Here is a 135167-nt window from a genome sequence, read left to right as displayed (position 1 = left end):
GGCCCAGCACTACCACCAAACAACAACGTCATCATGAAATACAGGCCAATCTCGCCAATGAACATAGGTTCAATTTTTTTCTTTAAAATTGGAACGGAGTGGGTTTTTTTCTCCATACAGTATATTCTATTCACGGTTTTCTCCATCCCCTCTCTCTCCCCAGACCTGAAGTGGAAATTTCTGGTTTCCTAATAACTCAGTTGTGTCACATGGTGTTTTTCTGGAAGCTGTCTTGTGAGCGGGCATGTGATGTTTTGCTGAAAACAGACACTTGAGAGGGTTCATAATGTTTAGAAAGAATATAAATGGAACCCCACCAACAGTGAGAGGAGGCTCTTGAATTGCTACACCTTACAGTGCTTCGCTGGTCTTCACTTTGGAGAAACACACCAAAGAGCTTCCGGGTAGCCTGGCTGCTTCCGCTGACTCATGCTGACTTGGAGCAGCCTGATCTTTCTGTCAGATCAAGCCACTGCTATGGATTCCTGTTGGGTGTTTGCTACTGAACGGGGCTGCTAGAATCTTAGCAACGAAGAGTGGAATCTCCCCCAAGGAACTACTTCTAAACAAATCCACAGCCCCGCTTTCCTACTAACCTTCCTTTCCCCCTACTTCTGGTTTGTGGGTTAGAAGGGAGGTTGAAGCATTTAGGAATCATAAATTAGATTTTGCAAAAAACCTAAGCCTTCACAGACCCTCCTCTCCCACCCAACTTCATGACTTCTTTTTCTTTTCCTGTTAGAAAACAAACAGCCAATATAAACACAAACCAAAATAAAATAAAGCGAACCAAACAGGAAAAAGAAAAAAAACATAAGAAACACACACACACACACACACACACACACTCACACTCACTCACACACTCACACACACTCACTCACACACACACACTCACACACATACACACACACACACACACACACACACACACACACACACACCACAAAAGCAGAAATCACAATAGATAAGCAAGACAGAAAAAGCCCAGCAAAGTCTCACAAAACATTGTGAGACCATCTTGAAGAATACTAGACTTGCATTGTATTGGCCACTTACTGCTTGCTGGGCATGGGGCCTGTTTTGTATACTTAGTAACACTACACCAGAGAAAACTAACTTTTCCTTTTTGAATAGTTGTCAGTCGGAGCTTCTGAGTTAAGTCTGGAACCCCATCTGGCTTGGACCTGTACAGGCCTGTATGCTTGTCTCTGCGCATGTGTACTGCCTCAGTCTCTGTGTGTCCACCTGTAAGTATATTGTCTCTCTTGTGTCTAGAAGGCTGTTTTCCTTAGCATTTTTCATTCCCACCGGCTTTTACAATCTTTCTACCTACTCTTTCACCCAGATCCTAGAGCCCTGAGGGGAGAGTTTCGATGAAGACAAAATGTTCCACGGTTTCTCATTCGCTGTACATTGTCCAGTTGTGAGCCTCTGCATCTGATCCCATCTTCTGCATGAGGGAAGCTTCTCTGAGGCTGGCTGGGTGAGACACTGACATATGGAGTATACAGTAGTATTGTTAGTAGTCATCTTATTGCTACATTCCTTCAGCAGAACGATAGCATTTGGTTTTCTCCTAGGTCCATGAGCATCTAGTCTCAGATTCTTGGCTACCCAAGCCATGTCAGAAATGGGTCCCATCTCGTAGAGTGGTTGGTTACTCCTATAACGTTTGTACCGCTCTTGCCCCAGTGTACCTTGAAGGCAGGTCACCATTATGGATCAAGCATTTACAGCTTTGTTGGGTTTACCTTCCTCCTCTGGTAGCGGGCAGTACCATGTTTTAGTACCACCAGTGCCATGAACGCTGGTCAGGAGGGGTGATGACTCAAGTTAGGCACCAGCTCAACTTGTGTTCAGTGAGCTGTGTAGATGTCATCTTCAGAAATTGGGCCTTATCATTGGTTTGTCTTGACAATATCCTGAGTTGGTTGGGATTTTCATGGGGCCCCTTTGGCCAACAACTCAATTAGATGTAACCCATTCCAGGCACTGGAGTTTTCGTGAGTAGCAAGACACTAGTTGGGGCTTTGTCTCCCTCATTATTGGTTGATTCACTTTAGAGTTCTTTCACATATTTATACATTTTAGGAAGCTTCTACTATAGTATGTGTCTTAGTTAGGGTTTTACCACTGTGAACAGACACCATGACCAAGGCAATTCTTATAAAGGACAACATTTAATTGGGGCTGGCTTACAGATTCAGAGGTTCAGTCCATTATCAACAAGGTGGGAACATGACAGCATCCAGGCAGACATGGGGCTGGAGGAGTTGAGAGTTCTACATCTTGTTCAGAAGGCAGGTTGCCACTCCCTGGGCCAAGCATATTCAAATCCACCATAGTGTATTACCATATGACCCCTAATGTCCCTAATGTTATTGTCCCTCCCTGTATTCCCTTCCTCCTCTCTTGCCTCCTCCTCTTTGTTTAATCCTCTCTAGTCCCTGCTCCATCTCTCCATAACTATATATTCTGTCTCCAGATCTTTAGAGTTCCTTTCCCAGTCCCTGCTTCTATACCCAACTTCTGTGATAATACTGATAGCAGCATGTTTATTGAAGGTTTAAAAGCTAGCATCCACATATAAGAGAATGCATACCACATTTGTCTTCTGGGGCAGGGTTACTTCACCCAGGATGTTTTTTTCCCTAGTTCCCCCCCATTTAAACCGCAAATTTCATGATTTCGTCTTTTTTTAAACAGCTGAGCGATAGTCCACCATTATCTATTTTCATCCATCTGCTCGTGGCCATCTAATTACAAATAGAGCGGCAATAAAAATGAACCAGCAAAGGTCTCTACAGTAGGGTAGAGAGTCTTTTGGGCACATGCACAAGAGCGGTGTGTAGGTTGATGTCAAGGTGATACTCAATTAGACAATAGAGAGTGGGGTGGGGACAAAGGAGAAAGGAGGAAGGGGGGAAGATGAGTGTACGGAGGAGGATGGTTCAGAGTAGGGGAGCTAGATCAACTTTATCTCATCTAGGGTTAGGGTTTATATCTTTATCAATTGGCAGTGATTTTTATTGTGTGGATGAATTGTGGATTGAGGATTTAACACGTAAATCTAATAGCTAGATTACAGGTTTCTGGAACTTTGATTTACCAGGCTAAAGAGGACAGTGTGTGAAAGAAATGGATGAGAGGCAGTTGGAGTGTGCGGACCTTGTTCTGTTGCCTGTGGAGAGTGAGAACTTGCAAGGGCCTGCAGAAGGAGATGCGTGCGTGCGTGCGTGCGTGTGCGTGTGCGTGTGCGTGTGTGTGCGTGTGTGTGTGTGCGTGTATGTGCATGTGCGTGCGTGCGACAAGCGGGATAACTACCGCCTAGGGGACGCCGCAGAAAGGGCAGCTAAAAGGGAGACAGCAGGGAGTGGGTGGCTTGCAGACCACATGGCAGAGTAGGAGCCGGAGTAAATGGATCCAGCTCTCGGGAACAGATAGCAAACGATCCATATTAACTTTTACCGCAACAGTGGTACGGCTGGATTTCGAGGTAGATCTATTCCACGGTTGCTGAGGAACCACCACACTGATTTCCATCATGGCTGTAAAAGTTCGCTTTCCTACCGGCAAAGCGCGAGTGTCCCCTCACTCTGCGACCTCATCAGCACGAGCTGTCATTTGTTTTATTGATCTCCGTCATTCTTTCTGGCTTAAGATGAAATCTCAAAGTAGTTTTGAGTTTTCACTTCTCTGAGGACTAGATGTTGGCAGTCAAGTGCTTCTCGGCCATTTGAATTTCATCTTTTTGAGAACTTGCTATTTAGTTCCGTACCCCGTGTTTTAACCAAGTTGTTTTCTTAATGTCTGGTTTTATCTTCTTTTAGCTCCTTATATGGTTTAGATCTTAGCCTTCTATCAGATGTGTAATTGGTGAAGATCTTTCCCCATACTGCCGATTTGCCCAAATAATGGTGTCCTTGGCCATTTAGAAGCTTTTCAGTTTCATGAGGTCCCAGTAATAGTTTTCCTCATGTCTGTGCCATTGGTGTCCTGTTCAGAAAGTCATCTCCTGAGCCAACGAGTTCAAGACTATTTCTTACTTTCACTACTGTCAGATTCAGGGTACCGGGCCTGAGGTTGTGGGCCTTGATTCATCTGAGGTAGAATGTTGTGCAAGGTGACAAACACAGATCTGCTTGCACTTATCTTTGTGTGGTTTGACCAACACCATTATTTGAAGATGCATTCTTTCTCCACTTACTCATCTCTGGCTTGTCAAAGACCGGGTGTCCACAGACATACCAACTCACGTCTGGGTCTCCCGTCTTACCCCATTGATCAAGGTGCCTGCTTTTATGCCAGTACTGTGCTGTTCTTATTACTAAAGCTCTGTGGTGCTGCCTGAAGGGGAGGATGACATCCCCAGCAGCTCTTTAATCATCATTCAGAAATGTTTGAGCTCTCCTTGTGTGTGTGTGTGTGTGTGTGTGTGTGTGTGTGTGTGTGTGTGTGTTCTCATCTGAAGCTGAAAACTATTCTTTCAATTTTAGTGAAGAACTGTGTTGAAATCTTGATGGGGATTGCATTGAATCCATAGTTGCTCTTGGTAGAATGTTCATTTTCACCTTATTAGTCCCCCTGATCCATGAACATGGGAGGTTTTTCTGTCTTCTTTTTAAATTTCTTTCTTCAATATCTTAGAATTAGCCTGAGTTGTGTCTTGGGGGAGGGGTGTTATTGCAAAAGATACTGTTCTCCTGATTTCTCTCTCAATCTGTTTGTCGTTTGTATATAAGAAGACTACTGATTTTTGTGTGTTAATGTTATATCCAGCTACTTTGTTGAAAGTGTTTATCAGTTGTAGAATTTTCCTGGTGGATTATTTTAGGATGAAATACGTAGAAAACCATATAATCTGCAAATGAAGATATATTTTACCTTTTCTGTGTGTAGTCCTTGATTTCCTTCAGTTATTAGATGCAAAAATTCTTAATACCTGCAAATGAAACTCAAGATCAGAACAAAATCATTTGCCATGATCAAACTGGCTTCACTTGGAGATGCAGGCGTGGTTCAACATATGTAAGTGAGTAAATGTAATCTACCATATACATAGGTTCAGAGACAAAAAAAAAAAGACCCAAAAAACAGAAAACACATGATCACCTCATTAGATGCAGAAAGAGCCTCTAACATCCACTCAAAACATAAGTCTTGGAGAATCTAGGCACACAGGGGACACTTCTCAACAAAATAAAGGCAGCATATTGAAAGTCCATAGCCAATGTCATGAGACATGAAGAAAACCTCAAAGCAACTTCACTGAAAGTAGAAGTAAGACAAGGATGTCCTCTCTCTCCACTCCTGTTCAGCTTCGTGCGCAAATCTTAGCAAGGGGTCGTAAGTCAAGAGGAGATACAAATAGAAACGAAGAAATCAAAGTATTCTTATCTCAGATAATATGATTTACACATACATGTCTAATGACTTCACTAGAAATCTCCTACAGTTAATAAACACATTTAACAAAGAACCAGGAAATAAAATTACACACAAAAATTGGTAGTCTCTTATTATAGTGTATTTTGAAGACACCAAGGAAAGAATCAGAGAAACATTGCCATTCACAAAAGCCTTAATTTTGAATAAATCTAGCCAAGGAAGTAAAAGTCTTGTACACTGAAGAAAACAAAAAACAAAAACAAGGAACCAAAGAGGATAACAGAAGCTGGAAAGACTGGTAGGATAAATATCATGAAAATGCCCATCTGATCAAAAGCAACCTACAGTCTTAACACAATTCCTGTCAAAATTCCAACAAGACTCTTCCTGAAAATTGAAAAAAAAAACTTAAATTTTATATGGAAATATAAAAGATCCAGGAAGGAAAAACCTCCTAAACAACTGGACAAAGAGGAAGGAGGGAGAGAGGAGGGGAGGAAGAAAAGGAAACTCTCTGGAGGAACCATCCAAGATTTTAAGCTGTACTACAAAGCTATAGAAATAAAAGGGCAGAAAAACAGACACATTGATCAACAGATAGGACTGAAGACCTGTGTATTAGCCCATACTCTTGCAGGCACCTGACTTTCCACAAAAAGTCTAGCAGTGCACATTGGAGAAAAGATAGCATCTTCTACAAGTGGTGCTGGCCAAACTGGATGGCTACATGCAGAAGGAGGAGACTGGATCCTTTTCTCTCACCCTGCACAAAACTCGATTCCAAATGGATCACCTTAACCTAAGACCTGATTACCCAAATCTGATAGAGGAGAACGTGGGAGAGTTAACATATAAGCACAGAAAAGGACTTTCTGAACAGGATCCCAATAAGTAAGAAAGACCAACAGTTGACAAATGGCACCTCGTGAAACTGCAACGCTTTTGTACAGCAAAGGACACTGTCTTAGCTAGGGCTTCACTGCTGTGAGCAGACACCATGACCAAGGCAACTCTTACAGAGGACAACATTTAATTGGGGTCTGGCTTAAAGGCTCAGAGGTTCAGTCCATTATCATCAAGGTGGGAACATGGCAGCATCCAGGCAGCATGGTGCAGGCAGAGCTGAGGGTTCTACATCTTCATCTGAAGGGTGCTAGCAGAATACTGACTTCCAGGCAGCTAGGATGAGGGTTTTATAGCCCACACCCATAGTGACACACCTACTCCAACAAGGCCACACCCACTCCAACAAGGCCACACCCACATTGACAGGCCACACCTACTCCAATGGGGCTACACCTTCTAATAGTGCCACTCCCTGGGCCAAGCATAAGCCAGCCATCACAGATACCATTGTCTGAATGAAGAATCAGCTCACAGAATGGGAAAAATATCTTTACCTGCTACACGTTGTAGGAAGCAGCCAATCTTGGTGACTCAGACTCAGAATGACAGACTTGGCAAATCCTCCCTCGTGTGGGTGCCAACATTGACTGTCTCAGTGTGTGACTAAATTGGAGTATCCATAAGGGCCAGGGAGTAGCACAGAGATGGAGGGGATAGAAGGCAGGCAGTTGAGAGCGTGGGTCGGGTCTGCACCAGGTCCTCTGCATCCTTATTATGGCTTCCAGTTGGTATGGGATTCCTGAGCACAAGAAGGAGTGGGTCTCTAACTCTCATGCCTTCTCTTGGGCTCTTCTTCTGTTGGCTTGTCTTGCCCTCGTTCTATCTTATATTTTGTTATTTTTTTAAATGTATGAATGAATGCTTGAATGAGTGACTGAATGAATGACTACCTAGCCTGGAGGGTAAATGTTAACAACTGAACTGTCACTTATAGCTGCTGTGAGAGGAAAAAACTCGGTTTTCTCCAATAGTGACCTCAGGTACATCAAGCACTTCGGGGCAGGTCTCATGTTCAGGAGTAGCTGACCAACATAACATATAATGGCTTCCACAGGTTTTGTGTGCTTTAATTTGGCTACAGTTTGGTGTTTTTGTTGTTGTTTCCTTTTCCTTTTTTGGTCTTATATTTTATTTTCTTAGGTGAGGGGCATTTTGTTGTTCTTTGAGCTTTTGGTTTGTTTGGTTTTGAGAAAGAACTTAAAGTTGGATGGGTAGGAAGGAGAAAAGAATTTGGAAGTACTGAGGGGATATAAAAAATACGTAAATTTAACAATTTTTAAAACAAGATATATAACAATAATTAATAAGTATAAACAAAAGAAGAAAGAAAAAAGGAAGGAAGGAAGGAAGGAAAGAAGGAAGGAAGGAAGGAAAGAAGGAAGGAAGGAAGGAAGGAAGGAAGGAAGGAAAGAAGGAAGGAAGGGAGGGAGGAAGGAAGGAAGGAAGGAAGGAAGGAAGGAAGGAAGGAAGGAAGGAAGAAGCCAAAAAAGAGGGCTGGAGGGAGGGCTCAGAGAGAGAGCACCGGCTACTCATCTAAATGACCCAGGTTCGGGTCCCACCACCCACACTGCAGCCTACCACCATTGGTAACTCCAGTTCTAGAGATCCTACGCCCTCTGCTGGCCTCCATTAGGCACTGAATGCATGTGGTGCACAGACACATGCAGGCAAAATGCTCCTACACATAAAATAAAAATAAACAAGTCCTTCAAATTATTGAGTCTGTACTCAAATTTATCTTCGCATAATAAACTTGCCCAGCTGCTATCTCCTGTCAGTTCCCACAAACTGTCAGAATCATTAATTCTACTGTTGTATCTTCGCCTCAGAATAAAAAGAAAAAGGACATTTTTCTTTGCCTATTAATGCTGAAACATTTGCTTGATTCCAAAGTGTACCATGGTTAGTATGAGAAAAAAAAAACAAAGCTTTGCTTTGATACCAAATAGATACATGAATTCAATTCAATGAATTCAATCAAGGTTATGCAAACAAAAAGGAGAAAAAAGTTTAGTTGGTAGTTCTCTCAGGCTGATACTCATTTTATATTTTCCAGAGTAAAATTTTAAAATTAATTTCATGATGTTACTGATTCAGCCCTGGATTGTTGGTGCTGTACCATCAAGTCAGAGGAAGCAGGGAGGGGCCTGGGTGCACGGCCCTGGGGTAACATAGATCACAAGTGGAAAGAGTCTTTGTGTGAGGCCCCTGGGAAGCAAGCTCTGGAGCACGTGCATGGCGCAGTCAACAGAGCCATGGAAAACAAGAAAGCCCTCTGTCCTCAAAGACAGACTAAGGCACCCGGCATCCAGGAGCACCAGAAGACTTTGTGTGCTGATATTTACCATGAAATAACAGCCGGTGGTGAGGACACCTCATTGTTTGCATAGAGGGATAGAGATAACTATCAAGCACTCTGTTCCTACAGCCTAGCCTCTACCTGGGTTGAGGGTAATGTTTTTCCTGAAGGGAAACTGGTTTAGATGGTTCCAGTTTTGAAGCACACCTTGATATAAGCTACCATAAAACAAAAAAAAATTAATTAAGAAAAGTCAGAGATAGCACAAAGCCCTCTCTACTCTCTGTATGAAGGCTCTGGTTTTCTCCTGTGTCTGAAGTCAAGTCTCCATCAGTGTTTATCATCTTCCTCACTTCGGACTGCATTTCCTGCCTAGAAACAGTGTGTCAGGAGTTACTATTAAAACTGCACACAGAACTCTCAAAGCTACATGCAGGAAATAAAGCCCGGTGGGAGTGGGATGGGAGCCCGTGATGGGAGCCCGTGATGGGAGCCCAGGACCGGAACTCAAGTCTGGAGCCCAGAGGATAGGAGCCCAGGTCCAGAGCCCAGGTCCGGAGTCCAGGACTGGAGTCTGGGACCGCAGCCCAGGTCCGGAGTCCAGGACGGAAATGCCCCTTGGATCTTAGCTTCATCACTGCTTTGTCCAAGTTTCCTCTCCCCTGCTGTCCATGTCCATGCTTCCGGTCACAGCGTGTGTGACGGTGAGTAGCATCCAGAAAATGAGCCAATTCTGAGAGCTCCCATATGCTTCTTAGAGGCAGGGGATTCCTAACTTACTAAGCTCCATACGCAGCCACACATTCACGCAGACGCACATGATCACGCAATGTCCGTAGCATAGTGTTTCGGCTATGGTGGTGGTGTTGCTCATTGTTCCCGCCCAGATCTGCACTGAGACCAAAGGGGCATTAAAAAAAAAAAAAGCTTTAGCAAGGAAATATGCGAATGGGTTGAAAATTGTGGACAGGGGAAGTTCAGATGACCACACACCTGTAACTATTGAAAAGAAAGCCCACTCCCTTCGCTGACCAATAGGAACAGTGTCCTGAAGGCAAGACCTGTCCTGTCGAAAGGACTCCAATGTGTGAAAATGCAAATTCATTTGAAAGAAGAGGGCCTGAACTAAAATTGTCAGAGTGAGCTCCCTGCTCTAAAACAACAACCAAAAAACAAAACAAAACAAAAAACAAACAAACAAAAAGACCAGTTGCTCCTGATTTAGCCACAGAGGCACACATTAGTGTTACAGCCCTGGTCTGAGGGTGCTAGGATCCGTCTGGAGCTGGCAGTGGAACTAGGCCTTCCATTCATGTGGTACTGGGTTGGTAGCTATGAAAGAGGCAACACTGAGGTCATGAAACGGTGTGTCACAGTTCCAAAACATTGCTAGGTGTGGAAAAGTCAAAATGTCTAGAAGGAGGCCATGAGAGGCCAGCATCCAAAACTGTGAAGGCGAAGCTTGTATCCCAGTGGAGACCCCAGCAGGTTGGAGATGATAGAACTACAGGACATCCAACAAGAAAAGCTACATGCATGGAGTAGACCTGGCTCAAGAGAGAGGTTGTATATTGAAAAGGAGGCAGCAGAGCCCTTTGGAGCCCAGCTAATCCATCATGAGCCCCAGGTGCCTAGCATGGAGCCGCAGGATTTGGTGTTGGCCCTACTAGGGTTTGATCTTTATTTAACTGGATCAATCCTTGGGTATGTAACCATTCTGCCCTTTTGGAATGGAAATGCATGACTGGCTATTGCATGTTAGAAGCATGTGATTTAGTTTTAGGTGACAGGAGATCGCAGTTAACATGAGATCAGGATCCTGACCTTTTAAATAGTTTTGGAACTGTTGAAGACTACAGGGCTAACTGGTTTTGAAGGTTAACTGGGCTGTCATTTTGCATTATGAGCGGGCCATGAGCCTTTGGGGTCATAAAAGTGATGTGCTTGGGGGTCACATTGGGAAGGAATGGGGATGTGATAATGAATATTGATTGTCAGTTTGTCCAGATGTAGGATCACCTTGGAGGAGGTTCTGGGAATATTTCTGACGATTGGTTATCTAGATTCCATTAGCCTTGACACATCCCTGGGGGAATTATCTACTTTAAGTTAACTGAAGTGGGTGGACACACCTTGACTGGAGACAGCACTATCCTATGGGCTGGGATTGTAAGCTGGGTATAAGGAGGAAACTGATCCAAGCCCCTGAATTCACCAGTGCTTGCTGACTGAGGACACCACGGGATCAGCTACCATAAACCAGTGGTTGCCACACTGGCTACCTTGAACTGTGAGCAAAACCCAAACCGTCCTTCCTTCAGCTGCTTTCATGTTTTATCACAACAGGACAAGTAACTGATGCATTGGGTGGGCAGAGAGCAAGAAAATATGCCCACAAAGAACAGTGGGTAAGTAAACGGAGACCTACGTAGAAGTGGCGAGTATGGCAGAATTACTACACAAACACATCAAAGCACGTATAGTTGTGTTCTGTACGCTTTATACCTAGAGGAATGACTGCACGCAGTAAATGTAGACAGAAAGGAAACCTCTAGGAACAGAGATTCCAGTATCTGAGATGAAAGCCACACAGGATCAGGCTAACCAGGGTTAGACTCTGAAAGCCATCAGTGGACTGTTGACACAGCACTGGAAATCATCCAACCAGAAAGAAGGTGACTCAAGACTGGAGAAGATTATGAATCCTGGGAAAATGTGAAACAACCTAACACACATGTGACTGCTCTAAGTGTGATCCAGAGACAGCAAGATTGTCTGAAAGGGGGCTGGAGAGGCCACCTAGTGGGCTAGGAGCACTGGCTGCCCTTAAAGGGGACTCAGATTTGGATCTTAGCACCTACTTGTTGGCTTAGGGCTAGCTGTAAGCTCTAAGCTATCTATTTCTCTCTCTCTCTCTCTCTCTCTCTCTCTCTCTCTCTCTCTCTCTCTGTGTGTGTGTGTGTGTGTGTGTGTGTGTGTGTGTGTACAGACAGAGCACACAAAAATAAAAAAGGAATATTTAAAAAAATAATGAGAGGGGTTGGGGATTTAGCTCAGTGGTAGAGCGCTTGCCTAGCAAGGCCCTGGGTTCGGTCCCCAGCTCCAAAAAAAAGAACCAAAAAAAAAAAAAAAAAGAGAGAGCAAATATTTTGCATATGACACAGACTAAGTCACATGTGAACCCCAAGCACAAGAAACAACGATTAAGTTACACCAGTTCTTACAGCAATCAGACTGCTGTCAGCCGTGGGTAAAGGTATAATATTTAATTACATGGCAGAGAACGTACAATACAAAGAAATCAAGACAGGCCTCGAATGTTCTGTCGGAAATGAGGAAGCTGGAAAACAACAGAGAAATCATGAGAAGAGAAAAAGCCGATATCTTAAAGCTGTAACTCCATCGAGTATCTTACTAAGCAAAGCTGAAATGAAATAGTTTGCAGACAAAGAAGCTGGAAAAAATGGTCACCAGCAAGCCCGCACTGTAAGCAACAGTAAAATATATTCTTTTTTTTCTTTTCTTTTTTTTTTTTTCCAGAGCTGGGGACCGAACTCAGGGCCTTGTGCTTGCTAGGCAAGTGCTCTACCACTGAGCTAAATCCCCAACCCCAAAATATATTCTTTATGTAGAAGAGAAAGAATATAGGCTGGCATGATGGTTTGTTTATGCTCAGCCCATGAAGTGGCCCTATTGTAGTAGGTGTGTCACTGTGGGTGTGGCCTTAAGACCCTCATCCTAGCTGCCTAGAAGTCAGTATTCTGCTAGCAGCCTTCAGATGAAGATGTAGAACTCTCAGCTCCTCCTGCACCATGCCTGCCTGGACACTGCCATGTTCCCACCTTGGTGATGATGGACTGAACCTCTCTGAACCTATAAGCCAGCCCCAATTAAATGTTGTCCCTATAAGAGTTGCCTTGGTCATGGTATCTGTTCACAGCAGTAAAACCCTAAGACAGCTGGAGACCTAGAAATGTTAACTAAGTGGCTGAATAGGAGGGGTTTGTTGCCACTTTAATCTCCTCAGGAAATGATTGACCATCTAGAGACCAAGTAGCATGCTACAGAGTCAATTTTGTAGGTAAAAAAATGTTTGACGGCAGAAGCCTGAGAACTGAGGAACAGAAGCACACTATAGTTCTCACACTATACATTAAATATTACATCGTCCCTTGAAGTTAGAGCGAATCGTCAAGAATTGCCATAAAACAAGCCACAGCTAGTTAGCCAATGATGGGATTTTAATTCTTTTAATTAAAAATAATCAGTTGTTGTTATTGCACGTGTGTGCTTGTACGTGTGTGTTGGAGAGGGGTGTGTGCTACGGTGTTTGTGTGGTCAGGGGGCAATTGTGTGAAGTCGGTTCTTTTTCCATGTGGGCTCCGGGGAATAGACTCAAAACTCCAGGCTTGTACAGGAAGTGCCTTGAGCCATCTTCTGTGGCCTTGTGATGGGATTACTGTGAAGTGTTCAACTGACCCAAAGGGACGCAGAAACAGGAACACAAAGAACAGGTGTTGTGAATACAAGCAGGTAGCCAGACACATGCATGACAGGAGACTGACTTACACACATGCATGAGGTCAGGCAGCCAGACAGTACACTTACACACATGCATGTCACTAACCCCACCACACATGCATGGAGCAAACAGTCCACTTAAAAGACAAAGATTTTTCAGACTGTACATTTAAAAACCAACGCTATCGTATCTCAAAACATGCTCTGAAATCTTTTAACCCTCAAAATCCTGATGGCGTCTTAGTAAGGTACCCTCTTCTTACTTCCTCCCCGTCTGAAACAGTTCCTTCTCCATCCAATAAGCTTATGTTGCCCGAAGCTGTTGTGGTGATAGTTTTAAAGACTCTCTGTGCTGGTGACTCGGAAACGGCTTGCCCAACTGAGTGTTAGGATGACATATTTTGTCTCGTTTGTTTCCTTCTTTTGACCTCTGACCTCTGACCTCTCCCCCACTCCAGCTGGCTGGCTCTTGTCCAGTACACCATGAGAGTTGGGAGCACTGCCCACTCTCAGCTGCCTGTATTCCCAAGCTAAGGTTATTCTGGATGGACTCTGCCCTTGCCTAGAGCTAAGGAAACTCACTCAGCGTTAAGGATGCCTTATCTGTGCTCATGGACCCCTCCTTCTAACAACTTCTTAAAATTCATTTACAGCTGGTACCCAGCTTTAAATAACCTTGAGCAGCAGTAGCACCATTGGCTTTCTTGTACTCATATAAATAAAAAAAAGAAAGAGTTCTGGGTTCGGTCCCCAGCTCTGAAAAGAAGGAGAAGAAAGAAGAAGAAGAAGAAGAAGAAGAAGAAGAAGAAGAAGAAGAAGAAGAAGAAGAAGAAGAAGAAGAAGAAGAAGAAGAAGAAGAAGAAGAAGAAGAAGAAGCAGAGGGAGAGGGAGAGGGAGAGGGAGAGGGAGAGGGAGAGGGAGAGGGAGAGGGAGAGGGAGAAGGAGAAGAAAGGAAGGAAGGAAAGAAGGAAGGAAGGAAGGAAGAAAGGAAGGAAGGAAGGAAGGAAGGAAGGAAGGAAGGAAGAAAGAAAGAAAGAAAGAAAGAAAGAAAGAAAGAAAGAAAGAAAGAAAGAGTTCCAATCTTCAAATCATAGCTGAGACCATCTGGGGACCAGTCCCTCTATATGAGACCCACGAAGAGTCACCTTATAAAAACATATTCCTCTCACTCAGGAATTCCCAAGGGCTCTAGAGTCAGAAATACAAATCCAAAACACCTTTGACACCTCTCATTCCTACCTTGGAAAACAGTTGTTTAGTTGGTCCAAACCCAAAGAGTAATGCCAGGACAGAAGCCACTCACTCCCGTAGATGAGAAGAGCCACTTGCTAGCTTTGTCAGTGATCAAATACTAGAACAAAAGATGCTTTATGGGGTTGGGGATTTAGCTCAGTGGTAGAGAGCTTGCCTAGGAAGCGCAAGGCCCTGGGTTCGGTCCCCAGCTCCGAAAAAAAGAACCAAAAAAAAAAAAAAAAGATGCTTTATTGTGTAGGGGAGCAGATACGCTATGTTGACCTCTGGCTTCCACACAGACACATATGTGTACTCAGACACAGACCAACACAGAGAGAGTGAGAGACTTAGGAAATTACAGCAGTTTTCAAAGCTATGTGCTAGGAAGCAAATAATAGAGACTGGATCTTATGCACACATGCATATGCACATACACACATGCGTGTTATCAGGCCACAGATTTTTATGTTAGGCAAACCCTGGACTAAACCTAACTCCCTATACTCACCAGTACGGCCAGGAGGTGAAAGGGCACAGTGTCAGGATAAGCCTGCCTAGGCTACCTCAGCATCTTTCAAGTGTTGCCTGAATGTTGTATTCTGCCTACCTGCTGGCCAGGTCCCTGTCGCTAGAATGGGCCTACTATAACCCTAGGAGTCTTAGCCCAACCAGCCTTTCTCAGACTGTTGCCCAGAGCCTTCTCAAGGACACAGGACTCACTATTCCTGGTATGTCACAGCAGCCTGTAGGCTTGGCGTGCTGGATACTGATGGGCATTCGCTACAGCATTGAGTGCCTCTGTTCTTCAGTGCTTACACCTAGGACAAAGCACATACTTTCCAAGACCGACGAAATAAGAAAGGTCAAAAGCAGAGCATGGGCAGGAATTGTGTCACCTGTGGCCTTTTGATGTCTTTCTAAGTTGCATGCAATCAGTGTCAAACAGGCACCCATGCTCTGTCCGTTTGTGCCACGAGATTCGAAGGTCGCCAGGGTGCTTCTCACTTATGAGAGATGGGGCAAAGCAGCCTGTGACAATGTAAAAAGCCAGCTTTGGAAAGCGATGGCAGGTTAGAATTGTAGCTCTCATTTCACTGTGACCCTGGCACAGAAAATAGCAGAGAATTAAGAGTCCCGTCCAGGGGTTGGGGATTTAGCTCAGTGGTAGAGCGCTTGCCTAGTAAGCGCAAGGCCCTGGGTTCGGTCCCCAGCTCCGGAAAAAAAAAAAAAAAGAAAAAAAAAATAAACCAATTTTAAGAGTCCCGTCCAGCCATTGCTTAGTGCGCACGTGTCTACCTGGCACCCAGGCAGCTTTGTCTACTCCGACACAGGGAGTAGTGTGTATAAAGTGAAATTCCCCTATCTTCACCTCTATCTGTCCTCACTGTAAATTGAGAAATAAGTGAGGAAACAGAAAGAAATTAATTGGAGTCAAAATGCTAGTGAGCTCAGCAACTTCAAATTCACAAATACCTAAAGCTGGTTTCAAGTGAGTGAAGCAGAAACTGACTGAAGCTGAAACAGACATTGATATAGTTCATTAGCTCTCCTCACCACACATTCAGCAAGAACCCAGGGGAGCTGGACAGGCCTAACTGACAAGTAGGTTACTCCTCGGAATGTACATTCTCTCGCAAAGCATATGGAATATTCCCTAATTAGATGGGTTGGGAGGCTGTGAAACAAGATCCAAATATCAAAACAGAGAAATTGAATAAAGGGCTAGTTCTGACTGCATCAGAACTATCAACCAACGAGAAGAAAGGAATCTGGGAAACCCCGTTATATTTGAAAAATGTTAAATGCTTTCATCTAACCTATAGGTCAATGAAGAAACCGAAGGGGGAGTTAGAGAACATGCCTCGAGCAGCCCACGTAAGTCTATGGAATTCGGTCAAACAGTGTTTACATGGACCTTTAGACCACTACATAACAACGTCAAGAAAAACAAAAACTCTCAAACAAAATATCCACATTAGAAGAATATAAGGCAGTTAATACAAACTAAAAGAAAGAAAATCGAGGGACAGAAGCTAGAAAAGGTATCAGGAAACAGAAGAACTACAGAGAAACTTCAAGGAAACTGCAAGTGGTTTATTGGTGTTTTGAGGGAAAAACAACAAAACAAAACAAAACTATGTTCAGAAACCAAGACTGATGGATAAAGAAAGAACAAGTTTCCAAAATTGTGATTCAAAAGGGAATGTCACCACTATTATTACAGAAATTAGAAGGGCAGAGGGGGCTATGAATGATTTTATATAAATAAATGGACAGATTCTCATAAAGACAGGAGTAAAATTTAATTCAGACATAGGGCTGCAGACAGAGCAAAGGATTTATGTGTTCAATCTATGGCCAAGGGGGCTTGGAGAGTAGGGAAACTGATAAAGTTTATAACTTTCCATAAAGAAGTCTCATTATCTAATGGTCTTGCTGTTGGGTTATACGGATTAGAGATGTATATATGTTTCACAAACTTCAGAAAATATGAGGGAGATACCTCCCAATTCATTCTATGAGGTCAATATTACGCCAACAAAGATGTTTCAAGAAAATGTCTAACACCCTAAAATACACAGACGACAGATCTTTAACATTGACAAACTGAATCCAGAAACTCATAAAAGAGTTGAAACACTGTGCCAAAATGGGATTTATTTTGGGGTGAAGGTTTAATATCTGAAAATCACGATATACTCTAGTGTGATACAAAATAAAGGACAAGGTGAAAACGATTACCTCAAAAGTTGTTGGGAAAAAAATAACAAAATCTCTCATTTGACCAAAATAATCCTCTCTTGATAAATTAAAAAATTTGTTGCAGATCCTCAATAATTACATAGAGATCACCCGTGACAAGTCCAAAGCTGACAAACCTATGAAAAAATGAGTAACTACCACCTAAAATCAAGAGCAGGGCAAAACAGTCCAACTTGCTACTCACTCAGGAGGCAGAGATGAGCAGATTTCTGAGTTCGAGGCCAGCCTGGTCTACAGAGAGTGAGTTCCAGGACATCCAGGGCTACACAGGGAAACCATGTCTCAAATAGCTAATAATAAACAAACAAACAAACAAACAACACAGTCATGTTTTAGGCTGTTTGGTAGTTAGGAGTGTTTACTCTGCAAGCATGAGGATTTAGGTTCGAATCTCCAGCGGCCATCTATGAAGCTGATCACGGCTGCACATGTCTGCATGCCCAGCATTTGGGGGCATGGAGATGAAATAGCAATCTCTCAGTGGGTGAGAGACCCAGACTTAGCCCAATAAGGAGAAAGACAGAGGAAGACAACTGTCCTCTCCCTCCAGCCTCCATATGCACATGATGTGTTGCACACTCCTGTGCATGCACACACATACGTGCAGGCACATACAGGCGCGTGATCAAGTTTTAGTCACTAGAATGTGAAAAACCCAATCAATTTCAACAAAAAGCTACATTCCTCTAGACTCTTGTATGCAGAGGATGCAACACAAACCAAAGGAAAACACCGGATACAATCCATGCTGTTGGTGTACCTCAGCAACTGTGTGCTAGAAAACAGATACAAATGGCCACATTTTAAACAATTTAAACATTTGTATCAGGTTTCCAGAATGGGCGAGGGCATAAGGGAAAGCTAGCCGCCTGGGGGTTGGGGAACATTAGTTACAGTAGGAGGGATTCTCAGGTTAGTGGGCATATTCTCAAACAGCCAGGTTGGCAGCCACACGACCCCATGTATTTGTTTTTTTAAAAAAAAAAAAAAAACAAAAAATTATTGAACAAAAACCCTTGCAAGTGAGTCCATTTAAGGCTCCAGAACTGTTTCACAACAGGAATAGAGAAACCTAAAATGTAATTAAAACTCACTTGGCCCTACATTGCTGTTGCCAGAGGTAGTTGGGTCGGAAAGATCACGTGATCTTGGCAGGCAGCTGGCCTTGAAGGGTGGTCTTCTGTACTTAACGATATTTAAAGAAATGAATACACAGGAAACGCTGTTTACACAAGTCACTTCTTGCTATGTGTTCTCCAGCATACGCCACTTCTTTCAGAGAGTCTCTTGTCTCTGGAGAGCGGTCATTAATCGGCCCAGCCCCTGCATGGGCAGAAGGAACAGTAGACAGGTGCCCTCAGAATAAATCTGGCTTTGTTTGTCAGCAATTAAAACATTAATACCAGGGTTGGGGATTTAGCTCAGTGGTAGAGCGCTTGCCTAGAGAGCGCAAGGCCCTGGGTTCGGTCCCCAGCTCCGAAAAAAGAAAAAAGAAAAAAAAACATTAATACCTTTTGAATCTTACACACTGGCTACTGAAATGTGTAGGTAAAAAGTCATGCATGAATGAGGGCGGTTCTGGTGTCTACAGGAGAAGATTCTGGCTTTGAAAGAGGGCAGCTTTCCTTTCCTTCCCCACCCCCAACCCCCCCCCCCCCATCAACTCTCTCTGCTTATTTTGGAGTCTCAGTGAATTTAAAGTCTGCATTAGTGTTGAGAGACTGGACTAGGCCAATGTAAGCAGAGTCATAACATTCTACAGTAGTAAGATGAGAACACGCACCGTGTTATGCTCAGAATAATGGCTTCTACTCAACAACAAAGATGTAAGGGAGAGTAAGGGAGAAGACAGTTGATAGCAATGTCAGCAAATGTTTCTGTGTGAATAGGCAGACTGCCAATGGCTTAGGTCCTACAGGCCAAGTACATCCCTGTGCCTGAGACAGCTATGAACTACTAAACTATTGAAACAGTCAACTGCAGTAGAACGCGTTCAGGCTGAACAAAAATGGTCCAAGGACCAGGGCCAGGGTTTACAAGCCCTGAAAGATAGTACTGGAGGAAAAGTTTAAAGCAGTGCCAATAGTAGAGGGTTGGAAATTAAAGACACTGAAACAACTAAAAACAACCAGCAAATTAGCATGAACACAGGCAACAGAACAGGGCAGGGATTGTGTGACATGAATAGAAAGTGAGCTCAGTGTAAACAAGTTCTTACAGAGGAGGAAAATACAAGTGAAACATGAACAATAGAACACTGCAAATCTTCAGCTTGCAAAAATCAAAATAAAGGAAAAGCAGCCAAAACAAAACAAAACAAAACAAAAACAAAGATAGAGGTTTGAAAAAAGTCTCAGTGGTGATGGATCCAGTTCAACTCCTCTGCCACACCTATATTAAGTTCTTAAGTACCAGAGGCCAAACTTTGCATCCGTAAGAAGAAACCGTAAGAGAATGATCATGTCAGCATACAAATCATTTGCTTATATTAAGGCACAGCATGAACCATAAAGGAAAATGACTAATTAGACTTGATTGATGTGGAAATATTTCTTCATTAAAACATGCCATAGAAATGAAGGAACCCGTCACAAGTCAAAAGCAAACGAGTGCAGATAGATACATGGTCATCAAGGACTTATAACCAGGGACCAGAGTGTAAAGAGTTCACATAACAGGAAAGATAAGTCTAATGGAGAAGAGGATGAGGCAGCTGCTCACAGAAAAGGAGATGAAGTAACCAATAATATAATTATAATAGGAGGAGGAAGGAGGAGGAAGGAAGGAGGAAGAAGGAAGGAGGAAGAAGGAAGAAAAGGAGAAGGAAGGAGGAGGAAGAAAAAAGGAAGAAGGAAGAAGGAAGGAGGAAGAAGGAAAAAGGAAGAAGGAAGGAGGAAGAAGAAGGAAAAAGGAGGAAGGAGGAGAAAGGAGGAAGGAGGAAAAGGGAGATGGAGGGAGGAGAAGGGAGGAGAAGAAAGGAGGAAGGAGGAAGAAAGTGGAGCAGGAAGGAGAAGGAAGGAGGAGGAAGGAGGAGCAGGAAGAAGCAGGAAGAAGCAGGAAGAAGCAGGAAGAAGCAGAAGAAGGAGGAGAAGGAGGAAGGAGAAGAAGGAAGAAAGAGAAGGAGAAGAAAGATGAAGGAAGAGAAAGGAGGAGGAGAAGAAATAATAATGATGATGATGACCACCTTCATTATTAATCCCAGAAATAGTAGAAATTTGGGCCATACCAAGATAACAATTTGTTTCCGGTCATCTGGTATATTAGTTTGGTTTCTCTTGCTATGATAAACATAAAACCAAAACCAACTTGGGGATGAAAGGGTTAATTACAATCTTACACTTCTGGGTAAGGAACAAGAGTCAGGAGCGTGAAGAAACCATGAGGCGAAGGGGCTAACTGGTTTTCTCATTGGTTTGCTTCTTTTCTTATACAACCCAGACCCACCTGCCTAGGCATAGTGCATGGCGCTGCCCACAGTGGGCCGGGCCCTCCTGTACCAATTAGCGATCAAGACAATGCCCCACAGACAACAAAGGGGCTGAGCTAATTGAAGCAGTTTCTCAGCTCAGGTTCCATCTGCCTCGGTGACTCTAAGTTGTGTCAAGTTGACAAGAACTGAGTAGCATAACTGTGGGAAGAGCATGGAGCGCTCAGAACTCATGCAGGCTGCTCCGAGCTCTGGTGAGGAGATAAACCGGTTGGGTTCTTGAAAAAAACCCAACTATGACGAAGACCCTCAAATCCCACGCTTTGGTATTGGCTACAAAAACATTTGGAAGTATCACATTGGTTAGTTTCCCTGTCAATCTGCAAAACGCCTGATGCAGGGACTCAAAAGGAGACCAGGTCTCTGTGGTTCACAGTTTCGCGGGGTGGTTTACCTGTCGATCTCTTGGTCCCACGTGCTCGATGCGTCATGGAGGTTGGAGCTGCTGAGAACATGGCTGACCGTGAAGCAAAGAACAAGGCAGTGGCTAGGAACCCCACGATCTCCTTCCTTCAGTTAGGACCCATCTCCTTAAGTTTCCACAAATTGCGCCGCCATCTGGGGAACTACTTGTTTAAAACCTGAGCCTCTGTTGGGCATTTAATATCTACCCCACTGCACACTTGCAAACATCTCAGTGAAAAAAAAATACAGTAAAGATGTTAACAGCAATGACTACAGCAGCAAACACTTAGAACCACCAAAATACCCCCTTGTCCATATAAGACATGGTGTGCTACCCCAATGGTACACCATGCAGCAGTAAAAGCAACTTATTGAACCAGCGACAATCCTTATCAGGGACGGATCTCGCTGTGTTGAGGGTAGAACAGGATCAACAGGATCTATCATTATAAGACAGGTCTGTCTTAGTTAGGGTTTCTATTGCCGCGATGAAACACCATGACCTTAAGAGCAAGTCAGGGAGAAAAGGGTTCATTTGGTTTACACTTCGAAGGAAGTCAAGACAGGAACTCAAACAGAGCAGGATCCTGCAGGCAGGACATGATGCAGAGGCCATGGAGGGGTGCTGCTTACTAGCTTGCTCCGCCTGCTTTCTCATAGAACCCATGACCACCAGCAATGGGTTGGGCTTTCCCCCATCAATCATTGATTAAGAAAATGCCCTACAGCTGGATCTTATCAAGACGTGTTTTCAATTAAGGTTCCCTCCTTTCAGATAACTCTAGCTTGTGGGTCAAGTTGACACAAACTAGCCAGCACACAGGACAAATATGATATGTTTACACAACAAGGGTGGTGCACGACTGCCTTCAGGCTCGGTGGCCCAGAAACTAGTCTTAGTCCAAGAGACTGGAACCCTCAAAACCTAAGGGATTAATGTTAGAGGACTTGGAATCTACTTGTGCATGCTCAGAAAGGAAAACTGCAAGGGAGTGGATGCTGCTAGTGGGGCTCAGGAGGCCACAGGGAAAGGAGCAGATGAACAGTTTGAAAGCGGCCTGCTGGGTGCTGGGCACATGAGTATGCGCTTTCTCATTGAGGTCTTGCTGAGGTGTGCATGGCAATAGCATCTGTGTCCACTCATCCAACTGGGAGTAAATAATATTTGGGGGGGGGTGGGGGGGATGTGTTCATGTTGAACATGCCCATGCCTGTTCTTACTGTTAGTCTTTAAATAATCCAGTTCAACAATAATGTGGGGCTTGTGCTGTATTTGTTCACATGTCATCCAAAGATGACTTACAGTAGGATGGTGAACCCAGGCTATACATCACGTGATGTAAAGCACTTCAGCATTTGTGGATTTCAATATTTGCAGGAGACCTAAAAGCGACTCTTTATGGGACTTTGGGAAGGTTATATATTATGTATAAAATATATAGTATTTACATCAATGACATTTTATGTTTTAAATCGAAGTATTGAGCAGAAAGAAAAATGCAGTAAGATATTTAAACAAATCTCCAAAGTGCATGCACATGCACACACACTATACATGCCCAATACACACATACACACAGCACATATACACACAGCACACAAGCATACATGCACAACACAAACATCCATACAACATACAACACACATGCCATGCATGCATACACCCTAGGATATCTTGGTTAAGTGAATTTCAGACAAAGAACATATAATTTAGATATGGGCCCATCCTCTGCAACATATAGGCTATGCTCTATTTTTCGACTGTTAGTTATATGAATCTCTATATGGAAATAGTCTAAGATAACAATGTCTTGGCTGGGAGATTGCATGGGGTTAGGGAGACTGTCATGCAAGATCGAGAACTAGAGTTTAGATCCCTAGAAACTCTCGGGAATGCTGGTTGCAGTGTGGCAGCTGCCTCCAATCCCAGCCTCAGAAAGCAAGCTGGCCAGCAAGAGAAGCCATATGAGCAACTTCCAGGTATGACTGAGAGATCCTGCCTCAGTAAATGAGGTAGAAGAATGGTCATCCACGCCATATGTGTATACAACCATGCAAATAAAAAAATGTGCACACAGATACATACATACCACATAGAAACTGTTTTTTTTTTTCATTTTCCTATGGAAAAGCTCAGCAGCAATGACCAGTATAGCTTACATTAACTGTGGGAGCTCATTATACATTCTATAGCATAGAGGACCCTGCCATTCTTGACTACTGAGTTGCAGTGCCGGTGTCTTACCCCCCCACCCCCATTGCCCATACCATCAAGGCTTTCTAACTCTTTCATGTGCCTGTTGTGTCAAAGTGATGATCACCACATGCCATACATTATATCTCCTTTAATCCCTACAGTTCTGTAGTCTTGGGGCATCTCTTCAGTCTTGTAAATCTGACATTTCCCCCCAAACCAGACATCTGCCAGGATCACACACTAGTGAGTACTTTCAAAGCCGTGTTCCTCCCCGGTCATTGCCCCACCCCCAGTCTCCGCCCAGCCCTTCCAGGTGCCCCCATATTGCTACAGCCATTCAGTATGCTTTCTGAGTGTATACTAACCTTGTGCTTGCTGTGCTCCTAGACACAGACGATGATACACAGCTGGTACGCTTCTTCCTAGCCCTTCCCAGCTCCAGCCTCAAATCTCTGCTTCTGAGTCCTTGGTAAGACACTTAAGAAACGCCTGTGACAGCGCAGTGGTCAGCGTTTTCCCAAGGGTGCTGTAGAAGGCAGTGATGAAAGGCTTCTTGTACATGATATACTTCAAATACAAGGCCCCTTGACCTCCAATGTTCAAATGTTCCAGTTCCTTCTGGGGAAGAGAGAGAGAGAGAGAGAGAGAGAGAGAGAGAGAGAGAGAGAGAGAGAGAGAGAGAGAGGCAGAGACAGAGACAGAGACAGAGACAGAGACAGAATAAGAATAGATATAAATCTCTCAGCATGGATACCATCTTGGCAGCCAGAGACACTTTTCTCTGGAGCTTCTGCACATAAACAGCCCAAGCCCATGCAACAGTGCATCTTTACGTGTTCTACACACAGACCCCCTTTGTCGCTTAGAAGAGCAGCAAAAGTCCTTTCTGTCCTACAGAATGACAAAAAACCCACTGGCTTCCTTTCAAATATGCTAACTGCCCAGCTTCCAAGTTTCAGTTCAAGGCCCATTTTTGTGCCTGTAAGAATAAAGTCTCACTGCTAAAGTCTCATACTGTGTGTGAATGAGTGGCAATCCCAGGAAAGAAGGGATGGAGGTAGCCTCCCATGCCGTGCAGTTACCCCTCTCCCCTCCCTGTCCCCCATCGTGGAGCCATCTGTTCACAGGTGGCAGCCTCAGCTGGGACCACACTTGAGATTCCAGGGCCAGGGACCCAAGCCTAATTTCTTCCTTGACTCTGAGGAAATGTGACCCCTTTCCTTCTCTCGATATGAAAGTGAAATGGACAGATGGCCATCATGTTTCCAGACAGGTGCCCTGAGAATACAACTCCTTCTGAAATTCCAGGTAATGGAGATGGTGGTATATTTGGATTTGAGGACCAGCCAGGTGCCCCAGGGTGCAGTTCCCGTGTCTTTAGCTGCTCCCTCTTCGAAGGGCACTTATGAAGCATTTAAGGTGACACACACTGGTGGGCAGCCTTTCTGGCCACCTGAGATGACCAGCTGGGACTCGGGAAGCCTACCTTCCCTAGGGGACACACCTAGGTGACAGTTTGAACGGAATGATTTAGATGATATATTAGCCATAAAACTATGGGTCAGTTGTAACTCTAAGAGGCTCAGTTTATCTCCCAAACATGGTGAAAGCTGCACCTTGCTAAAGGAGACTCTGTATATGCGGGTACATGCATGTGCACACATCCCTGTATGCACATATCTCCATACAGATGTCCCTTGCTGTCCGTGGTGATTGGTATCAGAGAACACACAATACCAGAATCCCCGGATGACTGGGTCCTCTCTACGGAACAGAGCAGTGTTTGTACAGAGCCCTTCCTTGCACATCTACCGGGGTAATTATGTCCCCATGATGCGCAATACCTGATGTGACATAAATGCTATGGAATCACTGTCACGCTGCATTGTTTAGGGGCAGTAATGACAAGGATGTGTATGTTCAATACAGACAAAATGTTCTTCCTCGGTTCGTTTGCAGGGGCTGATCCAAACATATGTCGGTCTCTAAGGTTAAAGATGGGGTTTCTTGGAATCAACAGAGAGTACTCTGGCCAGCTCACCGTCCCCATGACAGAGTGGGGTTTTTTTTAACTTCACAAAGTCACAGTAGGAGCTGGAGAGTCCACTCCAGGGTAGGGTTCCAGGGACAATTCCCAGCAGAAAGCCATCTGTCAGCAGTAACCGAAGAGCTCCTCTTCCTAGGAGCTCCCAGCTGGCAAAGTCACTGCCTGGCCCAGGGCTACCGCTTCTGTGTTGTTGCTCCTTGGTGGAGCCTGACCAGGACACCAGAGAGCCCTGCAAGAAGGGCTGGAAAATGGAGTTTGGGGTAGGTGACAGAGACGGTGGATACACCATCCTCCCCAGCAAGCTACAGGCTCTAGGTTGGATAATCCAGCAGTCAGGGCCTCAGCCAGGGGTAAGGAGGGGCAAGTACTGGCTGTGGATGAGGCCAGAGCAGCAGGAGGTGCATATGGAAAGCAGGCAGTCCCAGGACAGCTGTAGACAGGGCCTGGCACACGGAGCTGGCGCACTGCTCTCTGGCCTCCCGGGGCCCTAAACAGATAGGCTTTTTCTCCTTGCCAGTCTGTGCATTCATGCCCAGCCAGGCTCTCAGTCTGGACCCCAAGCTACGACTGGGTCCCCCAAACTCTAGCACAGTGGAAAACCTGGTCCAGCCTTTTAGGCCAGACTCCTGGATCAGATCACAATTCATTCATATTAAAATGTACAGAAAGAATCAAAGGCTTCGTTAGTCTCTCCTCGGCTCCTTGGGAACTTTTTGGTAGGGAGTTTTTTCCAAGGATGCCAGTGAGGTGGCCTCTAAGACCCTTCCTGGCACAGCAAATCCAGGCACTGCTATGAGATTCCAAGTCTTAGGCTCTCAGAAAGACTCTCAAAGGGAGAGTGGGAGGCACTGGCAGATAAGAAAATGGAAGCAAGGGCTGCCTGGATTCAGGGTTCTGTGGATGAGGCTTGGACACTGAGACAAGGGACCTTCATGGCAGGGGAGACAATGTTCCCGTCCCTCTTAGATGACTGGAACACCATTGCAAATGCGGTTACTGTTCTGAAGCAGCTAACATTTTTCCCAGAGTCAGGTGACTTAGGCACAGGTGGGAGTTGGAGAAATAAATGTCCACTTTCATATAAGGATTGACTTGGGGCTAGATACTTTGAGAATTATGAATCAGGCTTTAGAGACCAAAACTGGTTTAGACCTTGAAAACAAACAACAAACTGTCATGGTTTGTATATGGTTGGCCCAGATAGTCACTGTTAGAAGGTGTGGCCTTGCTGGAGTAGGTGTGTCACTATGGGTGTGGGCTTTAAGATCCTCATCCTAGCTGCCTGGAAGTCAGTATTCTGCTAGCAGCCTTCAGATGAAGATGTAGAACTCTCAACTCCTCTTGCACCATGCCTGCCTGGATGCTGCCATGTTCCCACCTTGATGATAATGGACTGAACTTCTGAACCTGTAAGCCAGTCCCAACTAAATGTTGTCCTTGTAAGACTTGCCTTGGTCATGGTGTCTTTTCAGAGCAGTAAAACCCTAACTAAGACCCAAACCTTCTGGAAGAACAGATAGGATCACAGTAAGGTTGTTTTGGGTTTTGGACTTCTGCTAATATATTTTTTATAAAGTTTTTTTTTTTTTTTGTAGATTTCAGGGGTGGAGGAAATCCAGTCATTTTCTTGAGCTTAAAGAGCATGTTGGTATTCACCATGCTAAACATGACATCACATTCCTAAACTTTTCTCTGGTGATATCACCACAGGCCTAAAGGCTTTGGGGCAATATGTCACGGGCCTGTCATTCCCTTGTTTACACATTCAACCAACTTTGGCTAGGGAGGAAAAAAAATCTAAAAAAGGATGTCTATACTAACCATGGGTCGAGATCCCAGCACCTCTGCTTGGCCTGTGTCCATTGTTCTTTCAATGCCAAAGAAGAAAGTCAAAAATGGATCAACATTGGTTCTGGGTACTTAAAATGGAGTTGGGAGACCATTGTTAAATCAGGTCTGGGACACCAGGACTACAGGGGAAGGCTGAACCACAGGTACATCCCCTCAGGCCCACAGGGATAAACCAGTTTCCTGAATCCTGTTGGTTCAGCTACACTACCCTTCCATGCAAGGGACCCTTTCCCAAGCTACACAGAGAGAGCTTGAGACTCAATTTTAACTCTTCCAGTGCCGATCATGACTTCTGGCCTACAAAACTGTAAACTCCACAGCCGTCTCGCTAAACCTCCCTGGTGCTCGCATCCGAGTTTTTCCAAGTTTTCAGTTCCAACTGGGCCTCAGCTGAATCTAAATTTCTTTGTCCTCAACGAAGTTGAGTTCATCCTCCATGCACAAGCATTTTGTGTGGTGTTAGGGTTGTCTGGGAGTTGTGAGTCATCTACGAATAATCTCAAGCGGACAGCCAGCGTGCCGATGAAAACATGCTTGACTTACTCTCTAAGATAGAGCCAAGAGGAGGTCAGGACTTCAGTCCAAAGATCGTCAGAGAAAATGCCCTGCTGGCCCAATCCAGCCAAGCAGTCAGTCTCTAAGAGGCTTTTCTTTTTTTTCAGAGCTGCCGAGTTAGACCGGAAGGCCGGCTTCCTATAATAACTCCATGCTCACAAGTCAAACCTTGGAGGACATCTCTTGAAGTCACCTCAGCCTCTTCTCTCCTAGTTCACCCTAATTGCTTCTTCGTTTTCCAGACACACCAGAGCTCACTCTAGCTTGAACACTCATCCAGGTCTTATTCCTTTAAATAATGTGCATTTGGTTTCTTATTTACCGTGTGCGCGCGCGCGTGTCTTGCTGTGCGTGGGAAGGTCAGAGGACAACTTTGTCTTTGCACCAGGTAGGTTCTCCAGCTTAAACCCCGGTCTCGTCAGGCTTGCTGGACGCTGTCTTTACACCTCTGAACCCTCTGCAGGCCCTTAGTTTCATTCATCTGAGAATGAGGGCTAAGAGCCGTGAATCCCTTCTCTGTGTACAGTCACTTGCCAGGCATTGATGTACTGTAGGCATTAGCTAGAGATCGGTCTTGACCTTTGTTCTCAAATTAAGGTTCCATTATTAAAGTTCTTTTTTGGGGACTGGAGAGATTGCTCGGTGGTCAAAAGGGCTGGCGGCTCTTCCCGAGAACCAAGGTTCAGTTCAGTTCCCATCACCCCGTGTATTCACTTTCTGTAACTCCAGTTCTAGAAGACTTGAGAATGACTCCTCTGGAGTCCACAGACGTCAGGCATATATACACATGCAGAAAAGCATCCATACGCACCAGGCATTGTGGCGCATATCATTATCCCAGCACTTGGGAGGCACAGCCAGTCAGATGGCTGTGAGTTTGAGGCCAGTCTGGTCTACATAGTTCCAGGACTGCCAGAGCTACAGAGTGAGACCACGTCTCAAAAGAAAAAAAAACCCACAAAAGCAAAGCAACCAAACAACAAACAAAATACACCCCACACACACACAAAAGTAAAATATTCTTTTAAGAAAAAGATTCCGTGTTTTCCTTTGACAAAGTATGGGGTGGGGGGTTATGTTTGTGGGTTATATGTGAAGACTTCAGCATTTTATACAAGGAACGTCAGTACCCTCCAAATTCAGGCCCTGGCGCCACATCCCAGTGGATAGCAAGGGGTGAGAGGACAGATCCAAGTATGTGGTCCAAAGCCGGAGACTCTGTAGTTGACCACCCGTGTGGCTTGCTTTGGTTGCTTTGGGCTCCACACAGATAGATGGAGCACCTTGTTGATACATTGTAGCCTAGGGAACAAGATTCCCTAGGGCTTTCCCTCTTCCACAAAAGCAGATGTGCTTTCGGACTGGACAAGCTTCCCTGTGGATTTCTGAATACAGATGGTGGATTGAATGGCAGAATCTTACTATATAGCTTCTCTGGAAACCCTGTCATGCTATGGCAAACAGATGGTGTGAGGGGACAAGAGACAATAGCAAGGCTTTAGAATCTGGGCATCGAGTGCGAGTCCAGCCTGGTAGTGCAGGACACCTGGCTTCTGTGGCTTTCAAATGCAGTGTCCTTAAACAGAAAATGGCTGCCCTGGACACCACTGGAAGAGAGGCTTATGGGACCTGAAACCTGCTGGAGTGCAGTTGATTCTGCCTCCCCCAACTCTGCCAGGAAGCTGGAGGTTCAGCCTCTGGAGAAGTCAGAGGGCCAAGGCTTCAATACCAGGCACAGCAAGGGGCCAGGGCTCTAAAGGCATAGGAGTAGGGATAGGGTACCTCCTCTCAGCTTGTACATCAGGCAGTCTTCACCTGCTTGGTGGGATGCTAGAAGTTTCTCACATGGCCTAAAAAGAAAGATCTGAAGGTGTTGATGTCAGGTTCTACAGCTGGCTTTTACTACTTTGTGGGTTCTTTTTCCCACCCTTTATCCCCCCTCCCAGTTTTGCCCCTATCACTAGATAGGAGAGAACAAAGGATAGAAGGGAGAGTGAGATCCCTGAATCTAACTTGTTTCCACTCCTAACAAACCACAACCAACACCCCTACAGTACAACCAATAACTGCCCACCCTTCCTCTTGCGGCCCTAGCATTTATATACCCTCTGAAAAGTTCCCAGAATTCCAAATGTCACACAATCACAGAAACTATCTGCAGTTGGCAAAACCACACCTCTGCTAGAGCTCGAGGCAAATCATTGACAGCTTCTGAGGTCAGCCTGAAGCAGGCCCATATCCCACACCTAGGATTAAAATGAAAACACTTTCTTATATTTCTGTGGTTTTCAAAGAAACCAAAACTCCACAATTGTCACTTAATTTCCCCTTTTCTGTTTTAGGTCGTTGATTGTGCTGTGTGCAGCAGGAAATTAGAAACAGAGACATTTTCAATTAACTGAGTGCTTTTTGGGTCAGTGGCCAAGGTTTTCAGGAGACTCCCTCCTGGTCTCTCTACTGGAGCAGCCTGTGGTGTAGGGAAACAGTATCAGTCGAGCAATCCTGTCACCTGTGTTAAAGGCGGCTCTCTTTTTACATAAGCCATAATTTTATTTTCTGCCTTGAAATCTTCATTTATAATTCACAGATGCACAATAAATCCTTGGGAAATCAATCCACTCCTTCCCAAGACCATCCCTACTGTCCCTTAGGGCAAAAGGACCACGAACTCTGGTAGCTGTTTTACAGCATTAAGTTTTGGGGGACTAGAGTAAGATGTTTACCCATGGCCAATGGCTCGTAATTTTTGCTATGGGGCCTTGAGCCAGGCCCCCCAAAGCCAATTCCTATGGTAAGAAATTACCTTGATTATCTCTCTTGGATCTGCACTCCTGAACCCAACAGTGGCCTCTGCAGAATCCTGTACACACCCCAGGAAGCCTGGGCATTCTCTCTGTTTGAGATTTAGGAAAACCATAGCCCTTAGAAATGGCTTGTTTACTTTTCTGGCACTAAGTACTGTATTTCTCAAAGTTAACACCGGACATTTTGAGATCTGAGGCTTTTGGTTTGGCCACAGTCTCTTTGCAAATGACTGTGTTTCCCACAATTGAGGCACCAGGCACTTTGGTATTAGAAGTCTCCAGCTATAGACTGACCTATTATATTAGCACGGTGCACGTTAGAACCGATACTGGCCATATCCTTTATCCACTTGTCCATGGTGTTGCCCTGCTCCAATGACATTTTATACTCAATATTTGCCTATTCAGAGGCCAAGGTGTCTATCAGCAGCTGCCTTGTGTCAGGGTCTGATGCGGCTTTGTTCTCAACAGAGACAAACCTTGTTGCCATCCTCTGTGTCACTTTGCCAAAGGCCTGGATTCGAGGGCTTGCTCAACTGGGAGGTAAACGGCTACAACCTACTGGAAGACATTGAATCACAGGAAGTGTGTCCTTGGAGGGGATGTTGGGACCTTGCTCATTCACTTAGCCTAGCCACCATGAAGCAGGTAGCTCCCCCTGCCATGCCTAGGATCCAAACAGAACCAGGGAACGATCAATGAATGTCCCTAAAACCCAAGTTAAAACATGGCTTTCCACCTGGTAAGTGGTTTGTGGGTGGTTTTGTTGGTTCGAGTATTGAACTTAAGGCTTAAGCCTTACACATGCTCAGAAAATGCCCAACCATGAAGCTGAAAACTGTGGCCTCATTTTTTTTTCTTGTAAGAAAGGGCATCTAGCTGTGTGTGTGTGTGTGTGTGTGTGTGTGTGTGTGTGTGTGTGTGTGTGTGTGTGTTATACATGTGAATGATGGGAGGGGTGCATCTATGTGCTCAGAGGCCAGATGACAATACTGGACACCCTGCTTTATCATTCTCCATCTTTATCCCTTGAGTTACAGTTTCTCTCTGAACCCAGAGCTAGGCTGATGGCCACCTCGCCCAACTCAGTTCTGAGACTACAGGCAACCTCGCCCAGTGTTTTATGTGGGTTCTGGCATTTAAACTGGTTCTTGAGCAGCAGGCGCTTTTGCTCACTGAGCCATCTTTCCAGTCCCAACTCGGCCGGTCTTGCATCTCTCTGCAGCCCAGGCAGGCCTCGAATTCTCCTGTAATTCTCCTGTCAGAGACTCTGGAATAACCACGATCTAATGCCATGTGTGCCTTTAGAAGCTATCATGGCATTTTGTCACAGCTCAGAGGCTACCTCAGCCTTTTACACAGGCTCGAAACACTGCAATGTCAGGCTTTCTCGAATTTCTTAGAGCTGTTCCTGGCTCCCTCTGCTGTGCCAGCCTCCCCCTACTCAACGACTCCATGCTCGGGCCAAGGCGTCTGGTTTTACCACTGTGCCTACTCTTCCCGGTGGCTCGGGCTCTTAGACATGGTCTCTAATTCACCTCTCTCTCTCTCTCTCTCTCTCTCTCTCTCTCTCTCTCTCTCTCTCTCTCTCTCTCCCTCCTTTTAGGAGGTCATGGAGATACTAGTTCAACCGAGTGTATCCAAGTCCAAACTCCCCATTTCCTCTCCAAGATGTCCTTCCAAAGCCTCCTTGGTCAACTGCCAACATCTGTAATCCTCAAATTAAACCATTTCCCCCGGTTCCCATGGCTGAACCTTTGCTAAGTCTTGCTGCGTGTCATCTTAAAACGGCTCAGGAGTTCATCTCCTGCTGTCTCCCCACCCACTCACGGCCACGCCCACCCCTGCCTTCTGCCCCTTGCTTCCCACCCATGGGACCACAGCTTTAGACCCTCCTGTGATTTATTTTTTTCATTTTCTAAGGTAGAATAAAATTCTTATGTTGACCTAGAAAGTGAGAGCGACCCAGTCTCTCCAGTTTGCACACTTACCATCCCAGCACTTGTTGATCCTTTATTCCCTGCCCCTGGGCCTTCGCATCCACCCCACCCCTGCTGCCCCTTCCTCTTCTCCCCTGTACTCAGGTGACCTCTCTTTATCCTTCAGACCTCCCTGTGGAACACAGCTCACTCCGATCCCTCGCTCACACATGGCATTCCTAATGGCCAGGCACCACTGATGTTAAGTTTGTAATCCTCTTCGTAACTCCTATAGCAGTCACTGGGTCAATGTCAATGGACACCTGTCCCATGTAGTGATGAGTCTTCAATACCTGCCTGCTGTCACTTAGACACGTCACCAGAAGCTTTACATGCTGGGAACTTTGTTCCCCAGTATAGAGATAATAACAGGTAAGCAGTGGCGCCTAGAGAGACAGTGTCAGATCACACAGCTGCTGTCTGAAGGGATACATGTGTTTTTCCAAAGGACTCCTATTAGTTCCTGTGAGAGCCAGTTCACACAAAGCTTCACACCCTCGAGTCTCTCTGGTTTTGTCTTTGCTCACAACTCTTTCTTTAGTTCTTTCCCCATTACATCGCTATCCCTCGTGATGCAGCCAGAAGGCCCTCACCAGAGGCCACCTGATGGGACCACATGATATTGGACAGAAGTGAGCTGAATAAACCTTGTGTTCTTTAAGCAGCCTCAGTCATTTTTATAGCAATAGTAAATGGCTTAATGCACTACCACAGGGTACAGAATGTAATATGTTGTTGGTAAATGTTTCTGGTGTATATCTGTGCATATGTATGTGTGTGCTTTCCTTTGTGTGTGTGTCTTCAAGAGGTCAACCACAGGTACTGTCCCTCAGTGCTGACTTGTTTGTGATACAGTCTCACACTGGGTCTGGTACTCATCCACTAGCTTCAGCTAGCTGACCAGCACACCCTAGACATCTCCTGACCTTGCCTGGTGCTGAAATGACAGGTGTACAATATCATACCTGTCTGTCTGTCTTTGTGGGTTCTGGGGGTTGAAGTCTTGCTTGCCAGGCAAACATCAACAACTGAGCTATCTTCTCAGCCCTCATAAATGTGCATAAGTTTTCTATGTTGCTTTTTTTTTCTTTTTTCGGAGCTGGGGACCAAACCCAGGGCCTTGCGCTTGCTAGGCAAGCGCTCTACCACTGAGCTAAATCCCCAACCCTTCTATGTTGCTTTTTATGTTTTGACTTTCATTCCCATCTTAGAGGAGAAAGAGAAGCAGTCTATACTGTGTCACCCTTAAGTGCAATACTTGGGAGTCCTCAAAAAGTCATAGTAACCAGGTCTCTGCTGTCTTCTACTATTTAGTGCACAGTGGAGATGCTAAGAAAGTCTCCTTAATAAGAACCAGCTGCGCTGGAGAGACGGCTCAGTGGTTAAGAGCACTGACTGCTCTTCCAGAGGTCTTGAATTCAATTCCCAGCAACCACATGGTGGCTCACAACTATCTGTAATGGAATCTGATGCCCTCTTCTGGTGTGTCTGAAGACAGCTACAGTGTGCTTATATATAATAAATCAATAAATAAATCTTAAAAAAAAAAAAGAACCAGCCATCTAATCAGATGGTGCCTTGCCACATGACTTTATCTGTTTGGTTAAACTGTCCCTTAAATGAGTTCAAATTAGGGGTGTCCAGAACACTCCCCAAGACAGCACACACTATTGCTATCGCTCTTGGTTGCCCATCAGAGCTCGATGGTACAAGTGAGATGCTGAAGACACCATATACTTTCATAAGCAGACATGACGAAACCAGGATGGTACTAACCAGCAGGTCGCCACTCCTCACTGGCTTCAGAATATAGGAAAGTGCTTTGGAGGATGCAGGAGGTTGAGGGGTGGTTATCAAACTCTTCACCCACGAGAAAACTGTAAACCACGGTAGTGAGTGTGACAGTGGTGAAAACATTTTCACCAGACACCAACCACTTTCTGGGTGTATTTAAGGCCTGCTCCACAGGAAGAAACACGTTTAGCACTTTAAATATACCAAGAACCCAGGTTGGGGAGCTCATAGGCTCTAGGGGTGAGTCTGCCATTCTGCTAAGTGACATGGAATCAAACAGCCGTCTAAATCTATGTCTCTGTACTCACAGTAATGCAGCTCTCCGACTTGAGGTTAACACAGAAACTCACAACTGGTCAAAGTGCAGAGAAACGTGTCAGTGGGATGCTCAGCCACAGATGGGACATATATGCATCACAGCCCCTCCCCCACCAAAAGAGACCTGGTAGCAAGGTTGTCAGAGACAGGGGTCAGGGAGCCCAACTGGCTTCTCCGGGCGTGATGGGACCACTGTGTTCATGAACATAGGACATCTATGGCTGCCTAAGATTCTGTCTTGCCTAAGAATGCATGACATCAAGCTAGTTGACAATCCATCACGGACATGTGGGGGTGGTGGGGATAAGTCCCCTAACTGAGGCAGTTGATGGCTTCTGGAGATTTTTCTTTAAGGCTGTGGCCCCTAGTAGGTCAACCATGCTGCAGTATATGGCCCCATGCCCACAAGTAGATAGGCAGCAGGAACTGGGTTTGATGGGTTACTAAATGGGCTGGGTGACTCTTTGAGTTGGAGGCCAGCCTGGTCTACAGAGTTAGTCCAGGACTGCCAGGCCTACACAGAGGGACCCTGTCTTGGAAAACAAATGTGCAGGGACATGAAATTGGGTGGGGTGGAGGGTCTGGGAAGAGTTATAAGGAAAGGAAGGTGAATATGATCAATTTCACTGATGAAATTCTCAAAGAAATAGTCACATATATTTACAAAACAAGAACAACAACAACCTCAAAGCAAAACAGCAACGAGTTCAAATTAATGCTAGGCTGTGAGACAAGACGGGACATTGTAGAATCTTGTAACAGCCTGATCTTAGGTTCACGTGCTATGTCTAAAGCACACGATTGACAGTGCTAGAATGAACAGATAGTAATTTACCTTAGCATGTGTGGGCTAGCCTATGAGAGACCAGCCTTCCCCACTGAGCCTTAACCACTCCTGATGAGGTCCACAAGGAAAGCCAGTTCGGGCTTCTCTCTGACTGGGGTATTAATGGATCTGGTCCCTGAAATGGATTAAGTATTTGCATCTCTCTCTCCATAACTGTAGGTCAAACCATCATCTCTCGTGGCATAGAGTCTTCATCTGTCTTGTGAGGCCGTAGCGGAGTACATGAGGCTGGAGTATTTATGAATTTCGGGGATGCCCTTCTCAACCATTCAGGAGGCCAGGAGGCCAAGATCAAGAGGTTTCTCTCTGACAGGATCTTTTCTCTACATCTTTGCACAGCAGAGGCGATCGCACAGAGGAGACAGGAAGAGAAGAAGAGAGGGTTCCGACCTATCCTCTTTTCAGAACGACTCCTACGAGACTTGTTGACCTCTGGAATGCCAAGCTCTGGTGAACTCTACCTGTTGGCAGCATTTTGTCACAGGAGGCCAGACTGACTAAAATACGCTGCTCCCACAGCAGTGTATCTAGATCTACTCTAGAATTGGCTCACGTCCTCCAACAGAAGGTGGCTGTTGAGTTTGCTTTGTTGTTTGTGAGTGAGTCCACTACGTACCCCAGGTTGGCCTAGAACTCACGATCCTTCGCCTTGGCCTCACGAGCTGGGCTTGGGGATCCAACAGAGTTTCGGGTTTTGTTCATGTGTGGTAACAGTCATTGTGTGTGTAAGTTTACACAGACAAAAGCACTCTGCTCCTAACCCTCATCCCCAAAGTCACAAATCTACACTTAACCAGAGAAAATAGCCCCTCAGCACGACTTCCTGTATCCAGGGGCGGGACTGTTTTGTGCTTTCCTTCTTCTCTGCTGCTCATTGGCTGAGTCAGCCCTACCAGCCGCCCCTGGGCTTCTTTCCAAGTTTTCTTTACTACAAGTAGCAGGGACAAACTTTTTTTAAATACTGATTGCTTTTTCCTAGCTTTTAGAATCTTCGAAGTCAAAGAGTTCAAACCATCTTTAGCTTTTCTAACTAAGGGCATATCTACAAAAACCCACCATGTGCCTGCCCCTAAAGTGCCATGGAGCTGGAGTTACCCCAGCCCCACCAGTACAAGGTCTAGTCATTTCTCTTTATTCAATCTAGTTTGTGTAGTAAGCCTTGGGCTTGTTTCACTATTCATTTTTTTCTCTGTCCATGGTGTGACTCAGAAATCACTCTCTGTGTGTGCTTCCAGTCAGAGCTCTGACTAAAGACAAGTCTCGACATTCACTCCCCAGCCCTTTGCCTATGGTTTAATGTGGAGTTCGTTGCATGGTTAGTATGGCTACACTGCAGGAGATTTACCTGAATGAACTGTGAAGGAGAAGCAGAGAGCTAAACAGGAAGGCTAGGAAGCCGTCCTTCCCTCCTTCCCTCAGCAGGCATGCTCCTGAAAGGCGGCGTTCAGTGCAGGCCATCTAGTGGATCCTCCTGGGAAAAGTGCCCAGGGGGAGACAAGAAAACCGTTTGCCAGTGCAGGAAGATGGAGCCCAGCTCAGAGACTGGTGTTCTCACAGGAGGAAGACTACAGATCCTCCAACTGTTGGGGGCATGCTGTCCCTTCCCTCTTCCTGGCGTGGGTGTGTGGGAACCAGCAAGAATGAAGGCAGTCGTGCTGTCTGCTGGGAGTTGGGGCCTTAACTTTGACTTAGCATAAATTCTGACCAAGAACATCGCCCTGCCCCCCACCTCTCCTCAGCCCAGGGCCCCACTATACAGGATGTAATTCATCAACTGTTAGCTGAGGCCCCAGTGTGCCAAACAGACTGCTGGGACTGAGTCAGAAGGAGGGAAGAGACTGGCGTGAGACTGCTGTGACGACCTGGGTGTGGTCAGGTAGGTGGGACGTGAGGTCGCAAGGTCACGAGAAATACAGAGTCAGGGATGTTTTTACAAGATCAGTAGAATTGATTTTTAACCACACACTGTTCCTTATATTTAAACAAAACAAAACACACCTAGGTAATTAAAAAAATGACAAGAAACATACACACTGGTATGAAACTCCCCTTACATAATATGTATGTAACATGTAATACATAATATTCAATCTATATAGTATAGTGCCATGTATAGCATATGTATATATAAAAACTAACAATGAAATACAAAAAATATGGAATAAACAAAACTTGCATGTTTTCTGTACACATGCATGACCATTCCTGAGCAACCACCAATGTGTGATTCAGTTCCTGGAGGTGGAATCTGAGGCAGACTCAGGTGAGAGCATTTCGTCAGCGGGACCTTTTAGGAAGGAGCAGCACGAGCTCCATCACCGTTACCACTGCGAGCTGCCTCCATCATGACAGTCTCCTCTCTGAGTCTGCTGGGGAGGTGGTCACAGCCAGAACCCATGCTACCTTACAGGGTCCCTTACAGGGAGAGCATAGCGTCATGTTTGCATAGAACTAGCCTGCATCCTCCTGAGGCTTCGTGTGTCCCTAGCTGCCTTAGACTCCAGAGCAGCATGCTCTGGAGAAGCAGGACAAGACTCCCTACGTCTTCAATCCTGAAGTCCCTTCCAGAGATTTTTTTTGTTCCTTACTTGTCAAAACTGTCTATGTGCGGAGGCTTGGTTGTTAAGATCAGTTCTAGTTTCTAGAACTCCTCACAATTAGAGAGAGAGAGAGAGAGGAGAGAGGGGGGGGTAAGAAGGGGGAGAGGAAGGGAGAGTTAATTCACTCCAGATACCTGGCTCCCTCCTAGTTTTTCTCTGGCTTGACCACAGGGTGAACTCAGGACTGTGAATCATAAGACTAGCTCCATGAACACTCTGTTCCAAGACCCCAAACACGGAGAACTTTCCATGTTGCGTCCAGGTCTTCAGGAAGCTCGGTATTTCTCTGCACCCGCCAGCCTTGAAAGGAAGGCTTGTGTTCTGTAACTGTGTGTGTGTGTGTGTGTGTGTGTGGTGGAAGGGTGTTTAAATGCAGAAGCAGGCCCTTAAGTCCTGGTTTAGTGACTGGCAGCTTCAATCCATTTGGAGTTCCTGGGCCAGTTATGTGCCCTTCTTCCTGACAGCGTGCACTTAACAATCCTCATTGTACACGGTTGCCAGCTACCTGGCCCTGGGCCATTCCCACTGCCCAGGGAATACGGTTGCCCCTGTTGGCAGGCTCAGCACCCAGGAATGCAGATAGTTGTAGGAAGAAGGTACAGATGCCACCACCCCAAAAGAAACTCAGTCCTGTGTGAGTGGCTTCACCTTAGCCTTATCCTTTGGCCATGTGTGCTCAGAGGATAACTCACCCACAGCTGAACTCCACTCCCAACGTGGGAAGTTTGGGTTATACCTACTTTGCCGGGAGCCAGCCATCTCTGAGGTCAAGCTACTCAGGCAGGACAAACACTCTTTCTTGCGACTTCTGTTGTCCCCTTCCCTGCCACTTGTGACCAACAGTCAGCGTACGCCACAAAACCGTCTTAAGTGGGAGTCACTCTCTGGCCTCGGTGACCCACTCCATCAAAAACAGTATCAACTCAGCTGTTGGCCCTGGGCTCCCTCCCATCTGGCCTCTCACCTGCCTCGGGTCCTCTGTGTCCTTCAGGGAAGGAAAGGCTGTGTCAGGAAAGCACCCCACCCCCACCCCCAGGCCTTGGTGACCTGACACAGGAAGGGTTTCTGTCTTCCTGGTGTTATGTGTTCAGTACATGTGAGGGGGGATTTTCTACAATGAGGTAGGAGCCTAAGTAGAGGGGCCTCCTTTGCCCACAACACGGGGAGGAAGCAACGTGGAGAGTCACCCAGACTCCCACAACTTCTGCTCACATTTCAGCGGCCCCAGTGAACTACAGTGGGCACAGAAAAAGTACATTCCCACCATCCACCAGAGGGACAGAGAGTAAAATACTCGAGAACGGTCTTTAAAACTGCCAGACTACCCTTTAAATCAATAATGCATTTGAGCCTGGCCTCGTGTGTCAGCCTCGTTGACCTTAACAGACCTTCCTGACTCTCAGCCTTGCTTGCCCCTTCTATGACAACACACTCACAGTCACAAGGGGAAGAATTTCTGACTGCGGGAGCCAACCGGCGCTTCCCGCCAGCGGAAGGAACTGCTCATCAACCTGGGAGACCAGAGTCACACTGTTAAACAAGACTTCCAGAGAATTCCCAAACACCCTCTTAATCCGGTAAGTCTCATTTGGCCAGACAGGTAAGCATGTCTTAGACCCAGATCATGGGCCCAGGACCCTGAGAGGTACTGAGGTCACCGATAACCACACACTGTTTCTGAGTGAAGGAACTCCGGCGGGGACATGCAGGCAGACATATTTAAAGCATCCATCCAAAGAAAGCCCTGCTTGCTGTACGATCTCAATACCCCTGGAATACTGACGACACCGCTGGGAGACGTTGACTGTCTCAGTGGGAATGTATTGATCTGAAGCCCAGGATCGAGGCTGCCAATGAGGGAAAGGTATCAGCAGGCTACGCTGCTCTCACAACCTCCCAGCAGCCACAGCTGCCCTTATGAGACCTGCCCACCATCAAGCCAGCCAATGTTTTAGCATGGATGGGAATGGAGGGAGCCCCCCCAGCCCAGTCGAAGAGCTTTTGTCAGTTTAGGCTGCTAGAGGAAGGAGATTATTCTCAGGATGTGAACCCCTGAAAGGCCAAGCATGCTCCAATGCGTAGCCCCTCACCCATGCATATATGTGTAGCAAAAACTGGACTCAGTGGGCTACTTAAAAAGACATGGAGTTGGGAGGGAGTGCAGGGGTTCAGTGTGGAAATGAGAGACGGAAGGCTTCAGAAGAATGAAACACGCACGGCCACTTAGAAGATGAAGGAGCCATTGTGGTTGGGAATCTGGATGTTGGAAGCGCTGGGGAAAGGCCCTGGCTGACAGTCATTGAGGGAGTGAGACCCCAGTCCTGTGACAAGAACAGAAATGAGTTAGAAAATGGAACTTGGCAGAGCCTCTAGACGAGGGCCCTGTGTTCCAGTGTGGGGACTTGCAGAGCCACACTGTGCTGGGCCTCTGACCTACAGGCCTCTGGTCTGGGTTTGGAACAACTTACTCTGGTGCCACGAACCACAATGGAGTGGATATGCAGCATAGGGTGCTAAGGTAAAGACATCCTGCAACGGCCGCAGCCACCGCTTAGAACTTAAACAAAACAGGCATCGGGTACGAGGGCAGGAGGATTTCATCACTGACTGGTTCTGACCTGCCAGAGCACCCAGATAATAAGTGGATAGAGACTTCGCTTGACTGTTAACTGCCTTGTGTTTTTACATTTTCACGTACACGCATGAGCACACACTTGTCCTTGGGTATGTGCATGCCATGGTGCATGTATGGAAGTCAGAGGACAGTATGGGCTGTCAGTACAGACAGTATTTCTCTTGCTCAACACTGCAAATGCTGGGCTAGCTGGCTCACGGGCTTCTAAAGGCTGTCCTGTGTCTGCTTCCCCACGTCACTGTAGAATTGTGGAGTTACAGACGCACGCTATTACAGCCGGCTTTACGTGGTTCAGGGGGAGGGAACCCAAGCCATCATGCTCACACAGCAAGTTCCTCGACCCCTGAGACATCTCCCTGGCTTCTGCTTTTAGGGTCTTTACCAATGTCTCTTAACCCTCCTAATGCTGAGACCCTTTAATACAGTCCCTCATGCTGTGGTGACCCCACCACCACCATAAACGTATTTTGTTGCCACTTCATAACAGTAATTTTGCTACTGTTCCGAGTCTTCGTGTAAGTATCTGATATTCAGGCTATCTGATGTAAGTATCTGATATGTGGGATATCTGATATGTGATCCCCAAAGGGAAGGGGTCACGACCCCAGCGGTGGAGAACCACCGCCTGCAGCTGTGCCTTGCTCCTGGTGAGCGGCTAGTACTGAGTGCACGCCGGAGAACTTTCCTAATCAGGCAGCTACAGAGCAACAGAGTGGAGACCTGACCCCCAGGCCTTCAACCCCAGTCTTCCTCCTTGTTGGGTGGCCTCTCATTGGGTTAAGGCTGCACATGGGCTGAGACAGGTTGGTTGGCTCAAGCCTTCTAAAAGCTTGCTGGCAAAACTTGGGAAGCTGGCTATAATCAACCACCAACAAAAGGCTGCCAAGTCTTGTCCAAAGCTGATCTGATATCACACCTACCAGAGGAGGCTGCTTAAGTTACTTCTGCCTCGGTCTGAGCAGGCTGCTGGAACAGCACAGCACAGCACAGCACAGCACAGCACAGCACAGCACAGCACAGCACAGTGTGGCTTGAGCGAGATGTTTGGTTTTTACTGTTGTAGAGTCTGGAAGCCCAGGGTTGAGCTGCCGGGGTTGCTGCTGCTTTGGTTTTCCTCCCCGGCTTATAGGCAGACACCTCAGTGTGCCCTCTGTAAAGGAGGGATGGCAAGCGATGTTCTTTCATCCTTTTAATAAGGACATTAAATGGATCACATACTCCTCCTCACTCTCCAGGACCTACTACTACCGCCCAGGCAGGGATTAAGTCCTCTCCGTGTGAATTGGGTGTGAACATCTGTCCTAGTTAGGGCTTTACTGCTGTGAACAGACACCACGACCAAGGCAACTCCTATAAGGACAACATTTAATTGGGGCTGGCTTACAGGTTCAGAGGTTCAGTCCATTATCATCAAGGGGGGAACATGGCAGCATCCAGGCAGGCATGGTGCAGGAGGAGCTGGGAGTTCTACATCATCTGAAAGCTGCTAGTGGAAGACTGACTTCCAGGCAGCTAGGATGAGAGTCTTAAAGCCCACACTCAGAGTGACACACCCACTCCAACAAGGACACACCCACACTCCAACAAGGCCACACCTTCTAATAGTGCCATTCCCTGGGTCAAGCATATACAAACCATTACAACCCACATACCATCACATATGTGCTTCTGTGCCGTGGTCAGACTTCAGGTCTGCTGGAACCTAGACTGAGTCAAAACTGCGTAGTTGGAAAGGACCTCAGAGATCTAACACTAACAGAGATAGAACTCAGTGCTAGCGCATTTGCCTAGCAAGCATGGGGGGCTTTGAGTTTAGTCTCCAGTGAACAAACATGCACATATACATGCACACACACATACACAAACATACACACACACATACACGCATGAAACACACAGAGAGATTGCATTCTAGGTGTGTGTTTAGTATGTGTGTGCGCACCCACACACACATGTACACCATGGTACACATGATTTCAGAGGACAACCTTCAGGACTTGGTTCTCTCCTTCCACTGTGTGGGTCTCAGGGATCAAACTCAGGTCATTTATCAGGCTTGGTGGCCAACCCCTTCTCTGCCGAGCCATCTCGAGGTCCCACACTGTTTCTCTTTCTTCCTCCCCCTGTTTCTGTTTAACAAAATGAGAACTCATACTGGTCGTGTGATGGTCACTCCCCTCCACCTCACTCTTGCTTCAGGGGCCATAGAGTGGCAGGGAAGCTGGACAGGCTGGCTGCCACGCACGTTGCACAAGGCCTCATTAGCAGTCAGAGATATAGCAGCGGCAACAGCACTTACTGGCTTGTAAGTCACAGCTTAGCTTCACGGGCTGCTGCGGCTTGTTAACCTTATGCAAGCGAACACATCGCTCATTGTAGATAGCTGCGTTTCTCAACCCTGGAGCCAGGTGAGGCATGGAACAGGACTGTGGACTGTCGCTTTAAGGGCCTGTTTGCTGAAGTAGAGCCATCGGCCAGCGACAACTGTATCGACCCTGGGACAAATTCTTCACAAGCAGCCACTTGAGGAGCTCCTTGGATTTGGGTTTGTGAGAGAACAGTGCTTTGTGGAAGGGAAGCCATATTGGCCGAAGCCAGCTGGGTCATGTTGACAGGCGTGTTTCCCATCTCTGCTTTTGGGAACACAAGACAGCTCTCCCACATCCAAGTGGCAGGGCAGGAGGCAGAGACCTCAGGCGAACCCGTAGCTCTAACCCAGAAGCTCCACCCCTGACTCGGCCTCTGGGTCTGTAGTGTCTGTGTGTCTGTCCCAACGTCACAAAACAATGCCACCAGTGAGGAACCAAGTACTTATGCCTGGGGACTTGTGAGGAATTTTCCACATTCAAACCATAATGTCCAGTAACAGAAAAACAGGCACAGCACCAGAAACCTTTATTTTTCCAGATACCAGATATGCATTAACAATACTAACAATACAGTCGCCCCGTGGTGCTCACCGTGTCCACGTACCCACAATGCAGCCAAGCAGATTTTGAAAGTATTTTGTGGGGCTTGAGAGATGGCTCAGTGGTTAAGAGCACTGACTGCTCTTCCAGAGGTCCTGAGTTCAATTCCCAGCAACAACATGTTGGCTCACAAACATCTGTAATGGAATCCAATGTCCTCTTCTGGTGTCTGAAGACAGCTACAGTGTACTTATATATAATAAATAAATTTTTTTAAGTATTTTGCATAGTACTGAATACAAACAGATCGTTTTCTCCTCCTTACTCTGTAAAGAACTAAAGGGGACAGTTCCGTCCCTGGGGTGAACAGTACACTATATCAAGGCATTTGATAAAATGGTGTCGGGTCTATAGGGGGTTATGCACAGGTTGCAGGTCCTGCACTATTTTATATGGAGATTCAAACATCCTGGTAGGCCTAGGAGTCCTTGAACCAGAACACTGTGGGCACGCAGGTACTGTAGTTTGGTTCTAGAGTGTCCCCCAAAGGTCTATGCATTAAAGACTTGTTCTCTTGGCCCTATGGGGAGGTAGTAGACACATCAGGAGGTGGACCTAGTGGGCAGTCTTCTGTCATTTCGGAAATCCCCTGAAGGGGATGGTGGGAGATTTAAAACTGTGAGCCAAGCTAAACTTCTTGTCTCTCCAACTTGACGATCTCAGAGGTTGTTATGGTAACAGATGGTTGACCAGTGCTCCATCAACCAGTGAAAGTGTTGTGAGTAGATGATGTGTGCCTTTTGCTCCTCCCTGAATTTCTATGGCTGATGAAGAACAGCTCACCGTGACCTTGCTTACGCAGATCCCTCAAAAATGAGGAAAAGGATGTTTACGACCTGTACCAGTTATCAAGTAGCACGGGGCTCAGAAGCTTAAGTGTGTACAAAGGTTACTTTCCTGTTGCCGTAATAGGGCACCAGCGCTGAGGTAAAAAATAAAAAAGGGCAGAATGGTTCCCACACGTACTGACCGTTCCACTCTTTCTCTCCCAGCTCCCTCTGATCTGGGTGGTCCACGAGTCGTGGCACGCTGCCCTCAGTCACAGCTCCATCCCATCCCACACTGCTGACCGCTACTCTCTGAGCCCGTGGCAATCTCTCTACCTACCCATCCAGTTCCCAGGGAGGGTTGTTGCCACGCCAGACATACACATCCCAGTTCCATGGCAGCCTGGTGTGTCCCGCCAACATGTACTCTCTTCAACTCAGTAAAGTCGCCACATGAAAGAACACACCACACAGTAACCTCTGATCCAATCAATATGATATAATTTGCCCATCTAGACAATACAACATCCTGTACACACCCGTCCCTTAAAAATAGTCATAAAACCAGTACCTATGCGCAGAGAAGCATCTTAACATCTGCTGCCATGTTCTCTCAGCTCCTTCCTCCTCACTCCCCTCTCTCTGCCTCTCGCTCCCTTCCAAAACCTCTGTTCCCACCTCCTTTCCTTCTTGTCCAATGACAGACCCCATTTTATCTTATCTGCCTTCACATGCATAATGACATCAACCCACACACCACAACTGAGGCAACTTATAGAAGAAAGTTTGTTTGAACTTACGATTCCAGTGGGGTAAGTTCACCATGGCAAGGAATCCTGGTGGCAGGTAAAAGCTCAAAGCAGGGAGAGGGGGAGAGAAGGAGAGAACAAAAGTAGCAAGAGTTCAGGGCTGGAGAGATAGCTCAGTGTTTAAGAGCCCTCACTGCTCTTCTGAAGATCCTGAGTTCAATTCCCAGGACCCACATGTCAGCTCACAGCCGATGCCACCTTCTGGTATGCAGATGTACATGCAGACTCATATATGTAAAATACACAGATAAAAAATCTTTTTTTAAAAAAGCAAGACGTTTTACAGTGACACTCTTACTCCAACAAGGCCACATCTAAACCTTGCCAAACAGTACAATTCACTGAGAACCAAATGTTCGACTATTGCTGGGGGCAGTGTCAGTACTTGGTATCAAGTATTCGTCAGTACTCTCATATCAGAACTTGGGAGACAGAAGCAGGAGGATCTCTATGAGTTCACTACCGGCCTGGTCTACATAATGAGTTCTAAGCCAATCAGGGTAACATTATAGTCTGCCTCAAAAGACAAAAGCAACCAATACACATGTGTACTTGTACATGTACATACACACACACACATACACACATGAGCACATCCATGTACACATACACACACATATACGTGAGCCTATTCAAGGCATTTCTTATTCAAACTGTGTGTGTGTGTGTGTGTGTGTGTGTGTGTGTGTGTGTGTGTAGTGTGTGTGTAGTGTGTGTGTGTTCTGTCGTTAACTTTTTAGAACTGGGATTTTTTGAAAAATAGCTTTATTAATTTACTCCTTTTTGTTTATTTGGTTTGTTTTTTTTTTTTTTTTTTTGAGATAGGTGTCTTTGTGTATTTCTGGATGTTCTGGAACTTGCTCTGTAGACCAGGCTGGCCTCACACTCAGAGATCTGCTTGCCTCTGCATCCCGAGGCCTGGGAGTAAAGGCGTACACCCACCACACCCGGCATCCATTTTCTCTTAAAAAAAAAAAATCGAAGGCCAGAGAGATGGAGCAGCTCCTCTATAGAGGTCCACAGTTGGGCTCCCAGCCCCTACACTGTGGAACTCACAACTGTAACTCCAGCTCCAGGGGACTAGATCATCCCTTTCTAGACTCGGAGCACCTTCGCACACATTTTCGTGTATTTCCTGACACATATGCACACAATTTAAAAATTAACCTTTAAAACAACAAATCCATGACTTAAGTAAAAACCAAGGCAAGTCAGGAAAATGTTAACAGGGGCTGAGGTTTTAGCACACAAGGCTCTGTCTTAGAGCCCCATTCCTGCAAAACAGCCAGGATGGCACACTCTTGTAATCCAAGCACTCAGAGGAAGATTTGAAGTCCGAGGACGTTCTGCATAGCTGGTTCACGGATATCTTGGGACACGTGACTTTATCTGAAAAGGAAAAGGAAAACACAGTAGAGTTGTTTTACACTTTCTGCACATCTGTTAGTGTCCGTCTTACCAGAAGGCAGCTGTGCCCTCATATCTGGTTTTGTACTGAGCCTGGCGTATGGGGCATCAAGCTTCAAATGGCTCCTAGCGTTTGCCTCAGGAAGGAGAGATGAGGCGAAAGGCACTCAGTGCTCCGTGATCCTATGAAAACACCTTGGCTGCATGTCGTGGATGGCCGCGCGCTCTGGTGGGTTTCAGAGAGAGTACCCCAGCACCCTTCTTGAAATCCACAGGCTGGCACACTGTCACTCAGAGGGTTTCGATTCTCAATTCCCTCACAAGCATCCGGAGACTCTCCTGGGAGTCTCATTAAGACCAAACTTCTGCTAGAATCAGTAGCAGCCAATGTGCTGATGTTCCGGGTCTTCAATTCCTCCATGTGGGGGTGGGATGGGGGTGCGGGCGGGGGATAAGGGGTGGGGGAGGTGCGAGGTGGGGGTTGGAGAGGCGGGGCGGGGGGCGGGGTCTGCATGCAGATCTCCTGCGCTTTCATCTGGGGACGGTCTAGAGCCAGCCCCAGAATTCCCCATTCCCATTGGTTTTCATAACCCCCTCATTCCCACGGGGTCTTCAGCACTATGCTACAATCCAGGCACTGGACAGAAAAGGTGTTCTGACTTCACAGGAGGACGGAGCACGCACTCAGTAGAAAAGGGGGAAAAAATGCCAAATTCTCTTTCGGGAGAAAAAGCTGAAAAGCGGTGGGATCTATTTGCTTGCTGTCACAAGGCTAAGCCCTAAGCAGGTTAATCCTAGCAAAACACTGGTTTCTCTAAACCTTCCTCCTGGGGGCCTGCATGGCATCCCGTGGGCTTTCATCACATCCTATGCATAGAAGCCTTATTGTGCTTACCTGGTAGCTCCAGAGAGCCCGGTAGGCTGTCTATCATATGGTACCTGGAGTCTCTTGTAGAGATTGCATCAAAACTGGGAAAAGAAAAAAGAAAAAAAGGAAAAGAAAGAGTAAATAATTAAATGTGAAAGTCTAATACGGTTTCTCTACTGTTCTTATGACACTGATTTTCACCCCCTTATCAGGGTCCCATTTTCAGCTCACTGAACTGAAGACCCAGGTCTTACCGCTGTCCCACACAGAGCCCAGTGGCTCATAGGTAATTAACACGTATGTCTTGCACGATGATGAACAAGTGTAAGGTCTTAGCCTCTGCATCAACACAGCCGGATCAGTGGCAGCTTCATGTTTCCCTTGGCTGTTATTATCAATTAAATGTCACCCACAAAAGTTCCTGTAGTGGAAAATGTAAACCCCACAGTCATGTTTCTGTTACTTGAGGTGGGTTGGGGGCGGAGTTAAGAAGTAGATATGATACCCCATGATGACACTGATGTCAATGACAGACTTTAGCTGATTCTGTCACCACCTGGTGCCCCTGCTATCATTCAGCAGAGTCCCTCTGCTGGCCCATGCTCTTAGACCTCCCTGTCTCCAGAACTACAAGTCAAACAAACTTCTCCTCGGTATTAATTACCTATCCCCACCATTTTGTTATAGCAGCAGGGAGTAGACTAAGACAGATGCCCTCTAAGACCTTAAAATGATTTCTTAACCTCTGTGCTCAACAATGGGCTGCTGGTTTAGTAATCGAAGATGAATTCTTTGCAGCCTGGTGCCATCCCTTCGATCTCTGAGGCTGATTGTCTTACAGACACCCATTCCTACAAGTGGGTTCCAGTCAGTGCTTTAAGGGAAAATAATGCAGAAAGATCCTGCACTGTAATACAAACATTGGAAAGAGACCAAGGACTGGCTTAGGAAACATCGGCAGCCGTAAGCAAGAGGACAATCCAGCTCCCTTCTGTTTTCCCCGATCTTCCCCCTTCCTGCAAATGTCAGAAACCCAAGGCTGAATCAAGCAGTATTCGGGGCCCAGCCATGAGAGACAGGAAATGGTGTCTCTCAGTCTGCATTGGGGACACTGCAGCTAAGACAGTCTGATTGCTTTTCTGCAGCTGTCCCTCTAGGGAGAGCCAGCAGAGCCTGGCTCTAAGCTGTGTGTAATCTCCCTCTCAGTAGGCCAAGCAGAGGAGGCTCCTTGAAGGAGGATTCCTGAGCCTTTCCTCTTCCCTTCACAACTGCCATTCACTCTCCCAATGAAACAAAGGCCTCAAAATCAAAAGCCATTTTTGGGGTCCTGATACGTTGAAGGATGTTAGTTTTGACTCCCGTCTGCAAAGCTGTCACCTCTGCAGAACCTGAGTTAACCAATGTCAGTGAGGTAGCAAACACCGTGATTCTGAGGTGAGCTCTGCTCTCCCCAGCTTCCCACAGCAAGAAGGCAGATAGCATCTAACTAATGGATGGAGGCTGCTGGCATTAAATAGCCAGCTGTCAGTCCCCTTCTCTACGGGTCTAAATGGGCAAGAACAACCTTGGTCTTTATCTTATTTTATTGACTTTAAGAGAGCTATTAAGAGCTATAAATAACAATGGAGCTCAGGGCTACATTTATGTTTACCTCTCTAGTTGGCAGTGTGACCGTGAGAGAGCAGACTGAAGTCTCCTGCAATAGCACCCTTTTCAGAGAGGCGGTCAATTTATACTCTGAGGGTTAAAGCGGCGTGACCTGAGTGAAGCATCCAATCACAAGGACAAATTGCACATGGCAAGACCATGTTTTCCCACAGGGGCATGTAAACAAATAACACTCATCAGCTGTAATAAAGTAAATCACTTCTCTCTGTCACACCTGAGAGGAGCATGGAACACATTTCAGGAAAAAGTCTGTGTTTTGAAGAAAAATGAGGTCACAAGACTCTTGTTTTCTTGGAGTTTTTTCACAAGCATTTAGAAGTCCCCTCAGGCGACTCCATTCCGGACCTTGTTCCAGCACACTTAATTACAAATGTAATTACCTGTACCTATTCTTAGTTTACCACACCAGATCATTCTTCTTCCAGCAGCTGGACACAAAGCCAAGTTTAGGGTTATTCTAGCTGTTGTCGAGGGATGAATGGATGAAGGAAAGGACAGTCACATACATGCAACAGTGTTTTATTCGGCCACGAAGAATGCAACAATGTTATTGTCAGGAAAGCAGGCACAACAGGAGGTCATTATCGGTGAGCTCAGTGCTCAGCCATCCTCAGAGAAGCTCCTGCAGCGTATGGTAATTAACGGACCCACAACTGGACAGTGTGCAGAGACTGAGAGAAGTGGAGCACACAGTCCTAAAAGGAATGTCTCCATCAGACCCTCCCTTCAGGGCTCAAGGATCTCTGTGGAAGAGGAAGTAGAGAGATTGCAAGAAGTAGAGGAGATGGAGAACTCCAAGGAACCAGTGTCCTTCAGACACAACGGGACCATTGCATCTGAACTCACAGAGGCTGCAGCAGCACGCACAGGCTTTGCACAGGTTCTATTCAGACAGGGTCCCAGAGCTGAGAGGGGAAAAGGACACTGGCCCCCACCCCTAACCAAGAAGCGATCTACAATACGAGCCCTGGTAAAGCGAACGTTTTCACAACGGAGCCTCACTGGGTATATATATCAAACACACTCCAGGGACATCCCATGCCCAGGAGTAGTTGGCCAACAAAAAACAAACTCAATGGTCTTTTTGTCTCATACTGAGTTGTTTGTGCTTTCTTTGTCTTGTTGGTCTCTTGCTTAAACATTTTAGTTTCTGATTTTGATGTGCTGTGTGTATGTGTTTCTTGGTTTTTTGCTTTTGTTTGGCTGGTTTGAGTTTTGTTTGTGTGTGTGTTCTTTTGAAAAGAGAAGAGAAAGAGCCTGTTGTTGGGGGAGGGGAAAGGTAGAGAGGACCTGGAGGAGTTGGGGGAGGGGAAAGCATGATCAAAATATGTTGAATAAAAACATTTATATTAAAAATAAACAAATAGGGGTTGGGGATTTGGCTCAGTGGTAGAGCGCTTGCCTAGGAAGCGCAAGGCCCTGGGTTCGGTCCCCAGCCCCGAAAAAAAGAACCAAAATAAATAAATAAATAAATAAGTCTGGGCAGCGGTGATTTTGATCCCAGAACTCAAGAGACAGAGGTAGGCAGATCTCTATGAGTTCAGGGCCAGCCTGGTCTAACAGAGTGACAGGACAGCCTGAGCTACACAGAGAAACCTTGTCTCAAAAAAAAAAATAAACAAACAATAATTGTAAAAAAAATTTTTTTAAAAAGAAAGTACCCAGATCAACAAATGCAAGCAGCCATCATAAAGCCAATGACAGAAAAACATTCCTTTGAAAATTGTTGTCAGGGTCAAAGAAATGGTTCGTTCTGTGAGAGTACTTACTGCCAAACCTGATGAACTGAGTTCGATCCTCAGAACCTACATGGTAGAAGAGAACTAACTCCCTCACGTTGCCCTCCAACCTTCATGTGTGGCATTGTATGTGCCTATGGGAACACACATATACACACTAAATGAAGAAAAATGTACTAAAAAGAAAGTGTGTTTGTTTTTAGAAGAAAGAACAGAGGGGCTGGAGAGGCAGCTCTGATGTTTTCACAGACGACCCGTGTGCGGTACCCAACATTCATGTCAGGTGACCCCCAACCACCTGTAATTTCAGCTCCTGCTGTCTGCTGACCCTTGAGAGAATCAGCACTTATGTGCACTCAGACAATTAAAAATAAGATAACATCTCTTTTTTTTCAAAGGAAGGGAGGGAGAAAGGGCATCACAGTCAAAGGACCAACTGGCTTTCAGACACACCAGAAGAGGGCATTGGATCCCATTACAGATGGTTGTGGGCCACCATGTGGTTGCTGGGAATTGAACTCAGGACCTCTAGAGGAGCAGTCAGTGCTCTTAACCACTGAGTCATCAAACTGGCTTTCACCTGAAATGGAGAAAGCTTGGAAGAGAAAATGGCATGTCTGTTATTTAGATAAAACACAGGAAACAAGGCAGTACTGGTGTCCAGGCTAACTCCAGCTTTTCTGTCCTGACATCAGGGTGAATGAAACTGCAATCAGCCCGGATTCCAGGCTGGAGGCTGCCTCTGAGCCCCTGCTGTTTGAGGAGCCTGCAGAATTTTCCAGTGGAGCTTGGGAAATGCAGAGGCAATAGCGACAAGATAGGTTTACCTCTTTGGTCCTGAACTTCAGGACCTCAGACCCACACTCCACACATTTAAAAGCTAGCTTGACATTTTGTCTTATGGTCAGTGTTTGTCCCTTGAGTTTTTCTTGGCTGTGAGTTCAGACTTGTTCTCTCCCCATGCTGAGGGAACCCAGATAACTCCTGGTCACAGCTGCCACTGTGGTTGGAAAGGGGCTCTTGGAAAATAGCTGGGCAGCTGATGGCCTTCTCCTTTGAACATGTTTACTTTGTTTCATGACATAAGACACTTTAGTTTTGTTCTTGTGGCTAAATCTCAATTCCTGGCGTCTCCCCAAACAAGCCGTTATTATCAAAGGGCTTCATGCATTTTTTTAAAACAAAATCAGCCCACTTTCCCAAGCCCTTCTTTTTTCCAGAGACTTCAGCTTTTCAAGATCAATTACACTGGTGGGAAGGCTCGGAAGGAACTAATTGCTGCTCTCATCATCTCCCGTTTCTTTACGTATATCCTCGGAAATTTTTCAGTCTTCCATTTTGTTTTGTTTTGTTTTGTTTTTTCCGTCAGACATCTTTTTTTCTTGGCTTGACACCACAGATGGCTATGTAATTGACTTTTGGTTTTGTACTTAAATTTGTTATTTTATCATTACCCAACTTCCAAAGTATTGTGCAGGTGATACCTACATCCCTGTAAAAATTACTTTAAAATATATAATTATTTTAGTATGATGCCAAGTGATACACATATATATACCTATAAGTATATGTATACATATACATATACACACATATATACATATGCAACATACATATACATATATACATGTGTGCAACAGCATTTTATTACATATGTTATATTATATACATATACATATATATATATGCATGACTTACACATGGCAAGAACTCACCAAAACCAAATTAACCAACCCATCAATCAAAAGAAAAACTAAGGGGAAATAGTTTCTTTTTTTTTTTCTTTTTTCTTTTTTTTTGGAGCTGGGGACCGAACCCAGGGCCTTGCGCTTGCTAGGCAAGCGCTCTACCACTGAGCTAAATCCCCAACCCTGGGGAAATAGTTTCTAACTGAAACAGTTACTACACAAATTACAGTCCTTCCTATAGGAAGGTCTGTTTTGAATCACTACAAGATCAATCATTGTGATAGAAAAAGAGTTAAGAAATGTAATCAATTCACAAAAGAGCATGCAAACACCAAGCAACAGAACCATTGGGGAACAGTGCACACCTATCATCCTGCACTGGAGAGGACCCCAGCTTGAAGGCAGGGTGGGGCTACAAAGCCAGAGGCTATCGGAGAAGAAGAGGGCACGTGTGAGAAGGTACCAGGGAGTGGCTCACTGATCACTAACATGTAATGTGTTAAGTACAAACATGAACTGTCTGCTGTCCAGTAGAATGGGGCTGGGTAGGGTATTCAGAAGTGGGCAAGCATCTGTATGGTGCATGGCAAGAAAAGCTATGATAATCTTTGATTAGAGTAACCTGACATATTAAATTTTAAACATAGGGCTGGAGAGATGTCCCGTCAGTTAGGAGCACCTGCTGATCTTACAGAATCCTGAGTTCTGTTCCCAGGGCCCATGGTTAAAATGGCTCACAATCTCCAGGGGATCTGACCCCGTCATCTCACTTCGAGGGACTCCTGCACACTCCCAACCAAGCACACTCACACAGACACCTGTACATAAAGAAAATTAAAACAAAAATAAAAAAAATCAAGCACACATGGTCTTTAACCTGGCAATTCCACTTCCAGGAAAATACACTGGTAACCCATGCAGTGTGAGGCAGGCCATAGACTTTTACCCATTGCTTACTGTTTCCAGCTGGAGTGGGGTAATGCAACCCCTGCTGCTTATTGAACAGGCAGTGAATGTTGTCTTTAGAGAGCATCAGGAAGTCCAAGTCTGTGGAAGGCAAAACTAAAGTGTGCGACCGAAGTGTTCCAAAACGGATGGTAAAATATTTCCACTTTATAAACCACGGAGAAGGACAACGGTGCTTCATTCACTTGGCCTTACTTGGGGAATGTGGAGGTGACTGAACGCTGAAGGTCTCACCAAAGCCAGTCTCAGACAGTGTAGCATTAGCCGGGAAGGTTCAGAGAACCTACTATCCCAAGAGCTAGAACGAAGATTAGGTCTTAACGGACACCTGTGTGTGAAAAGAACTCTTGTGGAAGTAAACAAGTATTTAGGGGGAAATTGAGTTCATTTCTTAAGTTTATCTTTACACAGAGCAGTGCTCAGTTTGAACCTGGGACTAAGTAAATAAGTGAATACCTGGAGTTTTATAGTGATTTTTAAAGATTTAATTCATTTATTAATGTTCTCTCTCTCTCTCTCTCTCTCTCTCTCTCTCTCTCTCTCTCTCCCCCCCCCCCCCCAAAGATGGCACCAATCCCCTGAAGCTGAGGCTGGAGTTATGTGTGGCCATGAGCTGCCAAGTGTGCGTTGACTGTGAGCTCTCTCTCAGCCCATGACTTTTAAATTTCCAAGTAAGTTGAAGCTACCAACAAAACAGTTCAGTGTTAGTAAGTGGATTTTGCAGATCCACTGGAAGGTTGCACTGAGGGGCGTCAAGGCTAGCAACCATGTGGTACACATGTGAATCGTGTGTTCCCCCACACTGAGGGAGGTCAAGGACCATGAGGTGTACATGTGAATCACATGTTCCCACACACTAAGGGAGTCAAAGCTGGCAACCGTGCAGTATACATATGAACCATGTGGTTTTTTTCCACACTGAGGAGGGTCAAGGCTGTTGACATGCAGTCGGTGTACACATGTGTCACATGTTCCCACAAAATGAAGGAGGTCAAGGCTAGTGACCATGCAGTGTACATGTGAAATAGGATCAAAGAGTGACTGCATTTGGGGACATTGTTGAACTGGCTCTGACTGGTTCCAGGATTGCACCTTTCCTGGAGTTACTGATGACAGTTGGTGATGGTCCAGGGCTTCTTTTGATCTTCGTCCAATAGATTTGCAAATGGTTCCGTCCACTTTAAGACATGTTATGCCAGGAGGAGAGAAATGGCCCAGTGGTTAAGAGTTCTTGGGGCTGGGGATTTAGCTCAGTGGTAGAGCACTTACCTAGGAAGCGCAAGGCCCTGGGTTCGGTCCCCAGCTCCGAAAAAAAAAACCAAAAAAAAAAAAAAAAAAAAAGAGTTCTTGCTGCTTTTCCAGAGGACTGGAATTTTGCTCCTAGTACCCAAGGTGGCTCACAACTACCTGTTAACTCTAGCGCTAGGGTGTCTAGCGCCCTCTTCTGGCCTCCATTGGTACTACATCCATCTGCACATAACCACACACAGAGGCAGATGAAGAATTAAAACAAAAGTATTTCTTAAATATCAGAGATAGTGTTCTCCTTTCCACCCTAGGACATTGGACAGTTTTGTTCACTACTTATTGTTAGAGGGTAAACTGTGGGTTGCGTCCCAGAATTTGTAAGTGAAAGCCTTGATCCCCCGTTCCTCGGAATGCATTTGGACCTGAGGCCTTTCAGAGCTGATCAAGTTAAAATAAAGTCACTGGGGTGAGCGCTAACCCAATATGACCTATGTCCTCATTAAAAAGGTGAACACAGACACAGAGGGAGAAGCGCGTGCACAGGAGCAGGGGAGAGGAAACTACGATAGATAAACCAAGAAGAAGGCCTGAGGAGGCGCCAGCGTTGCCAACACCCAAATCTTAGACTGTGAAAATACATGTCTGGTGTTTAAGCCATCCTGCATGTGGCATTTTGTTATGGTTTCCCAGGACAACTAATACTCTGAGCAAAGTCATCTCAGCAGGCCTTTCCTGGCTAATAAAAGTTTTTGTTTTTGCAGTACTGAAATGGAAGCATGCTTGCAAATTCTCTGCACTGAAGTATTAATGTATCGCTAGCCCTTGAATAAAGAATTGGCTTCTGTGATGGTTTTGTTTGTTTGTTTGTTTGTTTGTTTGTTTGTTTTCGGGGCTGGGGACCGAACCCAGGGCCTTGCTCTTGCTAGGCAAGCGCTCTACCACTGAGCTAAATCCACAACCCCTCTGTGATGGTTTTAATGTGCTTGTCCCACAGGGAATAGCACTCTTAGAAGGTGTGGCCTTGTTGGAGTGGGTGTGGCCCTGTTAGAGTAGGTGTGGTCTTGCTGGAGTGGGTGTGGCCTTGTTGGAGGAAGTGTGTCACTGTGGGAGTGGGCTTTGAGGTGTTCTATGCTGAAGCTCCACCCAGTCCAAAAGAACCTCCTCCTGGCTGCCTGAGGAAGATTATCGATTCCTGACTGCCTTCGAATAAAGATGTAGAGCTCTCAGCTCCTCCTCCAGCACCAAGTCTGCCTGCATGCTGCCATGCTCCCCACCATGATGACAATGGACTAAACCTCTGAAACTCTAAGCCATCCCTGATTAAATGTTTTGCCTTTATCAGAGCTGCCTTGGTCATGGTATCTCTTCACAGAAATAAAACCCTAACTAAGATGGCTTCTTTTTTGAAGATAAGCTTTAATGGCGTGTTAAATAAATCTGTGTTCTTACCCTCTGAACGATGTAATTTGACATGGTTTAAACTCACAATTATACGTATGTTTTCAGTGTGGACCATTTGGTACTTTGTCTGTGTTCTCTTCCCTGGGGAAGACTGTTTCTCCTGCTCTTGGCATGCTTTAGTTCCCGGTAGTTCTTTGTGTAGGGCTGAGGCCTTGTGTTTTTCTCCATCCTCTTTGGAATGATGGATGTCTCTTTAGGAGTGTTTAGGAGGTCATGCTGATGAGACCTCATAGGTGTAGCGTCGTGGGAGTCACATTCACACAGCAAACTCTTTTGGTGTTCGATCTTTTGGTTCTGAGAATCTTTCTGGCCCTTCTTCCACCATGTTCCAGAGCCTTAGGTGCAGGGTGGTTTTGTGAGTGTATCAGAGCTTCCACAGCTCTGCATTTTGATGGATTGTGGGTTTCTGCAGAAGTCTCGTCTGTTGCAAAGAGACATTTCTTTGGTGAGGGGTGAGGCCTACGCTTCTCTGTAGGCCTAAGGACAGATGTATAGAATATAGTTAAGGATTCTGTTGCTTCAGTAAAGTGGAGGTTACAGGTTCTCCTCCAAGATCCAAGACTTTACTAGCCCTGGGTTATTGGTTAATTTTCCAGTTATGGTTTCCTGAATAGTTAGCCCTAAAGCATACATACGAGTAACATTATTGAGACTAAACAGATTGTATGTATGTGTTAAGGCATACATATGTACACACACACACACACACACACACACACACACACACACACACACACGAAAGCACATGCACAGACACATTGTGGTAAATTATCAGGACAAAACTGCTTGTGCCTGTATTCCTACTACTTTGGAGGCTGAGGCAGAAGAATCAAGAGTTCAAGGCCTGGCTAGGCTACCAAGTGGGTCCCTAGTTTCTCCCCACAAAAAAAGACCCCAAACAACAACAACAACAACAACAACAACAACAAACAAAGCAAATGGGGGAAAAAGAAAAACAAGACGAAGTAACAATACTGCCCAGTAAAATACTCCCCCAGCTGCCTCCTGCTTGGCACTGTGCCTTCAGTACTAATTTCTGAATGTTCTATGTTGACACCCCAGTTGTCTGGAGTAGCAATCAGTGTTCTCAGCAGTTTTTCCCTTGGCTTGAGCCTCCCAGTGGGACCTGAGCTAGCCTGCTGCCCCCACACTCCTGATTCATGCAGGAGTTCTTGGTGTTATCCTAGGTCAAGCAGGCCTGAGAGGTTTTCAGTATCCAAAGGGCCAGCCAAAGGGGACTTTCAGATCAAAGGAAGCCAGGCCCGGGGAGGACCAGGGGAAGTGGAGGTGTGTCCAGGATGGAGAAACTGTGTGTGATGTCACTCGGGCTCCGAAGGAGGGTGACATTGCGTGTTCTGTGATGTTAGGAGACATAAAATTTGACACGAGCCCTTTGCAGTTCACCTGGGACAAATGGTCTCCCAACCGGATTCTGATGCTCTACTCACAGCAGGGCCTCCCTTATTTGTGCCTCAAAACAGTTGCTCGCCGAGGCCGATTACTTCTCCCACATTACCCAAGTAGAGAGAAGAGGCCTTGTCTCCACAGTGAAAAGGAGGCAGTCCCCTTTGTTTAGAAATGCACCAGATAACTTGTTAGAAAATCATGGGTTTGTCTGTGACCACACCACCCTGACCGTACCCGATCTTGTCTGAAGCTAAGTAGTGTCAGGCCAGCTAGCACTTGGCTGGGAGAAAAGTAGGATTCATCCCTTCACGTCAGCAGGAACCAATACAGGAAGCCCTTAGCCCAATGCAGAAAATTAGTGGTATAAGGGCATTTGCAATCAGAATGTAATAATTCAATAATTTTAAATGAAGCCATTAATTAAGATAATTAATTAATAACCGGCAGACACTGACTCAGAGGCCAAGTTCAAGCTGCACTAGAAAGAGAGGCAGGAGAGAGGACTGGGTAGGACAGCAGAAACCCCGTTGGGAGAGACTTGGCGCAGAGACAGAAATATGACCACATTTCCTCAGTTCCCAAGAAGCAATACATGTCTTTAAATGTTGTGTTTGGAAGGTGTCAGCTGTGTGTTCTCTGGGCAGGAGTAACATGCAGCAGGGTGAAGAATTCCATTCACAGCCCCCCAGTGCCTACCCTGGACACCGAAGGTCACAGCGGCATCCAGCATCTAACGAGAGTCGCTAGGGAAAGAACACTGTGTAGCCCGGAATCAAGGATTTTCCTTAGCTGCTCTATTTATCACATAAGTAATATAATGATAACAGTCACAGAGCATTTTTAGAGATATATTTCAGTTTTAAATTATGTGCTTATGGAGGTTGGCATGAGCACGTAAGAGCGTAGGAGGGCCCAAGGCTAAAGGCGACCCCGGACCTGGAGTGTCGGGCAGTTGTGCCCCTCGGTGTGGATACTGGAGAATGAACTTGGATCCTTGGCAAGAACAGCAAGCGCTCCTAACCACTGAGCCGCCTCTGCAGCCCCCTAGTTGTGGCCAGCAAGGTAGCTCATGGGTGAAGAACTTTGCAATATAAGCCTCGAGACCTGAGTTCAACTCCCGGAATCCACATGAACGTGGAAGGAGAGGGTTGACTCAACTAAGTTTTACAACTCTGACCTTCATTTGAGTGCCACGGCACACGCACCACCAAACGCACAAAATGCACATATGTGCACACATACACACACACACACACACACACATCCCACACCACACCATGCATGCACATACATACACACAAATGCACTTTCGCACACAGCATGAATACACAGATACACACATACCCATCGTGCATGCACACACACACACACACACACATACCAACACCACACCATGAATGCATACACACACACACACACACACACACACACACACACACACACCCTGCATGCACATGCAATGATAATTTTCCAAATAGTTCAAAATAGTAAGATTTGAAAAATTTTAAAAAAGAAGAGAAAAAAGTCTGGAAAAGATAAAGATTAGTCCCTCTAAATATTTTTTTAAAAACAGAAAAGATTAAGAAAACCAAATAATCAGTAAGATAAACAGATTATCCACTGAGAAATTAATGGGTCTAACATCACGTGGCAAGAACTCTTGAGAAAGAAGAAAAAAAACGGCCTGATAATATAAGGAGGATAAAAGATATCATCCCAGATCACCAAAACCTCCCAGGGAAGTTCAGCTCCCCAAGTTGGTGCCGAGGCGGGGGATGGGAGGGTATGAAGACATCTCCACAGACCTTGTAGGTGTTTTAATGTTGGAACCCCGATTGCCATCTTCGGAAGCATCCCAGACCCATACGGTACAACGGTCTCAGAGGAGACAGAAGGATGCGTCCTAACTCACAGGTGGGTGGAGGCGTTCTCTTCACATTCATGACTGATCTCCGCTCCTATTGCTATTCTTCCTGTTGCTCTGACAAAACACCCCAGCAAAGGTGAAGTTAAAGGAAGACTTGTTTGTTTCGTCTCACAGTTTGAGGGCTCTGTCTATCGCGCTCAGAAAGCCAAGATGGTGGCCAAAGTGTCAAGTAGCCACAGTCAGAAAGCAGAGAGTGATGCCGCGCTGGCTCTGCTGGCTTTCTCTGTGGGATGAGGTCTATGTGCAGCGGAGGGCAGGCACAAGGTAAGGCAAGGCCTATGCCCGAGCAGTGAAAGAAGAAAGACAGGCTGAGAACTTTAGAGATGGGACCGAGAGTATGGAGAGGGGAGAAGGAAGATGGAGGAGGACAGCACAGATCCGTGTGGCTTTAAATGGCCACACGTAGCTATGGATGTCTTACAAGAGATGGATAATTACAGGACAATTGTCTTATCTAGGTGGGCAGTTCATGTCAATATCAACTGGCTCTGAGTTTACTGTGCGGATGTTTTGTGGGGTGAGAATTTACTGACATAAATCTGACTGAGAAATTACAAGCCTCTAGAGTTTTGATTTTGTCTGGTTACAGGGATTTGTGACAGCTAACTGCAAAATGGGTGGTCATTTGCATGGGACTGGGAACTTAAGGAGATGGGCTGTCCCTGCTGGGGACAGCCATGGAGGTGGTAAGACCCCTGGGGCCAGAAATTAGCCAGCTCTAGCTGGGATGGTACATCCTTTTTTTAAAAATATTTCCTGCTACACTTGTCTTTTTTATTCAGTCCAGGACTCCAAGCCATGGACTGGTTCACCCAAATTTAGCATGTGTCTTCCAGCCCCACTTAGCCTAGTCTAGAAAATCCCCCACAGACACGGTCCCAGGTGTCTGAGGCAATTCTAAATTCTGCCAAGCTCACAGCCTCGGCTATCCATTAGATCCCACCTTCAAAATCTTGTCCCACTGAGGAGTAATTTCAGCATTCAAGTCTGGGTGGGAGACGAACACAGTCGATGGTATGAACCGTATTGATAGACAAATGTATTAACGGCGTGATTCATCTGATCAAATTGGGTTTAATCCAAAAATGACAGCTAGAATAATTTGCTCTGCCTTAGTTACTTTCCCATTGCTGTGATAAGACACCATAACCACGGCATCAGGAAAAGGGTTTATTTGGCCTTACAGGCACAGAGAGGCGGAAAGCACACCACCGATGGTGGAGCAGCATGGAGTCAGGCAAGCAGAGCAGCTGGAACAGCAGCTGAGCGCTCACATCTCCTACCCCATGCCTGAAGCCGAGAGCTGGGAATGGTGCCAGTCTTTTGTTGGATAATTTTTTATTTACATTTCAAATGTTATCTGCTTTCCTGATTTCCCGTCCATAAACCTCCTATCCCTTCCCCCCTCCCCCTTCTTCAATGAGGGTTCTCCCCCACCCATCCACCCACCCCTTCCCACCTCCCTGCCCTGACATTCCCCTACACTGGGGGGGGGGGGGACGGAGTCCAGCCTTGGCAGAACCAAGGGCCTCCCCTCCCATTGGTGCCCAACAAGGCCATCCTCTGCTACATATGCAGCTGGAGCCATGGGTCTGTCCATGTGTATTCTTTGGATGGTGGTTTAGTCCCTGGGAGCTCTGTTTGGTTGGTATTGTTGTTCCTATGGGGTTGCAAATCCCTTCAGCTCCTTCAATCCTCTCTCTAACTCCTCCCATGGGGACCCTGTTCTCAGTTCAATGGTTGGCTGGGAGCATCCGCCTCTGTATTTGTCAGGCTCTGGCAGGGCCTCTCAGGAGACAGCTATATCAGGTTCCTGTCACCGGTGCCAGTCTTTTGAAACTCCAAGGCTCAACCACACCGGGCACACTTCCTCCAGTAAGGCCACACATCTTAAGTCCCCCAAACAGTGCCAAGGTCAGCTAAGGACCAAGTATTCAAATGCCAGGGACTTATGGGGGACACCTCCTCCTACCACCACACAATGCTGTCCAATATAAAGGTGAGTCATCATATGGTTTTTCTCAATAAACACAGAAAAATAGTACTCTTACAGAAAGCCAATAAAAACTAACATATGAGATTTTTTAATTTATTAAAAATTATATTAAAATCATACTACCGCAGAACCAATAAGATTCTATGTGGGCAAGGGGAATTCTAGCACCTGTATTTTGAAGGTATTGAACATCTGGCCTCACAGGACAGTAGATAAAAATATCAACACTGGACATGATCCTGGTCTCCGGGAGACCCTCCCTCCATAAAGCTAAAATAAACAAATTTTAAGTTGACCCTTAAGCTAACTTCCATCAAAAAGACTTTAAATATCATTCCATCAAGGTGGAGCAAGGCAGACAGTCCGGCTTTCACAGAATCATGACCAGGAGCACATTTTCTGGGCAGTCCAAAGTAAAAGCTCGTATTTTCATGAAATAAGGAACACATTTGCTATGTAGCCCAGGCTACCCTCTAACTCAAAATCGACTCATCTCAGATTCCTGAGTGCCAAAATTATAGGTGAGACTGCTACTGGTTTGTGATACAACAGACTTGAACAATGACCAAACAGTACTCCTACTCTCGAAAAAAAAATTACAAAGTTAAAATTCATATGTTAAACAAAATGAGAGAAAATATATAAAGAGAGATTTAAAGGGTGACAATCTATTGTCGCTTGGTAACAGCCCCCAAAGGACAGGAGAGACGTTTGGAGACAGCGAGTTTCTCACAACCAAAGGGCGACTCTAAACTTCAAGACTGAAGAGACCTAACCATTCCCAAACTAGTTTAGGGAATGCTCCCCAAATCCCATTATTGTGAGACTGGAGAGCAGTGCACACAGACCGCACTAGTGTAGAAAGGCAGGTGGAGCGTTTGTGTGCTTCCCTCGTCAGGGCGAGGCTGCTGAACCGAGTTAGACTTCGAGGGGGTAATTGTTTATGCCGTGATTTGTGTAATTATTATTAACAGCAGAGAAACAGTCCATGCTGCCATTCAACCCAAGGACCTTTTTCAAAATGAAGTGATAAAAATATTAAATTAATCCAAAAGGAGGTAAGAGAGGGGAGGAAGGTTCTTTTTGTTGTGAGATCTGGATGGTTAACAATTGCACTAGACAGCCGTCAGAAGGACCAATGGGTGGGATTGTGGGAGGGGTGGCCATGGGCACTCATTACTGACTATAGGAGAGGGAGGGGTGAGGCAAGATAGGGCAGATGTTTATCTCCCTGACTCTGATCCCCCTGGGGGGGGGTGCGTGAGGGGACTTCTGGCTTCTTCCTAAACACTTGATGGCCTCACTGTTTTCAAACGTGTGGATTAGTCAGAGAAGTCGTAATTCATAGCTGCTGTCCTCCAGTGGCCCCAGTAACATGGCTCTGTTCCCCAGGGGACCCTAACAGCCTTCGTTCCTTGACTGGCTTGTGGGTTCACGAAGCCACTGAACCATCTGCCTCCACATGAATGTCTCCCAGCTACTGGTAGAGCCGCTTTCTCCAGGAAGAAAAGTGGCCTTTGTTGGATTTGAGGAACTCTCCTCCCTGGCTGAGACAGCTTTAGACAGCTTTCCTAAGTGAGGGAGTTTGGGGTCCATTGTACAAGTTTTCCTGTGCTGAGTCCAGTGATAAACTGAGACTTTTGTTTTGTTTTGTTTTTCTTCCTTACAGAGGAAATCAAACGCAAAGGTCCCTGCGTGCCTGGCAGAGCCAACAAAGTCAGGAAGTTCAAGTGACAAGTGTCAGCTCCTGGTGGGCTCCAAACAAAAGCACCACCCCCTCCCTGAGAAACAGAAGCCTAGGAGTTGATATAGCAAAGGACACAAAGAAACAAACCCGCAAACAACACACAGTACCTTAAACACACACACACACACACACACACACACACACACACACACACACACACACACACACACACACACACAGCTTAGCTTCCGGCTCTGCCACCTCCGTGTTGAAGACTTTCCCTCAGCCATGCTAAGGACCCTTACTTGGCCCACACAGACGTCTGCTGGATATCAGTATAGATCGGGACTGCCACCAGACTAGTCTTTGTCACTGGCAAAGACAGTGAAGCAGAGGACGTGTATTAGAGTCTTGTCTGTGCAATGCTGTGATACACATGAGCCACAGGCAGGGCAAAGGGAAGACTGGGAGCCCCTGGGAAGACCTTCAGCACAAAGGGAGATTACAGTGGGCACCAGTAAACCAGGAGAAAGAGCAGCCCAGCTAGCCACAAAAGGCGGTTTTCCTAAAGGCCAGATGCAGCAAATGTGAAGGCAGATTGTTACAATTGAAAAGATGAAAATGATACATTGTGAGCAAACTGCTTACTCTCAAGGATCACATTTTTAAAACAATAGATACATCCAAGCCAGGCATGGGTGTGAATTATGTTAGGACCTGTCCAAAAATAAAATAAACAAAATTCCTATTCTGTAAGTTCGTTTCCGTCTGCCTTGGCACTAAGGATAGGACCAGGTCACCAGGTACGCACTCTGCAGTGGAGGGAGGGGGACGGGCATCCCCAGGCTTAGTGCTAGATGGGTGCTTTGAGCCCCTGTGACAGGTAGACATCATCGAGAGCTTGAGTCAGGATTCACGTTAATTTCGTTCTGATCCTCATCACTCCAAGCCTAGGAATAATGAGAGATGGAAAGGGTGGGACAGAGAAGAGTGGAGAAGAACTCCAGCCCCGGAGGGACCCCGAGAAAAGCCTGCCTAGAGAGTGGGGAGGGCTAAGGCCCTAGGTGAGGCTGCAGGAGGGTGATGAGGCAGAGGTTGTGTGCAGGGTGGAGAAGTAAAAACGTCTTTAAATGCATACTCAGTGATCCAGCCTGAGCAGATTGTACTCACTGCCAAGTTATCTCACTCTTGATTAAAAGGCACAATAAAAGTCCAGGAGCAGGGAAATCCTCGGTGCTAAGAGTGTTGGAGCTTCTGGGCATGTTTCAGTCCACTGAATCACAGGTTCCTGTGTGAGCTGAGCGGAAAACCAGAGGATGTGTATTTGTATGATTGTGACTCAGGATGCGAGGCAGGAAGCAAGGCCCAAGAGAAACCGCTGTAGCCATCTGTTTCCTAGCCCACTGGGGACAAATGAGTACCTGTGTGTGGGCACCTTCTGCTACAAGCCAGAGGGCAAATGTCACTAACACTTCTCAGACATTGATGGCTAAAGGCCCTTGAAGGAAGGTGTTATCTATTTCTGACTCCAGCCCAAGAATTCTGCGTCCTATCTACTAACGCTTGAGGAGTAAGTATCCTTGAGAATGTTGGCTAGATCCGCATGTGTGGAGGGCAACTATCTGAGTGGGTAAGAGACACACGGTAAGAGTTGTAGAGAGGTGATAGGCGTACGCAGACGCCGTCCCAGGCAGTTACCATCTATAAGAATCCCTTCCAAGTCTTTGCCATCTTCATTAAGCCCTTGAGCTTTGGGGTGATGACTGCTCCAGTGACGTCCATGGCCACACGTGACTGGGCATGATTGGACCTCAGCCCCCACCATCCTCTCATCTCAAATTCATTCCTGCTTTTTCTGTGGTATTATGGCTCCCATGATCCAGATGTTCCCTGTAGGATCCCTGTGGTTCTGGGCACATGACCTCTCGGGCCTCTAGCTATTACCCAATATATTCTATTTTGGAGGCATGTTGTGGGGTAGCCATATTTTATTTTTGCGTCTCTATGAAACATGGCAGTTACCAGATACCACAGACAGACACTGCAACATACTTTTACTATGGTCTCCCAGCCCCAGCACATAAGGTGTGCACAGGGTTTTCCTGGATGTTTGGTATGTGAACTAATGACTGAATGCTGCCCTCGCTCTGGTTGGTTTTGTGGGTCGACTTGACACAAGCTAGAGACATCACAGAGGAAGGAGCCTCAGTTGAAGAAATGGCTCTATGAGATCCAACTGTAAGGCTTTTTCTTAATTAGTGATCAATGGGGGGGGCAGCCCATTGTGGGTGATGCTACCCCTGGGCAGAGTTGTCCTGAGTTCTATAAGAAAGTAGGGAGAGCAAGTCTTGTGCAGCAAAGCCAGTAAGCAGCATCCCTCCACGGCTTCTGCATCATGAAGCTCCTGCCTTCATATTCCAGCCTGACTTGAGTTCCTGTTCTGACTTCCTCCAGTGATGGGCTATGATCAGGACATGTGTGAACCGAATTAACCCTTTTCTCTCCAACTTGTCTTTTGGTCATGGTCATTCATTGCAGCACCCTAAGACAGCACCTCGTGGCTGGTATAAGAGCATCTCAGAGTTTTCCCTGTAGAGGAGAAACAACAGAATATCAAAAGTTCATACATTCAAAAAGGAGAGTGAGCTTGCTCAAGGGGAATGCCAGTCTGCCAGTGGGCACAGAGACCCCACGCAGTCCTTCACTTCAGGAGAGGCAGTTGGGTTTTGTGGGGCCAGAGACCTCTCAGGCATCTGTCTCTCCTGGTCTCCCAACTGGGTTCCAGTGGCCCCTTCCCCAGCTTCCCTGAGCACTGTTTTGAGAACCGTGACCACGCTGGGTGGGCAGGCAGTGTCAGGAGTCTGGCACAGCTATGTTGGGTGAAAACTTTAAAGAGTTGGACCTTGACAATGAAAGCCAAGCACACCTAATCCAGACGCCACACATGTGAAAGGGGTCACAGGCCAAACCTCTCTGATCGCTGACATTGAGCTGCTAGGAGAGGAGATCTTTCACACACCAGGGTGTAACCACTTACAATCCACCCAGTCTCTGTGTATACGGTGTAGGCAGAACATAAATGAATGTTGTGAATGGACTCGACTCCTGTCTCTAAGATATTTAATTATGTCTATGCAAATGTTCCAAATCTGATACATAAATCTGAGGTCAGAAGCTCTTCTGGTCCCACAGTTCAGAGACTCAGCCTCTATTTACACCGTGGGCTGGCTTTGTGGGGGTCTTAGCGTTGGCAGCATTTATGAAGGCCAGGCTCTTTATGAAAGTGGGGCTTGTAAAGCCCACTCTACTGTAACCATCTGCAGACATCCACTGGGCTGTGTTTACCTCTGTTCTCCAGCAGAGTTCAGGCAGATGTCCTTGTAAATGATGCTTCCTTCCGGCTTCCTTCTGCAGGGGAATCCCAGTGGGTAATTAGTGGGAGCATCCTATGACCAACAGGAAGCTATCTCAAATACATGTGTGTGGCGTGGAGAGGCTTTGGTAAAACTCATTTCATGGTGGGGTCCGTATGAGGACATGATCCCTTGCAAAATGATGGGATCGAGCGGTAGTTTTCTGGGGTTCTTACCAAAGAGTGACCCACAGTATAAGGCAGGAGGAAGACCAAGAATCTTGCCTCAGGGCTGCCGTTCAAGAGTCGCTTTTACAAAATAACCCCTTTGCCCTTAAAACGCTTTAAAATATTTCCACGCATCTAAAGTAACGGTTTAGTGTGGTTTTCACCCATTCTTTTAAAAGTTGCTCAACAAGGCAGACAATGATGTCTGCTTTTGTGAGCAGTTACAGTTGGAGGTGGTGCCTTGCTGCCTCCCCTTGTTTGATGGCTCCCATGCAACCACAGATCAAGCCGCTGCCAGTCCTGTGAAGAGGAGGAAGCTGCTTCCCATTTTCTTTTGCTTCATTTTTCTGTCAGGCTTCTGGAGAGGTCTGCTCTGAGTCCTAATGTGCGCCGCCTTCTGTGACAAATGAGGGCTTTCTCTTCTCATTCCTCGAATTCTCAGAGTTCCTCTGAAGATAATGTTGTTTGTTACGCCACATAGCCAGCTTTCTGTATGGCCTCCGGGAATGGGAGAAAGGACAGAGACCTCTATGACAAGTGGGTGTCTCTGTGGCACCCTAGATTACTACCTAGTAGTCCTAATTACTTAGGAGACTGAGGCAAAGAGGTCACTTGAGCCCAGAGGTCCCAGGATAGCTTAGGCAACACAGTGAGACCCAGTGGGGAGGAGGGAATGTTGTTAGATTTTCAATGTTCCTATTGATTTCAACTGGGGCAACACCCAGCTATTAAACGGCTAAGTGCAGACCATGAAAATGGTAATATGTAGGAATGCTTTTGACTCTCCAATGAGAGTTTTAACACATATAACTTGAAAGTCTGTAGCCTACTGGTTTAAATAGTGTCCTGCAGGCCCAGATGGACAGTCCGAGCTGGCTGATCTCTGCAATGGCCCCTTTGCTCAACTGCCTGCTACATGGTGAGTCTCTGGCCCAGTGCTTTCCGTGTGCTCATTAGCTTTACTTAAAAACCTATCAGTGCCTGGAGGCACCTGGGTCCATCCCCAGAACGTGAATAATTGCAAGAATTGAACAATTAAGCACCCAGGATCATCAGAGGTGGCTTTGTGCACATAGAAAGCCCAGCTGCTGCCCTCTCAGAAGGTGAATCCAGACTAATTGGATAATCTAGAGACCAATTAGCCTGAAGGAGGAAAAAGAAGTCAATGTAGCTGTAAGAGATACATTCTCAGTCCCAGGAGCATTGTGTGCATAAGATGCAGCTTAAAGAACTGAGATTCTATATAATAGAAACATTCAAACCTATTTCCTTTCCCTTTGTGTAGGAAAGTGGAGATGTTGAGTCAGAATCAGACAGAAAAGGGCTTTTCTAGTATGGGAGTATTAGAAGCATGGGCCAGGCTGTCCCTTCAGCTACAAAGTTTCCGTTATGTCAGTTGCTGTGAATCATCCTTTGAAACGAAAATGGTGTCTAGACTTTTTACTTAGCACTTAGGTAGTTTTATGTTCGACTCTAATAAAAGCCATAAATATTCTGCGGGTAAGAAGTCATGCACCCTTTGCACACTTAGCCCATTAAGAAGGCAAAGGCCAAGGGTAAACCTTCTAAGAATGTCACAGCATTGGCATGTAACTAATCAAAGTCTGAATCTGTCACACGCTTGATCACATGACTCGGGTGGCCCTTGGGGTGTGAAATCGACCCCATGGCCTCATTTCCTGAGTCCTTTAATCAACAGGCCTCAATAGCTTTGGGCTAAAATGAGGTAATGTTTGCATTTTGTAACATCACACATTGGAAGTAACAACTAGCAGAAACCAGTAGTCAACCCAAGAGTCACAGTGTCACATGTACTGCCGATGTCCAACCACAAGCCAGAAACTCGTTGGTGCTTGTTGGGCACACAAACATTACACAATCCAAGTGGGGTAACAAGGCCTGGAATGACAGACAGGCACTTGGCCTTGGTTATGTCTGGTCTCTGTGGACAGGAGTTAGTGTCTTGCGCGCTTACCTGAGTGGCAGGGGGTTGAGCTGATGATGAAGCAGCCTCTGGGATGGGAGGAGCCATGGCCTCTGTTGCCCTGAACCTGTGAGCAGGAGCCACAGGCTCACTGAGGGAAGCCCAGGGATAAACGACAAGGGGAATCTCCATGCTCTTCTTGGAGCAGCAAAGGACCTAGCTGCACTTGGAGACACAACTAGAGAAAGAGGGCTGGCTGGGAGACAGCTGCCGTGGGGGTGGGGGTGTCTTTCCCAGCCGTTCTCTCCTTATTTTTTCTCTTGTTGCTATTTCTTCAATGAAGTTGCCATCTTACTCCCCTCTCTCCTGGCAGCTGTTTCTCCTGGATGAGCCTGAGACCAGCGTCTCACCTACATCTACACCTGGCCTTCCCTGCCCTGAGGGATGCTCTCCAGAATCCCTCTCAGCCTCCAGCTCTGAGAGCATGATGCAACATCGTTTGTCCCTACCAGGTGGTTTTTAAATCAGCTTTTCAAGAACAAAGAAACTGAGCTGAGAAAAGTACATTAGCAATGGTACCACTTGTTGACTGAATCAGCTCACGGACCCTCCACTCAATCCAGCCCTGAACATTCTGCCTGAGGACAAGGCTGAATTCACCCAGTGTAGTGCAGTGTCCCCAAGAAGGCCCAGACACCATCCTGTATCAGCTCCAGTGACTTAGTCACACCTCAGGGTAAGGTTCTTCCTTGAATGTCCTGTAATTGCTCCTTTGGAACCACCTTGGAAGCTTACCCAATGATGCTGTTCCCAAGGAAGGGAGGCTGCCACAAACGGATGTACCCAAATGTGGGAGGCAGTTGGCCCTTTCATGGTCTTTTTTTTTTTTTTAAAGATTTATTTTATTTATTTATTATATATAAGTACACTGTAGCTGTCTTCAGATACACCAGAAGAGGGCATCGGATCTCTTTACAGATGGTTGTGAGCCACCATGTGGTTGCTGGGAATTGAACTCATGACAAAGAGCAGTCGGGTGCTCTTAACCGCTGAGCCATCTCTCCAGCCCCCCTTTCATGGTCTTAATGAATCTCTGCCCTGCTGTTGTAAGTCGCTTTTAAATAGGTGTGTTTGTTTCAAAAGGTGGTCAGTGTGTATCACATAAAACATTTTCCCATTTACTCAACAACATTGAGTATATACACACTGTCCAACAGAGACAATCTATCTCCAGAGGTTTTCATTGTGCAAGACCAGGGGTCTTCAATCCTGATGCTTCACCCTTTTAAGTAGAAAAAATTATTTTTGCCACTACTTCATAATTTTGTTACCATCGTGAGTCATAATGTAAATATCTGTGTTTTCTGGTGGTCTTCGGCAACCCCCATGGAGGGGTTCACAACCCACAAAGTGAGAACCACTGTGCTAGACTGAAACTCCACCGTGATAGATACAAATTCCCTAATTAATAAATGCCCTTCCCAAATACAGCTAGACAACTACCATTTATTTTCTCTGAGTTTGATGACCAGATGTGTAAGGAGGAGCACCCTTTGGGGCATCCCTGGATTAGTGTAAGAGTTTTAAAATCCTACCAGATTGTAGCACGTGTCTGAGTCTCATTACTTTTTCAGAAGGAATACTGGATTATGGTTGGGATATGCCACATCTTCTTTGCCCATCTGTCTGTCCGTGACACTTGGATGGCGTCCCCATGGATGGTGTTGCTATGAACTCGGGGCTGCACACACTTCAGTGCTTGCTCTCAGTTTGAGTGCATCTAGAAGTGGGCACCACCTGGTCCCTTGCTAACCCCGGTTAGCAGAGCAGTCAGTGTTTCCCATAGCAATGGCTCCACTTTAAACTGCCAGCATCAGGAAGCAAGGGTCCCAGTCTTCTCTCCCTGTTCATCAACATTTGCTTTCTATTTTTAAAAGTCATTCCAAGGCTGGAGAGATGGCTCAGCAGTTAAGAGCACTGACTGCTCTTCCAGAGGTCATGAGTTCAAATCCCAGCAACCATATGGTGGCTCACAGCCATCTGTAGTAGGATCCAATGCCCTCTTCTGGTGCGTCTGAAGACAGAGACAGCGTACTCACATAAAATAAAATAAGTCTTAAAAAAAAAAAGTCATTCCATTACAGCCTGGGCTTGCATCTCCTTGTCATCTTGAGTCTATCATCTCTTCAGATGCTTGGTGGACAGCTGTTCATTCATTCATAAGTAAGCCTTCACTCATTCGTAAGTTGAGGGTTGACGTTAGCAAGTATGTTTTTCATCTGGATTAAGACGTCCTTGTAACCAGTGAGCAGCCAATGTCATGTCCCCACGGTTGGACTCTTGACGTGTTTGGTCAGTACCTGTCCAGTAGCACTGGATACAATTGACTATTTCCCCAAGAAAGATGTGAGCTTCTGAGACAGCTGGCCCCTCAGTCACAAAACAGTCATGTTAACACACACTTGGGTCCACAGGGCAAGAAAGGCCTTGTCCTGACTGCAGGCTTGGAGGAATCAGTCTGCAGCAGCGGCCACCGGCCACCACCTTGACTTCAAGCTTCACCTGGGGTCCCTCTTCCTGGGATTCTGTTTTCAGCTTCTAGGCCACCTGGGACACAGCCTCTGGTCCAGAGGAGAACTTTTCCCAGGCCAACTTCCCTCCCCCGTCGCACCCCCATCCAGGCCCCATTATATTGAACCTCGTGAGGAAGGAGGTGTTGGCTAGAAGTCAATATTTTTCAAAGTGCCAAAATAATCAAGTAATTCCCAAGTGCTGACCAGTTACAGACCCTTGATGATCAAACACTGCCAGTGAACTGGCCGGAAGCATATACTTGGGTATTTCTCTGCTGTTTCTTAGCTTGATCCGTTAGTCCAACCAAAGTTGGCCAGGGCGGGGAAGGGCGGCGGCATGTGGGGTGCCTCTCTGGCCTTTGGTGGGGGTGGGCGTGGAGGCGACCCCAACCCGCACCTCTGAGTGCAGGGCGTGTGCCCAGCATCCTCCCCCCTGGCTGCGCGCGCCCCCCGCGCGCCTCCGCTCTAAAGTAAACACGGCGGAGAGGACCGGTGCCCCGCTCGCTGCCCGCCGGGCGAGCCATGGCGGAGGCGGTGCCGGCCTCCCCTGCGGGCGGCCGCGGCCTGCACCGGGGTATCATCCAGTGGTGAGCGTCGGGACGCCGCGGGGCGGGCGCTGCCAGCGGGCGGGGAGCCCCGGAGGACGGGAGAGGAGCACCCCTGGTTCAGGAGACACCCGCGGAGGACACGGGCTCACACACATACAGTCCCGGATCCGCATCCGGCGCGGGTTTTCCACCTAGCTGTCCCGGAGGGTCACACTTCCCGTGGGGAGCAATCCAGCCTGTTCGGACCGGAGAGGAGCTGAGTCTGTTCTGAGACCTGGAACGCAGGCAGGCGTTGGTCAGGGAGGAAGCGGTTTTTGTTGTTGTTGTTGTTGTTATTTTTCCCTCCTGGCATGAGCTCTAGAATGGAAGTGTCTTAAAACAACTTTTAGCTTCAACAGTGCATTCCGTATTATTTGTGAAATTCATTTCTTGGCTATTTAAATGGGGGAGGGGAACTAGAAAGAAAAATAACTTTAGCCCGTGGGACTGAACTCAGAGTTTGCAGCTCTTTATAAATAGGAAAATAATTAAAGCCAGTTCTTAGACTGCAGCTTTATAAGGTGACCATTTTATATCAGCATACAGTTTTCTTCTTGTAAGCTTTAAGAAATATTTCTCAGAGAGAACTTTTAAAGAGTCATCTGAGTAAGAAGTGTGGGGGATGGGGGAGAAAAATATGTTTATGATTATAAATGTTACTACTTTCTTCCAAAAGAGAATATATTGCCCTTCTCATCTTGAGTGAGGGGGGAAAATGTAATCAGACCCCCTTGTCTGCCTTCTTAGCAGAAAAAGTCAGTTCCATGCCTTAATTAACTACTTCAGCTCACCACTGCTTGCTTCTGGGTGTTGAACTTTGCTACAGAGATTTGAAAGAATAACTACAAAGTTTAAAATACTTGGGAATCCTCTTAGGTAGCTTGTGGAGAGGCAAGGCAAGTGGCCCATGTCCCTTTTGGTGATAACCGAGGGTGCATTTGAGCAACAAGTCTGATTGACATACTTGGCCACAAGTTCTGCAGGGTTGAGAGAGCCAAAAGACTTCAATTCTCTTAACGTTGGCATTCAACCACTGTTCCAGTGTCTAATGTAGAACCTTGGAACAAAGAGACCAGGCTATCCAGAGGGAGGGGCAGCAGTGGCCAAGAGCTGGAGGAGCCCTGGCAGGCAGCTCAAGAAAGCAGGGAGAGGCCCCAGATGTTGTCCTGTAGAAGAAGAGCCCCATTTCTGCATTATTTCAGCTCCTGTTTTCCAGTCGGCGCTAGGAGGGACAACTATCTGTTAGTTGGGTAGGGTCCTGTTTGGGACGTAAGTACCACTGTCATCTGCACATGATAAATTATGTTGGGGTGTTGGCTAGTCTGGGGGAATAAGGTCTCCACATCAGAGACAGGAAGAGACAGCCTGGGGAGCACAAGACTGGACACAATAGTGTAGAAACAGACCGTGGGGACCTGGCTCGGTCAGGCCCTGGCATCCAACCTCAGGTAACATGCAGGCACATTTTGGTGGCACACTAGCAGCCCCTTAAGCAGAGTCACCTGTGGTAGTCACCTGTCTCACACCCTCTCCTCGGAGTCACATGCGATAGAGGTCAGGCTTACCGGAGCAGATACTTCACTGGGCTGCGCTCCCTGGGGTCCCTGTGCCAGCCGCAATATCTGTGGCTTTCTTGCTTATTATATTTACATTATAATGGGAGAGATAAAAATGGCAATTGTTGAAAAAAGTCAGGTTAATAAGAAATATAGTTTAACTAATAGCTCCTCCAGAGTTGTCAGTCCTCAGCTGGCCCCGTTGTTCATGTGTCTGCAGCAGGACAGAGCATTGTGGAGAGTATCTTAGGGACCAGTACTGTTACTGGCAGCTGTAAATCAGAGAGGAGGGGACCCTGGGTAGAAATAGCCCCATCAAAGTCATTTAACTTCCTTAACCAGTTCTAAAGGTTCCACCATAAGGTAGAGGTCAGTCTGTCAGTGGGACTCGGGGACCAGTCAACATCCATACCATCCCACCAGCCTGGACTCCTTCATTCTCCACTGTGGCATCTTGCAGTCGACCAGGCAAATCTCAGCTGCAGCTCTGTAAAGGTCCACCAGACCGTATCTACTTCCTTTTTAACATGCAAATTCCCCTGCAATAAAAACCCAAACCTTAACAGTGCCAACAACTGAAAACCCATAGTCTCTACTCCTCACCCTGGGCCAAGTGAAAAAGAAAAAGATTCCTTTCTCCTGCCTGTGAGCTTCTGCAGTTCCACTCAGTAACCTAGACAGAGGTCATTTGGTTGGACCCACCCGTGTCTGGTCATCGGTTCTGTCAGAAGTCCTTACTTTGGAAAAATAGCCACCAATTTCCTGTCTCTCCACCCCCCAACCCCCACAGGCTGGTTGACAATTTCTGCATCTGTGAAGGGTTCAGCGTGCCCCGATGTCTCATGTATGAGATTTATGTAGAAACCTGTGGGCAGAGTGCTCAGAACCAAGTCAATCCAGCGACATTTGGGAAGGTAAGTGTGGAGCTATAACAAGGCCATGTTCGCCCGCTGAGCTGTTTTTTCTTTGAGGTTTTTTTTTTTTCTTCTTCAAAGTTACACTCCCGAGTGGCTTAAGGATGGAGATATGTTCTGAGAAATGCTAGGTTAAGCCATTGTCCAAACACAGACTGAGCCAGCTAGTGTCGCTGATGGAAAAGCCCTATGGCCTGCTGACTGTGAGGAAAAGTACATTTGGGCCTAATGGGGTCTCAGCAGGAATAGTGGCTCTGCCCTCAGGAGCACCCAGTCATTTGTATTGAAAATCTACTTTTCAATTCCACACTTTATACAGTAGTTTGGGTAAAGGTGCAACATTGTTTCCATGGCAACCCCAACACTCCCCTCAAAGACCCAGTTCTCAGGACCCTTACTCCTGCACAAAGCTGCCAAAGCTCTCAGAACACATTCTGAGCCCTTGTGATACCCAACAGTTGATGCTCCCTGCGGCTCTTTTGGACTTAGAGAACTCACTGGCTTTGGAAGTTGGCACACACATCTGAGAACTTCACCTGAGAATGCTTAGTACACAACCAAAGAACAGTCTGAGACCCTCTTTGCTCCACAGCTCGTAGGAGCAACTCCTTAACCACGGGCCCTGCTTTAGATGCTGGGGTCCGGCATTGATGAGGTTGACAGGGATCAAGTCCAGCCCTCTCTGAAGCTGGATTCTAACAGTCCAGGCTGCCAGGCTGAGGCGATATCACTGTGTTGTTTCATGCTTAGCAACATAAACCCGGAACTATTAAAGCCAAGGGTCCCACAGCTGGCCACGACGCGTGGCTAGCAGAGCTTGCCCCTGAACCAGGCACAGAGTTCCAGCCACTTGTCAAAACAAAACAAAACAGAACCAAAAAAAAAAAATCACCAAAACACCCTTGAGTACAGAGCCACTGGAGACACCTGGTCTGAGTGATGCCCACTGGGTACAAGAGCCTTCTAAGCACCTTACCTTGGCTGTAAACGTGACAGGAGAGCTGTGTGCTCTACCTGTCTGAAGCTCAGTGAGGAACAAACGTTCTTGACAGACGGAAGGCGGTGTTGCCTCTGGACAGACACAGCCCACACCGGGATCTGTAGTCCGACTACAAAACGCAGACTGATGAAAATCGCTCAGGGCCTCCCTCCCTGGAGAGCCTCAGCACAGTTAACAACCCACACCACCGATCTCAAAGGGCAGGCGAAGAGCGACTTCAGGCCTTGCCCTTCTCCCCCATCCCCTCTGCCCTGCTAAAAACTGTTAGACGACATTCCTAGAGTTAGACGCCAAGATCTGTCCCCTTATTTAGCCACTTCCTCATCCTGAGGCTGACCACCAAGGTCCAGCTGTCAGAAGTATAGAAGCCCAGCAATCAAACGCCCTCTTGGCCCACCTAATTATCACGCCCAATTATACTAAACACCTCATCCTAACACTGGGTTTTCCCTTCTCCCTTTACAAGCCTCCATTTATTAAGGGGCCATGTCTGTCCCTTCTCTCTCCAGAGGCAGCTCTTTGTCCCTCCTGGGACAAGTACTCCTCCCCCCTCCCCTTGTCACCCTCCCTTCTCCTTTGTCTTCTGTCTTTTGTTGTCTTTGTCTCTCATCCCTGTCCTTTGTCTCCCTGGATCTAATAAAACTCTTTTGTGCTGAGAATTTAGACTCGTGGGTCCTGAGCCAAGACCTACCTATCTCTTAACTATGCTTGGGGGTCATAACGATAACCATTCACTTTCCCCCATCTTTGCAAGGGTCGTCTTGTACACAGAATTGGGTTAAGGATGTTATTCGATCAGTGGTAAATGTATGGCTGATCGTTGATTTTTTTTTTAGATTTATTTATTTATTATATGAGTACACTGTAGCTGTCTTCAGACACACCAGAAGAAGCCATTGGATCCCATTACAGATGGTTGTGAGCCACCATGTAGTTGCTGGGAATTGAACTCAGGACCTCTGGAAGAGCAGTCGGTGCTCTTAACCGCTGAGCCATCTCTCCAGCCCTGATCTTTTTTTTTTTTTAATTCATTTTTTGCAGAAAAATGATTAGGACTGGAAATCATGGTGTTAAGTGAAATAAGCTTTACACAGGAAGGCAAAAGAGTGTCACACACGTTTTCTCCCTTGTGGAATCTTCACCTCTCTATATATACATGTGCATATACATACATATGTGCCTACACATACACAATACATTCACCTACATACACACACACATAGTCACACATACACATACATATACATTCCTACAGATATGTATATGGTATGAGAGTGGAAATGGAACAAGTTGGGAAGAGGAAGGGGACCAACAGGTAGAAGAAACGGAGATAATGAAAGGGGGTGAACATGATAAAGCCACTTTACCTTCAGGTATGATATGAAACCAATTATTTTATACATTTAATATTCTGTAATGGAATGACTGAGGTAAAAAGCCTCATGGCGTATCCTAAAGCTCTCCCCTCCCTCCCCTCCCCTCATCTTCTTGCTTTGAACACCTGCCCACCCCCCCTTCCCTTGGGGAGGCCCCCTCCCTCAGGACTGAGGAGAAGTTGTGTCCCACAGCTGATTTAGGTTAGCTGTGTTTGGGTCCTCCAGGGAGTGAGGTGGTCAGATGAACACTTGGGAAAGGGCGCTCTGTCTGTAGTTCAGAGTGCAGCAGGGGAGGCCGATGGTGGACAGACGCCTGTGAGACAGCAATTCAGTCTAAGAGAGAACGTATTCCAACCTGCTGCAGAAGGGTGGGGGAAGGTCTGTGGGGAGGGTGCTAGGCCACTTTCAAGTTGGACCATCAGGTGCCTTTGGTTGATACCAGTGATGTCAGGGAGAAGTAGGTTTCCAGGGAGCGTCCAGTCTGTGCAGCTGAGGCTGAGAGGTCTTTACAGAAGGTCCTTCTCTGCTCTGGTGCTTTAGATTCTTGTCTTGGGTCTGTTCAAGCTTAGTGGGCTCTGGCTGTGCGGTGGGGCACTCCTTTTATACCAGCACCTTGGCCAAAGTTGGCAGGGATTCCTGATAGACTTCTCAGAGGTCCCCTCGTTCCTTCCTTCCTTCATTTTATGAGCTGCTACTTGTGCCAGGCACTTTGCGGGCAAAGAGATTGCTAATCATTGTCTTCATCATCTTCATCATCATCTTCATCATCTTCATCATCTTCACCATCTTCATCATCTTCATCATCTTCATCACCATCTTCATCTTCTTCCTCCTCTTCCTCCTCCCCCTCCCCCTCCATCCCCCTTCTTCTCCTGCTGCTGCTGTCTGGATAGTAAAACCAAAGAGTTTGTAAATAAAAAAAAAAAGGCCTAGTTAACTGGGGAGATAATTCAGGGATTCAGGGGGAGGCGTTGCTGACCAAGCATGAGGATCAGAGTTTAGTTCCCCAGCATCCATGCAAGAAGCAGGGTGTGGTGATGCACGTCTGTGATCCCAGCACTAAGGAAGAGACAGGCCGGCCCAGGGTCTTACCGCCCTTGAGCCACCTGGTGAGCTTTATGTCATTAACTACTACGTGAAGAGTTCATTCGATCCTTGTGTGACATCCCGCCTTGTGAAGTCCTCTACCATGCCAGGCACCAGGACAGTTTCCTGAGGTAGCTGTTGCGACCAAGCACATGCCTGTGCCAGGGCACCGCACAGATGATCTTCTCTCAGACGTGAACCTGAAGACCGACAAGGAGAGTCCCAAGGTGTCTGGTCACACACACAAGGACCAAACTCTTCCCAGAGCAGCTTCTTCTTACCTCCCAGTAGCAATCCTGGAGATGCCAGTGTGTTTTCCTGAACACTGAGCTGTTTAGATCTATTCTTCTAACTCAGTCCACATGGCTGAAGTATCCAGTCACTCACGGCCATTCTGTGCTTCTGAAACTCAGCTGAATCTTCTAATGTGTCTGCTCGCAAATATAGGAAACAACTGCTTTCAACGTGGCTGCCCTTGTCACCCAGGGCCACCCAGGCCTCTCCTCTCTGGTGGATGCCACCCAGTCCCTCTCCAGTGTGGACACAGGGCTGCTTTCTCCTTTGCTCTGTCCATTTGTTTTCCTTTATTTTTATTTTCTTTGGGGCTTTAATCCTTCTAGTCATTCTCTCCATTTCACTTTAAATATGTCACCAACAAAAATAAATACCGCCCCCCCCCCCCACACACACAAGTTGAATTAAGCTAGGTCTCCCAAGACTGGTTCATAAGCTGTAAATACTCCCACATAAATAGATAAAAACCAAAGAGTGAAACTACATTAAAAAAGGTCTCTTTAGGGGTTGGGGATTTAGCTCAGTGGTAGAGCACTTGCCTAGGAAGCGCAAGGCCCTGGGTTCAGTCCCCAGCTCCGGAAAAAAAGAACCAAAAAAAAAAAAAAAGTCTCTATTGATGTGTCTTACGATGGGGTGACTCAGGGAGGCTTTTTGACCACTGGGATTTCCCAGCTGTTATCCTGCAGCCCAAATGGTTGTCTTTCCATCACTCAGGATTTCAGGAAAGGTCATCAACAGCTCTGTGGAGCACTGGGTAGCCCAGCACAGCAGCCTTTCCTTAGCTGCCCACTTGCGGGTCTCAGCCTCAGAGGGAGGAGGGTAACTTCAGCAGGGTCCAGAGACTTTTCTTTCTCGGTCTCTCTTAGTGGTACCATTAGCTTGTTCACTTCTAGAAGCCCTCCCTCTTTTAAGATCCAGGGTCCAGGAATAAACAGCTCAGTGGTAGAGCTCTTGATTAGCATGTGGAGTCCCAGTGTCCAGCCTCTGCACCAAACAACAGGAAAAGGGTCTTGTCACGAGGCTGTTTCACACTGCAGAGCATTCCGAAGGAAAGAAAGGAGACTCCAGTGTCTGGCCTCTGTGTTTGTTTTGAATTCTTTGTCTTAATGCTTCCCTTAGAGTTCACTCCCGAGATGCCAAGGTTCTAACATTAAGTTTGGTTGGCAGGCTGCCTAGGGAATAGGCCAGTGGAAGGGACCGATTGTAGGGAATGTATCCTGTGTGCCAAAGCTGCGCTAACCCGGGAGGGGAAAGGAAGGGAAAGGATATGACCACAAAGCATGTTTACAAGAGAAACAACAAAATATCCAATTCTCACTTCCTCCCTCTTCCCCCTGGGACTGAGCCGATTCCCAAGGAGTTCCTGTGCAGATGATTCGGATGCGCAAGCCATGTGCAGTGTTCATTCTGCCCACAAACCGTGTCTTCCACAGATCGGGGAGTTTCCGGAGGTTGGCTTCCTCTACTAAAATAACACTAACGGCTGTCTCTCCGATTAGAATCGGATCACATCTCCTCTGTGAGCAACTCGGAAATGGAAAAGTGTTAGGAAGGGGAAAATCATGCTGGCTGCTGCCCTACCCCAAAAGTGTAGCTACATGCATGGTCCATTTGCACACATGTGTGTACACACACTCGTGTGAACAGCAGGAACTGGGAATAAGCACAGCCCTCATTCTCATGTCCTTGTCCCTGTGCCCTGCCATCTCTCTCTGTTCTGATGAGCTGGTGAGCAGGCAGCCGTCCTCCCTGGAAGCCTTGGGTGAGGCAAGCATCTTTTTTCACCCTAGTCCACTCAACTACAGCAGTTTGACCCTTGAAAGCCCAGCTTCTTATAGTGTACAAGTTCTTCATTTTGTTTCATTTTGTTGTTGTTGTTGCTGTTTCATTTTTTTTTTTTTTTTGTTTTTTTGATGGGGAGGGGAGACAGGGTTTCACTGTGCAAGAGACCTGTCTGTCCTAGAACTTGCCTCGTAGACCGGCTAGCCTCAAACTTATAAGAGATCTGCCTGCCTCTGCCTCTCCAGTGCTGGGGTTGAAGGCTCACATCACCGCGCTCCACTAGGGTCCAACCTCAACACAACTTTCAAGCGGGGTGGTCTCCACTCCTCCTCTAGCACTGTGGCACGCCACAAAGCAGGTGTGGGGGCTTGTTCCCTGCCTCCCCTTCAGACCCTGCTGCTAGGTGTTGGTTGAACCTTCCTGGGAGGAAGGAGGGAGAAAGGCAAGTCAGAGGGGCTTTACTCTGTAAAGGGCCAGTTGGACCCTTTGGCAGTGGGCTCTTTAGTACCTGCCTTGGGCACTTTCCAGTACCTGTCCCTTGGCTTGTGGGTAGGTGTTCTGGAGTAGCCTGCTGGTGTTTGCCTGCTTTCTGCATGTTGGAGGACAATACAGGGCAAGTCCAGCTCTCTCATGCACTGCTGACTTGTGGCCATGGAAGGTGCATGCAAGTTCTTGGCTTGAGCAGACTGTGGATGCTGCTCCCAGTGGCCTTTCTGTTCAGCCACCGAGGCCCTCCTCGCCCTACCCACAAGAAACCTGGGCTGTCACAAGATGGCAACTGCATTGGCCTCACAGGAAACACTTTGAGTGACTGGACCACCCCAACCTTCCCACACTCCCTCACAGCAGGGAAGGGGGCCTCTGAGCAAGAAGCCAAGCCGTCCGCACCTCCTCATCTCTGCTTTACTGCGGGTGAGTGAGCTCAAAGTGCCCACAGATGCAATCTCCTCGGGTGTGTTGTGAGACAGTTTGTTCTTTCATCTATCCATCTATCTGTCCATCCATCCTTCTATCCCTCCGTCTGACCATCTGTCCATTCGTCCATCCATCTATTCTTTTATCCATCCATCATCCCTTTGCTCTGTCCTGTTACTTAGATACTGCGAGGTTGGATAGATTAGAGATGGACACATAGATAATGGTGGCCTGATAGGCAGACAAGCAGACAGACAGACAGACAGGTATGGATGAGAGAAAGATAAGTCAGATAAGGGGAAGCCGTGTCACTGCTCTCAAATGCTGCTCCTGGGAGCACCTAGGAAGGGAAGCTATGGCACACAGGCAAGCAGGACCTGGGCGGGGCAGCTCTGCAGAGGAAGAGCAGATACCAATGGCAGTGCTCTGTGGCTTTCCCTGCTCTTGCTTCTAAAATGTCCCTGCATGCAGGGTTTCCCCTTCCTGTGGCCAACCCGAACTCGGGTGTCCCTGAACACTGGGCACATCAAGGCAACTCAGCCCGGAGACGAGAATTTGAATCCAAGTGACTGTTGTTCAATAGTTGAGCACCATCCACTCATAAAATCCTCTGAAATCAGAAAAGCGTGGTATACCGTGAAAGAAGCTACGACACCAGAGAAAGAGGGAAACAGCGGAAGAGCAACAGCAGCCACAGGCTAGACCCAGCAGCCACAGTTGATAATCCAACTTCCGGAGAAGCTTCAGGACTCCAGTCATCAATGTAACACTGAAGAGAGCAGAATGCAAGGCTGAGCGTGGTTAGATGCCAGCAATTCAGTCTAGACACCCAGACTGCTGGGACAGTCGCAGAGGCGCTCCACCTTCCTAATGCTGCAGTTTCTCATTCCGTGGTGACTCCCAGCCATAAAACCATTCCCACTGCTACTTCACAACTGTAATTTTGCCACTGTTACGAATCAAAATATAAATATCTTGTTTTCTGACGGTCGCAGGCAACACTGTAAAAGGGTTGTTCGGCCCCCTCCCCCCACCGAGGTTGCGACCCCCAGGTTGAGAACTGCCGTCCTAGAGTTTTGGTGCTGGGAACCTAAGCCAGCACATTACCTGCCCCAGCTGTGACTTGACTTCTCTGGCCTGTTCTAATTTCATTTGAACGTATACTTTTCATAATCAGCTGTGATTATATGACTCCTTGGTAAGTATAGATAAAGTGAGTTTGTCTCCGGGTTTTAAACTACATCTTTAATCCGGCTTTGTTCCCACAGCTCGTGCGTTTGGTTTTCCCCGATCTGGGCACCCGGAGGCTGGGCACACGAGGAAGTGCCAGGTAGGGTTGTAATGTTTGTTTTGTGTTAAATGGTGAACACGACGATGCAGGGGAATCTCAGTAACCGTTAAAACGTGTGACACAGATTAAGCCATACTCGGCAACTCTTACCAAATGGCACCTCAGTGGAGACTAAACCCCCATCGTCTGGAGACACCAGGCATCTCCACACTCATGTGATTCAAAATCTTGTTAAAACATAAAGATCACCACATATACTTTAGATGTTAAGAAATGTGCCTGGTTATTAAAATGTTCAAGTAATCACATGCATAGAATAATGCCAATTGCTTTTAAATACTCTTCTGACTGAAACATCCTAAGCGTTTGGCCAATTAGCCTATCAGCTGTATTCAGGAGGCTGGGGCCTGTGGTAATAGTTTTAACTCGGATGGAAACTCCGGTGCCACCAAGTGTGTCCTTATCCTAATTGCCACGTCACTATCACTGTCCTTCGTTGTTAGTTCAAAATCAAGACAGGAAATCAGTGAGCAGGGACAGAAGCCAATTAGAGGAAGGACCAGCTGCCCATAAAGAAATGGAAGACAGTGAAGAGTTTGCCAAATGTAACCTCGGGCAGTAATTAAGCTGAAGAAATCTGGTTCTGTTGTTACCCTGGGCACACACTGCAGTTTCCTGGATGTTACTGGAGGAGATGAGGCTGTGGGTATGGTGTGGGGGTTTGTGAGGAGTTAAGTCTGGCTTCTCACAGGCTGAGTCCACCAAAGGGCAAAGGCGTGAAGGCCTGTCTTAGAACATCTCTCTGAGATGAGAAACTCAGGAATGGAGAAAGCAGAACTAGGCTTTTTGTAAGCCATCACAACAATGCAAGGCATGCAATGGACCATGCTTAGCATGGGTCCAAGATGTGGTGGGTACACCTAACCAGCCTGCTGTCCTCTCTGTCCTCAGTGAGAGGGGCTGTGCTGGGCAGTGTGGGGCTCACTGCCACTGTCCAGGGTCATGACCACATCTCACTACATCACACACACACACACACACACACACACACACACACACACACACACACACGAGATAAAGGAAAGGACTCCTCTGTTTTCAGGTATCATTACGACGGGATCTATATCAAGAAGAGCTCCTTCTTCTATGCTCATTACTGCTACCTGCTGGGTAAAAAGAGCTGTCACAGGTTAGTCTGCCCTTGGGTTCCTAGGTCATGGGACACGGCCTGGTTTCTATGAAAACCACTCCAATCTCAGTTTTACCTAACTGACGTGGAGGCTGTTCTACCACAAATTCTTATGAAGAGCAGAAAAAATGCAAGCCAACATGCAGCCAGCATGCCGTGCCAGCCTCTGACAATGTTACCGGCCAGAGGAAACCCACATCCACCTGACTTCCTCAAGTAATTGATTCTAACCATCTTTTCAGTCACCCATGCCATTTCTGGTCAGGTCTTCCCGGAGACGTCTATTGCCCTCAAGACTCCACTGTCCCCTCAAAGAACTAACCTCTCTTTGACCTCTCCCCTTTCCTGTGAACGCAGACTTTCACTCATGTCAGCCCAGGAGCCTCTTGCCTCTACCCACCCTTCCCCTCCATACACGTGCTTTCTACCATCACCTCGGGTCCTTGCCCCGCCCCCGCCCCGCCCCGCCCACTGCCTACAATTCCTCTCTGGCTGTTTCAGTACATCCCCACTGAGATGACCCATGGGAGCCTCACACCCAGGGTGCGGAAGCTTCAGCTCAGAGCCTCCCTAGAAATCGCCTCCACCTCACTTTTCCGTGACGACGCTCGTGCCGAGCTCCACTCCCGTCCCGCCCCACCCCATCCCCGAACGCCATTGGGCTGCAAACCCTTCTTCACTCTTCCCTTTATATATATACACGCCTTTGTCATCCTACTCAGAGAACGGTTATGTTACGGCTCCGTGTCTACAGATAGAGCCAAGCTGAAGGTTCAGCGTCTTCAGATGCAACCAAACCTAGACCCGTGTGCTTGGTATTAGGCCTAAGCTCGCACAGGTCATGGCTGCATCCTAAATAACAGTTCTCAGTACAAGGTAATCTAGAAATGGTCTGTGGTGTAATCAGGGAGTCAGTTGCGCTTCCCAAGGGCGCTGATGGACCCCAGTGTCCCATAGGTCCACTCCATGGACCTCATACATCTGCTCTTTTCTCAGCTTCTTCCTACTCCAAACACAACCATCCGACCTAGCTTCCTAAAATTCTAATTTGCCTGCCTCTTCCTTTCCCAGAAGCACCTGGGGTAAAGGCCACCCACTAGGCACTGCTAGCAGACTTTCCATCTTGCTTGGTGGTTTTTGCACACCGCCAGCCATCCTAACTTTCCTGTGACTCTGGAGCATACAGTTCCATTCTGTGCTCATCCCTCCGTGCTCCCGCCCCCCGCCCTCCACAATCCCTCCTCCTCTTCCTGGGTCCTCTTGGATCTACCATTCGTGTTGACAGCCCTCCAGGGGGACCATCTCCAACAGTGCCAGCTCCAGGATAGCCTCCTTCCCTCACATGTCTACACAGCTCACAGACTCTCTACCCCTCCAGCATTTCTGCCCTGTCCATTAGCTGCCACATCTCAAGAAATGGTAAATATAGATTCCAAAGGCAGAGATAAACACCCTGCTGCTGATCCCTAGCAAACTCTACGGGTAAAAATCTTGCCTATTATGTCATAGGTCCTTTGTGCAAGGACTCCCACGTGTTGAATTCCTCTTAAAAATTAGGTCTTGAGGGTTGGAGATTTAGCTCAATGGTAGAGCGCTTGCCTAGCAAGCACAAGGCCCTGGGTTTGGTCCCCAGCTCCAAAAAAAAAGAACAACAAAAAAAAAAGGTCTTGAGACAAAAAGAAAGGACAGCTTCATAGTTTTCAAATAACAAACACATCACCTCTCATCCTCCATTCACTTATTTATTCATTCAACAAACATTCGAGTTTTCACAGCAAATCGAGCCCCCTCTAAAGTCAGTAATACACACATATAACCATGGCCTCTTCCTCCTACCACGTGGAGCCAGGAGAAAGAAAATAGAACCAGATAAGGTGTGGTCTGAAGACAGTAATGGAGGCATAAGGGGGCTTCTCCAGACACCGTCATCTGAGTGAAAGAACAAAGATTCTGCCACATCATACAAGAGCCAGCGTAAAGGGCCTGGGGTTGAGAGAAGTGAGGAGGAGAAGAGTCTGTGGGCAGAGGGCTTGGTGGGTAAAGAGGACGAGAGTCAAAGGGCAGAGGGCTTGGTGAGTAAGGAGGACAAGAGTCAGAGGGCAGAGGGCTTGGTGGGTAAGGAGGACGAGAGTCAGAGGGCAGAGGGCTTGGTGGGTAAGGAGGACAAGAGTCAGAGGGCAGAGGGCTTGGTGGGTAAGGAGGACGAGAGTCAGAGGACAGAGGGCTTGGTGAGTACACAGGAGATGGGAGAAGAGGTCCCTGAGTCAGGAGGGAGAGAGTAGAGAGGACAATTAGAAGACATTTTCAGAAGCCCCAGCGAGATGCTTTCTGCTGAAGTAGCTCGTGTCAGCCAGAGGCAGCTGAGCCGTGAGATGCTCTGTTGAGATAGTGACCACAAGAGCTGGATGTGTTGGCTGTTCTTAAACTAGCAAGCTGTGTGCTCGTGGTGGGACAGTCACTCAGCTTCTCTGTTCCCCGGCTTCCTGTTCTTCCAAGAAGATTATATGCTTGGCAGGGATGTCGTCAAGATCAGATGCACAAACATGAGAAATGCTGCGAACAGCTGGGAGGTCGTGGCTGCACGCCAGTCTCAGGCGGACTCTTCTCCCCTGCGTGCTTTTTCATGGTGTCACGTGTTCATTCCGGCTCTTGTATTTTAAGGTTCCATAACCTTCACCCAGCTCTCTCGTGTAACCTTTGTGTCTTTCATGAAGCTATTTCCACATTTGTTTCAAGGGATCCGATGCTGGGAAGTCTTGTCAAACAGTGCACATCTGCACTCGTGACAGTCACTTGTCCCTTCTCATCCAGCTTCTTGTACACCTGGTACTCAGGTTATAGTGATGTTCCGTGTGTCCTGGGTATTTGGTATATGAGAGGGGACTCCTGATCCCATTTAAATCACCTGTTTGGGAAGTGAGCCCATCCCCTAACACCCTAGGGTGTAGCATGTAGGTTCTAACCCACTTCTGTGGTCCCAGTGGCAGCTTAACTTCCTGAGCCCAGGCATGCAGCATCCGTGCATGAGTTCTGGGGCCTTGGGCCTGACTCTCAAGGGAAAAGATGGGCACAGACAGAAAAGATGAAGTCTCTGCTGGAGAAACCGCACACTCTGGAAACTCAGCATGTTTGTTATAAGGACTTGAACATGGCGTGGGGTTATTGCGCGCAGCCTGACAAAGGGGCAGGGTCTCTGGTAAACCTCTGGATTAAGTGGACAGGTTTAGCTGATCTTGGTAGGAGCAGTCTCTGCAGGGAACAGTCTTTAGGCTGTGAACATGGGCGTGGGGAGTCTATGGTGGATGTTTCTGTGCACCTACACTTGGACCAGAGGAAGGCTTTGCCATTCCTCCATGGCTATGAGGCTCTCCCTCCCCTCCCCATATTGGCTTGCCACCCTGCGCTTCATCTTTGTGGTGTTCCCAGAACGTCTACCAAACCCTCCTTTCCATGGTGTGTAGCCTCTGAGGGGCTTGGATCTCTATGCCGTATCCAGTAGGGAGGTGGGCCTGGGTCCTGCTAGCTCTCCTTGCCCCTGTGGATAGATCACGGAATCTGCCCATTTGGTGCTCCACACGTGGAAGCGATGTTAAATGAGCCAGTGGGTCACCCTTAGACTCTGAGATTGTCCTGCTGCTAAGAGAGTCCGAGGATCCCCTCTCCCCCTCCAGATCTCCTTTCCTGGGCAGAGAAGCCAAGATCACAGGCCACAGGAGCTGCGTCTCTCCTTGCGGTGTCCCTGGGCCTCAGGGCTGTCTGGTAAATATGAGATCTTCCCGTATCAGCACCCCCTTGCTCCCACGCGCTCCTTCACAGCACCCAGAGCTCTTGCCGCGTATGCAGGGCCCATCCACATTCTTCATGTGTTCAGTTGTGCTGGGGCAGGAGCCTGGAGCGAGGAGGAATCTATGTCCTCCTATCCCCTACATAAGCCGCCTCAAATGCTTCTAGAAAGCAGACCGTGTAGCCCTTATAAACCAGTGCTACCCGTTAGCAGAATGGTTAATTACCCAATTACACATCATCCATTTAAACGTGCCTCTAACTATGGAGGTTTGGACCTCCAAGTGAGACAAGAGCAGGTAGAAGCCCGCCTCTTCCTGCCCCTGCTCTCAGGGCACAGCTTTGAACCCTGAAGACCAGAGCAACCAGAGGGAAACTAGACTGGAAAGAGGAGTTGGTTTGGGATCCCAGGGTTGTGGGCCAACACAGGAGCAAGGCCTCTTCAAACCCTCGTCATCCTTACACCAAGAAGACACACCACCCAACTGCAACCCAGCATGAGGACTTCCGATTCTCTCTGCTGGCTACGAGGAATTCTGTCCAGGAAAACGATCCATCACTGTCCTTTCTCCAGGAGCCTGAGATACCTCATTTCAACCAAAGAAACTAAGGAGTACTGCCTGGTCCGTCCAGAGAGACCCAATCCAGTAAAGCCTCTTGGTGGCCCACTGTCTCCACAATCCAACTGTCTCCTCCCCAGAGAGCTGGAGCACATCAGGAAAATGAGCATCTCCTTCACAGAGGAGAGGAATTCCCAAACCCAGCCTGAAGAGTGTGCGTGCACTCGTGTGTCTGACACAACACCTCTGGCCTCTGTAAGCACATGCACTGTGTGCACGCACATGCACACACACACAGATACACAGATACATACACAGAGACACACACATATACGGAAATATACACAAAGAGACACACACATACACACAGACATACAGATATACACAGAAACATACACAGACACAGTGACATACATAGATGCGCGTGTGCATACACACACACACACACACACACACACACACACACACACATTTCCTCCAGGAATGAAGGGAAAACAGAAAGGGGAAATGACTTGCCACTAGTCAGCTCACTCCTAAAGATGAGCTGAAGGAAATCCTTCAAAGAGCGAGGGCTGACAGCAGAGGGAATCCTGGGACATCAGGAAAGGAGAAGCAGTGGCCAGAGTGGAACAGAAGCAAGCACTAGACTGTTTTCTTCCTCTTGAGTAGTGCAGGCCACAGCCCATCGCTTGACCAAGACCTGCATTCCACACGGAGACTCGTTAAAGCAGGGAAGGAAAAGGGACCTAAATGGAGAGAAGTGTCTGCACTTCATCTGAAGCGGGGAAGCACTGGGCTCTGAGAGTGACGTTGATGTGTACCAAAAATATGCCGTAACTAGAGCAGGATGGAATTCTGTGCTTAAAGTAACTCTCAGAGATGCAAGGATACAGATGCAGAACAAAGAACCCAAGGAAACATAGAAGCAAGGCACAGAAGAGCAAGTCAAGAGCTGGCGTACCAACAATTACCTTAATTGTAAATTATTTACATGCACCAACGGGAAGATAAAACTGGCAGAGTGGATTTTAAAAACGAGAAAATGACTCAGGTTTATATTGCCAACAAGAAACATACGTCAGATTTGATGGCCCAGACAAGTTGAAAGGTTTTTTTTTTTTTAATGGAAATAATATATCACTGGGGGCTGGAGAGATGGCTTAGCAGTTAAGGGCATATATGCTCGTCTAAAGGGTTCCTGTTCAATTCCCAACACCCATACCATGTGGCTCACACCTGCCTATAACTCTAGCTTCAAGGGAATCCGACACGACACCTCTGGCCTCTGTAAGCGCGCGCGCGCGCGCACACACACACACACACACACAGAGAGAGAGAGAGAGAGGAGGGGAGACAGGGAGAGATACACAGAGATATATATACACAGACACACACACATACACAGACATATACACAGAGACACACCCAGACATACACACACATACAGAGATATACACAGACATACACAGACACACACAGAGACACACACAGGGAGACACAGATACACAGACACAAACACATACAAACAGATACACACAGAGACACAGACATACATACAAAGATACACAGAGACACACTCAGACATACACACACATACAAAGAGACATATAGACATACACAGGCATACAGAGACATACACACAGACACAAATACACAGACACACAGAGACATACAGACACACACAGAAATACATAAACACAGAGACATACAGACACACACAGACATACAGAGACATACACACAGAGACATACAGACACATACAAAGACACACAGAGACACATACAGAGACATACACACAGACGGAGAGACACAAATAGACACACAGAGACATACAAACACACAGACATATACAGACACACAGAGACATATAGACACACACACACACACACAGCAAAAGTGGAAGGACCGTCTATGAGGTCGCCCTAGGCTGTCTCTCTCTATGCTCAGTCCTGCAGAGCCCGTTCCTCAGCAAATAAAATGCAGCTGCACGCGAGTCATGTGTTTTACTTGGGAAGCACATCTGTTAGAGACTTGATATTCAGAGTTCTTATCAGGAACTTGTCATGCAGTCCCCTCTGCCCAGCACATGTCTAAGTAACAAAGAAAAGCGAGTGTTCTGCACACACTGTAGTTTTGTACAGTCTCCACTCCAAGAGCCACTCTTCCAGCAAACTTCGAATGGGAACAGTACACAAGCCAAGTTCCCAGACTCTAGCCAAGGACTGACCTTGCCCAGGCCTTCCTGCGGCTCCGACCTGAGGGTTACCTTTTATCTACGCAGTTGCACAAGTCTATGACTATACCAAGAAAGCATTGAATCTCTCTCTTTAAATGATTGAGCTGTGTATCTCACTGAAGTTGTTTTTGAGAAGAAAAAAGAAAAACAGCAAGACTTTTCTCTTGACATAAAAGCGTATTCAAAGTCTGTATGGGAAAGCGGACAGCTCAAAGGCCTTAACAAGGCAGAATAACTGGAAACACTCCGTCTTACTAAATGCTCTGTGTAGTTGCAACAACTAAAGTCTTGTGCCTGCAGTGTCGACACAGGAGCCCAGGCATGGGAGAGACTCTAGAAATATGACCAACTGATTTTTAATTAAAAAATATCACGTGCCATTTATTATGTGTGCATGCACATGCATACTATAGTACACATGTGGGGACCAGAGGATTGCTTGTGAGAATGAGGGTTCCAGGCATCGGATGTGTGTATCAGGCCTGGCAGAAAGCACTGAGCCATCTTGCCAGCCCTCAGGTGAAGGCAGAGGCACACAAGAAACGTAATAGGAGAGGGTGGCTTCGAGAAGAAACCACACATCCAGAAACCACACCTTTAAACCCAGCACTCAAAAGGCAGAAGCAGATGTCCGTGAGCCTAGTCTATAGAGTGAGTTCCAGGCCAACCAGAGGTGTGTAGAGAAACTCCGTCTCCACCTCCTTCCAAAAGTAGAAAGTTGTACCCCAAGCTAGACCGAAGGCTGAGGTTCCCAATTGTTTGAGTCTGAGAGTTTGAGATCACCCTAGGTAACATCAGCAGAAACCCATCTCGTTGCAAAGTTAACAAGAGCAAAGCCAACAAAATATAAGAATATTAAAACCTACTAAGCTTAGTGGGACCTGGGGCTAGGCAGGAAGTCCCCAGGCTGGCCACCCAATGTTTGAGCCGTAAAATGAGAAACGTAGTCGGACTTTTCCAAAAGTTCTGCAGAGGAGATGGAAAAGACACAGACTGGAGGAGAACACATGCAGTCTGCACCATCGTCAGATTCTGGAATCTAGAATCTAGAAAGAGCATATAAAACCCAACAATATGAAAACTCAGAACAAACGTATTAGAAAAGGGACAAGAGACAAACACCTCACAAAACTGAACCTTTCCACGGTGAGCTGCGCCTACGTACCCATGAGACTGATAGAATAAAAACACCAAATCCCAATAGAGATTCTGAGAACCCAGACCGATCCCACAACCCTGGTGGGAATGCAAAATGATGCATCACTCTAGAGAGTGGCTTGGCAGTTCTTAATTAAAACAGACACGAGTACTGTCCAACCATCCGTCGATCTCCTAGGCATTTGTCCTCAAATGAAAACTAACATCCGGGTGCAGACCCTCACAAGGATGTTCTCAGTGGCCGTAGTAGTGACAGCCTCAGACTGGAGGTGGCCTGGGAGTCCTTCAGCAGGTGACTGGTTAATCTAAGAGTGGTACATCTGTGCCACAGAAAGCCAAAGTAAAGAGGACGAGACCTTTGATGATCGTGGAAACCTGGATAGATCTATGGGACTCGGCTAAATGAAAATACCTCCAACCCTAAATGATTCTGTGTATAGAGCATGTTCAAAAGATGAAATGAGGGGCTGGGGATTTAGCTCAGTGGTAGAGCGCTTACCTAGGAAGCGCAAGGCCCTGGGTTCGGTCCCCAGCTCTGAAAAAAAAGAACCAAAAAAAAAAAAAAGATGAAATGAGGGACAGGTTAGAGGTTGGCAGAAATGGATGGTCTACGGGTTTGGGGAGCAAGAAATAGGCATGGTTATCAAAGTGCCATCCCTCCGAGCATCCTCCTTTCTGATTTATTGTTCTCGATTTTACATACTACCCCTCGTTTGTTTGTGGTTTGCGAATATTTTCTTGAACTCTGTATCTTATCTTTCCATCTTTATCCCATGAGCTTCCCTAGAACAATATCTCAGCTACGGTGAGGGACACATGAACATGAATAGGTGATAAGATATTTTACACACACATACTCATGTACACACATACTCATGTACACACACATGCACACTTGCACCTGCACACTCACACATGCACACATACATGCACTCACACACACATGCACATACACATGTAAGCTCACACACAACACACACACGTACATGCATGCATGTGTACACACACCCATGGACACTCGCATATGCACATGTACATGCATGCTCACACACCATGCACATATATGTACACACATGCACACACGTGTATGCATGCACACACATGTGCACACAACACACTCACACAGGCATGCACACTCACACAACACACATACATGTGCACGCGCACACAAGTTTAAGTAAAACAGAAAATGTAAGATGGTTAGGTTGCATCAGTGGCAGTATCTGGACTGTGATGTGATACAGCTGGCCCTCTCTCTGTCCCTGAAGCTCCCATGGCCTCAGATTCAATTGACCATGGATGGGGATTAGTTGGGGGTAAAATTGACTGAGTATAGGAACTTTTTCTTTTTAAGCATTATTTCCTAAACAATATGGCGTCCCAGCTTTTGACATAGGATTTCCACTGTGAGTTCGTAGGTACCGTGAGTCAGCTGGAGCTGATTTTGAGTGTGCAGGGGTGTGCACAACAAGGCCTCTGCAAATACTGTGCGTTTCTTACGGAGACCTGGGGCCTGGCAGCCATGGAGGTGGACTTCCTTAGGGAGTTAGCAGATCCTAGTGTCAATGCCTGTGGATCTGAAGGGGAGGATTGTGAGCAGTGTTAGCAGCGGGTGGAGCTGAGTCGAACATAAAAGGGATCTCCCCTTAATTATTTCTTACAGCTACATATAAATCTATAATTACGTCAGTAAAAAAATTCAGTTAGAAATAATAAAGCGAGCATAACTCCATAATCCTGGAGAACAGGCATGATGGGTAGGCCCCATGCTGTCTCCCAGCGGGGTCCTCAGGGCAGCAGGGGCTTGCAAAGCCTTGCAAGCCACTCCCATTCCAGTCTTTGCTCCCCTTCAAAGCTCTCTTTGCCCTTCTCCTCACCTGAGAGGTGAGAGATGGTAGCATCCATCTATAACTGACCTGAAATGCCTGGCACTTCTTAGCAAGGGGAAGCCAGCAAGGCAGAGTCTGGCTCTGCACACCTGGAAGCCATCAGCCACAGGGAGTGTAGCTGGCTCTGTTTGCCCTCCCTTCCCCAGGTTCAAAACCCAAGGGAGAGCCTTCAGATAAGCAGGCTTTTTTTTGAGGTTCCCCCAAAGCTGTCTGCCTCCCCCAAGGCCAGAGTCTTTATGAGTTGAGATGACAGCTAATGTACAGCAGCCCTGGCATTTATGGAGGGGCAAAATGAAGATCCCACAAGGGACGTAGCCTTGGGCTGGGGGTTGTGTAGCTTAGTGACAGAGCGCTTCTATGAAGTCCAGAGTTACAGCCTCACCACGGAAAGAAAGATAAGTATTTCTTACCAGAACCATGAGCATGCAAGCTCTTTAAGGCAGCTGGCTGGAACACCAACCTGTGCCTAGACTGCTTGAGCTACACACAGAAAAAGAAATGGCAGTACCCAGCCACCCACCCACACAAAACATGAGCACAGAGATTCATCCAAGAACAGCAGAGTAGCTTTCAGCATTATTTATGCCACTGTCCCCAAACACTCCAAACAGCCCATAACCTAGCTAAAAGACACTCAGTGTCCAGATAAGCCTGCCCCGTGTGCTTCCTACCCCTTCAGTATAGCTGCCTCATTAAACAGTCTCCACACCCCTCCCTCCACATCCCATGCTGGGGAGGAGAAATGTCGCATGCTGCAGCAGGAGGTCCCATCGCAGGGGCCAGGTCCTCGTGTCTGAGGACTGCCTGCAGAGATGACAGATGGAAGGCTCTGTGGGAGAGGTGGGTGTGGTGATTCTCACCCTTGACCCAGACAGGCCAAGATCTGAGCAGACACTTGAGATGTTTGTTTGCTTCTTAATCAAAAAGACCGTAAACGTGCACCTCATGAAAAGTCCAGAGCTCTCTCCCCTGCTCCATCTCCAAGGCCAGGCAAGTTTTCAGGGAACAGGCCTCCCCAGATCCCATTGTGTTTCTTCAGACAGCTGGACTGAGCTGTGGATCCAAAAACTCAGTCTGAGGCTGAGGTGCGAAATCCCCTCCTCTTTTGTGGGAGTGTGTGTGTGTGTGTGTGTGTGTGTGTGTGTGTGTGTATACACACGTGTGTACATAAGTACATGTGCATGCATGTTTAATCAAACCAAAGGAAGCAACCCATTAACTTATATCCCCAAGGTAACACACTTTAAAGAAAATGTGTGTCCTTTTCCAATCTATTTAATATAAACTCTGAAAAGAATTACATGTTTCTCTTCAGGATGTAATAGAAATAGCTTTTGCCCTCCTCTTTACCACCACACACAGAGACACACACAAAGATGCATGTACATGCAGACATACACGATACATATAAACACAGACAGATGTGCATATACACACATATACATATACACACATAGTCACACCGATACATATACACACAAACATACATATGCACACAGATACATATGCAGACAGACATTCACATCATCTACACACATGCATATACATCTATACATACAGACATATATGCACGGACACAAATACGAAGACACGTGCACACATAACACACATATGCATATTCACACATATATATGAATACACACATAGCCACACAGATACATATACATACATATATGCACACACATACATACACACACAGATACACATGCACACAAGCATACATACACATCATATACACATACATATACGTACATACATACACATGCAGACACATGAATGCACATGTACACACATGCATATACACACATATGCATATGCAGACACATATGCATGGATGCACATATGAACACACATGCATACACATATGCATATACACACATATACATATGTATATACACGTAGCCACACAGATACATATACACAGACAGATACATATGTACACAGTCAGACGTATATTATATACATACATATTATACATACACATATACACATGCAAACACATATACATGCACAACATATGTACACACATACACACATACACACACACACACACACACACACACACACACATAGCTTTCCCAGCTTAACAAGCTAAAGGCCTTCTGTGACTGTCTAAGTTGTCCCTCACATGCTGAGCCTTTGTGCTTGCATTTCTTTGTTCCCCTGCCAGCTCATGAGCTCAGGGGGCTGCCTTGGGGTGGCAGCCTGAGCCTGTGGGATGCAGCTGTGGATTGGCAGCTGGATCCACAGACCGACAAAGCACCATGGGGCAGAGCGCTCATCATCCAGTCCCCCTCCCACCTTGGGGAAAGCAGGCTCATGACAAACCAGCTGCAGTCTGACAGTTGTGGCCTCCACCACCAGAGGATGCAGGAGGGTCCCCTGCCTACCCTAGCAAGGGACTCTCTTTCTTGTTTAGTCAGCTAGTGTATAAGAAGGAATAAGATGAGACAGAGCTGGGGCCAGGACCCCCCAGCGAGACCGCTGATGAGTCTCCCTACTAATGAGGTGTCCAAGTTGCAACCAGCTTTTTGGCCCTGTCCACCCTATGGTTTCCAGGGCTGGTTGGGACTTGTTAAAGTTGAACATATGCATTACCCAGTTGTTCTCTAGACACTTAAAAAAAAATCTCGTGTATGAGAAATCATGCCCTGGATGACACCCCGGCTCTGCAATGGCTTTGGAAGCAGAGTCCACCCCTACCCCGACATCCTCAGGAACTTGCTCTAAGCACCCCTCCTTGGCCTTCCTCTGTGGAAAGCCACCCGGATGCAATGCCTGGTGTGTTTTGCTGTCTGCCTGTAAACTTGATCCCCTCACCCCCCAGAGGCAAGTTTGCATAAGAAAGCAAATGTGGACAGCTTACACTTTTAACACTTTCCCGGTAGTCATTTTGCAATTAAGTTGTTCATTAAATCTAATGGGTTAGGAGACAGTTAAATACTTGAATAGCAACCTCCCTCCATGCAGAAGATGACTAAGTTATAGCGCTCAGCGTGCCAGCCTTTTGTCCCAGTAGCATAACTCATACATTTTTAGTTTCAAAACACATTTACTGTGTGTGGGGTGTGTGGGTGTCAATATCTGTGCGCTCTCTCTCTCTCTCTCTCTCTCTCTCTCTCTCTCTCTCTCTCTCTCTCTGTGTGTGTGTGTGTGTGTGTGTGTTCGTTCATCTGCTGATGTGCTGGGGATAAAGCCCTTTTGCCCATGCATGTGTAGTAGGTAAGGGCTCCACAACTCAGCTACATCCTCAGCCCCTAAATTATTACGACCTTGCCAGGTGCATATGTACCCTAAAAGAACAAAACAATAAATAGGTAATGGCTATGAACTCAGATCAGAATGTCCTCTGGATTCTCCATCTCTGTCCTGATCTGAGAAATGGGATTACAGTTCTTCACAGCTGTCTTTGCAGGGTGGTCTGAGGGTTAGGGATCGCTGCATGCTCCAGGTGCCTACAATTCATGGAACGAAACTGCACAAGGTTTTACAATCATTACATAACAATGTATCCTGTATTTATATTTGTATCTGTGTTTACATTTGAATTCATATCCAAAACTGTGAAGAGTCACTTCCAGTCAAAAGCAAAATAATTCGTTCAGATGTGGTAAGCCGGCCTTGCAGGGGGACCACAGTGGCTGGAGGACAGTGCTCTGCCCCCGCACTCGGGCTACACAACATGGTCTGAGGGCGGGACTGCATCACACTGCTGTTTTCTTCTCTTTGTAATTGCTTTAAATTGTTTTCCCCGATGCGGAGCAATGTTCGAGGGAGATTGGGGTGCCAGCATGATGTAATGGAAGTCTGGATCAATGATAGTGATGTCAAAGCCAGAGAATGTGGAAGCAAACCAGAGTTAGAGCTAGCGCATCGCTTGGGGAAGTTTGTCTGTCTGTCTGTCTGTCTGTCTGTCTACTTATTTAAGATCACCATGTGTCCTGGAAGTATATCTTGGTCTCCTCAGTGCCAAGTGATTATGGAAACAGATTAAAGCAATGTGACTCTCATGCTACATAGAGCAAGTAGGCACTTGCTGGTCCCCAGAGAAACAAGGGTTCCCTGGGTTTCCTCCATGGAGGACTCAGAAAGAATCTAACTAGAGGTGGGTCTGGAGGAAGTCTGAGTCTACAGGTCATCAAATATTTAGAGACTCTGGCCCTTAAATAGGACTTAGAGTCATCTGACCCCATGCCTTCCCTGTCCTGTCCAGGGTCACCAGAGCCCAAGGGATTTACTGAAGGAAGTGCATCCACCAGCTGCTGCAGCAGGATGTCACCTCTTTCCTCCCTGGTCTCCTGCCTTCCCCTGGCCTGGCTGGCCACACCCCTGCCCCATTGTTTATTAAATCCTAACAGCCTGGGTTAGGATGCAGCAGCTGAGGGGGGTAGCCCATGAGGACCACAGGTCTTCAAGGTGCAGACTAACACGGGGCCACTGCTGAGCCACAGCTCTGCCCTGGTGATTAGAAACTGCCACAGGCTTCAGACAGCCCCAGAGGACCTGGACCCCTCCTTCTCAGCAAGGCCAGCTCTGGTATTGTTTGTGGCTTCACTGGGGCCATAGTTTAGCAACAACCGTGCTTTGGCTCTCACTGTGCTGGGCCTGGGTGGCAGTTGACCCCAGTGGAGGGAAAATAGAACCCAGGTCTACCACAGGCTTAACTCGCTAGCCCAGCCCTCCAGGTTCAAGAGCAGCCAATGTCTGCAGTGTTCCCTGGGTCCTCTTGCCAGGTCCTCTCTGCACCAGCACTTTTAACTGAGACCTCCAAGCTTGCACACCTGGTTTTAAGGCCAGATCCCAGGAGTCCTCTGTTCAAGGTCACCACGGTGTGGAACTACTGTGCTGCAGTGTCCAGTTCAAGTCCTCAGTCATGCTGATTTCTTTATTTTTAAGTTAATGTATACTAATTGTATTTTTTTAAAGTGGCTTTTAACTGGAAGGTGGTGGCACATGCCTTTAATCCCAGCACTCTGGAGAAAGAGGCAGGTGGATCTCTGTGAGTTCAAGGCCAACCTGGTCTACAGAGCAGGTCCAGAACAGCCAAATCCTTAAGGCTAGACTCCAGAAAAAAGCCTGTCTCCAAAAAGCAAAAAGCAAAGACAATTAGCGATGATGATGGTGGTGGTGGCCCTTGTTATCTTGATCACAACTATGCCCTACAAGAGCTAACAAAATGTCTGTCCCGTGGTTGACACCTAATGTGCATATGGTGACTGAATGAGAAACCAATGGATAGTTAAATGGATGAACAGTGGGTGGGTGGATGGACGGACGGACGGATGGATGGATGGACGGACTGGATGGTGCCGAGTGGGCAGGGTGGTAGGTGGATAAACAGACCTGAATATCTTCCCGTTGTTCTCATATTCATTTCTGCAAGGAAAGGATCCAGGAATTCTGTGTTGGCACAGTGCAGAATTGTATCCCTCCCGTTTCACTGGGAAAAGCCTAGAGTCAGGTGTGCTGGTCTGCATCGTCAGCCTCAACGCCTGAGACAGAGGGGGCTGATTCTGAGTGTGAAGTCAGTCTGGTCTGTAGATCGAGTTCCAAGCCAGCTAGACACGCATAACGAGACCCCTGTTATAAATACCCACAAACCCTCGCTAGCCCGCCTCCTCAAGCCACATGACATCCAACGGGTGCATTCATCTCAGGGGCAGCCGCTTCTAGGGCACCACGCCACAATACCTCTAGCTAGTCTTTGGTTACAGCGGCAGCCGCCCTCCTGGCTCTCTGCTCACATCCCTAGCAACCGGACAACGTCATAACCTACATCAGCCTGACCAAATCAAAACTCCAGAAGCTTGTAACGTAACAATCACATTTATCTCAGTAATTATCTCAGTAAAAACACATCCGCATAATAAATTCAGAGCCACCTGATATGATAGAATTTGCCCACCTAGACAAGACAAGCTGTCCTCTAATAATCCATCCCTCATGTGATAGCCATAGTTACCTGTGGCTGATTAAAGCCACACAGAGAATGACCCTTCTCATCCTCCTCCATCTTGTCTCCCCTCCTTGGCTTCTCTCCCCTTTCCAAAACTCTGACCCTGCCTTACTTTTTACTGTCCAATTGCAGGCCTTGTCTTATCTTGCACCTGCCTTCTTTTAATTTCAACCACAGACCTCTGCCTCAAAAAGAAAGAAGAGGGAGATAAAGAGCTTCACTAGTGACTCCAGTAATGTCTCCAACTCCTGACAGCCAATCATATCATCCTGGTTAAGTTCTGTGGACTCTCACTTCCGATGTTTACTTATGTCTTATTCTAGGGATAAATTAGTTCCAAGCTTACTTACAATGTCCCAGAATCTATATGTTATTGGTTATGTCTCTTGGAGCTAAGTACCAGATAAAAAGGCAAAACAAGAGAAAGTTTTTCCTCTGGCTCACAATTTAGAGAGACGCACTCTCTCGTGGAGGAGGAGGTGCCCCAGCGGGCAGCTAGCTTATCTTTGGTGCTGTCCAGGAAGCGGACAGTGGGGAAAACCTAATGCTCACACATGACTTTCTGCCTTCCCCCTCTTGATTCATTTCCAGACCCCATCCCAGGAGATGGTGGTGCCACTCTTCAGGGTTAATCTCCTCTCCTCAGCCAATGCTTCTGGAAGCATTCATAGACACATCCAAAGATGGGCCTCATTAAGGCCCAAGTATTCCTAAAGCCAATCAAGTCATCGATCCAAGTTCACCATCACGAGCCCACCTTCGTCAATCGGATACCTGACTGTAGCACTTTGAAACCATAAAATTCTACCCTTGGCCCTGTGAGCTCATGGCTGTCTCAACACAAAGTGCCTTCGGCCCAGATCTTCATAGTTTCAACACTGTTCAAAAGTTTAGTCTTCTCTCAGACTTCAAGTATGTGTGATCACATGTGAGCTCCCCCCCCCCCGCCTCCCCACACACTCACAAAATTCTTTCTGCAAATATAGCTACAGTAGAGGCTAACACTACAGTATAGGAAGGGGGCACAGTTCAGTCCCAAATACAAGCCCCAAATGAAATTTCTAAAACACTTGAATTTCTCCACTTTCTACCATTTGTATGGAATCCATCCTTCTGTATCTTTGGTTTCTAGAGCCCATATCCCATGAGCTATTTGGAATGTCCAAAACAACACTGATGTTTTGATAACGATTCTCACTAAAGTACGAAGGGCACGCCTCCCTGAAGGGCTTGCGTTCAGATTGTCTACCGCACTTGGGGAAAGAGTCCTGTGCAGAAACATTATCATCCATAGATATGCATGAGCATGTGTATATGTATATATCAGATACTCAGGAGGGAGGAGATACTGTCGCCACCACACAGATCTTTAGAAGAGAGCCCCAAAGCCAGTGCTGGCCCACTCTCCCAGGTGTCCCCCCGACTGTGGCTTCATACTCTGAGGAGAGAGACAGTCTGGTCTGCAGCCCCGTTCTCTCAGGCAAGAGGACCATGCTGACTCTGGTAGATGAAGCTTCCAAGCCATGCCTCCCGCTCAGCTCAGCCTTAGCTCTGGGGCAGATGGGGAAGAAGATACCCTCCTCTCTCATAGCCAGAGGGGGCACATTTCCTGGTGCAAGTGGAAGGCACTGAGTACCCATAATTAAAGGGAAAGCATCCCACCGAACATCGACATCGACGGGACTAAGTCTGTATGTGTCTCTCACACGAGGTGCCCCGCAGACATGACAGATGGTCTACCAGCAACCCCCAGTTCCCGTGTTCCGTGGAAGCGTGCTCTGCCGCATCTATTACCTAACGGCACTCTCGTGTCTGGGTCGCTAGCAGCGTACACCAAATCGGAAAGCAGCAAGACCCACCATTTTCACGGTGGGCTTTCTTTTCCCACAGGAGTGAAGTTGTAACCTTAATGGTGTCAGACACCTTGCTTGTGAAGGGAACAAAGCATTTAAAATTAAAATCCAAGGTTGTCCCAGATACAGAAATAATCTTTAAAAAAAAAAAATCCCCAAGCACGTGACAATTGCCATACGTGCCCAGGAACCTGAAGGGTGAGTTTTTGATAGAGTTTTACCCCAAACGAATACGCTCGCTGCAGAGGAAATTCTTTTCTTGTGTTCGGGGACGGGCATCTTAGTCACACGGTTTCTCTGTTGTCTGTTCCTGTACAGTGGCGACCTTGTTGCCTTCGGAAAGTCTCCTGATTTTAACAACGTTCTCCAGCAGGAAGAAACAGTGAGTATAAAATCACCACGTTCTAACAGACCCTCCGGTATTGGGGATTACATGCCTGCTGTGTCCCAAGTTCTGGAGAGTCCTTACCCATCACCCCTTTGATCTCGCCGTTGAATGTCCGGCATACGTCATACTCAGCTAGGACGGACCTGGCCCCTGCCCTGGAGGACCGCACTGCTCAGCTGCAGTCACAGCGAAGCTGTGTTTCCTGAGGTATAGTTCTAAAGGACAGGTGTTTGGTGATGGATTTGCTGCACCCTGCCTCTTTTGTATTCTTTCAACTCTGAGAATCAGGACATTAGAGCTATTACTAGCTAATCTCTGACACTGTGGGTTGAGCCTCACTTTATTTGGCTAAGACATCATGACAAGACTTTGATCCCATTTCAGCTCAGTTTTCGAAAGCAAATTAGCCTAAACTGAGCAGTTTAAACACACTGATGTCTCATGGTTCCAAGTGCTTCCATTAAGGAGGGGGACAGCAGGCTGCTCCTCCTGGTCTTGGGTAGCAGAGCCTTCTCTGACCTCTTATTTGTGAGCGATCCAGTTCATGGATATCCATCCCACCCTCCAGACCTAACCACCCCCCAGGGGTCCACTTCTAAAGCCCCTCAGTTGATTACGATGTCAGCACCGGGATCTGAAGGAACACAAACACTATCGCTAGTAGATGCAGTCTCACTGACAGAACCACTTTCTAAAACATCTGTTTTTATAACCAGTACACAAAAGTTATAAAGACAAAGTCTCATGGCCTTGTCCTGGAAAAGCATTGTCTGTGGACAGGACGCCACTGAGGCAGATGAAGGGCAGTGAGTCCAGAAAGGCAGAAGGGTCAGATGTCATGCATGAGGGCTGATCCCTCCTCTTGAATCCCTTCCGAGTGCACTGGCAGTTTCTGTACTGGTGAGGAATTCACCCCAGGACACAGATAGAGTGAGCAGGCCAGCAGTGTGGATGCTCAGGGGCTAGCTAAGCAACAGCCACGCTGTGAAAGCAGACTGAGCAAGTACAGATTGTGGCGTCTGGACTTATTACTAGTCTTGGGGTGCTCTTTCTTCTCCCCTGAGTGGTCTGAAGTGATCTTCTTCCTGGTGTAGGCAGAAGCTCTCCTAGGAGCCAAGCTGACCTTACCCATAATTCAGAATGTCTGTTACAGTTAGATGCAAGAATAAATAAATAAATAAAGCGTAAGTATCTAGGGGCTGGAGAGATGGCTCAGCGGTTAGAGCACCAGCTGCTCCCCTAGAGAACCCAGGTTCAATTCCCAGCACTCACATGACAGCTCACGGCTGTAACTCCAGTTCCCGGGATCCACAACCTGAGGCATGCATGCAGTACTCATACCTGTGCGTGCAGGCAAAATACCCATACACAGAAAATGAAATATTTTTTAAAAGTATAACTATTCATAAAACTGAGAAGCTAGCCAGAGGAAAGGAAAGGCAAGGTGCCGTGGGAAGCTCCTGGTGTTTGTGGCTAGAGACTGACTTGACTTATTTCAGTAGATCCTGTCCTTCCTCTTGCCCGGCCAGCTTGGCTATGTCACACCCAGCCACAAGCTTATCTTATTTGTCTTCCCTATGGTATCGGCTCCTTCCTGAGTGTTTTGACCCTGACATTCATTTTAGCTATGACAGATGACCAGGGAGAACCTGACAGATGAGGAGGCCACTCTAAGAAATCAACACAAAGTCAGTACTCTGAACAACACAAAATGATTTTCTCATGTCTTTGGGGGCCGTGAGCCCCTCCTCAGTTCTCACCAGGCCACAGTCAGGGTCTCTGTAGAGCAGATCTCTAACTGCAGCCCGGGGGGACCTTCCAGCATCAAAAGGCCGTCTATATTCCTGGGCTTATAGCCCCATTCTCCATCTTCGAAGCCAGCACAGCGTAAGCCGAGTCCTGCTCTGAGCTGAGTTCGGCCACCTGTTTTCAAGGATTCTTGTGATCCTTTGACATCAGGAGAAGGGCACTCCCAGTGTCAAGGTCCCTCCTGCCTTGATGTAGCAGAGTCACAGCATCTGGAGATTAGAGCATGGACATCTTGGGGCACCATAGTTCTCCCTGTTAAAAAGGGATTCTCAGAATCCTTGTTGGGAGAGTATTCATCTTGGGGTGTAGCTTGCATCTGACCTGAGAGGTAGGGCTAACAGTGGGGAGGCCTCAAGGACTGGCCTTTCGAGATGCCAATCATGAAGAACTTGATAATGGCAGGCTGCGGAATTTGATTCAAGAGGGCGTGGCATTAAACCTCAAACGGAGAACAGGACATACTGGGAGGGGTGACAGAAGATGTGGAAAGGACAAAAAGCAAGCCAGAAAGCTTTCCTGAGTGACACAACTCAGGAGAGGCACATGATGCCTGGGGATTTGGCAACAGTAAGAAGATGTCCCCATTGTATCCTCTGGTGGATACATAAGCTTTGTCTTAGTCAGCTGTTACTGTAACAAAATACCTGCTCTGATCAACTTAAAAATTAAAACTGTTGGGCTGGAGAGATGGCTCAGCGGTTAGAGCACTGACTGCTCTTCCAGAGGTCCTGAGTTCAATTCCCAGCAACCACATGGTGGCTCACAACCAGCTGTAATGGGATGCTCTCTTCTGAAGTGTCTGAAGAGAACTACAGTATACTAATATATAAATAAAATAAATAAATCTTTAAAAAAATTGAAACTGTTTACCTTGGCTCCCAATTTTGGAAGTTTTATAAACTTTTATGGGTTTGCCCCACTGCTTCTGAGGCTGTGGTGATGTGGCAGAATGTTGCAATGTGGAGAGCGTGCTGGCGCAAAGCTATTCTCCTCATGGCTATGTCTCGACAAAGACGGAAGAAGAGACCAAGTGCTCTACGTTTCAGGCTCTCATGGATTTTCCTTTTGATGTCTCATGACAATGTACTTTTATATTCTTATAATCATTTGTATTTATATATAATTTATCCTTTGAGAATTTCATACATATATACATTACATTTTCATCATATCTGTCCCGCTCCCTCCAGATAGCCTCCAAACATACCCCTCCAAACACCCCAGTGTGTTCTGTCCACATTCACCCAAGTGAGAGCCATTCCCCATAGCGTGAGCAACCTGCCAGTGGCCACACCCCCAGAGAAAAGTGACTCTTCCTCCTCCAGTAGCCATCAAATGCCTATAGCTCCTAAGCTAGAGGTAGGGCCTGTGAGCCCCTCCCCCATCCACGCTGGATTCTTGGGCAGCTCCATCTATGTGGGTTTGTGCAGGTAACATCAGCTCATGAGCACAATGACCACGTTACGACCAGAAGACGGCAGTTCACCGGGCTCCTCCCTACCCTCCAGCTCTCATATTTTTTTCCTTGACCTCTTCTGAGATGTTCCCAGCCTTGCCGGGAGTGGGGGGAGGGGGGTCGAGTGGGAGTTGATACAGAAGTCCAGTCTAGGACTGAGAAGTCATCAGTGACCTGACACTACACAATAGCATGAGGTCTGAGTGGCGAAACAGGCATTTGTCATGTTGAAATAGAGAACATTGGTGGCCTCAAAATAGAAGGGAGAAGGAGAGAAAGAGAGAGAGAGAAAGAGGAGAAGAGGAAGAAGGAGGGGAAGGCAAAGAAGAAGAAGAAGAAGAAGAGGAAGAGGAAGAGGAAGAGGAAGAGGAAGAGGAAGAGGAAGGAAGGAAAGAAAAAAGAGGGAAGGAGGGCAGAAGGGAGGAAGAGAAAATAAAGGGCCTACCTAGGGTGTCTGGGTGGTGGCTCATGAGTGAGAGTGAGTGTCTGGCATTGAATCCCAGGCACCCACAGAAGTGGCCAGGCACAGCTGTGCATGCTTACAAACCCCGCATTAAGGAGAAGAGACAGGTGGACCAGGCTAGCTCACTGACCAGCAAGCCTGGACAAAACATCAAACTTCCAGTTCAGTGAGAGACCCTGTCTTAAGGCTGGACAACAGCAGAGGAGGGTGCCTGGCATCCTGCCTTCCCCTCCACATGGGAGCTCATGTGTTCAACACACACGCATGCATGCACACATACACCTGCCTAGATTTATAGCTATCAACTGCATGGTCTAGAAAGGTGGTTGAAGCGATAGATTTCTGGCCTCCTCCGAGTCACCCAGGAACAAGGAATGGATCCCAAGTACCAGGACATAGTTTCAGGACCACACTTTGAGAAATGTTGCTTTGGGAACAGCAGCAGCAGCAGCCAGAGAGCAGGTATATCCAGGTCAGTCTGGGCTCTGGAGCAGATGGCCTAAGTGGGTTGTCACCGTGTGAAGCTGCTCAAGACTGGAACTGAAAGTTCTCTGGGTCCTCTTCCTGTTGGAAACACCAACAGCGAGGCTGGTGAGCTTCGTGAAACAGGCTCTTCCTGATGGTCGGTCACCTCAGCATCCCCCACAGACCAGAGAGCAGTGTGCCCTGGGGACATCGTCCTCAACATTCCCACTCTGTGTGTGTCCAAGAGTCCTCCAGAAGGGGTGTTGATATAGCACGCCAGAAGCAGTAGAACTCATTGTACGCATTTCCCCAAGTTCAGGGTCAGGTACTCAGAGTTCCGGAGCAATGGCTGTTGGGCAGTATCTCAACTCCCCAGTCTTCAGTGTAAGTCTTGGTAATAACCAGGGGTATCACAAAAAAGGGAGCAATCCCCAGGGGGTGCTACTGTGTGCGGCTCTCCAAGGGGATGTTGGCTGAGCACAGCCATCTGCCCCTAGGAAGGGTGCCTAGGAGTTCAGAGGAGCTGCTGACCCTCAGGAGCCAAAACCCTGAGAGGCCAGCAAGTAGCTGAGCCCAGCCAGGTGCACATAGGAACTGAAGAAGCCAGGGTCGGGGGTGGAATTCTGACCCGGAAGTTGCCAGAATTCCACAGCAGAACGGAGCAGACTGTTAAGATGGAGAGAGATAAAAAGTCTCAATTCAGCACGGATGACTTTGCATCAAAACGCACTCATGGGACTCATGGCGGCCCATTCTAGTCCAAGGAAATCTTTCAAAAGTCCTAGAGAAATCGTTTCAAATAAAATCGGTGTACTTTGGCCCGAGCAGGTCCCTCCCCTGCCAGTCAGCACTGTGAGGAGGGCCCACGTGCTTTCTGCCGACCCTTTCCCCTTCCGTTTTCGCCTGAAATTTGTCATTCAGAAATGAAGCCAGTGGCCCTCATCTTCCTGTCAGCCCAGGATTCCTGATGCAGTTAACTCTCTTCACAGCTCAGGCAGGGACAGGCACTTGATGGGACTCCATTTTATTTCAGGAAGCAACAATTCAACAGATGAAGGTTCTAGAAATACATAGTGACATTGGGCTGCTCACAGATGCTATTCTTATTGGACATTGACTGTAACACAGAAATACCATCTCCCAAGAACAATATATTCGGGCAATGTATTAAAATCTAAAGCCCCCCCCCTCCTTGTAGCAGACAGCATTATAGGAACCATTGTAACAGAATATGAGGGGAAGTTGCAGAAACAACACCACATTCAAGACCGTGATAACTTAGAGTAACCTGTGGCTGCAACTTAATTCATATGCCAGAGGATTCATTTTATCTTAAGGGATTAACCATGGCATAAATGACTTGCAGTGTGAAAGTCACTCACCGATAAAGACGGACCCGATGGGCTCACCTGTGTCTCCATTCAGAAGATGTCCATTCTGGGAACAAGAGCTGGCGAACAAGTACTCCTGTAAGCTGGTAGGTCTGTGTCCCGAGGGGCATGGTTCTCACATCAGTGCCTTTCTCCTGGGGCCGGAAAATCCAAGTCTGCCCTCAGATCCAGTGCCAGGCCCCCTGGGACTGCTGCCATGCCTTTTCTGAAGTGAGGGCTTCCCTCATGAAGGAAAGGACCAGAAGAGGGAAGCAGAGCCCTGGTACCTCTAGGAACTGGAGCTGGGAAGTAAAGCGGATGCCAGTGTTCAGGGATACAGTGCCAGCGAGCAGGCGGGGCCTTTGGAGCACGAGCTCGAGGGTCAGAGCTCAGAGGCCGTCTGTCACGCAAAGCTGAGCACAGAGGTACAGGTCTAGCATCTCGGAGCCGGGCGGCTGAGGACAGGAGGATCTCTGGAGCTCACTGGCCAGCTAGTGTAGCCAGTCGGTGGCCCCAGTTCAGTGATACCCTGCCTCAAGGATTGAGGTAAAAGTGATAGAGAGGGACACTCAGTGCCCTCCTTGAGCCTATGAACGCATGCACAGGTGTAACACACACATACACACACACACACACACACACACACACCACCACCACTACCACCCTCACCATCACCATCACCACCACCAACAACAACAACAGAAATAATATAGGGAGTCCACAGGATGGCTCAGCAGGCTGACCACAAAACCTGACAACCTGAGTTCACTCCCTAGGATTCACACAGTGCAAGGAGAGAGCCTCTTCTGGCCTCACACGTGCTGTGCCATGCATGTTCCCATATATGCCCACACACATGGATATGACCTTACACATGTGCTATGTCATGCATGTTCCCTATACACCTACACATACAAATGTGACCTCACTCTTGCTGTGCCATGCTTGTTCCCATATACACCCACGTGCATGGAAATGACCTCACAACATGCTGTGCCATACATGTTTCTATACACATCAACATGCATGAATATAACCTCACACATGTGCTGTGCCATGCATGTTCCCACATACACCCACACATGTGGATAAATACATGTGAAAATCCTTTAAAGATTTTAAAGGTGGAACATTTTAAAGGTGGAACTGGATGTCTCCCTCTGGCCTCTACACAAGCATGTAATGTTCACTGACACATAAGTACACATACACACAAAACACATACAAAAAACCCTGCATCACACTCCCTCAAAAGTTAAAGTGATAGAACTGCCCTGGCAATGTATGAGTTACCACAGCAAACCTGACACTCCATGAACTGTTGGTAAGTTGTGCTGACCCTGTCCACACAGCACAGGCTGTGGAGGACAGGGTGGGGGTTGGGGGGGAAGCCTGGCTCCTGTCATGTCAGACCTGTGACAAGAACGGCTTCAGATAATAGATCCCACAGGCAGACAGAGGTGCTAACATCCATTGCCCTCCTAGGTGGTCTTTCTTGCTGATGAATATTGCAACTACTGCCGAGACATTTTACAGTATGTGAGGAACCAAGAACTGGAGAAGGTAGGCTGTTATCTGTGAAATACAGGCACGTATGACCAGCTGTCAACCACTTAACTTGATGGGACCCCCTCCAGGGATAGCAAGAGCTAACCTGTGGCATCAGACAGCTCATGGAGTAACTACCAGGTCACTGGTGAGTTCTGGAAAGTGGTCTTGCCTCAGCTTAGTCATTTGGAAATCCTCTGAGGTCCTGACATGGGTATCATGACGCTTGAAGAACAGATTCAGCTGTGCCAAGTAGAGAGTGGGGAGCGAGACCCACCTTTTCCCCAGTAATGCCCAGCACACTTTATCAACACATGTCTCAGCAAAAGAAAAGGACTTTGAGGCAGGTGATTGGCCATGGATGGGTATTGCAGATTTCATTGTAGACAGAGCTCGGCAGTAACCTATCTATAGGGCGAAGCTCTAAGGTCTTCCCCACTGCACAAGGAGGGGTGTGAACTGGCTGTGGGAAGACTCTTAAATTAGAGTCTATCTAGCCTACTGTGAGCATGGCACACGTGAGGTCAGAGGACAGTTTTCAGGAGCCGTCCCTGTCCTGCTAAGTATGTGGGAATCAAGGCTAGAACTCAAGAAATCACATTTGGCGGGATAAGCCGAGCCATTTCGAATGCCTGGGCTTTGCTCTGCTAAGTAGGAGAAAAGAATCCAGGGAAGCAAGGGCACGTTCAAATGGAAGCTTTCCTGGTGCCTCTGACATCTGAGCAGTCCAGCTCCGAGCACACACGCTGTGGAGCCAGTGCGAGCACTGCGGAGTGGGAGAGAGCAGTGCGGCCCCTCTCGTCTCTGCAGCATCACAATGCCAAGCCTCTCACAGCTCCCTTCACATGCTCAGCAGATGTCTGCTTAAATCACGTCCCGTGACGGCTCCGTTTCTGGAACTAGGGAGGCATCTTCCGCATGGCTTGAGGAATGTGTGATCCGGTAACGAGGGGAACAGCGTTACCCAGTAAGGCTGACGAGTCCTGCTGCTGTCTGTTAGTCACCCCCTTCCCGACGGAGGTGTTAGTCAGCAACTGCTAACCACAACAGAATATCCGAGATAAGAAACTTAGAATGCAGGAATATTCACTTTAATTTACGGTTTGGGGGAATTTCAGCCCATGTCTGGTTGGCATTGACCATCACTGTGCATCTGTGAAGACCCAGCAGCAGAACAGTGTGTTCCTGCTGGGGGAGACACTGAGAAAGGGGAAAAGCCCAAGGTCTCACAGTCCTCTGAAAGGTCACAGCCCCAGTGGCCAGGATGCCTCCTACTAGGCCTAACTCTTAAATGTGTCGCCACCTCCTAATAGCATACCAGCCAAGGCCCAAGCCTTCAACCAGTAGGCCATGGGCAAACATATTTCGATTCAAACTATAACAGCCATTATAAACAAAAAGCCTGGGACGGGCTTCTTTATAAAGAAAAAAAAAGTTTATTTTGGGTCATAGTTTTAAAGGTTCAAGGTCTTCAGGATTTCATCTGGTGATAGCATTCTTGTTGGCAGTCTAGAGTAACCCAGCAGCTCTCTGTGTGTGTGTGTGTGTGTGTGTGTGTGTGTGTGTGTGTGTGTGTGTGTGTGTGTGTCTGTGTCTGTGTCTGTGTCTGTGTGTGTTTGTGTGTCTGTCTGTCTGTCTGTCTCCTTATAGAGCCATGAGCATCCATCCAGTCATCAGGCCTCTACCTCCATGGCCTTCTATAATCCAAGTCAGTTCAGCCTTGGTAGTCACAGGCATCAGGTAGAGGGGACACATTGGAGAATCACTTGTTTTTGGAGCAGGGGGCCTGGAACATGGGTCGCCAACCAGGCTATGAGTGGACTGCTTTTCTGACTCTACTTGGATAAGTCTGTCAGTGTCCCTGACACAGATCCCAAGTCATGACCCTCAGGGTGGCTTTCACCACCTTGACAGGAATCACTTCCTGCCTGGGGTCCCTGGATGCCTCAGGATGTCTCCACCCACGGGGATCCCACAGGCCAAGAGTCTTATGCTGGAGAGATGACTGAGTGGTTAAGAGCACTAGCCACTTTGGTGGAAGACCTGAGTCCACTTCCTGGCACCAACACCGTGGCTCACAAACACCCGTAACTCCTGTTCCACAGCTCTGAAGCCTTCTTCTGACTCTGTAGGCATGCATACATGTATGACCATACACAGGCACATAGGCATACACACACACACACACACACACACACACACACACACACACACACACACGGGCGGGGTGGAGGAGGGAGAAAATCAATAATAAACCTTTAAAGGGAGTGTTTTTTACTAACTGACCACTGCCAGTCCAGTTCAAAAGTTGGAATCTGGAAATGGGCAGACAAAACAGAAAAAGAAGGAACCGGACTTTTTGGCCCCTCTTTGTGTTCCCTACTTGATCTCTGAGAAGGGCTCGCCTGGCTTCACAGCTAGTGTTGAGTAGCTAGGCCCGGGGTGCAATACTGTCACTTTCCTTTTCGAGCTGGAAAATAAGCAAAGTGATCAGTCAGTCAGTCAGTCAGTCAGTCAGTCAGTCAGTGAGCTTTTATTCTCAACCCTGATGAGGCCCCTGTAGCCTTCATCTTACTGTAACCAACCAGAGCCCTCTGGTGGCCAGAAACAGCTTTTCTAGGAAGTAGGTTTCCTGATGTAGGACCAAGGCAGGGTGGGCACTTTGGTTACTGAAAAGAGGTGTTCCCTCTAGAGACATGGCCCAGAGGTTAAGAGTAGCGACTACTCTTCCAGAAGACTCAGGTTCAATTCCCAGCACCCACATGGTGGCTCACCACTGTCTATAACTCCAGTTCCAGGGGACCTGACACCTCATACAAACCCAGGTGCAGGCAAAACACCAATGCACATGAAGGAAGAAGAGTAGTTTCCAAACCCAGTTTGCAAAGCTGATATCACAACTTCGCATGCCCTGGTGCGAACCACTATCTATGCAGGGGTGAGGCCCACAAGGCCCTGAGGGTGTCAGTGACTATGGGTGAGGCCCACAAGTCACAGCCTGGGTTTCTGATGATATGTTCTGTCTCATCAGGTGGAGGATTTAATCACCTCCTTCTGGAAATCTCTGCAGCAAGACACAGTCATGCTCCTGTCTCTGCCCGACGTGCGCCAGCTCTTCGGATGCTATGACATGCAGCTATATAAGGTGGGTGGACCCTTGATCCCCTGGTGCATCCCTCCCAGAAACAGACGCTACTGGTCAAGTTAGAACACCCGCCAAGACATACCAGAACAGCACCCTCCCAATACACACTGGCCTAGAACAGCACGCCCAATACACACCAGCCCAGAACAGCACACCCCAATACACACTAGCCTAGAACAGCACACCCCAATACACACCAGTCCAGAACAGCACACCCCAATACACACTAGCCTAGAACAGCACACCCAATACACACCAGTCCAGAACAGCACACCCCAATACACACCAGTTCAGAACAGCACACCCAATACACACCAGCCCAGAACAGCACACCCCAATACACACCAGCCCAGAACAGCACACCCAATACACACCAGCCCAGATCAGCACACCCAATACACACCAGCCCAGAACAGCACACCCCAATACACACCAGTTCAGAACAGCACACCCAATACACACCAGTCCAGAACAGCACACCCCAATACACACCAGCCCAGAACAGCACACCCAATACACACCAGCCTAGAACAGCACACCCAATACACACCAGTCCAGAACAGCACACCCAATACACACCAGCCCAGAACAGCACACCCCAATACACACCAGTTCAGAACAGCACACCCAATACACACCAGCCCAGAACAGCACACCCAATACACACCAGCCCAGAACAGCACACCCAATACACACCAGCCCAGAACAGCACACCCCAATACACACCAGTTCAGAACAGCACACCCAATACACACCAGTCCAGAACAGCACACCCAATACACACCAGCCCAGAACAGCACACCCAATACACACCAGCCTAGAACAGCACACCCAATACACACCAGTCCAGAACAGCACACCCAATACACACCAGCCCAGAACAGCACACCCCAATACACACCAGTTCAGAACAGCACACCCAATACACACCAGCCCAGAACAGCACACCCAATACACACCAGCCCAGAACAGCACACCCAATACACACCAGCCCAGAACAGCACACCCAATACACACCAGCCCAGAACAGCACACCCAATACACACCAGTCCAGAACAGCACACCGCAATACACACCAGCCCAGAACAGCACACCCCAATACACACCAGCCTAGAACAGCACACCCAATACACACCAGTCCAGAACAGCACACCGAAATACACACCAGCCCAGAACAGCACACCCCAATACACACCAGTTCAGAACAGCACATCGAAATATACACCAGCCCAGAACAGCATCCCCCAATATATATCAGCCCAGAACAGCACACCCCAATACACATCAGCCCAAAACAGCATCCCCAATACACACAAGCCCAAAACAGCACCTCCAATACACACCAACCCAGAACAGCACCCCCAGTACACACCAGCCCAGAACAGCACACCCCAATACACACCAGCCCAGAACAGCACACCCAATACACACCAGTCCAGAACAGCACACCCCAATACACACCAGTTCAGAACAGCACACCGCAATATACACCAGCCCAGAACAGCACACCCCAATATATATCAGCCCAGAACAGCACACCCAATACACACCAGCCCAAAACAGCATCCCCAATACACACCAGCCCAAAACAGCACCCCCAATACACACCAACCCAGAACAGCACCCCCAGTACACACCAGCCCAGAACAGCACACTCCAATACACACAAACCTGTGCACAATGGACCAGGGCCTTTTGCTCTTTTAAATTTCCTCATATACAGAGAATAATGACCCATGATTCAGATTTTAGTTCATTTTTTCTCTGAACATATCTACTAAAGATATTTACACACACACACACACGCACACACACACACACACACACACACACACACACACACACACACAATTTCTTGGAAACAGGACCCCTTGATGTAACCAAAGCTGGATTTGAACTTACAATCCTCCTGCCTCAGTCTCTGGAGTACTGGGATTGTAGGTGTTCCCAGGCCAGTCCTTTTACAAAGGCATTCTCAGGGGTCTGGAGAGATGACTCAGAGCACTGGCTGCTCTTTGAAAGGACTCAGGATCCAGTCCCAGCACCCACATGGCAGCTCACAACCTTCCATGGTTCTAGTTCCAGGGGATCTCTGCCCTCTTCCGGTGTCCTCGGGCACTGCACACATGCAGCACACGGACGTGCAATCAGGCAAATGCTCATACACATTAAACAAACGACATCCAGGTAGGAAAGGAAGACGTTTTAGAATGCAGAGCCGTGGGTGACCACACTAGAGCAGTGCTGCTGCTGCCAGACTTGCTCTGCTCTGGAACTCTCATCTCTGGAGCAGTCACTGGATTCAGGGCGTCAGACAGACACCGGTCCTGCAGTGAAATAGTCTTTGCTCGTCAAAGTCCCACCGGTTAGGTCTTAGGGAGCTTGGGCTTCTAGTTTGTCACCACAGACGTAGAACAAAGGCTCTTAAAAATGTTGGTTCTGACTCGATGAGTTAGCCAGAGTGGGCATGGTGCTGTTGTTTGCTTTGTTGTTTGTGTTTTGTTTGTTTGCTTTAATTGAATCAGGGGCCACACCGAGGGTGTGCCTCAGTGGCATAGGCACAAGGCCTTGGGTTGCATCCACGGAATCTGGGGTGGGTGGGTGGATTCCACTATCAGTATCTGAAAAATGGATACCAGGGTGGCAGGGTGTCCTGTACTGGAAGCAGTGGCTGCCTTAGGTCATTAGTGATCTCCCTCAGACCAGCCATGACCTGGCCTGCCTCTGGGTCCCTTGCTGGAAGCCCCTGCACTCGCAGGCCGGAAGCCCCTGCACTCGCAGGCCATGCCACTGTGCTTGCTTCTTTCTCCGTAGGGCCTGGAGGACACGCTGCTCCCGGACTTCCTGGAGGATGTCAGTATCCAGTACCTGAAATCAGTCCGGCTGTTCAGTAAGAGGTTTAAACTGTGGCTTCTCGGTGCCCTGGAGGGTTTTCCGGCCATCTTACAGATCTCCAAGCTCAAAGGTAGAGTTGCACACAAAGCACAAATTCTGTACGTCGAGGATGAATGCTGCCACTCGGCAGCTCTGTCCAACGGTCAGTCATGCACGGACATCTCTTTGTTCCTCGTGCATGAAACGGGCAGAGCCAGGCCTGCCTTGGTGACCTAGCCTTCGGTGCCTCTGATGGCTTCCTAGGCTGAGCCACACCCAGCAAAATTGGCCTGGGAGTGTCCTTCCCAGCAGCTGTCACAATGAATTACTGAGTTTCTTCAAGAGGAGGGGCGGGAGGGAGGGAGAGAGGGAGGAAGAGAGAGAGAGGAGGGAAAGAGAGAGAGAGAGAGAGCGCAGCTGCCCCCCTTCCCTCCGGTCCTTTGATAGTTTTCCCAAAGAGATGAGAAAATCAGGGTATTTAGAGATGTCAGGTGAAAAAGTCTAGACTCATCGGAGTTCCCATCCTAGTTAGCTCAGGCTGCTGTAACACATCACACCCTGGGCAGCTCACAAGCAGCTGAGATCCATCCCTTGCTTGCTCCTGAGGAATGGATCTCGTACAGGCCAGGAGTCCAGCCTAGGGAGGTGGCTGACCTGATCCAGTCATAGTTTGTTCTCTCACATTAAGGGAGAGTAGAGGACTCTTTCTGAGTTCTCCTCTCTTAAGAGCACCAGTCCCCTCAGGAAAGTTCCGAGTTTGCGAATAATTTGCTAACAGGCACCTCCTCTCAGTGCTGTCACTGTGGGGTGATGCTTTACCTCGTGAATAAGAGGAACACCAGCCCAGTCCAGACACTACGACTCAGCAAGTCTCAGCCGCACCGGCTTATGTTGGTCATGCTGCTCCTAGTGGAGTCCCTAAGCCAGCGGGGAAGAGGCCGGCCTGTGGGTGAGGAGGAGGAGGTGTGGGCTGAGGGCAGACAGCTTTGCTGCTTAGCCTCAGGGCCTGCCCCACCACCTGCACAGAGGAGCTAGAGTATGCAACAGCAGTAATGGCCCTGTGTGTTCTCCTCCACAGAAGTCACTGGATTTGTCAAAAGACTCAGGAGAAAGACATACCTTTCCAACATGGCGAAGGTATGTTGCAGCCCCTTGAAGGTTGCTGAGGCACTCGGTGATGTTCTACATCCTGCAATCCCTGCACACAGGAGCAAAGCCATTTCACCCCACCCATAGGCAGAGGGCAGACAGGAGATCCCGCTGGCCACTGGCTGGGTCCTATGGTGCAGTCCTGGAAGCTCACTCTGCCCCTTGCCCTGAGTCACCACTGATCTCTACATGGGAGAGAGTGCAGGGCAGCATCTAATAAATGCAGGAGAGATGCCCCTGGGGATGCTGGCCTGGGCTGGCTGGTGTCAGAGGTGAAAAGATACCATAGCAGACCCCTGACAGTCAGGCAGACAGACAGACAGACCCCTTCCCCTCTACATGTGTCCCTCTGAACTCTGCATGTCTGGGGCGCCAGTCTCCTCAGCTCTGAGCCTTTGTCTTTCTTAGGTGTTGACTTTGTAGCTGACACCATGGTTCTCAGCCTGTGGGTCTCGAGCGCTCTGAGGTCATGTATCAAGATATTTACATTACAATTCATAGCAGTAGCAAAATTACAGTTTTGAGGTAGCAATGAAAATAATCTTATGGTTGGGGTCACCACAGCATGAGGAACTATGTTAAAGGGTCGCAGCATCAGGAAGGCTGAGAGCCACTGTTTTAGAGGATGGTGACCCAGTTCAATCCTCCTGGATGTTTAAGTTCCTCTCCATAGGCTCAACCCACCTCTCACTGAAAATGGTTCCAAGGCCTTTGATGGCCACATCTGTGCTGTGTGTGGACATGTTGTCCCCTGGACAATACCATGCAACAGCTATGCACACAGGGCGTACTGTACCAGGTGCTCCAAGTCCTCCAGAGATGGCCTTCGCTGTCCAGAAGGCTGTCCGGAAGGCTGTCCAGACTGGGTGCAAACATTACATGTGTAAGGGATGAGCATTGCAAAGCTCGGCCCTCACTGCATCCAACCCACGAGCAGAAAGGGCCCCGGGTCCCATGGTGCTCAGCAAGATCTCACCCTGTCCTTTGCCCTGAAAGGTTCCAGTCACTTCGGTTCTCTCTGTATGAAGAGCATCAAGCAACCACCCCCAAGTTGGTACCAAGGGGCAGTAGTATGATGCCAGCTCTGGACATGGGCCCCAAGTCCATCTGAGCCAGAGAGGAACTTACCAGGTCGTCTGTGAACCAGCCCATCCGTTAGCACCCAGCATTCCCTGGGCTCTCAGCTGGTCCTCAAGCCATCCCTGGTCTGCAGCATATACACATTCATAGGTCCATCCAGCAGTGACTAGCTGGTCCTTGATCTCATCCCTTCAGCGTGGCATCTTTGGGCTCTAAAGTGAACCCACTCTGGGCCAATCTCTGCTCCTATGACTCCTTGAGGGTATTTACTCAAGTCCCCAATGCTGTTCCCTCCTCTGGAAAATGGAGATTACTGTAGTATAGGGATGACCAAGTGCCTATTGTATGAAGTCACAAAGGGCAAAGGTTTCTGTCGTCTTCACTCGACCGCTCAGTAAACCAGCTCCAAAGGGTTAAATTCATGCTTGAAGGTCCCCAACAGGAAGCACAGAGACAGAGCTGGGATGGAGCTCAGATATAGCGATTGCTTGCCATGAGCAGGACCCAGAGGGTGACTTCAGAACAAGGAAGGAAAGAGGGAGAGAGGAAATAAGACAGGCTTCCGACCCCATAGCCGTTCACTTAGGATCAAGAACAATGTTACAAGATGCTGATGGGTTATCCTCCACTCTCCTTCCTAGAGTAACCTGGGCCTGGGTGGGGATACTGAGGAAGAGGAAGCTTAGCAGCCCTGCACAGCCCCCCTCGGGGGGCTAGAACGTGTAGAGTTTGAACGTGTCATGTCATTTGAGATTGGACATTAGTGCACACACCCACAGCCATCATTCCCACCCCCTTGACGATCACAGGATGCTCTGATGTCTATGCAGGGTGGGCAGTGCGAACACAACACAAATTGATCACTATCCTCCCTCCGCATCCTTAGACAATGAAAATGGTCCTGAAGAACAGCAGGAGAGTCGGCCTCTTGAAGTCAGACCTCCGCGCCATTATCAGAGAAGGCACCCTGGATATATCGAAGAAGGTCCTGGAGGGTGACTCGGGGCACGAAGAGGAGCCAGAGAGCCACACAGAGATGAAATGTAACCCTCCTACATACTCTCCATTTGGGGGGGGGGGGGCACAGCCAGCACTAGGAAGGTCTAACTCCAGCAGAATAGTTACCTAGTTGAATGTGCTCATGTTTATCTTCCTGTAGAGGGCAACAGGCAATCCAGGAACTCCCCAATGGCAGTGGTTCTCAACCTTCCTAACACTGTGACCATTTAATACAGTCTTTATGTTGTGGTGACCGCCTGCCCCCAACCACAAATTATTAACTCCATAACTGTAATCTTGCTACTGTTATGAATCACAGTGTAAATAGCTGATACGTGACCCCTGTGAAAGGACCACAGAGGATCATGATGCACAGGTTGGGAACCATTGCTCCACGGCATCTGCTCCCAGGGCCTTCCTGAGTGTCAGATAGCATGTTAGTGCCAACGCATGTTTGAGGAGCAGGCCTCTGTATTGCTGCTTGACAGTATTTCTTTGCTGACATGAGATCATTTCTGTATCTGTCTTGTACGCACACAAACCCCAGTGTCTCTTCCATGCTGAGTGATTGGACAGAGTTAGCTCCATGAGTTACCAGGGTACTGCTGACCTGCAGTTAGCAGTGTAGCATTCTAACACTGTGCAGTATAAGGGTCGAGCCGCCCACCATGGCGTCATTCTACAAACAACTGATACAGAGACCCTCTTGACATTCAATAATTGTAATCATTTTCCAAGGAAGGGAAATCTCTCTTCTAAAGAGGCCCAGTTGGCGATGACACGCTGTGTGATGAGGTAGGGACAGACTACTGATTGAAGTACCTTCCCAGAGCACCTTTCAAGACAGGAGTTGGGAGTTACCAGAAGGTAGCAATGGGTTCCAGGATCCAATCCTGGCCAGAATGCCCAGGATGACCTAGAACCGTCTCCCTCTGTAGACATAATCCCTCCCCAGTCTGTACAGCTCTGGCTAAAGCTGCCTGCAAAGATGCAGGCTCCTTCGGGTGTCAGCTGTGCCTATCTTAGGGCCACACAGAGTGCTGCTTCCACACAGTAGCACCTCAGTTTCCATAACCCAGTGGACGCACGGATTCGGTAACAAACACCACCTGCAAAATAATCTTTTCTCTGACCTCGAAGTAGAGTTGACCTGGCTACGGTTGTGCTAGTTTTTAAGGTACTGAGAGACATCCATGATTTTGTAAGAGTGCCCCGTAACCCCTTTTCACTTGTCACTTGTGTCCCTTGTCCCTAAGACCCTGGCTCTCCCTAATCCAGATGCCCCCCGGGATGTCCCAATTCCTCAGCCAAGCAAGTTGCAGGGTTCTGGGCTTTCATTCCCAATGGTAGGAGCCTCACAGTCTTCCCTCCGAGGGCACTGGCTTCCCATGAAAACCCAGGTGGGAATCTGGTCACTGCTCTTGCCCCCAGCCTCGACCTAATTACAGAGCCCGGTGAAGGCACATGGTCCCTAGATACCTACAAACTTCCTCTTGGCCTACCTAGAGCAGTGCCTGCCCACTGCCTTCTCTGGGTATCTGAGGATGCAGAGTCCTGCCAGCGCATTATTAACTGCCTTTGGCACCTTCAGGCCCAGTGTTTCTAAAGCTGGGAGCCACTGGGCCTGCTGTTCTCATAAACTCCACCTACTGGGCATCTGCCTCAGGAGGGAAGGCTGATCCTCCTTCGTCCTCCAGCAGTGCTACCTGGGACACCCAGACCTGACGTCACTCACAGGCTCACACACAGGCTGGGGGTTTCCACCTGTATGTGTACATAACCCCAGGCAAGGCACTTACTGCCTTTGATGCCCCCATCATTTAAGTGACACTAATGAGCCAGCTCCTTTGCAAGGCTGTCAAGGATAGGTGAGGTCATGTCTGCAGAGTGCAGTGAGCTCATCTGAAGCCAGACTCCATGTAATTGCAAGGTGGGGCTATTGTCTCAGGATCTGTCTTCCCATTGCAACAAGTGGTGGAGACAGGACTGTCATTTCCAAGAAGTCTACCCAAGGAGCGACAGCTCCATCCAGAGAGCTTGATCCCTTGTGTTCAAGATGAAGGTGGGGTCCCGGGAACCCCCTCTGCACTGTTCTTCTGGTCTGTCCTCTAGGTGTCTGACATGAGGTCCTAGCTCATGCAATCCTGTTTATTTCACTGTCTCCTCGCAGGCTTAGGCTGTTTAATTTCTTTGCTGGAAACCTCAACAGATCTTGCTGAACTCCTGAACTGTGTGTCTTCAAACCTCCAAGCGCTTGTCTTCCAGGTACTAAATTCTCAATTTTTACAGGAAAGAAGTGGGCGTTGATCCTTCTAGCTAAATGACAGCCTCAGGTACCTAGCAGTTACCTGTATGACTCTAGCCCTGATGACTACAGAGGCAGTAAACTCAGCTCAGAATTCATCCTTTGTTTCCAAAGACTGTGGGCCTTTGGAGAGTCCCTTTGAAGTACTGTCTGTCCCTGGAGGAATGAGAAGGAGGTTGGGGGGGCACAAATATGTCAGGGCAGTGTGGGTATTAGCATAGGGACATCAGCTCTCACCTCTCTTAACAAGGCGCAAAATGGGGAAGAGGTGGCACAGCACACCTTGTGTGTGTGTGTGTGTGTGTGTGTGTGTGTGTGTGTGTGTGTGTAGTGTTTGAGTAAAGGTGGGTTTCATACATGTGTGTATGTGTGCATGTGTGTTTGTATTTGTGTGTATGGTGTTTGAGTAAACGTGGGTTTCACTCACGCATGTGAGTGTTAAGTGTGAAATGGGAGGAAGCAGAGAACACGGTTGTGTGTGGGTAAACAGTCATATGTTAGAATAGGGGACATGTGTGCTCAGATGAGCACAGGTACGTGCACAGGACAGGGAGAACATGTGCCGAGGGCGGGCACACCAAGCAGACTGTTGAGAAGGAGGGAAGCTCTGCCTTTGGGACTAGCAGTGTCCATCCGGGTGTTTTACAGACACGTCCCAATGAAGTGGTTTGGAAAAAACTCGAGGAGTGGGCATGCTGGTCCATGCCCTTAATTCCAGCACAGAGGCAGGAGGATCTCTATGAATCTGAGGCCAGTCTGGTCTATAGAGCAAGCTCCAGCACAGCCATGACTACTTAGAGAGACCCTGTCTCAAAAATAGAGAGAGAGGAGGAGGGAAGGGAGGGACGGAGGGAGGGAGGAAAGGAAGGAGGGAGGGAAGGAGGGAGGGAGGGAGAAAACGAAGAAGGAAAGGCAGGCTGCAGCTGTGTGTCGGTCAGTGGTACAGCATCTGCCTAGAGTGGGTAAGGTTGTGGATTCCACTTCTAGGACCACAAAAACAAACAAACAAAAAGGTGGATTGGGTTGTCAGTGGGTGCGAGGGGATTGCTTCCCTTGCAGGTGTGCCTCTAGGGACTCCCTCCCTTCACTGTGGTCCCCGGCCTGACTTCCATCACTGTCCAAGTGTCCAAGCCATGAAGAGCCAAGGGCACCTATGGAGAAGCTGTAGCACCACACCCACGGTCCCCATTGTGCAGGGGGATAGGGCAGGGGCAGCTCAGAGCTTTGAGCTGGAACTGAGATAGAATGCAGGCACCTTCAAGGTGACAAAGAGGGCTGGGAGAAAGCATGGGGCTTGAAGTGGCACATGAAAGGCATATGTGTGTATTAGCTGAGAGAGAAGGGCAGAGGTGTGGGGATGAGACCACAGGTAGAGATGAGCCTATGGAGAAGAAGGAATGGACATGGCAGGACCCTGGGCCTGAGACCTGAAAAAGGGCTTCAGACGCCACTTCCCCAACCCTCCCTGTCTAGCCCTGACCAGGATCTATATCGCCAATGGATGGATAAGCCAGAAAAATGCCTAAGGAAGGGCCAGGAAGCCCTTTCTCACTGTTCTTCCCATCCTTCGCTGCTTAAAAAATAACTACCCAAGCCATGTGAGGAGGGGGCACAATGATTGAGAAGTTGAGGCAGGGGCATCATGAATTCAAAACTAGCCTGCACTACATAGCCGGACCCTGGGAGAAAGGGGGAATAGTAATAATAATAATTGTTCCAGATTCTGTACCGAACAGTGATTGACTCGGAATGTCATTGATCCGTGCTTTCAAGGGTCTGACCTTATTACTGCATACTCGCTCAGCAATGAAATCTTTTTTTTCTTCTTCTTTTTTTCCGGAGCTGGGGACCGAACCCAGGGCCTTGCGCTTGCTAGGCAAGCGCTCTACCACTGAGCTAAATCCCCAACCCAGCAATGAAATCTTTAAAGCCAGTCCAGCCTCAAAGCAGCCAGACTAACTGGTTTGTGTTGCAAGCCACGTGACACCACCATGTGTTGCTGGTGTCCACTACCCTCTCTGCAGCCTTCAGTGAGGCATGTTAAGAAAAACAATGTATTTCTTTTTAAGCACATGCCTTGGAGGGGCTTGTTCCTATAAAATCGCTTAGCTGATTTAAAAATGCAGATGACTGTCAATACAACAGCCAGTGCGACGCTTTGGACTTGTCAGAGATGACTAATGGCTTTGGTTGTTAGCATCTGGCAGGATGCTAGTAGAGGAAAATGTCCAACTTTGTTCTTGCCTCACGCAGTTTGGACCCAAGAATACTTTCTAAATGTAGAAGCGAGAAGCTCCTGCTGGCAGCAGGACAAATTCTCACTGGTATTTATGCCCCCCCACACAGAGCTCCCACCCAGTTGCCTTCAGGAAGCACCCACACTGGACTGAGGAAGTGGCTCAGTTGGTAGAGCTCTTGCCTCACACAGAGGAATTCTAATCCCCCAGCACCTCATAAAACCACACATAGTGATGCTTGCCTGTTACCCCAAGCTTCAGAGGTGTGGCTGGAAGACCAGAAATTCATCACTGAGCTTGAGGCCAGTCCGGGTTACATGAGACCCTACTTCAAAATTAATGATAGATAGATAGATAGATAGATAGATAGATAGATAGATAGATAGATAGATAGACAGACAGACAAGTAGATAGGTAGTTAGGTAGATAATGGATGGATAGATGGTGGATGGATGGATAGGTAGGTAGATAGATAGATGATAGATAAGTAGATAGATGGAGAGATGATGGATAGATAGGTAGATCTATAGATAGATAGATAGATAGATAGATAGATAGATAGATAGATAGATAATGGATAGATGATGGACAGATAGGTAGGTAGGTAGATAACGGATGGATAGATGATGGATATGAATGGATGGATAGATAGGTAGAATGGTAGATAATGGGTTGGTAGATGATAGATGATGTATAGATGATGGATGGATGGATGGATGGATGGATGGATGGATGGATGGATGGACAGACAAACATAGATATACAGATAGATGATTGATAGATACACACAACACATACATACACACATACACATACACATATACACACATACATACATACATACATATGCTCTTATTTTCACAGTGTCCCTCAACCCCATTCTCATCCCACACTCTGGGTCACCAGGGTTAGCCCCCCTCAGAGGGAGAAGTGTGATACGAAAGATGGTAAGCCCCAGAGAAAGCCTTTGGCATCTGTAGGTTTTCTGTGGGGATGTGAAGAAAAGCAGTAAGAAGAAAAGATATCTCCCTGTTTCCAGCAAGCTTTCCCTCTTGCCTTCAAAGGCACACAGTGGCCAGCCATGCGTAGACCACGTGACCTGTGACTGAGACTCTGTCTTAGAGACACTCTTCAAGTCTACACACTTAAAATTCACAGCATTTCATGGCTGTAGTTCACATGTAACTGTCCTCTGCTCTCAGCCTCCACACAGAACACCTTAGTTACATATGGCAACATCCTGTTGACATCCAGGTTAATACAATCTTGGCCATCAGATAGCCAGAGTTCTGCTGGGCACTGCTGGTGCTCACCAATCCTACACGTCCACACCCCTATTAGCCAGAGCTGAGTTTCCCACACAGGCACCCTCCGTGTCAGTGCTGTGGGTTTCGGTGGCCCTCTGTTGGTAAGACATAGCTCTTCCTCATGCAGAAGAGCTAGTCTGCATTAGCCACCAACCCCACCAGTGGTGCCTCCCCAGAGCACGTCAGTGCAGCTGCTACAATGTTTCTTTGTGGTACTGCTAAAGAAACACTTGGGGGGGGGATTAAATGAACCAAGTTCAATTGGTTCCTGCATTAGGCAACTCTCAAAGCCAGAGAAGGTCCCCTCTGTCACATCGGGAGTATTTGTAGACAGGAAAATGATGGAGACAGAGGGCTGGCCATTAAGGTTCAAGAAAAGCCATGCCATGCAAAGAATTATGGGCTGAGACTTTGGCTAGTCCTTCTTCCTCCCTCCTCTCTCCCTTTCTTCTCTGTACCTCTCTGTCTTGATTTTCTCAGGCCAGATAAGAACCTTAGTTTCCTCTTGGTGACTGTCTTAGTTTGGGTTTTACTGCTGTGAAGAGACACCATGACCAAGGCAGCTCTGGGTTCCAGAGGTTCAGTCCGTTATCATCATGATGGGAAACATTGCATCATGCAGGCTGACTTGGTGCTGGAGGAGCCAAGAGTTCTACATCTTGAGCTGAAGGCAGCCCAAATGTGACTATTCCCCAGGCAACTAGGAGGAGGGTCTCTTCTGCCCTGGGCAGAGCTTAGGCATAGGGCCTCGAAACCCACACCCACAGTGACATTCGTCCTCCAACAAGGCCACACCCACTCCAACAAGGCCACACCCACTCCAACAAGGCCACAACTCCTAATAGTGCCACTTCCCATGGGCCAAACATACTCAAACCACCACAGTGACAAACTTTTGGTCTGAGTGAATCTATATGGACCTGTTGGGACCCAGTGCAAAAACTCAGTTCAAGTCAACCCCAGCCCCAATAAAGTTTGCTTGCTACGTTTCACAGTTGACCTCATTTTAAATATTGTGAGGGGATTGAAAGTAAAACAGACCCATCTCCCACCTCCCTACTTCTCTCCACCTACTTCAAAGGGCTCTGACCCAGAACCACCCACAGGAAATGGAGCAAACTCGCTGCTAGACTAGCGGCCTAGTGATCCTGACAAATCAGATCTGGCCTCTCATCCACAGAACAGATGGGAAAGGTAGAGTCCAGAGAGATGGTCAGTGGTTAAGAGCATTTGCTGTTCTTTCAGAGGACCCAAGTTCAGTTCCCAGCATCCACATGGGGCAACTCATGCCTGTAACTCTTGCTCCAATGAATCTAGTGCCCTCTAACGGCATTTACAGGCCCTGTACACACACACACACACACACACACACACACACACACACACACACACGGAGAGACAGAGACAGAGAGAGACAGAGAGACAGTGAGAGACAGAGATGGGGCCAGCCTTCCTGACCCTGTCTTAGGATTACTGACAAGAACTCCCAAACCACAAAAGGAGAGGCAGCACTGGACAGGGTAAGGATGTTGGGGTAAGGTTGTCAGGGAGATGTTAAGTGTACATAGTTAATCAGCCTTGATCAAACTGTGGTCTGGTGAGGGTTAGCCCAGGAGAGCTTTGACAGTCATAAGACAGTCACCACTGTCTGCGGGAAGAGGGTGAGTCCTGTCATGAGAGGCTTATCTGCCCTGAAATCAAAGGGGACTTCCTTTAAAAAGTGACTCAGTGCAAAGGAGACAAATGGAAGCAGAGTTGTCAGGCTTCAGACTTACTTGTGGAGCAGCAGTTAGTCCCTAGGTGCACACAGGTCAAAGGACAACCTTGGCACTGTGCCTCAGACCCCGCCCACCCTTCTCTCTTAAGACAGACACTCCATCCACCCCCTCACCCTCCCCCTCACCCACAAATGTGGTAAAGAAATAACAGCAGGGTGGCTGGGGGCTGGAATGTGGGTGGAGGTCAGAGGTCACTGTTCAGGATTTGGCTTTCCTATGTTGTGTCTGAGGCGGGGCTTCTTTTCTTCCTGCTGCTGCTGTCTGGCCCTGGACATCCCTGGCATCCTTTGAGACAGGGTAGTGTTCTGGGACCAAACTCAGGTCCTGTTGCTTTTGAGGTAAACACTGCCAACAGCTGTCCGCTGAGCCCAGCTTTAATCAGGAGTCTGTAGTCCAGGCGAAGAGTCCAGACTAAGAGCAAAAGCAGCCACTACGTCCTCCTTACAAGACTAGAAAATAGGCCTCAGGCTTGCCTCTGCCTTCCCCAAATGGATTCTTCCCTTGTACAATGCATCCAGACCACAGTATCCCCGCCCTCCACTCCTCCCAGCTGCATCCTCCCCTCTCTCCTCATCCACTCCCTCCCCACCTCCCTTGAGAAAACAGCAGGCCTCCTAGAGACAAGAGCCAACTCCAAGAAAACAAAACGCAGTAAGACCAGGCAGAGTGGGCCTCGGTTCCCATTAAAGTGTCTGCTCATGACAAATACGTGCTTTTGAAAACATGTTTCTTTTCCTTGATTTTTATCATAAACGCCATTTTTCCCTTCTTACGCCCCAAAAATAATAGCCAAGCAAAAGCAAAGAGGAGTTTATCAAGCTCGCCGCCAGCTTCCAACTGAAGTGGAATTTCCTTCTCACCGCTGTGAGCAAAGCCATGACCCTGAGCCACAGAGACAGTTTCGGTGAGTCTGACCCTCAGAGGCATGTCGTTGATGGGGGTATGTGGGGGTAGCCCTGAGTCCCCACCTGCAGTGTCCCAGGTGCTGGTGTACATGGGGGTGGACTCTGAGAGAGAACACTTGCTTACGGTGTACAAGTTCAAACCCCAACACTGAAAAACAAACAAATAAATAGTGAAACCGTAGGTAAGCAAATAATAGGGTGTTATGAGATAAAAGCCAATAGACAAGGTAAGTAATTAGAATGTTACTTATAGTGTGTACATGGACACAAAAAACCATAGTTATTTGTTTATTAGTGGCCATGCGCTTGTCCACGGAATAAAGAGACTGTGTCTCCTCTTTCCATCACAGTGGAGACAGAAAGACTGTCCCTGTTTTTGAGGCATAAACGGTAACATTTTGAGGACAGCACCCAGGGAAGGAGGGGAAGCCTGTTCTCTGACGTGCCGTTTTTCAACTGTTAGGAACAGCAATTGATAAAGCCGTCACCGTGTGCCAATGACTTAGTTCCTGCCCAGTGATGGTTCTCTTCCGTGAAGGGCAACCAGGCCATTGATGAAGATGAAACATAAGGAGGTTGTGGGGAGGGAACTTTTTTTTTTGTAGTTTTTTTGAGATGAATCATTCGATGAACAGATATTTCTCCCCACCCCCTGAGTCCCCACCTGCAATGTCCCAGGTGCTGTCATGGGCACTGGTCAGACAGCACGCCGTAGGAGACTGGTGAGGCACACCTCTAGGTGTGTCCATGAGGACATCTCCAGAGCAGGTTACCTGAGGAAGGATGAGCCAACCTTCCCTGTGTATGGTGCCTCCCACCTCTAGGCCCTGAAGGCACTTGTGCACCTTATGGTATGAGCTGCTTTGCTCCCCGTCCCTTCCCTGTCGTGATGGGCTGAACCCTCTGAGACAGTGACCAAAGCTGTCTCCCGCCCCCAGGCTGCTTCTGTTGGGCCCAGTGATGATAACTACCTCATACAGCAGAGGGAAGGCAAAGCCTCCACTCCCACAGTCTACACACTAGTCAGGCAGGATCAGCCCCCCCCCCCCACCAGGCTGCCAGGCACCATCACTCCATGTAGACACAGCAGGAAGAAGGCAAGCCTTAGTCTAGATCAGTTTGCAAACACCCTGTAGCTCTTGGGAAGATTGCTGCTAGAGACAGCCATGTAGGTGACGCCCATTGTTAATGGGGCACTCCCTTCTGGTCCAAACATTATGCTAACACCCATCCCAAGCAAAGAAATAGAGCAAGACCAGGTGTGAGTGCAGAAGATGCCCAGGTCTGAGGGTGTCATTCCACCACCTCAGCCCCCCTGTCTGCACATCACTCAAAGTCAGAGCGTGCACGCCAGCAGTTACCCCCTCCCTGTAAACTGTAGTCTTCACAAGGTTTAGCATGCTGGGCATTGTTGACTAGGTTTACTGTAGGCAAGTCAGACAACCGTCTCACAAGCAGAGTCCGTCCCCTGCATTCATAGATCAGCAAACCCTGGGTGGGGAAAATTGTGGGGGCTTTGAAATGGGCACATAGCTTTAAGAAGACGGAGTCCACACTTCTGGAATATGCTTTCATCACTTTACAACTCCACAACCTGCAGCCAACCGAAAACCCAAGCCCCTCACACTCACACAAGCAAGTCGCCGGCATCCTCCTGTGAGGCTGATTCTGCCCAGAGGACGGATCACACCTGTGTCATAACTGGTCATAAAATACATGGTCACTGGTCCCCACTGCTGCCTGTGTTTAGTGACTCCAATTCGCTTTCAGTCCTTCTACAGCATATCCCCTCTCTCACTAATAACTTAAATCACACCAAAGCCCCAGTTTTGCTTTGTTTAAAAAGTATCTTTAAAGATTGCACCGTCCAGATCTCCCATTCTGTTTCCCGGGCAAACATCAAGGGCAGACTTCTCTCTGGTAGAGCAGAAGGAACTGCACCTGTCTCCTCCATGATGCGCTTGCACCACACCTGGTCTGTTAATACCAGATGGGTATTAACTTCTCTCTTACCAAGTCAGCTCTAGCCTCTGGCCCTCTGTCTGCAGCTGACCTACAGGGCTCCCAGTGTGGACGGCTGCAGGAGTCAAAAGTCCAGTCCCTTACGGCCAGCCACCCCAACCATTCAGTTCATTCTCTGGTGTCAAGGAGTTAAAAGCCACCAGTTCCCTAGAGCTTGACATCTTCATCTCTGGTGTCATTTAAATGCAGGTGCCTGGCATCTGTTTCACCTGCTGCTGTTGGAATACGTGATCCACATCCTGGAGTCATGCATGGAAGAGGAGGAGGAAGAGGAGGACCTGGGAAGCCTCCAGGACCTGCTGTCGGATGACCAGTTCCTCACCCAGCCGGACCAGGCCCTTTTCCACTCTCTAGATTCTCTGCCAGCATCGGAATGTGCAAGCCGGAACGTGGAGTCACCTCAGGTGACACTGAAACACATGAGCCAGAGCTGCAGTCCCATGGGTGTGAGCAGCATGGTCCTCCAGGTGCTGGGCTTCCTGGTGGACACCGCCACAGGCAATAAGGTAGAGACCCCCACACAGACAAGACACACAGAGAGACAGAGACACAGATACATACAAGGGGAGAAAGACAGAGACATACAGAGGGATATAGAGAGACAGACGGACATACAGACACACAGAGGGAGTGAGTTAATAAAAATATTAAAAATGCTATGAAACTCAGAAAGATGGCATGGTCTGAACAAAGGTGAGGGGTTCCAGAACCCTCTTATTTGCAGTCATTTTGTCAGGGGCAACTGTGATAGCTTGCCTGCCCATTGCTGGTTGCGTGTGTGTGTGTGTGTGTGTGGTGTGGTGTGTGTGTGTGTGTGTATGTGTGTGTGTGTGTGCATGGAGGGACATGTATGTGCTTATGTGTGTGTATTGTGTGTGCACATGTTAGGGTACGTGTGTGTGTGTATTCATTTGTGAATGTGTGTGTAGGGGCATGTGTGTGCATGCATGGGTGTGTCATCTGGCTGTATGTGTGTGTGACGTGTGTCCATCTTGGATGTTTTGAGACAGAATCTCTCCCTGGCCTAGAACTGGTCATTAAACTAGGTTGGCTTAACTGAGCCCCAGAAACCCACCCATCTCTGTCCCCACCTGACTTTTCTCAGAAGCTTCTGGAATTAGGCTCATGCTTGCAGCACAAGCGCTTTACTGAGTCCTTTCTGTGGCCCTAATTTCTTCAACTCCTGTACACATTTGGGGTTTAGCCACCATCCCTAGTTTTCTATTTGTGATCATGAATCCCTTCTAGAGCAGACAGGCTATGTAGAAGCAGATACATTGTCCATGACTCCATCAACAGTGAATATCAAAACTGTGCATACCCAGTATTCCCCAAAGTACAGCCCCCCGGGTGGGGAACTGTCTTTGCAAAACAAACCCTTAAGTGTTCCAGAGCTCAAAGATTCTATACAAGAAGTTCAGAAAGGCATCACATAAGTCAAAAAGCCATCAATGGGAGCCAAGGAAATGGGTCTTTGAGGTTACACTGTCTGTCTGTCTGTCTGTCTCTGCTCAGACTTTGCTTTTTCATCTTGGAAAAGCAAAGTCGTCCATCCAGTTGTGTTAACAGCCTCTGTGTATTCTTGGCGTGGGTATGGGTATGGGTATGGCCAACATTCAGACAGACACTGAGAAAGAAATCAGGCTTGTTCAGGGGCCAAGGACCAGCATCTCGGGAAGACAGAGGAGTCATTGACTCAAAGCTCCAACCTGAAGGGATTAGAGTACTAAGACCTTTGGTAGGGAGGGAAGAGAGGAGCCAGGATGGATGGTTACGCCCTAGGTACATCTTTACCATCTATGGTATGCCTCTCTGTTTCCCTTCTTGTTGAGAATACTGCAGTAGATCTCAGCCACATAGCCTGGCTTCTTCTGAACTTCTTTAGAGACAAATATCACTTTTCTTCAGGTTATACTCTTGTCAGGCTCCTGTTATGTGATAGTTGAACACGGAAAACTAAAAATTATGGAGTGCCGTCTGCACTCTAGTGTTTGCCAGAGGCTCCGAGCTCCATCAATCTAAGGGAAGATCAGCAAACATCTTAATTTAGGCAGGTCTTCCCTTTAGGATTTAGAGTGCCCAGAAATAGACAGACTATGAAAGGACTGGGGAGAGGAAGCAATCTTGTAGACGGGTAAACGTAGTCCTTCTGAGGACAATGCCAAAGGAACCAGCCTGTTACAACATATGTCCCTATAAAAGACTTCTTCTCATGTGTGAGTGAGCCTAGTCAGTCAGCTAGGAACAAATGACCCCAAAGTCAGAGACCCGACTGTAAGTGGGAGCTGGGCCTCCTCACATGAGGAGCTGGAGCCAACGTTCCAAGAGCATTGACAGAAAGCAGCCCAAGGCCCTATGAAGAAGGCTAACAGGGAATGACTCTCCCCCAGAGAGTGGCCTAGAAAATCTGTGCAGGCCCAGCAGCAGGCCTGTAGGAGCCTGTTATAGAACAGTCCATAGAACTCAGTAGGACCACCAACATCAGTGCTGGGCTGCAGTAGTCAATAAGAATATGAATTACAGCGTGAGAATCTATTAAAGAGTAAAAATTGACACCCAGTGATGTTGGTTAAAAGATGATGAGGAACACTTTACTCAAGACGATTCTGGTGGGTGCAAGGACCACTGAATGGAGCCTTGCCCATCTCTGAAAACAATAGCGTATAGGTCAGGATCAAGGAGAAGTCAGCTGTCGGAAGTCACTAGGAGACATCAGACATCAGGAGGGTTCTGGGTAAGTCACCTTGAAAGGATTGTCTTCAACGGTGGACCATGGTGCCCAGATCTTTCCCAGGGAATAGTGAAGGCTGGGGAAGCCACGTGTGGAGGATGTCGGAGTATCAGGGATGGTAGGAATCTTCTCAGATTGACTAGAGATTCCCTTTCAGTGAATAGATAGTTCTAGAAGAAGGTTCAGGGTTAAGTTTGGCCAAGTAGGGAACTTTGTCAACGTTTGCCTGCACACTCTCAGGAAGGTGAACAGTTGAACACGATGGAGAGCAGGCATGAGCATCACTTTGCCATGTGGGAAAGGGGATGTCACCAGATCTGCGTTACAGTGCCATAGCTGAGACCTTCGGATGGTGGGTTTTCGCCAAGATCACCTCACTGAGAGCACAGGGTTCGCTCCCGTACAGATACCTTCCCGAGGCTAACCCTCCTAGTATCCTCTCTTCAGTGGCCCTTCCACCCACCGGATTAATTCTAAATTCATTCAGTGACCTGGTCAAGTGCACAGTTCATGCACACGAACTCCCGAGTCTTACCTCTTCATGTGTTACCTCAGAGCAAGCAGCTTAATTCCATAGGTTTAAATAAGCCAGTCCCTGAAAAGTGCTTTAAAACAACACCCAGCCAACCACCATGGCTCTTCCTCCCGGCAAGCTCCTCGCTCTGAGCACCTGCCCTTAACGCCACCCAGCCCTATAGTCCCGGAAGCTCATCACGGTGAGGTCTGACTTGTGTTTAATTGGCGGAAACAATAGAGAAGGCTCTAAGAACTTAATTGAACTTCGTAATGAAGAAGTACAAGCAGATGAATGACAGATAATCCAAGGTAATATGCATTAGAGATTAATTAAAGCCACTCTGTTTCTTCACGCCTGCTGACTTAGCTGTAATGACTTAACCAAGCTAACACCGAGGAGTCACATGCCTCTGATTTTCATTGCATTCATTATCCGGCATGTGTGCACATCATCAACAACAAAAGGCACACACACACACACACCCATGTCCCATCTGCTGAGAGTTAATGCCCCGTGTACTGCACATCTGTGACAGCCTTGTTCTCAGAACAATTTAGCGCTGCCCTGCACCTAGGGCATTCCAGACTGACACATCCATCCGTCAGTCCTGCGAACTGTGGCAACATTCCAAAGGCTCTAAGAGATGCCAAGGCATGTTCAAGAAAAAAAGTAAAAGGTGTTGGTGACACCAGATAAATAATCTTTAAAAATAAACTGTTTTTTACCTTCTTCATTTAAAGTGGTGTGTGTGTGTGTGTGTGTGTGTGTGTGTGTGTATGTGTGGAGAGAGAGAGAGAGAGAGAGAGAGAGAGAGAGAGAGAGAGAGACTTTGTATCCATGGTAGGGTTGGTTGGTTTGCTCCATGTAGGCCGTGTGTGCAGGAGAATACTCATGTGCAGGTTAAAGGACAACTCATGGAGCTGGTTCCCTCCTTCCACCATGTAGGTCCCTGGGATCAAACTCATCCACCTTGGTAGCATCTTTACCAACTGAGCCTTCTGTCACTACCTCAAAGACAGATTTTTTTTTTCGGAGCTGGGGACCGAACCCAGGGCCTTGCGCTTGCTAGGCAAGCGCTCTACCACTGAGCTAAATCCCCAACCCGCAAAGACAGATTTTTGAGGTGTGCTTGAGGGTGGAGTGTTTATTATTGCAGTTGGAGAGAGAGGTTTTGTGTGTGTGTGTGTGAGTCCTGCACCTAACATTTGTCTTGTCCACATCTTTGAGAAATACATTCCCTTGTGGAAGATTGGTTGGTGAACTCAGACCAAGAGGAGATAACCATAACTACTCTGAAGTCCCTAAGGTCATGCTCAATGCTTTGCAAATCTCCCAAGTTCCCCTAGAGCTGAGGGGATCCCAGCCAGCCCTCTCCATCCCCTGTTCCCCTGGTGTGAGCAGGTCAGGGAGACAGTGAAGGAGCTGTACCAGAGCCCGTGAACCTCTGTAATCCTTTACTGCCCTTCTAGTGCCAATTCAACCAGTGGAAGGCAACTGTTTTCACGCCCCTCCCCAAGTCTGAGTCTATCTTTGAGGAATGGTGGAGGTTTTGTGGGAAGTAGTCAGCCCCAGGGTGTCTCCCCAAAACTGCAGACAGACCCTCATGCCTTTCCTAAAGATGGTTCACGCCATTCCTTGGCATGAGCCATCTCTCCTGCCTGATCTTATGACTGGCTGGTCCTCCCAGGAGATCTCCATGAGTGTAGAGGATCCCTTAAGAGATTAGGGTCCCCAGCAGGAGCAAAGGAAATGCACACGCTTCCTGTTAGGTTCCCCAAGTGGATGGCTTCTGCAAACAGGAGCTGAATAATGGGTTCTTTTGTCTTTTCCCTTTGAACCCCACCCCTGCAGCTCATCCAGGTTCTGCTGGAGGACAAGGCTACTGAAAGCGCCGTGAAGCTCAGCCTTCCCGTGGGACAAGAAGCCCTCATAACCCTAAGCAATGGACAAAGATTTGTGATTCACATATCAGACGTGCCCCAAAGCTCAGAAAACACCTACTGCAGGAAAAGCGACTCGACCATGCCAGGGGGCTTGCTGGAGTAGCGTGAGGAAGCAGGCTTGAAGTTTTAAAACACGTATGAAGTCCTAAAGCTTTTGTATTGCTCTCCGAGAGTTTAATGTATATAATAGATGACGCATTTTATGTTTGTAATTTTGAGGAATTGTATTTGATCAAACTATAAACTAATTTTGAGAATAATCCGTCTCACCTTTTGCTATTCTTTGGGATCTCTTGGACAGTTCCCTTCGGGGACAGAACAGACAACCGGTTTAAGAAATCTCATGTGGTAAAAAAATTTGTCAGACTTGAAGAGCAAAAGGAAGCTCAGTGAATTCTCCCCGTGCACTAGTGTGTGTGTGTGTGTGTGTGTGTGTGTGTGTGTGAGTGTGTATATATGTTATGTGTGTGTTACATGTGTGTTTACACATTATGTGTGTATATGTGTACGTGTACATCTGTGTATGTGTGGGGGTGTGTGTGCGTGTCTGTGTGTATGTATGCGTGTTTGTGTGTGTATGTGTGTATGTTTGTGTGTTACATGTGTGTACATGCTATGTGTGTATGTGTGCGTGTACGTCTGTATGTGTACATGTGTGGGTGCGTGTGTGTGTGCGTGTTTGTGTGTGCATGTGTATGTGTGTGTGCGTGTCTTTGTGTGTATGTGTATGTCTTTGTGTGTGTGTATGTGTGTATGTGTGCGTGTGTGTGTGTGTGTGTGTGTGTCCCATTATGCTCAATCCCTGGTACTCCCCGGTGTGGCTAATCGCCTGCTTCATTACCTTAGTTTTCAAAGCATGAGGTAGAATTATAATTCAAAAATGTCTACGACAGGTCCCTTTTACAAAGCACAATCTTAAAAGTTGTTGAAGCTTTGTGTATCGCTGCTGTGCCGATACAATTTCTGCAACTGATTGATGATTAACATGATTTCTGGCATAAATGAAAAGACTTGAGAAATTACATATCCTTTAGATCCACATAGGAGGGGAATTAGATTCACCTGCAAAATGAATTTAATTTCCTATATGCATAGAAGTTTTAGGAAATAGGAACTGGGTCACACTAGAATTTTTCATCTTTGGGGGTCGGAGAGATAGCTCAGCAGTGAAGAGTGCTTGCTGCTACTTCAGAGAACCCAGGTTCTCTTCCCACCTTGCAGCCACCTGTAGCTCCAGTTCTGGGGGACCCAACGCCCTCTAGTGGCTTCTCTGTTCACTGCATTCACTTGTGTAACTCCATATCCATGTATAAACAAACACACTGATTAAAATTAAAAGTAAAAATTGTTTTAGAATATGCATCATGGGGCTGGAGAGATGGTTCAGTGGTTAAGAGCACTGATGCACTTCTAAAATTCCTGAGTTCAATTCCCAACAGTCCATGTGGCTCACAACCATCTGTAATGAGATCTATCTGTAATGCTCTCTTCTGATGTGTCTGAAGACAGCTACAGTATACTTATATATAATAAATAAACACATCTTTAAAAAAAGAATATGCATCGCAATAGTTTTAAAGATAATCACAATTTTAGACCCCACCCTAACCACCTCAGTCCCCAAACTCTCAGGAAGTCTTAGAGACTAATTCAGACACTAACAACACTCTCCTCCCTCCAGAGGCTGTTTGTGTCTCTTGTTTGCTAACATTAAACAGACAGTTGGCAGCTGAGTCATGGGGGAAAAGCTACAACGGGCTGGTGAGACGGCTCAGCAGGTAAAGGCACTGGCTACCAAGTCTGATGTCCTGAGTTCAGTCCTTGGATCCCCCATGGTGGAAAGAGAGAAGTGACTCCAAGTCCCCACTCCGACCACCACCACATGCACAATTCATTAATCACCTGGACGAATAGAGATGTAATGAACTAAAATAA

The 135167-nt window shown here is 47.4% G+C and overlaps 1 protein-coding gene and 1 long non-coding RNA gene across 4 annotated transcripts; one reads left to right on the top strand and one right to left on the bottom strand.

The window, feature by feature from the left end:
• Positions 1–43510: 43510 nt before the first annotated feature.
• On the bottom strand, positions 43511–70718 carry LOC108351918 (uncharacterized). 2 transcript variants are annotated; one of them, XR_010054767.1, is made up of 3 exons: positions 70339–70718; positions 47480–47553; positions 43511–46566 (listed from the first exon to the last, which is right to left on the bottom strand). It is a non-coding gene; the product is annotated as an uncharacterized LOC108351918 (long non-coding RNA). The 2 variants fall into 2 exon arrangements; XR_001839795.3 differs by lacking the exons at positions 43511–46566; positions 47480–47553 and adding exons at positions 65210–65828; positions 66585–66647.
• Rfx8 (regulatory factor X8) lies at positions 69651–133492 on the top strand. Of its 2 annotated transcripts, XM_039084546.1 has the most exons (15): positions 69651–71903; positions 74250–74373; positions 82095–82156; positions 83220–83306; positions 101060–101123; positions 106689–106799; positions 108178–108255; positions 111272–111385; positions 114200–114350; positions 115338–115396; positions 117375–117531; positions 119658–119752; positions 125904–126018; positions 128231–128547; positions 133141–133492. In XM_039084546.1, the coding sequence occupies exons 1-15, from the start codon at positions 71839–71841 to the stop codon at positions 133333–133335; spliced, it is 1794 nt and encodes a 597-aa protein (XP_038940474.1). In that variant the 5' UTR covers positions 69651–71838; the 3' UTR covers positions 133336–133492. The 2 variants fall into 2 exon arrangements, with proteins under 2 accessions (XP_038940474.1, XP_038940475.1); XM_039084547.1 differs by lacking the exon at positions 83220–83306.
• The last annotated feature ends 1675 nt before the right edge of the window (positions 133493–135167 follow it).

The sequence above is a fragment of the Rattus norvegicus genome, chromosome 9 (genome assembly GCF_036323735.1).
Source record: "Rattus norvegicus strain BN/NHsdMcwi chromosome 9, GRCr8, whole genome shotgun sequence".
In the NCBI taxonomy this organism is placed as follows: Eukaryota; Metazoa; Chordata; class Mammalia; order Rodentia; family Muridae; genus Rattus; species Rattus norvegicus.
This window is presented reverse-complemented; position numbering and strand designations above follow the sequence as displayed.

What these genes read in the sequence shown, in the direction of transcription:
- Rfx8 (XM_039084546.1), top strand. Translation starts at nt 71,839, where the DNA reads ATGGCGGAGGCGGTGCCGGCCTCCCCTGCGGGCGGCCGCGGCCTGCAC. An exon ending in ATCCAGCGACATTTGGGAAG is followed by an intron (nt 74,374 to 82,094) that starts GTAAGTGTGGAG and finishes TTGTTCCCACAG; the next exon opens with CTCGTGCGTTTGGTTTTCCC. An exon ending in ATGACATGCAGCTATATAAG is followed by an intron (nt 111,386 to 114,199) that starts GTGGGTGGACCC and finishes CTTTCTCCGTAG; the next exon opens with GGCCTGGAGGACACGCTGCT.